This window comes from Molossus molossus, unplaced genomic scaffold (genome assembly GCF_014108415.1).
Source record: "Molossus molossus isolate mMolMol1 unplaced genomic scaffold, mMolMol1.p scaffold_m16_p_22, whole genome shotgun sequence".
In the NCBI taxonomy this organism is placed as follows: Eukaryota; Metazoa; Chordata; class Mammalia; order Chiroptera; family Molossidae; genus Molossus; species Molossus molossus.
In genome coordinates, this window is record NW_023425358.1 from 11,375,139 (window position 1) to 11,519,317 (window position 144,179).

General features: G+C 45.7%; 1 protein-coding gene across 3 annotated transcripts; it reads left to right on the forward strand.

Moving 5' to 3' along the window:
• Positions 1-1,779: 1,779 nt before the first annotated feature.
• On the forward strand, positions 1,780-67,534 carry ETS1 (ETS proto-oncogene 1, transcription factor). 3 transcript variants are annotated; one of them, XM_036276716.1, is made up of 8 exons: positions 1,780-2,160; positions 34,370-34,489; positions 36,037-36,237; positions 39,163-39,240; positions 40,246-40,494; positions 44,595-44,855; positions 63,002-63,120; positions 63,986-67,534. In XM_036276716.1, the coding sequence occupies exons 1-8, from the start codon at positions 2,079-2,081 to the stop codon at positions 64,199-64,201; spliced, it is 1,326 nt and encodes a 441-aa protein (XP_036132609.1). In that variant the 5' UTR covers positions 1,780-2,078; the 3' UTR covers positions 64,202-67,534. The 3 variants fall into 3 exon arrangements, with proteins under 3 accessions (XP_036132609.1, XP_036132611.1, XP_036132610.1); XM_036276717.1 differs by lacking the exon at positions 1,780-2,160 and adding an exon at positions 17,310-19,288; XM_036276718.1 differs by lacking the exon at positions 44,595-44,855 and having other exon boundaries at positions 1,826-2,160.
• The last annotated feature ends 76,645 nt before the right edge of the window (positions 67,535-144,179 follow it).

Below are 144,179 nucleotides of genomic sequence, written 5' to 3' on the forward strand. Positions count from 1 at the left end.
GTATTCACAGTGGGTAAGGCAAGACTGGCTGAAGATTCTTTTCTTCGAGGCTCGTCTGAAAGTGTGAATGTATAATTCATTCATCAGCTGTTTTCCCCAGCTTCTTCCAGGATCAGAAACGCCTGTTCTTATCCCCTGCAGGCCCCCATTGTTTTATCATACCTTTTGGAAACACAGCTGGATTACAACAATCCTTCAAAAATTAGGATTATTACATACAAATATTTTCCTCTGGTTACTGAAGGAGGGGCATGATTTGGAGTTTGAACCGGAAGTTCAAGATGTATTTTCTATCCCGAGTTCCTTCCCTCCCTTGCTCTGGGAAGCCTGCAAGTCAGAATGCTTCAGGGAGATTCACCTGGGATTAGGTGAAAGTAAGCAGGTGTGTTAAAATTTATCAGAGGCAGGGTTACAGTTACAGGCCAGTTGTGGGAGTTCAACATATGCTTAGAAATCAGAAAACAATATTCTTAAAAATAGCTTTCTCAGAGGTTGTTCAGAAAAAACTATATTTAATCTTTTAGTTACTCAAAGGTATACATATCTCCATGTCTGGTCCTAGCTATCTCTATATATGAGTAGATGGACGGACCTCTATAACTCCTGGTTGTTAATTAAGATCAACTCCGTTTAAGACAACCCATGTACCAGCGGCAAATCAGTAATCACCCAGGACCACGTTGTGGTGTCCCAAGTGTCTGCAGTTCCCAAATGGAACAGGGGCTGTGCAGTGTGGTTCTGTCACGGATGATGTACTCCAGAAATTCAAAACCACGGAGCCCCTGCGTCACTCTGTTGGTGGTGGTGGTAGTAGAGTAGGTTGTCAGTTTTGTCTAGTAGAGGAGAGTCTGAAAGGGACAAAACGTGGGCCAATGGTGACATAATTAAAGGAACAGAACACTCTTCCCCTTCCGTGCCAGGACTGCTCCCGGTTAAAGGGAAGCTTATGGAAGCCCAGGACTGATTCTAGTTTGGGGGCCCTGTTCTGGACTCTCCCAATAAAGAACACAGCAGAATGAGAACCTCTGTTTTGGGGTCTTCAGTAGGCTGCCTTGGGCTCGATGCTTATCAGGGCAGGTCTGTCTGTTCTTGATGGCTCTGCTGGGCTCTGAAAAACCGAAGGCTCTCCAGAAACAGTGCTGAGTCCTGACTCGCAGGAATACTGGTTGGAGTCCAGTATTCCCAAAGCCCGCCGAGGACCCTGGCTCGCGAGTCTCCTGCGCCTGCTCGCACGCACGCCCTTTATCCGCATGCCTCACGTCCTGTGTGTCAGTCTTTGTGAATGAATGATGTACACGCACTTCCAAAACTATGCTGCTACCGGGAGGGGGCCTGAGCGGGTGACCAAGCGCTCAAGAATGCGTGGAGAATCAGGGCGACTTTCCCGAAGTGGCCGGGGAGACTCTGCACGCAGCCGGCTCCCCGCGGCCCTGCGTGTCCGTGCCCCGGCCCCCAGCCCGCTGGAGGCGCACCCGCTGGGCGCCGACTCCTCCGCGGCCTGGCAGCAGGGCCCGGGGGTGGGGGCGCAGGCTGCCGGGAGCTCCGCCCACCTTCCTTTCGCTTTGGGCGGCCGCTAGCGATTGGCCGCGGGTCCGGGCCCAGCCGCCGGCCGCCCCGCCCCTGCCGCCCCGCCCGCGCTCCCCCCTGCGGAGGTCCTGGGGGTGGGGGGGCGCAGACCCAGCGCCCGGCTCCGCGCAGAGAGAAACGCCCTAAAGAGGAGGGAAGAGCGCGCGCGGGAGGGAGGGCCGGCGAGCCGCTCCTGGGATCGGGGACGAGCGGAGGCAGCCGGCGGCCGAGAGGAGGGAGCGGGCGCGGACGAGCAGGGAGCGGCGCGGCACTGGCGAGCCTGGGACCCTGAGCGCGCGACTTTCCCCGCAAAGTGCCAACTTCGCCGGAGACTGCCGGGCGCGCACCTTCTGGGCACGGGGGAAAGTCGGCGGGAATTTGAGGTTTTTAGGGAAGAACATCGGATTGCCCCCCCGTCCCCTTTCCCCTGTTACGAATCCCCATTAAAAAGAAAAACAACAAGAATAACAGCAAACTTGCTATCATCCTGTCGGCCCCCCACTCCTGGCACCATGAAGGCGGCCGTCGATCTCAAACCGACTCTCACCATCATCAAGACGGAAAAAGTCGATCTGGAGCTTTTCCCCTCCCCGGGTGAGTGGTGACTGCCGGGGCGCCCACCCCAGCTCTCGGCCAGGGTCTCCTCCGTTTCCCCTCCCTCGCAGTCTCCTTCCAGGCAGTGCGTTTGTGCCTGAGCGGGCGATGCTGGTGGCAGCTGGAGAGAGGCAGCGAAGAGGACTGTTGGTGGCCTGAGACCCTTGTTTGGGGGGTGGTCTTTATTTTCACAGCTGTGTTTTTGTGAGGAGTGGGAAAAAGCTTATAGAATGTCCAGCACGCCCATTCCCGCTTCTTTATTTTTCCAAATGAGCAAGGACCCTCTGGTTTTATTCCTTAACGTTTGGGGCATGGACAACGGCCACAGAGGACATCTTTCCCCTGACTCTGCATCTCCCAGGAATGGACCTGGATGGAGGGCATTGGGCAGTAAGAACGGAAAAGGTGTCTAACTGGCTGGCGCTCCAGGGCATTTTCAAATGTCTTGCCTTCCTGAGCTCCTCTGTCACATGTCGCTTTGCTTTTTAGCTGCTCTTTTCTGGATTGAGGACAAGGAGATGGGAGGAGAATTGAAATGATCATCTTAACTTCGGGAAACATGCTGATTCTTTTCATGCAGATTACTCACTTGATCCGTATTTCTAATCTGTCATAAATTCGCCCTCTGGTACTAAAGATGTATTGGAAGAGGGAAAACATCCCAACACCCAGTGTGACTGAGTCTTTGGTTAGTGGGTAGTGTTAGCCTCCTCTTTGATTTGAAGAATTTTAAGAAGAAAGGAATAGGAGAGAAATTTCATTTTGCCTTAGGCACAGTTTTTGGTGCTAAGCCGTTTAATGGAGTCTGACACTTCATTATTCCTGGAATAAATGCAGTTTAAGAAGAAAAGATGATTTAGGATAAGGAACTGCCCACTATCCTTTGAGATGAGTGATTTGGGAGGTAAAGTTATATTGAAAGAGAAAAGTTATATATAAGAGAAAAGGCGATGCTTTCTGGAAAATAATTAATGGCAATAATGCGTGACTGTGTATCAGCTTATCAATAAGTTAAGCTGCTGCTGCTCCCTGTGGCTTATACTTCATTACCTCTGCCATAATTAGCTGCTTATTTTAACGCTTTCCGAATCTTCTTAAACTTTCAACACAAGCCAAGCTTATGTTTTGTCACTTGGAGGTCCTTCAAAAATGTTAGTGAAGATATGGCATGTCCTCTCCTCTCAGACCCCCTAACTTTCAACCCCAGTATTGATCACTGGGGAGTGCATAAAGGAGGCTTAAGCTTGTTTGTCATCACAAGGCTAACCATGGATGTTGACACCAACTAGAACCATAGGCACACTTCAGGCCCCTAGAGCTATACTTCAAAAATGATGTCGCTATGACAGTTGTGTTTGGGGAGCCAGAATAAATTCTGTTAGTCACAACTGATTCAAATCATACATCCAAGACCTGAAAGGATAGTTCCCAGCAGAGATATAAACTCAAGCAATAGGTCTTTTCCTTCAGAATGGCTTGTTGATATGTGTGTCCACCGATTGGGTCATGTGGGAAATACCGTAATGTCAGTTCACACACCTACAATGAATCCCGTGTGCTGGGATGAAAGAGTCCCTGGAAACCTATGTTTTAGATAACAGTAAACAGCTGAAGCAGTTTGTAAGGTAATTCAGTGTTAATTTTTAAGTATATTATGCTGTTATTTTGGTTGTTGATAAAAATAAATTCCAGGTATATAATGTTCCTCAGTTTTTCCATCTGTAAAATGGGTAGAATAAGGCCTAATGCTACAGTCACAGACATTATAATAAGAGCCTTTCTTTTTATGCCTCTCTTTTTCAAAAGTTTACAAATCACTGATTAGGTTTTGTAAGCAGTCTTCAATACAATAAAATTTCAGTGGGTTTAAGGAATTGGGCATTCTTTTGCCATTCATTGTAAGGAAACTTGATTTCTAGCACTGTTTTGGGGAAAATAAAAGAAGGAACTTGAAAATACAGATATAGAATCTAATAACCAAGTTTTAGTTAATTTAATTCTGGATGTTTAGAAACGTTTGTGAACATTATTCCCCTGTCTTAGAGACGGAAGAGGGAAATAAAGACACACAGAAAGTAAGTCACTTACCTGAGAATATCTAGCGAGCCAGCAGCTGAAGTAAAATGAATCCCTGTTTCTAACTTCTTACATACTTAAAAATCTCTAAAATTTAACATTGAATTGCCGTATAAATTGCCTTGAGTAGTACTGCTAGTTACCTTTGAAATGCTCAGCAAAGAAACTTCAGTTGCGACTTCAACTTGCAGGTGCAAGGATGGAAAAACCATTGGTCAGGCTGCCTGCTTTTGTTGTGGGAGGAGAAGACACTGGCTAAGTGGGGATTTGCTTTGCCCATCAGACCATACAGGACATGCGTTTAAAGTTTAACTTCTCACAGTGTGGCTTTGTGTCCACAGCTGTGCCTTAAATATTTGTCAGAACGATTCTTTGGGTTGTTTAGTTTCTTATGTGTGGAGACAGCTAGTTTGGGATCTTATCTGGTTTAAATAATTAAACCAGGTCCCCCCCGCCCCGTCCCCCACTCCCATTATGTGAGAGCCAAAGACAGGCATTCGGGAGGCGGGGTGTAAAAACAGAAGTCCTGAATTATTTGCCTGTCTTTGTGAAGAGGACTTGATCAAGAACCTTTATTCTAGATCGAGACCTCACAGGATAGTTGACAGCTTTCAGCGCCAAATGAACATGGACGTACTTTGCAGTAACATTGGAATTGAGTTCTCCTTCTAAGTGGTCAGAGATACCATGTTGATTGCTGTGTGTGATCGCAGGATTCTCAGATCTTAAATGGACTAAAACAAACAAAGCTATTGAGTGTTGGTGGAGTTCCCTCCCGGTGTGGACCTTGCTGGGAAGGGGTGGAGGCCAAGTGCCAAAACAAATACATTCCCAAGCCGCTTCATTTTTTCTTTCCTTCCCACTCCACCTTCGTGGTGTGGTGAGTGGAATGCTCAGAGCAGAGCAGGAGTTCTAATTCTGGATGTGTGCTGTTTTACAAGAATTAAAATTTTGGGCCCCTTCCAACCCAGCAGAGGATGTCCATCCATTGGGGATCTGTCTCGCCCCTAGAGATAAGAAGAAGCATTGTCCCTCTCCCTGTCTCCTTCATCAGTCTTTTGGATCCTCCCCAGTGTGGACAAGAGAGGAGGGCAGAGCTGCCCAGACGCCCGAGGCTGCTTGTTCACCATGTTTCCAGACCCCCAGGGACCACACTCCATTAGTGACTAAAGAACCCAGCAGTTCAGAGCTGCAGCCCTGGACCCAACTTGACTGAGCTTGAATCCCAGCTCTGCCCCTTACTCGCTGCGTGACTTTGGACAAATTACTTACTCTCTCTGTACTCCAGCTCCTGCATTTACAAAATGAGTGTAATCATTGGTTGATATGAGAATTAAATCTATTAATGTGTGCAAAATCTTAAACCAGTACCTGACCCACACTACTTTCTATTTAACAGTTAACTAGGAAACAAATCAACAGAAAAATGACCCTGATCGGGGTAGAATTTTCAGGGGCCCTTGAAATGTTTAATAGAGGCTACCACTGTATTCAGCACCTCTTTACCTGTAAGAAGAGTTAAGTTTAAGAGAACGTTTTCACCTGCGTGGTGGAGACCTTATGCCGATGAAGCCCCATTCTGTGCTCCAGCGAGCAAACACTGAGCTGCGAAGGTTTCAGAGTGTCAGAGCTAAAGGCACAAGGGTCTGTTAGGGACTCTGGGTGACAGGCTTTGTCGGTGCAACCTCGGAGCGAAACAGCCACAAAAGAATAGAGGCCACGGGACCTTTGTGGGGTTGATGGAAAAGTAGAGTGTTTCAATTATGCAGTCTTGAGAAATGCATCATGTCCAGTTATTATAAAGTATCTCACATTTTATTTATTTATTTGGTTGGCAGAGCTCACATTCCTGGCATTTTTGGTTGGTTTGTATTGCTGTTTTTTTGTTTTTGGTCTGTGCAACTCTTTTTTCTTTCTTAAAGAGACCAGACCACCCTGTAGGAGATCACCTCCCTCTAGGAGACGAACCAGCCACGGTCAACCTCCCAGAGCCCAGCTTGCTCTGGGCTTCATCAGAATGTCTGTAAACTCAGAGCTGGTTAGTGCAGGTCAGGATTTTTTAAGAAAGTGAGGCCCTCCCGTTTCCAAGAGCCCAGGTAACTCTACAAAGGCTGCAGCAGCAGCACAATGAGACACCTCTCTGTTTTGCAGAAGGAACGACCCATGGCTGTGGTGGCATTTCACGAGTTTGCACCGAAGGTGGACCCTTGCATTCACCCATTATAAGGGTCTTCCTGAAACATGTATGGAGCCTGCATTGTGTACTTGGCACTTGAACATAAAATTGCTCGTTTACATTCCACACTAACTCTGGGGTCGGGGAGGTCTTATTTTATCTATTTTTCAGATGAGGAAAATGATATTCAGAGAGATGCATAATTTGCCCAAGGCCACACTGTTAGAAAATTACAAACTGACGAGCTGTTGCGGGCATTTTTATGCCTAAAATAAAAGCACCGTGTTATTCATAGAAACGCTGGAAATGAAAAGAGAAAGCAGTGCTGCTTGGTGCTTTGGGGGTGAAGGGGAACAGGGCTCCCAGCCACCCGGCACGACCCCTCTGAGCCTGGGGAAAGGGCTGTTGATAACCAGTCTCCAGACCTAGTTGTCAGGTGTGCCGCTTTAGGAAGATACTGGAAGGCTCCAGCAATGCTTGCCTCCAGTTACCAAGTAGATTACCAGGGTTCTTGCTTTTTCAGTATATTCACTCTCAGATGGGGCGGTGATTGTGTTCATTTCCAAGGTCACATCCTTCCCGGATCCTCCGGATTCTGCTTTGTACCTCTTTCATCACGGATATGCTCTGCATATCCAGAGGTACCTAGGTTTGCTGTCTACACAGCAAAACTTTTTTTTTTTTTTTTGCCTAAAATTTAGTGTTTAGAAGTCCGTTTCACAGGTCAGGGCTGTTTGTAGTCATTCTGGCACAAGAGGGAAGGTGAGCCCTCGCATTCTACCTGCAGATCTGCCCGCCCTTCACGGCCCATGGCTAAGAGGGAAGCAGACAGACACCTGGCTACTCGTCTGAGGGTAGGGTTTGGCTCCTCTAGCACTGTCTGATGGGGAGCATTCTCTCCAAATAATTAACATCCTCAGGCCCACACAGTCAGCACAGAGGAATCTGTGTTTTAACAACACAGTTGCCATGTTTTTATCTGGCTGCTCCAGAATGAAATGCTGGCCCCATCTTTCTGCTGAGACAGAATCTCTGATGGGATTTGTCTCTGTTCACAACACTCAGATTTCTTCTTTGCTTGTAGCTGTTAAGCTCTTTTTAATTCAGGGTTAAGAAGGCCAAGACAGTCCCCAAATCTATATCTTTGTTTGTCATGCGACTACACCACTTTTTGCTTTTGCTTTTTAAAAAATATTTTTTCTTTATTGATTTTACAGAGAGAGGAAGGGAGAGGAAAAGAGAGATAGAAACATCGATGAGAGAGAATTTCCAGTGGCCGCCTCCTACATGCCCCCCACTGGACTGGGATTGGACCCACAATTTAGGCAAGTGCCCTGACAGGGAATCGAACCAGCAACCTCTTGGTGCATGGGTCGACACTCAACCACTGAGACACACCGGCCTGGCCACTTTTTGCTTTTTTCAGCTGGGTGAAAGATACCTCTTTTCATCCTGTCATTAGATGTTCTTCAAATTGCATCAATGGGCTCTTCCTCCTTGGCTCCGTTTCTGAAGCCCTGTGTCTCTCTGTGTTACCTTTTAAATTTAATTGTGCAGTTTATAGCCCCGATGCAGACACAGGAAGAAATTGGCCTGTGTGTAGGTTGCAGGAGATCCCATTTCATTGGCAGGGAGCCATGCTTACAGATACACTCAAAATATTGCTTTTCAAGCCATAAATATTTATTGATTATTTGGCCAACTTCATTATATTTCTCAGGTGCTTTCCAGTTTCTGGGTCTTAGGTGCAAGCCTGCCGCGGGACCCTTGAAATGTGCCTTCTTACTGCCCTATCGACATTTTTCAGTTGTTTTTTTCCTGGAGCATTTTTCTTTCTCTGAAAAATTTTCAGCTATTGACCCAGATCATGCTTAAAGACGCAGAGGAGCCGTGGAAACTTTTAGGCTATTGGATTTCAGATCTTGATGGTGTATAGATTGGGAGATCATGTAATTCACTATCTAAACTGTGACACTTTGGAGAGTGTAATGGGTGCTGTTACTAATTACACCAGAACAATAGACATAAACTGGAACTCTCCAAGCAAACAAGGGTCAGCTACTTAAGACACTTCATTTGAATGATAATATTCTTTTAAATATCTACTCTTAGTTGCTAATCTTAGGGTTTAGACCATCTAAGGTAAACTGAGAGGACCAGATTAAGAGTTTGAAGTAATTCAACTGCAGTGTGGTTTTCCCCAACCATGGGTTATACTTTTAAATGTTTTTGATGCATAATATAATATTTCTCAGTGCCTGAGAAACGGCTAAAAATCAACCTCAAACAAGCTCACGTCAAACATCTGAAACCTCTTGGTATCTTTGGGTAGTGATGCTAAACTCTTAACTTTTGCTTTGCAAAGTTCTGCAGAGGAACTGTAAACTTTCGGGGGGGGGGGGGCGGGGGGCATAAAGAGAGAGAGGATGAACTTTTGAGTAGGGGGGAAATGTCATCATTACATAAGGGAGGACAATTAAAATTGTTGGTTTGTTTTCATGCTTATCCAGGATGAGAAGTTCTGTTGGGACAAATGGGGCAAAAAAGAAAAAGAAAGAAAGAAAGAAAGACTTTTTGTACCATTAAAGTGGGTAAAAGTAAAAAGTAAAAAGCAAGCCCTCAATTCTTGAGGAAGGGAGGAAGGGCATGTAGATTCAATCGCAACATCCCTCCTTTTGGCTAAAAAAAAAAAGAGAAAGAAAGAAGAATGATACCCGGAAAAGGAATCAGAAAGTATATACAAACTAATGCAACAACAAAAGAAATAATGAGACAAAGGAAGGAAAGAGTGTAAGTGATATTTCATAGACTTTTGGAAAAATCCTCATGTGGGCCAAGCATTGTTCTTGGGTAGGGTTTCTAGCCTCAGGTGGCCAGGTTGGCCATATTGGGTCTGTTGTCTGCACTCTGTGTAATCATTTCTGAGTACTTGTAACCCCCTACGGTGTGCAGCTGATCAGACAAAATAGTCCCTGCATTCCAGATGCTTCCATAGCTCAAATTGCAGGAGGACCCTTGTTTGAATTTATGAAGATCTGTGTGCTTCGGTGACGATGTGTATTTTCGGGGCCAGTTGGGCCCTTCCTTCTAACAGTTCTAGGCTAGAATTAGTTCATGGGTCAGCTCAGGAAGAACCAGGGTATTTCAGAAGCATTTGAAGGAGGCGTAAGAACAGGGATAGGGTTATTTTAGATGTAGAAAACAGCGTGGGAAGGTGTCGCAAGTTCGAGTGAGAGAAAGGCTTACATAAATATGGAGAAAAATGCCATGATTGTAGGAAGGGAGGAGAGAAGGAAGTGTGAGGCCAGGACCTATGAGAGAGCATTTGGGATCTCAGGATGCCTTTTGCCTTTGAAAGAAGAGAGATTTAAAGGACAGAGCAGAGTTACTGGAGAGGCTTATGAGAGAGGCGATTTCTTTTTTGGGGGGTGGAGGGTAGCATTAGTTTACCCACTACTCAAACTGTTGTTAAAACCTCTCTATCAGTTTATCAGACTAAGTGTTAAACCTTAGAGAGGATGACAGAGTCAATCAGGGACATATTTTCAAGGTACAAATGAATAATAAAGAATCTGGGTCAAGCCAGGGAATTCCTAAAGTGTAGATACATGGTTTTTGAAGTATTTAGGAACTCTCGCTCTCAAGTAATGAGATTTCTGTGCAATTAAGGGTTTCGTGCTAGGGTAATTCATTACTTATCATTGATGTTTAAAATCAGAGTGTGTTATTGAGTTTGATTTTAATATGCCCTTTAGGAAATGCATCAGGAGATATTCAATAGGAGAATTCCCATGCGATGACTTTTATACTTCTAGTATTTTTACATTTTCCCTTTCTATTTGATATTCTTTGCCTAAGATTTAAGTTAATTCTATACATTATGCATAGGTTGTCTTTTATCATTGAATAGCAATGAAATGCATGGAAGGTAATGAGAATTCATGAGTGGTAAGGGGAGATCTATTAGCATAATAGGAATAAATAATACCATGTACTACAGGATAAAGAGAAAGTCCACTCTGGGGGGCCCGTCACTGTCTGGAGGCCTTGATTCTGGCCCTGGCTTTGCAACTGTTTATCTCTATGACCTTGGATCTCATGTTCTTCATCAGTCAAAGAAATTAACTGAGAGGATGGCTTATAAGGTTGCTCTTCACACTGACATTTTGTGACTCTAACATTAAAAATAATGAAGTCTTCCAGAGAGCATAGACTGCCCTTCAAGTGGTAGGCAAAATGGCCTACTTGATCCCCCCAAATTCTGTTAATCCCCAAATTCTGTTAATTGTGTTTCAATCACTGGGAGAACTTGGAGTATACCTGTGAAGGTTACCTTCCCCGGAAAGACGTTGGAAATTATTACCAGCCTTGCTCACAGTTTCAGAAACCGGCACAGTGTCTCGGGCGACACTGGACCGGGAGTCAGACCTTCCTCTGGGTCTCCCTCCATGAAACAGCTTCCCTTTCCCATGAGCCTTTGCTACGGTTGCAGCGGAAAGCAACTCCAGTGCGGGCTGCGACGTGGAGGAAGGAGATGGAGGTTAGGGGTCCGGGAGGTGAGGCAGCCAGCCCAGCTGCATCCTCAGGGCTGAGCGTGTGGTCTGAGCAGTGTGCTTATTTTATCTCAGCTGCCCTTTCTCAGCGCACTGCTCTGTACATAAACAGTTCCCTCGTGCAGCGGGAGCGCTCTCTGCTGCAAGCCGCCTCCTGCCCCTTCCTGACACAGCCACCGCGTCCAGGCCCCCGCCTCCTGTTCGCACTGACCGAAGGGCCCAGCCTGCCTGTTTCTGGCTGCTCGCAGCATGGTGTCTGAGCAGGAGCAGGGACCCTGCAGCAGGCCCAGCTGAGTCTGGGCAGACAGGGTGCCCTCTGCCTTGGTTTCCCTAGCCATCGGTCCAGGAAGCTACAAGTGTGTGTTGGGGGTGGTAAGCGCTTCAAAGGCTGCTCCTGTGGCTGTGGGAAAATGTCATCGCTTGCACACATTTGTTAACGGAAATCCTTTTCTTGATGTTATTTCTACATTTTGAGAAAGGTCCATCACAGTTACTCTTTTCTTTCAGAAGCAGGGACCTACGATCAGCATGCCAAGTTTGGGGGAAAAACAAGAAAAACTACCCTTGATAACAGGGTAGAGTTTATCTACTGGCGCTGGTGTAGGGACGTCTATTATCTGCTCACCTTTCTCTTTTTGTTTTGGTCTGTTTCTTTTCTATTCGTTATTGGGTGCTATCTTATTCATGTGTCCATTTATTAATGTGCCGAGAGCCTTATTATTTTACCCTGATCCCTAATAGCTAAGTATTGTTCCCATTTCACAGATGAGGAGACTGAGAGGTTAAACAGCTTGGCCAAGGTCACACAGCTGGCGCGCGGAGCTGAGATTCAAGCCCTGTTGTAGCTGATGCAGAAGTTCCCTGCCGGCTGGCTCCAGAAGGCTCAGAAAGAATGTGTTTGGATGCGTGTTGGGTTTGGGCTAATACGAAGGTCCGTTGGTGCTGATTGTTTGCTAGATCATTTAATACTTGGCTATAATCTGGTAGCGTTTTCAGTTTGACACGTGACTGTGCCCCCTTCGAGCCTCAGGGTAATCCTTTGAGTTGTCCGCGGCTTACAGACCGGGAACTGCAGAGTAGTGGGCTTTTCTTTCCCGAGGTTACACGGTAAGTCTTTGAGCCAGGACCTGCAGCTGGATTTCTCTATGCCCCCTGGCATTTCCATTCAGCCAGCCACATTTTAAATATTCCTTTGCCTTGAGGAGTACATGGTGCATTTACTACTACTACTACTACTACTAAAAACATTAGCTTGAGACTGGGAATGCCAACAAGGCACCTTTTCTCTTTTGCTAGAGATAGATTCCCCCTCCTTATTTTCTCTGTACTCGGCTTCACACACGTTAATTGAGTGTTGAGTGGATTGCTCAGGTCACTGTGACAGGAGATCAGGAAACTTTGCAGAGTTCTCCATGCTGCCAAGGCTCTGGCCAGCCTTTAAGTAAGATGGCAAGTTAGTTCCTTCTCAAGAAGTGAAAAAAAAAAACCAACACATGGGTTATTTCACAGGCTACTAGACAGATATGCAATTTCCTGCTGGCATAGGTTGCCCTTGGACTTTGAGCAATGCATTTTTTTTTTAAAACTAAAGAGTTTTGAAAATTTCTGTCCCACCTCTGTTTTCTTATGTTGAAATGTATGGCGCATAGCTTTGATCTTCTATGCCTTAGTTTACTGTTGTTAGCCACCGAGGTCCACTTTCATGACAGGTAGGACCTTCAGGTAACTGGAGGGGCACTTCAGAAAAAAACAAAAACACCAGAAACTTTTGAATCTCATACTGCATGTTATGGGAAAGAATTGTGCCACAGAGCATATAAGAATTAATGATATCACTTGGAGGTGTGAGCCCCTCCCCCACCCCCGATCCCTGTCAGTTTCTGTTTGGACTTGGGACATTTGCCATGGCACCAGATACATACACAGAGTCTAGTGAAGTTATTATAGATGATCCCCTCAATACTACGCGCTGCTTCTTAGCAGTAAATTCAGTCTCCTCCCTCCTTGTTTTGTTCATTCTGGAAACCAGATCATCCCAAGGCCAGACCACTGGTTGTTACCTTGTGAAGGGTCCTGTTGCATGTTACTGTTTCCCTGGGAGTGGCGTAATTCTGAGTAGCCAGCAGTGCCCTTGGAGGCCGCAGGATGATTGGGGAAGAGGAGGTGAGGGTGGGAAGCCGCGGGAGGTACACCTGCTCGCAGCAAAAATGGAGACAGTCGTTTTAAGCTTGGCCTGTTTGAATCTGGGCACTAACTTTGATGCCAGGGAAATTCTGGTTTATAGAGCAAATCTTAGTGTGTCTCCTCAAACAGGTATTCAGGCCTCTGGCTCATGCTCCCACTTGCAAATAGCTTGAACATTTTCTGGGCTGACAATCGCCTATAGGTGTTCGTCCTTTGACCTTTGATTGCCTGAGTGAGAATCAGGATACCTGAGTCTGCTTTTGCTCTGAGCTGCCGGATTATAGCCACATCTCTGACTGATCTCTGTATTCTTCCCGGGAAAGGGCGCTCCTAGTGAGCGAGCTGCCTTTCGTCGGGAGAGAGGGGGAAATGAATGCGTTCACGCTTCGAAGGTGCTCAGGAGTCGCTGGTGATGCAGGAGTGTTATTGAATCACCCAGAGCTGTGATTCTGAATACACGCGGGCTCTCTAAGGGTGAGTCACGTGTGTGCGTGTACAGGAAATGCATCCTTGATTTCACATAAGATCAAGAGTTCAATCTCACACCTTTCTTGCCTCCTAATGGAAACCAAATGTTCTTCAAAACTGCTGGGTGTTTGTTTTTGGCCTCTGTGTATGTCTGTGTTCAGTTGGGAGGAGTGGGGGAAGTGGAACATATTTATAGAGCACCTACCATGTGCTGGGCACTTGGTCAGAACGTTACACAAACACTCCCATTCTTCAGACAACCTGTGAAGATAACAAATTGTGTCTCGAAAAGGCTCAGATAATTTCCCCAAGGTCAGAGGGCTTTGAAGTCACAAATTTGAACTTAGAGCTTTCTAATTACGACGTCCTACACACTTAGAATCTGTTTGGAGAGAAAATTTGCCAATATTCTCATCAGAGGCTTTGATTCTTGGAACATTCTTCTGTGTGGTGTGCTTTTTGGGCTACTCATGATATCAGGGTAAGGAAGACAACATTCAGGATGTCTATAAATGCTGACCATTGAGGTGTGTAATAGAGAGAAATAAAAAAAAACAAAAAAACAGTTCACATAATTTCTCCTTTGCAGTTTCAAATTCAAAATGGACAAATGAAAAGCAGCTAACTAAATCGACTAAATTTGTGTACAGATTTAGTGCTTTGGCCTCCATTTTCCAGATTGGGAAACTGAGGAATGGGGTAAGAGCTTTGCCTGTGCTGGAGGCTTCTCCAGGGAGGAGCTGTTTGGAGGCACAAGTCTAGGCCTTGAGGCTGCTTGATACAACAGGAATGTCTGTAGAAAAACAGACACACACGGAAGGGATCAGTAGCTACCTGGTGGACCTGGAGTTGACCTCTCGTTTGGTTGGAGATTAAAAAGTATGTATGTATGTATGTATATATGTATATATGTATGTATGTATGTATGAATGCGTGCATTATATATGTACTTATTTACTTCTGGACTTTTGTAGGCCTCTCTCAGAGGAGCGCCCTGGCTTTTCCATGCCCTAACCTATACTGTTCTGTATGGATGGGCTGATGGGAGAAATGTGAATTTCCAGGCTGGTTGCATTGTCTCCAAAGGGTGTTGGGTGCCAGCTGAACAAAACAGCGACGTCGCCTGTGAAATGTGCCCGGGCCCTGGCAACGTGTGCTCGATTCCCAGGGTCTGGCCAGCTGTGCTGCTCACAGGCACACTGCAGACAGCCAGGGAGGAGCAGAGACGAGTCCTGGCCCAGCTGCCTGGCTTTGCAAGAAGAGAATATTTTCAGTGTTTTTATGGGCAAACCAATTCCAGGGAATTACTATTTGAATTTCTGAAAGCTGGGGCAAGATACATACTAGGCTTCTATAGTACAAACCAGTCATGAGTCTATTTGCCAGTCTTCTCAAAATTCCTGTGCTAATGAGCCTAAATGCAATGCACCCTTTTAGTAATCGGGACTTGGTTCGCGTATTCATCTGATGCATTTGTTTGTGCCACAGGGTTCTTACCATAATCTTAAAATATAGACCAGAGGAGACCTCCAAGTTCAAGGGAAGGGCTGTACATCTGGGTTGCTCCATAGAAAGTAATCTTTGTCCCTGAATCACACCTCTCATTTGTTATTTTGGTCATAAGATGTCCCTCACTGCAGGTGCCCTGGTGTCCTGGACAAAGTAGGTCAGGAGGTGAGACTGCCGGGTTTGAATTCAGGATTTCTGCCTGCTGATTTGTCCTAGTGTGTAACTCCCCTAAGCCTGTCTTCTCTGATCCTTACAATGGAGGCAGTAAGAAAGGGCTTGCTGGGCTATGGTAAGGATGTGAGATAATTCCTGTAAAATACTTTTTCACTGCCGCAGGGGACGGTATTTTATCACTGTCTTGCGGGCACCGTATTTTGTACAAATGTTTATTGCTGACAGGGCTGTTATTACTTCAGTGGTTGTTAAAACTGTGGTTATTGTTAACCTGGTTACAGAAAATTTTCCACTTGACACCCCCATAACCAAGTGGGCCAGAGCAGGCCCTGTGGCCAGTGCAATAATTTCTTCCTCTCACGCACTCTTACCGAAGCTGGTTAGAGCCTGGGTCCCCTTCATGTGAACAAGGCCTTTTCCTGAATGGTCCTTCTCAGGGTACAGTCGCTGAACTGCTCTCCTCTTTGCCCTGGAACCCCCCCTTTTTTTTATTTTCTGGGAGTGACTTGGGCCTCTGAGGTTTAGGAGGAAGACTCGACTCCCTGTTGACACAGTGAGTCAGGAGTGGGACTTGTGTCCTCACTGCTGTCACTACACCAGCCAGGCCGCCTCCCGTGTCAACCTGCTGAGGGGCCAGGCCAGTGAATCCATTTGGCAACCTCCTGAAGACAATGAGCCTTGGGGCTGAAAAAGCCCCCTGTCTTTGCCTCTCTACCCCCCTGTCCCTTCTGTCCCCCAGCCAAGGCCTGTTAGATCTTCCCAGTTCTAACAGACATTTCCCGAAGTGCTTTGCGACCGTAGGAACCGGGCACCTCTGGAGAATGCCAGTTGCCGCTTGCGGTGGTTGATTTACAGCCAGAATCTGGCACCTAGAAAAGGGAGTCCTGTGTCTTTAAACAGCTGTGCGCCAATGTGTGTAAATGTGCTTGCTAATCCAGTGACTAATTCAGTATATTATAAAGCAGCAATGAGCTGGCTGCCAGGGCAGGGCTGTATCCCAACTGGAGTAGTGTAAGTAAGGCCCAGAGAAGTCGGTCCCGAATTCTGCCATACCGCCCGTCTCTGGAACGGCCTCGAAATTTCATCCGTGTGTTCCCCGAACCAGAGTCAGCACTTGCCTGCTCCTCCTGCCCCCTCTCTCCTGCTCTCTCCAGCCCTCCCTCCTCCGTTCCTTGGGTCAGTTTATTTCCTCATGGGAGGGTGGAGCCGAGCTCCATCTGAGTCAGGGCCAGGGAGCCAATCAGAACTGCTCTGGGGCATTCCAGGGGACAAAACTCATAACCCCTCTTGGAAAAGAATTTTCCAAAAGATCCCTCGGGTCACAGTGTGATGACTGCACCTTTCCCGGTTCGTGTCCAGCGAGCCTGGCCGAGTGTGTGTTTGCCAGGAGCCCTGTCCTACCTGCCCTTCCTTCATCTCCCCCCAGGGGTTGGAGCTGAATCTCCAGAAGGAGCCAGGTCTGAGGGAGATTCCTTTGCCCTGAAAGTCTTCAACATAGAAATATACAAACGCAGCATCACTGTACACAAGGGCTTGGGCAGCCTCTGCTGGGGACGCCTGTGGGGGTGGGGAGTTAGAGGTATCCCGCTAAGAGGTAGCCTGGAATCCGGGCCCACAGCCCCCATGTCCGTGGTCCCAGAAGTTGTAGACACCAGGAGTCTGCCCGGGGAAATGGACCGGCCTGGCTGCTGTCTCACAGGGCTTCCGTGTGGCGGCAGAGGTCCCCTCGCCCCCCGTCTTCCCTCGCCCGGGTTCGTCCACCTGTTACTAGAGTTCTCCTTGACACCTGGCCCCGCCTCTCCTCCGCCCTCTCCACTGAGGACACGAGCAGGCTTTCCTGCCCGCTTGGCTGTGGAGGCCAGCGCACCGCCCGGCTCCAGGCGAGAGCCCGGCTCCCACCAGCACAGTGCTCCCCGCGGGCCAGTGGGTGGCTCTCCTCCACCGGGAGGCAAGTCCAAGGGCAGGGTCCCTGTCAGCCAGGCACCCACGTACTCACATTGCCGGGCCCCTAGCATGGGGCTCACTGGCTGTTTTTGAAATGTATTTGTTTTTATTGCGAGGTAATTGCTCTAACACCAGTCACCATTTGAAAGTGTACAGTTGGGCGGTTTTCGGGACGTTCTCAGAGTTGTGCAGCCATCACCGGGACCTAATCCCAATACGTTTGCATCAATCACTCTCAGGAGAAACCCCATGCCCACCAGCAGTCAGCGGGTCATTCCGAGGGAAGGGATGCCGGTGGGTGAGGCTGTGGAGCAGGGCATGTGAGGAGGTGGACGCCTTCTGCCTGATGCCCCGAGCGCGTGCCTGGGGCACCTTTTCCATCCCCCTCCCTCCCCGTCCGCCCAGCTTGACTCTGGTGGCTCACTTGGTTAGGTGCCACCGTGCAGCGAGCGGGTGTCAGTCTGGGCAGAGATAATGAGTGCTTTCACCAGCTGTGTGCACGCTACTCAGTCTGGGCTCGGGGCTGTGGTGGCTGCAATTTCCTAATGGTTTCCTGACGAGGCCGACCCATTTATTAGGGCGGATGAGGGCAGTGCATCCCAGTCTCTGCCTTCCCACCTGACGCGGGCAGGCAGATGGAAAGTGGCTTCTGCTCCCTCCCCCTTTTGCACTGATTACTTTTGCTCTGCGCTCCACCCATTGGCCTGTCATGCCCACTGATCTGGACATTAGGCCTTTCTGGCGACTTGCCCGCTGCTTGCGTTGGCCACTGGGAGACGTGTATGATGCTGTCTGCTCCGGGCCAGCGTGGGTGAGGCTCGGGGCCACAGTGGGGCTGCGAGAATATCCAAAGCTAGGTGTGGGGACATTAGGACAAGCCCATTCTGAAAGGACAGAGGCTGAAAGAGAGCACAGCAGAGCATGTCTTTCCTCGAACTGTTAGCTCCCTGAGCTCCAAATGCATTTGCATTCGGACCTGGCGCTGCTTGCATTGCTTCAGGACATGGCCTTTCTGAGTTGCACCTATGACCTCATCACTTAGCTGTGTCGGGTTCAACATACAGGCCAGTGCCACTGAGTTTATGTTCCGTCTGGCTTTGGCGGGGTTGTTTCCCCTCAGCCCCACCGCTGTGTCCAGTACCCGACCTGCAGTGCAGGCAGGACTGGAATGGCAGTAGAGGACCTTCGAATGCCACAACGGTGGTCTGTTCTCGGTGCTTTTCAGACAGAGGTCCATAGATCACCGACACGGGCTGCTGCCTTCACTCTTTCTGGGTGGGTAGGAGAGCGCTCACATTTGAGAGCTGTCGTACGGAGTGGCGTTCTGCGATTGCAGGATGGCTGCTTCACCGTCGCCGGTATTCCCTGGGGTCTCCGCTCCACAGAAACCTCTCCAGTGGAGCCTGACCATTGTTGAAAACTGCTCACCTGGAGTGGAAACAGGTGGGGTCCTGGGGCTGGAAAGTCCTGCCGTGTTCGTTAGACCTTCGGATGGGTTCTGTGGTTCCTAGGAACTTGGGGCGGAGCCGTGTTTGTCCAGAGTGAAGGTGCAGAGACCGATAGCAGCGAAAATGTGAATAAGTAAACAGCAGCAGTGCAGAGGAAAGAAAAACACTGCACGGGGGCACGGCGTCTAGAACCAGAAACCACGTGACCTGGAGCTTTCTTGTCTCCACTGGTAAAAGAAAGGGTTTGCACGAGGTCATGTCTCAGTGCCTTCGTCCCGGGGGTCGTGTGGGGCCAGTGGCGGAGCTCGGCTCCCCTCCCTCTACAGGGACCTGCTCTTCATTCGTCTTCGTAGCCAGGGAGGAACACACACCTCCAAGGAGCTGTTAAGTTATATAGAAATGCTGTCAATTGCTCTTTGCTGCTTTGGCCCTGGGTAAAGACCGTGCATCCCACGGCCGTGGCGAGGGTGGCACGGAGGAGCAGAGACCGGGAAAAGCATGAGCACACACGTACAGTGCACGGGGTGAGAGTTACTTCTCAAGGCCGTAAAAGTGGTCAAAGCTGAAGAGAGAGAGGGACCAAAATTACAGATGAGGTAGGTCTGGACAGACTTGGGCGTAGCCACAGATGATGGGTTTAGAGGTGAACTTCCTGGTTTAGGGAGAATACCCATCATCCCTTTGCTGCCATCTCTCTGGGTCCTAGTACCTCCTTAGCAGCTCAGGAAACTTGAGCTGGGACTCTGAAGTTATTACCCAAATCCCTTAAAGCAACAGGATTTCTGACTCCTCATTACGGACATGGGTTTGGATTTATTGAAGGAGCGGGGCCCTGATTTCATGAGTTGTCGAGCATGCGGAGCCCGATACTGCGAGCTCCAGATGTTCCCTGTTAGGGAGTGCCATTGTTTCTGGTGCAGGGAGCTCGTGTGCAGGCGCGTTTGAAGCCTGCGATAGGAGCAGAGACGGGCTGACTCATGCACTTGCCAAACACTCTGGTGGGAAGTTTTGCGTCTTCTCTGATGTCAGCCTGGCTGCAGGGTGGCAGTGTGTGTCTCTGCCTCCCTTCTCCCTGCTCCTGCCATGTGGCTCCCACGTGGCTCTCTTGAATTACTGGGATGATTCAGCAGGGCCCTTGGAGAAGAAGGGAGTGTTTAGCCTGTTGGAAGCAGGAGGTGGGGGAAGTGGTTCTGGACCAGGTGAGGTGGCCCGTGCACCCACTTAAGATCTTCCTAGTTCGGTGTATTTTAGTAGTCGAGAAGGTTTGAGTCTCCACCACCTGCTCAGAAGGAGGCATATGAGTGTCTGCCGGTTGTGGCCTGGCCCATGTTATGTTATGCTGGCGATTCGGGTTTATGAGACCACCCGGCAGATGGTGGGCCCTAAACATGTGAGGCCCGCACTTGTGAAGTCAGTGAGCGGGGTGGGGAGGGAACACAGCAGGTTACTGTCCCCCACGCGCGGGCTGCACTGGCCCCAGCCGTGCTCAGCACACACGTGCTCCGTGCTTCAGCTTTCGCAGGATCAAACATCGTCGGCTTCCCTCGCGCTGTGCCGACTTTACCTGGGACCGTCTCAACGAAGCGGTCCTAAGCCATCCACGTGAAAAGGAAGAAAATGATCTCGTCTAGGTTGCCCCCGACCTACTTGGTGGGGGTTTTCCAGGGGCAGGAAGGGAAGCCGGTGCCAGGAACTTGCAGGCAGGAGTGGGAACTGAAGTGACTCTTCAGGGGACGTCAGTATTAGGCCCCGAACTTCTTGCCTTTGGGGGTTCCTGCTTTGCTCTTCAGGTGGTGTGGTTTACTGGGTCCAGGAGGGGCCATCTGAGTGCCGGTGGCCCGCTACTGCGGAGGGCTGTCGGTGGACTCACGAGGAAGGCATGCAGGCACGCAGGTGACTGCCCTCAGGCGCACGCCTGCCTGTCCCCAGCCTGCCACAGGCTGGTGTGGCCACCGCTGGCCCTCTTCTGTAAGCCTCTCGGAGGATAAAGAATTTAAGTAGCACAGTTGGGAGGGATTGAAACGGTCACTCCAAAGTTATGAAGGAACCGTCCGGAGGGGCCGGAATAAATGGAGGCAGAGATCTCCACTGTGACTTCAGCTCTCGGCCTCTTTCTGATGGCTCCAAGAAGCGAGGAGGAACTTTCCCATGGAAAAGCTCGTTTATAGTACCCTCAGCGTGTACTCGGCCGACCTGGGAGGACTTCAGGGGCCGTAGAGTTGGCCTCCTTCTGCCGGCTGGTCCCCCTGACAGCCCCGTCCTCCTTGACCTCTGCGGAGAAAGGTCTTGACTGCTTGGGGCTGGGCTGAGCAGTGGTCACAGCTCTGACCTACCGTCTTCTCGGCGGCTGTATTTTAGCAGTAGGCAGGCAAACAGCTTGGCTAAAGAGATCCTTTAGGCTAAGAAGAAACTATGTGAGCAAAAAAGGAGCCTATTCTGAAGCAGGCAGTATTCTTGGTGACCTCATCTTCCTCCCAGCCCCAGTCCAGTTGGAGCTGTGTGTCCAGGGCAGACTTCCAGTTCCTCCTGTCTGGGACCCACAGTGGCAGATATAAATAGACCACGACTTTGTCTGCGGCCATTGTTCTCTAAGTGCACATTGTTTCTGGAAGCAAAGGGCTGTAGCCTTTGAGTGTTAGGCTCTCCCCTCCCCCCCCATCTCTGTCTCTCTTTCTCTGTCTTTCTCTCACTGTGCAGAGGTCTGAATCCCAGGGCCACCCTTCTCCTCAGCCGCCTTGCACTTGTCTGGAGCTTAATGAGAAACCTGAGGGGAGAGCAGGTGCCACAATGGGTAGACCAGGTGGCTCCAGTGAAGCTTCTGCCCAGGTCTTTCCACGATGTAATTGTGGTTAAGATGAGGCTGTGTGGATGCAATGATAGTCAAGTCAGGCGGATTTGTAACTGGTCGAGCAGCTATGCCCAAAGGGTCTTGATTAATATTAGTGTCAGCACGATGCATGGTCCCCACTGGTAGGTGCAAGGCTCGGAGCTTGGTCACGGCCTCTTCCACATTTTTGCCAGGGGCTCACAGTAGAGTAGGATGCCGAAAGCTTCCTTAGCAAATTGCAGATGGCGCAAAGCTAATAGGATGAGGACAGATTCAGGATATAAAAAAGATCTCGACACGTGGAAACATGGATCAAAGCAAGGGGAGGTTTAATGGAGAGAAATGTGGGGCTCTGCCTGAGGTTAATACGATTCAGTCGCGGGTGCAGCCGTGGCGGTGTCAGTGCCCGTGGAGGGGCTGGAGTGCGCGTGCGGCTGTCGCGGTGGCTGTCAGCAGGCTGGGTGTTTGTCTGCAGCAGCAGCCTTGCCGGAGCAGGATGGCTGTCCCCGCGTTCCCATTCCGCTCCTGGGGGTGTGGTGTTCACCTGGGAGTGCTCGACAGGCTCATTTTAGGAACACGGGTTTGTAGGAGTGCCCCCGGGCGGGGGGATGGCCGAACGCATGCCCTTGTGAAGGAACCGAGGACGGTTAAAACCTGGACAGAAGCGACGATAGAGGGATGAGTGGAGAAGCTGGAAAGCTGGTCGTCGAGGAAAGATCCAAGTTCTACCGTGTGGTTTCACAACCAGTAGAACTCGGGCCAATGGATGGATCTCCTAAGAAGGCGGATTTTAACTCAGTGTGTGTCATCATTTAAAAATAATTATTGCAGTCCACAAGTGAAATTCAGTGGCGCAGAGAGTAGGCAGCCACTGCATGCATTAGTGCGAGGAGTTGCATGGAAGGACCTCTGCAGGCCTTTCCCGGAAGGGCGGCTCTGATCGCCCTTGCTCCTAGGTAGGTCGTCCTTTGTCCATCGGGAAAGGCCGGGTGGCTTCCGTCTGAAGAGTGTGTTGCTTCGGCGGCTGTGGCTGGCATGTCGAGGTCGGTCGCTGTGCTGGGAAAATGGACTTCTATATGCTTATCTGTCATTGTGGTTTCCCTGGGTCGACACAGACCATGGCCCTGTGCGAATGTGAATACGCTTTGCCTTCTCTGCTGAGATTTATTTATTAAAGGAAAAGCACATCTGCATAAAAAAGCCTTAGAACACAGGAAGAATGTCCACTTTGTTTTTCTTGCTGTCGCACCGAGACGTGGGTCTCGGCTTCCTCCGAGGGGCGTCTGAAGCCGCCTTTCATCTCCAGCAAGGCTTTTTCCCATTGGAAAAAATCGTCCTTTTTTGGTTTAAAAAATGTATTTATGTAATGTATAAATAAATAAGAAAGTCGAGAGAGAATTTCCCTTCAAAATTTATGGAAAAACGCTGCTTTCTGGACACCGGTAATTGGGAGTAGGCTGCTGGCTCTTCCCAGCCCCGTCTGTCCCTTTATTCTGGTTTGAGATTTTCCAGTGTTCACTTCCTCTGCGATTTCCTCTCGTTCCCACTGTTTCCTGCGTTGCTCTCCTTCCTTGTCCTGTGCTCACCACCAGCTCGTCCACCTTTTCTGCGGGCTCCGCCTGCCCCAGGACCCTGTGCTCTCGCCCACGTCCTCCTTGCTCCCGGCCCCAGGCCTCCAGCGCTCCCTGCACAGCCCTCAGCGACCGGAGCGGCCCTGGAAGAGGCCTGTCTCTGTGTTTGTTTCCTGCGTGGGAGGGAGAGGCAGGCCTTGAGAAAACAGTTCAAAAGTGCAGAAAAACGCTACCTCTTCCAGCCTAAATAAACGGGCTCCACTCCATTTGTTTGCCCAGCTTTTCCCTTTGCCCATGGAGAAAACCCCTCACCCTCCACCTTGCCCAGCCTAGCCCGCCCGGTGACCCTCAGGGGCCCCCTTCGTGCCTGTCCCGGCCCCAGACCAAGTGCCCAGTGGGCCCCGGCTCAGCGGAGCTGGGACCCCGAGCGGTGGAGTCCTCAGCTCGGATGCTGCTGCTGCTATTAGCAGAGACTCCCGGGCTTGAGGTGCTTCCCTTCTCCAGAAAGATCCTTCTCTGTAATGAAAACGATGGAGAAAATGACAGGTATGGGCAGGAAACACCTGGTTTCATGGTCTGAGCATCTGGGTTGCTCATCGTGGTTAAATCTCCGAAGTAACCGGTGAGCCCTAATGTCCTCCCCTCTGTGATGGAGAGAGGACTCAAAACCTGGTTGTTTTCAGGATCATATTAGAATATGGGAGGAAAATCTTTTCTAAAATATAAAATTCTATTCAGACAGCAGTACTGAAAATTACGGTCGGAAATGCAGTGACATGAAAGTAAGTTTGGTTAATGCAATAGCCCGCCTCTTGTAGCATCTGGAGAGGGAGCCTGTCGTGTAAACCGGTGGTGGTGGGAGCCAGGGACGGCTACATGAAGGATGGCAGCTGTTTCCCGTGGCCGCCCGAGTGGGTGATCCTGAAAGCCTTTGACCCAGTCGCGAGTGTGTAGTTGAAGGCGGGGCAGGAGCGTGGCCTGCCTCAGAGGTGGAGGATCTGGGAAGAACCAACTGGATGCACGGTGGCTCTCTGCCAGACCCGGGTGGGAAGGGCCCAGTTCACGCTTTCCTCCTGAGGAAGGCAGGCTGTGGCCCTGTGTTTTCATCTGCTCTGGGAGACTCCCGACCTGGAGCAGCCCTGGCGTGGCGGGCGACACCTGCAGTCATCTCTGCAGCGGTGCTTTGAAACATGGGAAGCGCTTTGTAAAATGTCTTTGAAGGGTCATTTCAGAACTTTGCATTCGTCTTCAAAGTGCTCTGCGGAGGTGGGCTTTGCATGCAGGAGTCCTGATCTCAGTAGTTAAAACATTCTTTTCAATTGTGAGCGATCATTCATTTAAGGGCACCGAAATGATTGGGGTAAATGCAGCTTGCGTTGTGGCAGATTCCAGGCATAGAGAAAAAAGTCTTGAGCATAAAATTACGGTTTTGTTTTGTGTCATATTGACTCTAAAGTGGCACTCTTAGTAAGTTTTCAAACCAAAGCCATCGTAGGTCCAATGGATTCTGTAGCCGTGAGGTGTGTTCATGGCAGAGCACATATTTTAGTTGACTGTTGCTACAAAACAAGATTTACCCTTTAGCAGATTCGAGGATGCAGATTAGGTAAAAGAGTTAGTTTGTTCTGTTAAAACGAACACCCAGAGTCAGGGGATGTCAATTTCCACTTATGTCTCAGCATCTGACCTTTGCGTTTTTAATTTTTTTTTCATTTTGTCAGTGGTTTAGTTGCACCTGGGTACATTGGCAGGTTCCTTTCTCTTGCTCTCTCTAAGCTTTGTGAAGGAAAAGTATTTATTAAGAAACTCTTCATGTTTCAGAAGATACTTCTCAGTTCAGTTTACAGTCACCAACAATTTATTGCGCACCTACTGTGTATTAGGCTTTGGCATTTTCACACCTATTAACTTAATTCTCACTGCAAGGCAGGGAGAGAGTCCTAGAGGACAAAGTGCTCCATCCTGCCGCTCGGAGGCCTGTCTCCTGCACCTTCCCTGGCTGGAGAGAGCACACAGCGAGGAGCCCTTCGAGCGGGGCACATTCATTCAGATATTTCCGCTTTCAGGCCATTTGCCCGATGTTGAGGGTGGGAGGTTTCAACTGTTCTAAGGAAAGAACAAGCAAGTGTAGCTGCAGGGCCCAGGGGGCAGTTCTGCTTTCTGGCTCAGATCCTGGAACGGAAGAGCCTCTCTGGGTTTCCCTGAACACCTGGAATTGATTTGGGCTTTGCTCTGACTTTGAAACATTTGCTGAGGTGGAGGATGGTGAAGGGGGTAGGAAAGAAATAAATCCAGTGATTAAAAATAGCTTTTGCATGTCAGGTGCCTGAACGAATTTGGGAACATGCCTGCAATCCCTTTTGTCTGGCAGGTCTGAACTCCGGCGCTGCCGAATTACAACCGCTTTCATTTGTTTTTCCTGCTCCCCTACCATGTAATGGTCAAGGGCTCATTGGAGCCATGTGTGAGCCTGGTGAGTCACCAGATCCTCAGGCCTTCAGTGGGAATAATGTGTTAAAACTCCTTTTGGGGGCTGGGGCAGGGGGTGGATGAAGGGAAGAAGGGAGAGGACTGAAGTCACTTCCCACAGATGTTGAGTGTGCTCAGCCCCTCTGCAGGCTTCCTTCCCGGGCCTGGCCGGAGGGCCCGAGGCCCGCTTCCCGGGCAGCTAGCAGCTCTGCCTCCCAGAGGACCATCTCTTTTGTCCTGGGGCAGCCTCCCTCTGAGAAGAGGCATCTGTCTCTGAGTTGGCACGTTGTACCCAAGCAGCCTGCATTCCCCAGTGACAGTGTGCGCTGGTAACAGGACCGAGACGGTGCGATTGGAGACCGGCGCGCATTTTTGGTCAGTCAGGTCACTGGAGGGTGAATTGGGGATTTTCTGTGCAGCTTCTTTCTCCCTTCTTTGGTGTCGTTTCCTATTGGCTGGTGACTTCGAGGGGGCTGGGTATTAAGATAAGGGCAGAAGCCCAGTTGCTGTCTCCCTAACTGATAGGAGCCTGTTTGGGGGCTCATGGTGTCCCGTTATTTGGGGCAATGATGGAGTGTTTGGTTGGCCCATTGGGGGCTCTGAGCCATTTCTTGCTTTGTTCTCGCTGGAGCCAAGAGTCCTGCTTGCCCCTCATTGCTCTGTCACATCATTAAGTTTATGAAAACAGAGCTGAGGGGCTGAGGGACACTGCCTTCCCTCCTCTGCCTTGACCTCAGCCAGAAGCGTTTGGGTCAGGCTGGTCCCCCAGCTGGAAGTCCTGCCTGCCAAGCGTGCAGGGCCTAGCACAGGATTTGGAATCGGGAATATCAGAGAGAGAGAGAGGACCCTTCCACAGGTCCCCTCATTCCGGTTCCAGCCCACCCTCCCACAAGTGACAGGGTTAGAGAGACCGCTGTTGAGATTCCCTCTCACATTCTCCTGCGAGTCGTGTTCCCACTGGGTCAGTCTGCTTAGGGATCGGTACCAGCTGTCCAGGGCACTCAGCGCTGGGGTCAGTGACCAGTCACTGGCCACAGTCCTTTTTGTTTCTGCTGGTCCGAAGGAGTAAAGGCACCCTCTGTCCTGCACTGGGACTTGTTCTGGGTAGCTTGGCAGCCACCCTTTGGGTACCTGCCAGAGCCCCAACCTTTTTTGCACACTCCTGGTTACAGTTGTAGGTTCCCGAAGTCAGTGAGGAAGAAGGACCCCTGCCGTCTTCTGCTGGTAGGACGTGGGTGTCCGAGGGACCAGCCTAGCCATCCTGACTTGAAATCAGCTCTGTGTGATCCAGCTTTGCCCCTTTCCAGATCATGATAGTGTTGATTTAAAAGACGTTCTCTGCGTGGAAGTAGGGTACAGACTGACAATCCTCAGAAGAGGAGGTGCGGTGGGGAGAGCTAAATCATAGAACTTACATGCATGTACGTATAACCAAAGGACATGGACAACAAAGCTGGGGACAGGGCGGGGAGGGATGGGAAGGAGGGTGGCAGTGGGGGATAAAGGACAAACATCTGTAACAAAAATAAATTTATTAATTAAAAAAAGAGAAACAACAACAACAAAAGGAAGTTCTCTGGCTCCCGTGGGCCAGCCGGTGACATGGAGAGCTAGGGTTAAGCACGGTGGAACAGAATCTGAAGCCTTGTTTTCTTTTTGCCATGAGTTTCTCTGTCTCTTGTAAGTTTTCCTATGATGATCCTTCTTTATCTCAAAGCTAGCCCCACGACAGTAAAATATTTGTGGGTGAAATGACATGATGTCTGGGATTAGCTTTACAGTTCTTCACTGTGTGGAGAAGAGATGAACAAAAAACCGGTAGTTAATCAGTTTCGAATAGAGAGTCATTGCATTATTCTCTCTGCTTTGGTATATGTTTGAAAATGGCCATAATGAAAAATTTTTAATTCGATGGGCGATACAGACACTGCCTTGTTGACAGACCTCTTTCTGCATTAAGTGATTTGACCTGTGTGATTACCTTAGTGGCAAAACTGAGATAAGAACCATGGCTTTGGACCAACAAACCAAGTCAAGCCCAGTGCATGGCCCACGAGGTCCTTTTTCCTTGTCTTCAGAACCCTACCTCTCCCCTTGCGACATGAACAAGAAGGTTTCGTCTTGGTTTTCTTTCTCTTTGAGAAACTGATTCACCTGATAGTATGCGCGTACTCACCATCAGGGTGACGTGTCGGGGTGGACACAGCCAGGGGAGGACGCCGGGTTGGTATTATTTCACCTGTCACTTTGGAAGGAAGGAAGGAAGTACACTATCCTTAGTCCCAGGAAAGGAAAAGATTATTATAGTCTATTCTGCATAGTTTTTTTTTTTTATTTGAACCCTCCTGAGGATATTTTTCTATTGATTTTCATATAGAGCGGGAGGGAGGGAGAGAGAGAGAGAAACGTTGATGTGAGAGAGACACATTGATTGGTTGCCTCCTGCACAACCCTTACCAGGGCCAGGGATGGAAATGCAACCACCACCCAGGCACGTGCCCCTGACCGGAATCGATCCTGGGACTCTGGTCTGCAGGCCGACGCTCTAACCGCTGACTCAGACTGTCCAGGGCTTCTGCATGGCTTTTAATTATGTCCTTATGGGACTAGCCATGTGAAATTCTGGATTTCTTCGATCCAGGAGTGGTTTTAAGTTTTGAAATATTTTCTCAAATGTCTTTAAGTTCCATTTTTTTTTCTCTCTCAGCTCTACACATTTTAGTTTGTTTGGGTCTCTGATCAGTTCCTGTTTGCAGCAGGGCAGAGTAGAACGACCTTGGATTTCGGAGTTGAGAGATCGGGTCCCAGCCCCGGCTGGGCCCTCCCAGCCCTGTGATGAAGCCAAGCTCTTGATCTCTTGGAGCCTCGGTTCCCTCCTCTGTGAAACGGGGATCTTGTAATAAAACCTTCCCGAAGTTTCACGTTGTGAGGGTGTCGTGGCCTCGTGTGTGGGAAAGGTTTGGCAGACGTAAAGCCGTTCCCAGGTGGAAGGCACAGTATTTATTCTTGGTGTCTCTTTCGTGTTGCATTGATGGGACAATGGCCACCACACATGGCTAGTTTCATCATGGTAATCTGCGAGGTGTGGCTGGCCCAGGGGCTGCATGAGGTTGAATCCCTCAGTGCCTTGTCCTGGGGTCCCAGGTGCTCCCGTCCATTCTGTCACTTGTTCCAGAGAGAGGAGGACTGTCTCAGGTCAGTAAGGCCACACGTCTTTGTTTTGTTTTGTTTTTCATCTTCACCCAAGGACATTTTTCCATTTTTTGTTCCGATAGAGTGGGAGGGAGAGAGAGAGAGAGAAACATCGACGTGAGAGACACACCGAGTGGCTGCCACCCACACAACCCAACCAGGGCCAGGGACAAACTGCAACCGAGGAACGTGCCCTTAGCGGGAACCGAACCCGGGTCTCCCTGGACCGCAGGCCGACGCTCTAATCGCTGAGCCAAATTGGCCAGGGCAGGCCACGCGTCTTCAGCCCCTCCCAGAGCAAACCCCACTGCCGGCCTAGGCTCTGTGGACCACTGCTGATGGGTGAGCCCTTGTTTCAGGAAGGCGCACGAAATGTCCCTGACAGTGTTTGGGAACGTTGAACAGCCCTCAGCTTTGAGTTGCATAGAAGCGAATTGGAACCCTTGTTCTACATTTGACTTAAAACATCCACCGGGTGTATAGCTTTTGTTCAGGGTCAGGCCACAGTGAAAAATAAGCAGATGTTTCCCTGCATTCAAAATGCCACCGGCTCATTATACGCCCACTGATTCAAGGAAAGCTACCTGCTTGTTTCCGCCTCGACACTGCAGCCTTGCTGGCGGGGGGTAGGGCGTCATTTACTCACTGGCTTCGGCACAGCTCCTCTCAGAAACTTGGGGTGATTCTTGTGAATATCAACTCAGATGTAGGGTCCTGAGGAATATAAGTCCGAGAGAAATCTAATATACTTGTAACATCTTCTGGCCCCAGTTTCTAGGACACTGTGTTGTTGAGAGTCTCCACCGTGTTGATGTGATTTATCTCCGGGTCAGGTTTTCAGCGTTTGGAGACAGATGTGTCATTTGAACTTAAGATATTGCAATTACAATGATGAACACATAGGCGGTTTTAGTACTTTCCCTTAAAATACAATTAGTCCATTTCTGTGGAGGCATTGATTGAGTTCTAGATGCTGTTCTTAAAATTAGAAATATTTAGTGCAGTGAGTTCACTTCTGTTGACCAGTGTAACTAATTGAACCACCACAGTCCTAAAGCCGCAACATAGAGGGACATTTTGCATTCAGATTTTACATTCTAAGAGGTCCGTATTTATACAAATATCCACTTTTTTTTTAATGCTTTTTAAAAAAATTATCATTATTATTGGTATGTGCCCCTAGCGGGAACCAAACTCGGGACTCTCTGGTCTGCAGGCCGATGCTCCAACCGCTGAGCCAAACCGGCCAGGGCCAGATATCCGCTTTTGAATGTGATTATTCATCAGCATTTATTTTTTGTTTTGTTTTGTTTTTAATCCTCACCCGAGGATATTTTTCCATTTTTTGTACAGATAGAGTGGGAGGGAGAGAGAGGAAGTGAGAGAGAGAGAGAAACATCGACGTGAAGGGACACATCGAGTGGCTGCCACCCGCACGACCAACCAGGGCCGGGGACAAACTGCAACCGAAGTACATGCCCTTAGCGGGAACCGAACCCGGGTCTCTCCGGACCGCAGGCCGACGCTCTAACCGCTGAGCCAAACTGGCCAGGGCTCATCAGCATTTAAATGCAGTGCCACTGCTACTGAAAAAGACAATCACTTAGAGGGTATATTTGATTTTTTTTTTTTAAACCAAAATCCCACACTTTAGAATAATGGTGGCTAGAGCCCTGACTTCGCTGCCTGCATCCTTTGGGCCCTAGGCCCATGATACGCCTTCTCCTGAGCGCGTGTCCAAATGTAGGTGTCCCAGGTGTGCAGGGCGAGCTTCCACCAGCAGGACTGTGAGCACGTGTTCAAGAGATGCAGCGCGTGGAGCCCTCTGCCAGGGGCAGAGCCAGGGGCACTGTGCAGCTGCCAGCGTGTGGACCAGACTTTGAGGACGGGCATGGAGGTGGGCAGGCAACAGTACTTCCAGCTGCTTCCCGTGGAGAGGACAACTGGGCCTGGGAAGACCAGCTCCCTGGCCGGAAGCAGGAACCTTTGTGCAGAGCTGTCAGCCCAGTGGCCCTGCCCAGACCCACGGCCGGAGTATGTGCAGTCACAGGAAGGGACTCAGGACACCTCTTTCTCAGGCGTTCTGCCCTCGCCCTTGGCCTTCCCGTCACCCTGCCTCAGACTGCCCGAGCTGTCCCGTGTTGGAGATGCCTGGGGCCTTCAGCTCCGCTTCCAGCAGACCACTGCTTGTCCATTGGCCTGGCCTGTATTTTCCACATGTGATGTCCTGGCCAATTTCCGCCATCAGCAAAGTCCTTTTCATCGCGTCATAAATCTCATGGAGGGAACAAACGCACACAGCGAAACCCACACCGTTTAAGTTCAGGGATTTGTGTTGGATGGGAGTGAAGGGAAGGAAAGTTGATTCAAATACAGAAAACACTGAGTTCACTAGGCATTTGCTGATTGACCTGTGTGTTTTGCCCCGTGCCAGGAGCCAGGGAGACTGCCGTTGTCCCTCTTTCAGACGCCATACTCTCGTGTCACACAGTCTCCTTTTCTAAAGCCACCCTGACTTCCCCTCGAAGGGGAGACATTTCTGGACCTGCCATTAGCCGTTCTTGGGCGTGTGGAGTGGGGACGAAGGGGGAGCACTGATGTCTTTCTTAGTGACTCATTTGATGATTACACCATTGTTTGAAGGGCTGGACGTTACATAATCAACACTTCACCACCCTCCCCCCCAATCTGGGATTTTCCATCATTTTGTCAACCTTCCTGGAGGCATGTTGATTTTTCCACTAGATTTTTTGGGCATGTCCCAGGGCAACGCAAACTGTCCCCGCCCTAGAACCTCAGATCGCGGCTTGCTGGCGGCTGGGGAGCAGCTGCGTGAAGCCTCCGGTCCCCCCAGGGCCGATGCTGGGCTCCGAGCGCTTCCTGACAGCACCCAGGCGACCGCTGCCTTCTCGCTCCCGTGTCGCTCCCTTCGCTTCGACGTCCAGCGTAGTATATTGGCTCCTGTTTCTCAGAGGTCACCCATTTGTCATCTCTCCCCTCGTGTTTCCATTTCGTTCTGCCAGTGACACATTGCGTATGTCCGTGGGGTTTTGACCAGCCAGGTGCAGAGATGGCTAGTTGAGGAGCTTCTGCTGTAGCCGTGCCTGGCACCCAGCCCTTTGGTCTCCAGCTTCGTCCGGTGCACAGAAGATCCCGGCCGAGGGAGGGCTGCAGGAATCACTGCGGGGAATGTGCCACTGCCTGGAGGTCACAGCATGGCCAGGGGGGATGCTTATGTCATGTTTGCTTATTAACTTTTTGTGGGAAATTGTGCCCGAGGTGAATTCAGAGGATTTTAAACTGGAGTCACATTTATGCATTCTTGTTGTTTAAACAGTTTTTTTTTTTTATTGATTTTTAAAGAGAGAGGAAGGGAAAGGGAGAGAGATACAGAAACATTGATAAGAGAGAACATCGATTGGCTGTCTCCTGCATGCCCCCCATTAGGGATCGGGCCCACAACCTGGGCATGTGTCCTGACCGGTAATCGAACCAGCAATCTCTTGGTGCATGGGTCGATGCTCAGCCACTGAGCCACACCGGCAGGGCCATCTTAATCATTTTTGAGTGTGCAATTACGTGGAATGTTGTATACCCATCACCACCACCCCTCTCAAGAGCTCCTTTTATCCTGCAAAACTGAAACTCTGTCCGCATCAAACGACATGTCTTCCTTCCTCCAGGCCCTGCCAACCACCAGTCTACTTTCTAGTCTTACTGCTTCACATAATTTATCTTTCTGTGACTAGCTTATTTCACTTAACATAACGTGAAGGTTCATCCATGTTGTGTATGTCAGAATTTCCTTCCTTTTTAAGGAAGGAAATAATACTGCATTGCATGAATAATATTGTATTGTGTGCATATACTACATTTGCTTATCTATTTTCCTGCTGATGAACAAACACTTGGGTTGTCTCCACATTTTCTATATTGTGAATAATGCTGTAGTGAACATAAGTGTACAAATATCCTGTTGAGACCCTGCTTTTAACTCTTTTGGATATATAGAAATCTCAAACTCAACAGCACCACCACCAACAAAAAAACCCTCAAACAACTCTTTTTAAAATGAGCAAAATGCTTGAATAGACATTTCTCCCAAAGAAGATGCAAAAATGGCCAGTAAGCACATGGAATAATGCTCAATATCTTCCTTCAGTCTTCATGGAAATCGATAATCAAACTACAGTGTGATATCACTTCATATTCATTAGGATGGCTACAGTCCACATCTCCCCCGAACCCCCTCACAAAAACAACAACCCAGAAAGTAACACGTGTTTGCAAGATTGTGCACTGTTGGTGGGAAATTGAAAGCATGTAGCCACTCTGAGGAAAACAAGTATGGCAGTTCCTTGAATAATTAAAAATAGAATTACCCTAAGGTACTCTTCTTAATGTAGCCATGCCATTCCTCTGTGTAAAAGTCTCAATGACTTTGTATCCTACTGAGGATAAAATGAGAAAGTCCTGAATACACTCCTTTGTTTACTTTTAAACATCATCTCAAGCAACTGGCTTCCTATCACTCCTGCTGTAGCTCCAGATCTTATTGATACTAAAATAGGCCAACTTTCTCTCCTCCTCCATCATGACCTTCATTTATGCTATTCCCTTTATCTAGGGTCATGATCATCTAACTTTAGTGGTCATGAGGATCCACCTGGATTCTGTGTCAAAAAACACAGATTTCTCTGGGCTCCACCCCCAAGAGGTTCTGATTTAGGAGGTCTGGACAGTGACTGAGAATTGGCATTTCTAACAATTTCCAGGTGATGCTGATACAGCTGGTCTGGGGACCACCACGTTGAGAACCAATGGTCTCGAGTATTTTGCTTTCTTAAACTCCTATGTGTCCTTTAGATCTCAAGTCAAATGTCTCTCTTCTCCTAAGGGTGACCTTCTCTGATTCCTCCAGACCAACAAGAATTCCTGTTATGTGTTAACATTTTATCTTCCACTTCTCCCCTGAAGCTGTTATTAATGTCTTGAACATTTAATTGTGTAAATAGTTTTTTAATGACTGTGCCTCCTGCCAGAATCTGATATCCAGCTCCATGAGGATGGGGATCATTTCTGTCTGTTTATTGCTGTCTCTCGAATTCCTTGCACATAGCAAGTGCTAAATAATTATTTGTTGAGTGGATGAATATTGTTATTTCCTTTTTACAGGTAACTGGAAGTATGTAATAACATTAATACTCTCAGTGAATTATGAAGGATAAGTAGGGACTATGGGGGAATTTGTGGAGCTGTACGGAAAGAATGAACATTCGTTGTCAGTCAGGGGTGTAGGGCATTCTGGACAAGAGTCAGTCTTTTCTTTTTTTTTAAGGGGCCTAGCACACTGTGGGAAGCCCCCTGCCAATTTTACCTGCCCTTATGAGGATATTAGTACAGTTATTTTTCAGCTTGCCTTCTTCAGACCATTCTTGCCCTATTATATTTTATGAGTGGCTAATTGCCTATTTAGTTTTTTTAAATTGAGATGTCATTGACATATAACATTATATTAATCTTAGTTGTATAAAATAATGATGTAACATCTGTATATATTGCAGAATGCTCCATCACTTATTCGGGTTTTATTATTCGTATGATGTTTTTTCTTACAGATATGGAATGTGCAGATGTCCCACTATTAACTCCAAGCAGCAAAGAAATGATGTCTCAGGCACTGAAAGCCACTTTCAGTGGCTTCTCGAAAGAACAGCAAAGACTGGGAATTCCAAAAGGTATGTTTTGTCCTTGGGACAGAGAGGTTAGGAGCCGACTCTTAGGTGAGGTTAGTTTTCTCAGCTGCAGTAGACATTACTGCTGACCACAGTCCAGTCGGCAGCTACCCGTCTTTGCGGATTTTATGCGAACAGTCGTAGACACGTGCTAATACTTCTCCATCTCCCAGGTCCGTCACTGCCACCTTGGTCTTAGGGCACTGTTCCCAAATTTGCACATTAAATGCAGCATCTTCAAAAAATTCCCCAGCTCAGGCCATGTCCCAGACCAATGAACTCACAGTGGCTGGTAACATAGTAGTATCCTTGAAGCTCCTCAAGTGATTCCAAACGACAGACAATTTGGAAAAAAACATGGTTTTAGAGTCGTTCTGGGCTGCCATTGGATGAACTCAGTGAGCTCCGCTTCTTGGAATTTACTGGTTGTCTTTTCTTTTACACGGGCTGTGGGGAAATGTGTTTATTCTTGGGTGTTCTCATCTGAAAGGGTTTATTCAGGAATGCAAGGGGACTGGAGTTGTCAGAAAGGAGAAATGACTGCAGAACACTTAAGCCTTCACCAGGCAACATTTCCTGAATAGCTGTGAGCAGAAAGAACACTGTGCTATTGAGGAAGGGCGGTGCTGTGTTGAGAGTGGTCATGAGAGGCTCCCACTGTCAGAACCAAGCCTTAGGCAGAGCCTGTGGATGCATCCGTGCACCTTTCCCCACGTGCGTGACTCAAATCCACCGCGTGCCTCTGCCGACAGCAATGCCCAGCATCCTTTTCGGATCACGAGGCAGGATAAAGTGAACCCTGACCAACCCCCCATAAAGTCACCTGCTCACTTGAAAGGGGGTAACCTGGTGAGCAGGTGTGAGGTGGGCCACCTGCCTGAGCTGTTTACGTGCCGTGGCTGGTGTGGCCACCTGAGAGCTTGGGCCACGCCTGACGATGGTCTGTTCTGTGGTGCTAGTCGGCGCCAGGCCTGTGCGGGCGACATACTCTGCAGGGCCTCATGCAAGGCAGCCACCTAATAATGTTATCATACTGTTGTCATTACTAAGTACCATTCGAATGACTTACTAATTGCTGTGATTATTACCAACCACAATTAGCTAAGATAAAAATAAAGATGAAGAATAACAGTGTTAAGTACACTGTAGGAGTGCAGGGCAGGGGGAGGGGAGTGTCATCTCCGGAACACACTGCACTGGGTCATTCTCGCTTTAACAAACAACTTCAGTCATTTGTTCCTCGTTCCGGGCTTTACAAAAAAAAGTCTGATGGAAATAAGGCAACGAGACGGGCCAATCTGGGAAAATGGTCTGGCTGGAGAGTAGAAAATGCTCGTGTGATGCTTTTTGGCTGACGATAGTAATGTGGCTGGTAGGTAGAGAAGGTGGGATGCCGGACGTGGTGGGGAGGACGGAGCCCCATGCACCTGCGGGCTGGTGCTCCCCAGTTCTCTGAATCCGAGAACATCCTCAGCTCAGAGTCCTCTCCAAGGCTTGGGTTCAAATTCAGAGCCTGACTTGCTGGATCTTCATTTGATCTCTTCCCTCAGACCCCCGGCAGTGGACAGAGACCCATGTTCGGGACTGGGTAATGTGGGCTGTGAATGAGTTCAGCCTGAAGGGTGTGGACTTCCAGAAGTTCTGTATGAATGGAGCAGCTCTCTGTGCCCTGGGGAAAGACTGCTTTCTCGAGCTGGCCCCAGACTTCGTTGGGGACATCTTGTGGGAACATCTTGAGATCCTGCAGAAAGGTAAATGTGTGTGGATGGAGCGCGGGGTGGGGTAGCTGCGAGCGTAGGTAGGCGAATAAATGGGCCCGATGGGGGGCCCTCGATGCCATCATCTGTGGGTGTCCCGTCACAGCCGATGTGGTCTAAGGAGACATGCCAGGTCAGGTGCTCAACACATGTTAGTTTCTTTTCTTCTATGCCTGGGAGGTTCCGATTTTAATCTTCAGCAAGATCGTACTCCCGACGCTGCTTGGCATGCGAAATTGTGATCCCAGCCCTTAGCTCAGATTCATGACTGTTTCACCAGCAGTTGCCCACACCCAGCTCCAAGGCTTTTTCCTAGTGATCTTAGCGCACATGCCCTTTGTCCACGGCAGCATGCTTCCCGGCCCTGCCCGCGGGCAGCCGAGTTCTCAGTGCTGGTTCGTAAGACAGGCTGCTCGGCCCACTAGCCGGGTTGGAATTGCAGTAGCGTGGTGTACCTTGTCATCTGGAGCAGAAACCGGGGTCATGTCAGGACACGGTGTTGCAACCTTGTAATGACATGGCCTCCCCTGCTAGTCTCTTCCAACCTTTTTGGACCAAGTGACTCATGAACCACAGTCCTGGCTGAGTATAGGAACAGCAGCAGGCGGCAAACTTGGGTGTTTTTGCGCTTATTTTTCTGAATTTCTTCCTAAAATAAATTGCAGTTACCAGCAGTCAGCAGTGCCCTCCAGCTGACTGTAAGGCTAGAAGCCCGTTGCCCTCTCTGACCCAGGCCCACCCTCTCCCTGTGGTCACCGCTCCAGCCCTTGGCGCAGACCCCGGGGCCAGGGAGCAACACTCGGGATTAGCACTTTTCCTCCATATAATACCTTCCTTTGTCTAAGGATCTTTTCCACTCTGCCGTGCTCAGGAGGGACCCAAATTAGACTCCCCTGGGCACAGAAGTGTTATCTTTTTTCCTTCGCTTCAGCTTCTTCTGAAAAATAAATAAACAGACACAGGCAAGAATAGGTGACCGTGGCTGCGGTTGCCCTGGCGAGGGCTGGGTGGCCTTCCCCGCAGCACCGGCCCGGCCCGTGGCGCTGTGGACACCCCCTCGTACGCGCTGATGGGAGCGGCCTGTTTATGGAGGGAAAGATACTCAGGCTCATGAGAGTCCCATGTGACCGCTGGCTTATCCTCAGGACAGTGAATGCTACCGGACCGCGTAACCCCCGTATCTTTTGCTAATCACCCCGTTTTCCTCCATGTAAGCACCATGGAACGGCCAGGTGCCCTGGAGTGTGCTCTGCCTCTGATCATCATTGTCATTAATACCTATATAGCATCTCCTGGTTTCCCGTGTTTTCAAATCCATTTCCTCTTTGGATTTTCACCACAGCCCTGAGCGATGGAAGGGCATGTTCCTTTCCTTCTGTAAGGGGAGGACCGTTAGGTGGTTTTCTCATCACTCACTTTCTTAAACCTATGTCTTTTCAATTTAGTTTCCTTCTCTGTGTTCTTGGTATAATAACATGGGCTCAAGAGAGGTTTGCTACCTTCTGGCAGAAGGGTAACTTAAAGGAATTTAGTAGCATTAGGAAATAATTGAGTCCGATTTTTTTGTTTTTGTTTTTGTTTTTTGCATTTATCTTCAGATAGAGCGGGAGGGAGAGAGGGAGGAAGAGAGAGAGAGAAACATCGATGTGACAGAGACACATCGACTGGCTGCCACCCACACGACCCCAACCAGGGCCGGGGACCAACTGCAACTGAGGTACGTGCCCTTAGCAGGAACCGAACCCAGGCCTCTCTGGTCCGCGGGCCGATGCTTTAACTGCTGAGCCAAACCAGCCAGGGCTAATTGAGTCCATTTGAGAGCCAGGTCGCACCCTCCAACCCTTTTTCTGTCTAGAGAGGCAGTAAGAATCGTCCGTCTTGAGATCCTTGAAGAGCTGAGCGAGATATTTGTAGTGAAGCTACCCCTTTGGTTCTGGGATTCAGCTAAAGCGACTCAGCCCAGAAAAAGAACATAGCTGTTTGGGGTGGGGTGGAAGGCCAAAGGTACAGGGGGTGTTTCAATCTGATAAGCTGCTAAGGCAGAGTTTAATCATTTTATCTCAACTGGGAACTGTTTTTCTGTGCAGGCATAAACTTGTTTTCCCAGCAGCATCTGCTCCCAGCAAGCAGATACCTGAGGAAAGTCCAACCCAGCACTGTCTGTGTCTGACCGGACAGTGAGAAAGAACCAGACTCCGCCACACAGTGGTCAGAGGCCAGGGGGTTGAGTCAGGGTAGCGGGAGGATCTGTGAGCTCGCCCTGGTCAGCAGAGAGCCTCTCTGTGCACCCCCACCTGCATTCCCTTCTCATTCCTGGGGAACTTGGCCCCTGGGCAGCACTTTGGTCAGGTTGCTTTCCTGTCTTTGCAGGCACCCTGTCATATGTCACCAGACAGTTACCTTGCTGGTGTCCTGCTGGGCCTGCACTTGCAATCTGAGGCAGTGGAAAAACCACATAACAAAAAGCAGACATCTGTTAGAAGACACGGACGCCATAAAATCTACCTGCTTAAAGATTTTCGTCCATTTCTGAAAAGTTGTAGAGCTGGTCAGTTTGAGCATGGAGGACTGATTTGGGTACCTGCCCACGCTGCCCTCTAGCTTTGATGCCAATGCGGTCCACGCACGCACGCACGCACGCATCAGAGTGAGGGCGGAATGCCTCCCCAGCCCAGAGAGATTACTCACTGGTGCTCTTTCCAAGACAATTAAATCCCACTTTGCTGCTACTGAAATAGTAAACTTAGCCATACGTTTGTGATCTCATTTCTAGACAAAGCCCCAGGCAGGGTGGACTCAGTTAAAGAACAGGCAGGTTTCTTAGAAGAGGGGCTGAGCTCATTGTGGTCCGTGCCCCCAAGACCCTTTCAGGCCAAGGATCTGACCTCTCTGCTTCGTTCCCTATCCCGTGTGTTACAGAGGATGTGAAACCGTACCAAGTTAATGGAGTCAACCCCACTTATCCTGAATCCCGTTATACCTCGGATTACTTCATTAGTAAGTTCACCTTCCACTGTCCTTCCCTCCCCTGCTCATTACAGTGAGAACTCAGGAAAGGAACCCTGTCCCAGCTGAGCTCCAGCTCCTTCGTGGTAATTCTCTGGTAAACAAGATTTTCTTAAATGTAGACTGTTGGTTATTTATTTCATTTTCCCCACAAAGCACAGGGCGTCAGCCCACGTACATGTTTCACTGACCTGCAGACTGCTCGCCGTGGTCTCTTTCTGATGCCACCAGGGCTGCAGCGCGATTCCTCCGGGAGCCTGTGCTCTGCGGGGCCGTCGGAGGTTTGGGCCAGGGGTTTGGTCATGGCCCTTGCTCTCTGCCTTTTCCGGTGGACACGACAGCCTTTCTCAGGGGTGTGCCATGTGCCATGCCGCTTCAGGTTTTGTCACAGGAAACAAAACCTGTTCCTTCCAGCATTGAGCAGAGTTCACATAGGGACCGTCTTACCTGACGGTGTTGCTTCCAAAGGGATTTAAGCAGCTTTGTTTTTGTTTTATTTCTCACTTTAAGATTTTTATTCTAAGAACAACAGTGATTTTTTTTTTTTCTTTGGTACGTGCCCCTAGCGGGAACCGAACCCGGATCTCTGGTCCACAGGCCGATGCTCCAACCGCTGAGCCAAACCGGCCAGGGCAGAACAACCGTGATTTCAACTACTATGTAGTAAGAGCTTGTGTGCCAGAAATGTTGGTAGGCATTTTGCATATATGCTCTCATTTGATTGTTATCACAACGCTGCGAGGAAGACTGCAGTCATCCCCATGTTAGAGATGAGGCAATTAAGTCAGAGAAGGGAGGTGTCCTGCCAAGCGCCATAGCAATTACGAAGTGGAACAAGGTTAAACAGCCAGGCCCTTCTCACTGAAAGTGTGTTTCTTTTGCCCTCTAAGGTAGTCAGCTCGTTTCACCTTGTGGGGCTGGTGTAAGTGGTGAAGATCTGCTTGTTTTAGGTACAAGTGTCTCCCCACTTTAACATCACACGCTGTCTGTTTCCAGGCTATGGCATCGAGCATGCTCAGTGTGTTCCTCCTTCGGAGTTCTCAGAGCCTAGCTTCATCACAGAGTCCTACCAGACGCTGCATCCCATCAGCTCCGAGGAGCTCCTCTCCCTCAAGTATGAGAACGACTACCCCTCGGTCATTCTCCGGGACCCTCTGCCGACAGACACCTTGCAGACTGACTACTTTGCCATCAAACAGGAAGTCGTAACACCAGACAACATGTGCATGGGGAGGACCAGTCGTGGTAGGTCAGATTTCTTCTCCAGAAGCTCTTGGTTTCCAAGAAATACCTAACTCTGTGAGTTTTTCAGGTCTCCTGTGTCCCCCTCACTACGGGCCCTGGGTGTTCCTTTCCATCTTAGACTGTCTAGATACTAAGAATTTCCCATCAAGTCCATCAGGATGACAGAGACTCTGGGTTCACGGTGGAATTGAAATCTGGCAGGATGACCAATCAAATTTTGTGTTTGGATGAAACATTTTACCAAGTAATAACTCTAGCTGAATGTGGTTGTTCATTAAGTTATACTTTATTATTTTTTGGAGTGGATTTTGCTAAAGGAGGACACAATCGAATAAAAGTGGTTCAGGTGAGCCTCCTGGCAAGCCCTTAGTTTGACATTGCCCCGATGTTCCCCAGAGCATTCTGGGTCAGAGTACAGAACCTGTCTGGGTACGGCCGCGGCCTGCCTGGCCTCTCCGGCCCTCGGAGACTTCTTTGGTTTGGGAAGATACAAGATGGTTAACCAATAGTTTATTTGGAACCGGTCATCAGCAGTGTGGTGAAAGTGTGTATTTAGCTGGAGGACCGAGAAAAGGGGTGGCCAGAGGCTTCTAAAAGAAGGTACTCTTGTTGACATGACTATTATGACATGAACAAAATATTCACTGACAGTGAAGTAAATGTTTCAGAATAGAGCCGGTTGACTTTATAAAGCAACAGAAGTGAAACACACTCAGTTGGTAAGATCAGGACATAAACACCCAGCGAGGCAGCCCGCCTAGTAACGCGTGCAGATAGTCTTGTTTCCAAGACAAGTGCAGTCCATCCCGAGGAGGGAAGAACTAGCTGATTTCTAAAATGTCGAAAAGGATGGCTGTTCCGATAGATAAATGGGAAAGCACCAAAACAGGAAGAGGAGCAGCAGAAAGCCCATGCGAGGGCTCAGGGGGCTTTGTTCGCAGAAGGCAGGCGCGGCGGGCCTCCTAGGCACTTCTGCTCAGCGATCGCCCTGTAACTCCGAGGCACTGGGAGCGGGGAGAAAGGCATCGTTACTTTGAAGAATCACCCGTCCGCATCATGGGCCGTATAACAGTGTCAGGTTTACACTTCCTCCCAGCAGCCTCAGGACAACCAGCCGGCCCTGCACAGGGAAAGTCCCCAGCAAAATCAGAACCTGTAATCTTTCTGCTTCTGGCCCCAGGCTGTTTGTGTTTCAGCCTGAGGCGATGGGTGGGATCAGTTTGCCTTCCCCTTTCTGCCTCTTTATTTTTGGATGCGTGTCTATTTAAATACATACACAAATGTGCATGAGTATCTTTTCCTTCAGGCAGGTTCAGAGCATTAGAACAGCTTTCTTTCTTGTGGGGCTTCTGTACCTCTATGGGATGAGGCTGAGCTGTGGGTTTGGGGCTCAGCCATGTCGTAACTTCGGGTAGAGCTGCTGTCACATGTTTTCAAATTGCATCTGGCTTTGCATTTGTGTAATTGTCCCTGCTTCTCCTTCTCTTGGTTCTTGGTTTCTGTCCCCACCACTCCTCCAACCCCAAAGTAATAACTGTGGAGCAGATAGTGACCCGTGCAAAGGGACGTGAGGTATTTCTCTCTGGCCTCGTTCTCCTACCCTCACAACAAGCTGCAGACCACACAGACTGGAGGGGCAGACTGTCCTGCTCACAACTGCTCTTCTGCATGTTAGCGGCGCTGCACACAGGACATAGTTCAGGGCTGATCGAATCTGACATGGTGTGTGATTGGTCTAGACTGGAAGCATTACTGTTAGCTGATTGTTACTAATAAAACAGTATTCATATGCAGTACTGCATTGCAGCATACAAAGTGCTCCTCTGTCCCACCTACTTAGACTCAGAAATGCCATTATGCTAGTCTGTTCAGGGCGTTGCTGGGGCTACCCCATCTGCTGTTTTGAGGGCTCTGAGGTCTGCTGGGTAGAGTCAGATAGCTTTGGAAGGGCCTTGCTGAGACATTTCTCAGAAAAGTCAGCCAATGGACGTCTTCGACGACACGTGCTTCCCTGCATGAGCACAGTAGCACGGCCGGGTGTCTGAGGTAGTTGGATTCAACCCATTTTTGGAGAAAATGCCTGTAAACAAAGGTTCCTAGCTCCCGGATGGTGCAATAGAGCTCAAATGAAAGCAGCTATAAACTGCAGCTGGCAACAGAGTTGCATTTGCTCGTGTTTGGAGGCTGCCAGAGCGTGATGATGTCCAGGTCAGTGTCCTTGCTCATCGGGACTCCTTGGAAGTGCAGCTGTCTGCTTGTGGGAATTCAGGTCTCCGGGCCCCCAAGAAAAACGGCTGATCGAGATAGGATCACCCCAGAGAGACTTATGTACAAATACATCCTAAATACCGGTGACTCGGCCAGGTGTTCTTTTTGAAAATATAGATTCTCTTTCTTAGGCTTTTGGTGTGTTTGTCTCACAGAGACATTGAATGGACATTAAGATGAATAGCTTTTTATGAGATGCCATAAAATGTCCTGTTCTGTTAAAAAGAAGGTATTGCATTCTGGTTGTGGACTGTTTTCTGGAGTCTTTTAATGTGGCAGTTCCTTCATTTGTAAAGAATTGCGGATGTGACAGTGGACTGGGTAGGCAGGGCAGATACCTCCATGAAACTCTTCAATATGACTTCTGGACATTATACTTCTTTGAATTGATGATTGGAGGAAGGACCAGGAAGAAGCAAATCAATAACTATATTTCTGTTATAAGCAGTATTGGAGGGGATCAGAGGTTTGGGAAATCTACGATAGTAGATTATATAAAATTACATATTTAATCGATTACCTTTATTCTGGGATAAAAAAATCTTTCCAAATTAAACATTTGAATTTCATTCTTTTAACCAATCTCCACTATCAAGGAATGGGAGACTACACCCAAAACACACTCGTATCGGGTTGTATTGGCCAACCTTATTCTGGAATTTAAACGTGATAGTATATCAGCCATCCCTGAACCACTGAGATTAGACTTATAGGTATTTCTACATGCAGATTTGTCACATACTCTGCCTCGTGACTTGTGCTGAGCTGAGGTGGCCAGTTAGTCACCCAGGCTTGAATTTAGGTTGCCTGAAAAGTATCGGAAAGTAGAACTTAGAAAATATTCCTGTGAGCCTTTCCAAGCTCTTAGATGCATTTTCCTCCAAATTTTTGTTTGTTAGCCTCCCCTTTTAATGGCATTTTTGCCAATGGAAATTTCTCTTGGAGTGATTATGCAACGATAGCAGCTGTTTACAACCTGGTTTGGGAAATTAATGAACTTGCGTGATCTTGTGGTCAGATAAGAATGCCTTAAGCAACTCATGGGGGGGGGGGGGGTGTTTCTGACACTGCTGTGGACCTTAATAACTCTTTCATCAACTCCATTGTTTTTTATTGCCCACACTTCCCCAATGAAGTATAAATTTCAAGTCCAAAATTGTCCTTGGGAGAGAATAAACAGTATGGATTTCTGTTTAGCAGAGTGATTGTGTGTGTGTGTGTGTGTGTGTGTTTTAATCTCCTGGAAAAGGCATCTCATTACTTCTTTCTCTGCTTGAAAAGACAAGACACAGAGGCAGTACATGTATTTCATTTTAAAATAGTATTTGGAAAAAAATGCCAAAAAAATAATACTTCACTTCCAAGGTCAAGGAAGGTCAATCTGCTCTTAGTCTAATGGAATTTTTTTCTTATGACCAAAATATTTTGCCAAATTGGGCCTTTTGAAATTATCTCAATTTCAAAAGGGTTAGGGAATTGAGCCACACTGCTCTGATCTCTTCATTTATCCATTCAATCGAATACATGTGTGATTCTCAGCTTTTAGATTTCTGGCTCTAGGGTTCTTGAGGTCCCTTTGACAGGCAGGAGCAGCCCTTGGCTCTGAATCTCTGTCCTGGGAGCTGGGGAAGAAGAGTCCACCGCACGGTGGCTCTCACATTGTGGCCCCCCTCCCCCAGAGCAAACCCAAGCTCCCGTTCCCACCGGCTCTCCCTTCTTCCATGCCTCCTGCAGGTCTGATGAGCAACCGGTCTCACTCAGAGGGTTTTTACAGTTGTCTTTTCCCAATCCCTCCTCCCCTGCCCTCTTCCTACCTCCTCCTTCACCTCCAGGTAAACTCGGGGGCCAGGACTCTTTTGAGAGCATAGAGAGCTACGATAGTTGTGACCGCCTCACCCAGTCCTGGAGCAGCCAGTCATCTTTCAACAGCCTGCAGCGCGTCCCCTCCTATGACAGCTTCGACTCCGAGGACTATCCCGCCGCCCTGCCCAACCACAATCCCAAGGGCACCTTCAAGGACTATGTGCGTGACCGTGCTGACCTCAACAAGGACAAGCCTGTCATTCCTGCTGCTGCCCTGGCTGGCTACACAGGTAGGCGCTCGCCCCTACCTCTGGCCCCAGCGTGTGTGCTGGGGCGGCCCGTGGAGGCCTGTGCGCAGACTCCCCAGCACTGCCTCCGTCGTCTCCTTCTTGCGGGGAGTGGGGAGAAGGCTCTAGGAGGTCTGGCCAGTCTCTCAGGCCGCTCTGTTTATGAATAGCCATTGATTGTTGCAAGCCAACAGTATCCTCTGCCCCAAGGGATCACTTCCAAGAGTGGTAGGAAAAACTTATATTTTGGGCCTTTTCCCATATCTGGGGGAAGGGAACTATTTTAATTTGGCATTTCTGGAAACTGCCTAGTGGCTGAGCATCAAGGGACTTTCTCCAGCCTGCTCTTAGGAGGCCTTTCTAAACACAGAACCAGCAAAAGCGTCTCTTGAAGACATCACTGGACGGCCTGAACCCTGGACTCCGCTGTGGTGGGGTGTTCTTGAGGCGGGCTGTTCAAGTGGGAAGCGTGTCCTTAGTCACCCTAAGTTCGGGCACATCCTGGCCTATCCAGGAGACCTCTTTCCCCACGTAGCCGGATTATTGATTCCCTTCCAGGAGTGACAGCCACGGCAGAGGTGAATGGACAAAGGCTATAGAGAAAGAAAGATGTATGCTCAGGGCGTGGCTTTGACTGAGGAGCGGGTCTCGGGAGCGGACAGTGCGTTGTCCCGCAGCTCACCTGCTGCCTAACCCTGGACACGTTCCAAGGGCGTCTCGAGAACTAGCCAAGGAGCCCTGTGATGTTAAGGGTCAGATCCTCTCTGTGAGACTGTAGTGTTTTCTAAAAATTAGAGGGCAGCATAGTTTAGTGGGTCACTCATGTTTGGTCCAGGCCTCGATGCTTGTAATGTACTCCACCCTGGACAGGTTGCCCCGTGGGGGACCCGTTGTGTGGATGAAGATCAGTGAAATCTGTGTTTCTGTGGAGGTGTCTGCCTGCTCTGGAGAGTATCAGTGAAGTCTCAGTTTTTCCTCAACCAGCTGACATTTGAGAACAACTCACATGCTTAGAAAAATCTCTCCTTCATCCAAGATCAGAAGTGTGCCTACTGGTGCCCTTCGGAGCATGCGCAGGTGCTCAGGAGTTATGGCTGTGTTTTGAGGTAGTGACAAGGTCTCTGTATGGAGTCATAGGCCAGAAAGGAACTTAGAGGTCCCCTACCCTGTTCGTTCTACACTATTCCCCATGGTCTTTGCTTGAAGGTCACTAGTGTGTGGGAACTTACTTTTTTTTAAAAAAAAAAATTTATCTTTATTGTAGAAAGTATTACAGATGTTTTTCCTCCATTGACACCTTCACCACACTGTTGTCTGTGTCCATTGCTTGTGCATCTATGCATATAAGTTTCTTGGTTTCTCTCTCCCCCCCTTCCCCCCCCCTTCCCTCTGAGCTTTGTCTGTCTGTTTCCTACTTCCATGTCTCTGGATCTATCTGGGGGAACTTACTACTTTTCCATCTCTAGAGAGAAGACTATTAGAAAGTTTGCCCAGTTCTGTTAATGACATCTGGAATGAGGAAGAGCAAATTAAGTCTCTTTCAAGATGTACACAGTTCTGGCTTCTGTAGTGATGAGTATCCTTGTAGGTAATTTAAGAAGGACACCCCAGTTGGATACCGTGGTGGAGGGAGAGTGCTGCTTAATTAGGAAGAGAAAGGAAAGGCTGAGGTGGCTGGAAGGTGACAGGGGCTCTGGAGGTGGCAGGCATCTCCGTCTGAGATGCTCTGTGCTTGGGGTGCAGGGAGACATCGCCCAGGCACAAAGGCCAAGTCTTCTACAGCTTGCACCCTAACTTCCAGTACCATCTCCCCAACTCAGTTTTTCCTTGTTGAAGGCGTGTCTTTGCTCTCTGTGGTGTAATTACCACTCTAACCACCATCCACTCCTCAGCCATGGTTCTCTTGCCATGATGATTTTCATCATCCTCTCTTCTACATATGCGATTCCATAACCTTTATAGTCAGGGCAGTTCTGTGGACAGTAAGATTAAATGAACTGACTCTAAGGCCTAACGTTTGGGTTATGGCCAACGAAAGCCTTGTGATTTAGATCAACCTTCTAGGAGTGAGATTCTGGTAAGGAAGGGTTCAGGGAGACACTGCAGAAGGTCTGGATGTTTCCAGAAATGGTAAAAGCCTGATTTCCACCTCAAATGGAAACGTCTCTGAAAGGATTGCATGTATTAGTTACTAGATTTTCTACATGGGGGAAGCCTGCAGAGCCAATGGCCCGCAAGAGGGACGTAAAAGGTTTTGTCTGAGATGGTTTTAGTACCTTGACGGGAATTAGCTGAGAGTTGGGAGGTCTTTCCAAGTGTTCCGGGTTTCAAGAGAGAAGGAAAGAGATGAATTAGAGACTCTAAGGACTAGGAACCAGTGTGAAGTACAAACTGGGGACACGAGCAATCAAGATAGGCAAAAAGCTACGCGTACGGTTCTCTGGCCGTCCAAACTGGAGGATGAACAGCTACAAGTATCAAAGTTCCTTTAGCACAAATAGAAACATGTCCTGTAAGTCTGAGTTATGTTTGATCCTTTATTTTGATATACTGTTGTTAAGAGCTACCCCTTCCTTTCCTGTCCTATCCCTCCCTCCCTCCTTCCTCCCTCCTTCCTCCCTCCCTCCTTCCTTCCTTTCCTCCTTCCTCCCTCCCTCCCTCCCTCCCTCCCTCCCTTCCTTCCCTCCTTCCTTCCTTCCTTCCTTTCCTCCTTCCCTCCCTCCCTCCCTCCCTCCCTTCCTTCCTTTCCTCCCTCCCTCCCTCCCTCCTCCTCCCTCCCTCCCTCTCTCCTTCCTCCCTCCCTCCCTCCCTCCCTCCCTCCTCCCTCCCTCCCTCCCTCCCTCCCTCCCTTCCTTCCTTTCCTCCCTCCCTCCCTCCCTCCCTCCTCCCTCCCTCTCTCCTCCTCCTCCCTCCTCCCTCCCTCCCCTCCCTCCTTCCTTCCTCCTCCTTCCCTCCCTCCCTCCCTCCTCCCTCCCTCCTTCCCTCCTCCCTCCCTCCCTCCCTCCCTCCCTCCCTTCCTTCCCTTTTCCTTCCTCCCTCCCTCCCTTCCTTCCTTCTCCCCACCTCCCATTCTCTCTTTCTCTGTTTTAAAATAAGACATTTAGTAAGAAGAACAGACGAGGGGGTGACTATTAATTACAGGTCTCAAAGACTAAAGTAAAAAAAAAATTTTAATGCTTTTTATTTTTTTTAACCTTCCATAGTTTCTTCTTTAAAATTGTAGGTTTAACTTTTCATACCATCTCAAATGCTGGTGAGAACAATAGCCCTGAAAACAGAAGTCCTAGGTGTTCCCTCCCAGCTCTAACACACTGTGTGATTTTAGGCAAATTTACCTTGTACCCGTTTCTACTTTTAGCGAAGTAGAAGTGCTCATCCTTGTCTTGGTAGATCTGTGAAAATATAATTGAACCAAATCAATGAATTAAACAAATAAGTGCTAGACATTGGGCAAGACATAGGGGAGGTGCGGGGGGAGGGGGGGAGCTCAATTGTAACAAATCAATTATTTCAGCAAATGTTTCCAAGCACATGTTGAGTGCAGATAAGTGCTTGAAGCTTTTGAGGGTTCACTATCTTGTCAGATTCAATATAGTATAATTGTCTTTAGACTAGAATTGGATTTTCTTATTGCTGTGGTTTGAATGAAGGTCAGGATTTGTTAGGCATATGGGGAGTGGGGGAGCCCCTGTTTAGATGAGTTTTTTTCTTCTGCTCAGTGCCTGGTGTACGCTTCTTGCTTACACTGCGAACTGATTGTGGGTGGTTCTTTGCTTTTGCACCCTGACTGTGGCCCCTCCACATTTCAGGTACACTGGGGCATTGGGGAAGGGCGGGGCATACCAGTTCAGCCCCCAACACTGCCCAAAGAGCAGACGGGACTGGGACACAGATGGGTCTCACTCTCTGCAGACATGTTAAGGGATGAGCTGAAGTTTGAAAAAGTACTTTGGAAGGTGGAAATCAGTGTATACGTTTTGGCAAAACCTTTCAACGCTTGTAAAAGTCACACCTATTTTTTATCTCAAGTTCTGCCTTCCGTGTTTGTTTTTTCCCTTCAAAGCCGGTTGTCCAGAGTGTGTGGCCACACAGTGGGAACACGTGTGCCCTGTGTGACTGTCGTATGGCCTGGATCGCGGCTGCGTGCACGGATTCTCTGAGCTGGGAACAGAGTCATTCCGTTTTCTTGCGGTCACACCAGGAGCCTAGGTCTTCATCCATATCTCCTTCAAAGAAATGCATTTTATTTCTTCATAGATGTCTTAGTTACTGCACTATAAGTGTGGGAATCAGTTAGAAACTGAATTTTCACATTTTCTTGCACAGTTACATTCTTCCTCCAAAGATAAGAAAATTGCATCAACCTTCACTGGGCTCCCATGGCAACTTGTTAAATTAGGTCAAGATGTGGGGGCAGATAACATGGCTTGAAAGCCTGCCTGTTAGCTGAGTTAAGAATACATCAAATGCAATGCTGGCTTCCGCCAAAATGTACCTTCTTACCTTACTGTGAACTGCTTATGGTTATCAAACTGATACAATCAGAAAGCTCCATTTTCTCTTGTTCGGTGATACATTACGAACCTCATCTAATTAAGAAAACAATCTGAGACAAGCCACCCAATGGTTTTTACGTGTTTGATAGACCTAAGCAAAATCTTTCTAGATCCTTGAAAAACACAGGCACCTCTGATTCTGTTTCAGGTTCAGCAGCTATAGAATCACACACTGGATTATCAAAGAGTATTGTCTCTGTCCCCCCAGCCCCATTTTATAGATGATGAAACCGAGGCATAAAAAACGCCTTTCAAGGTCACCTAATTGCAACTTCCACAGCAGGTAGCTCTGAATCAAATCTTAGGTGCTGAATGTCTCACCTGCATATGCATTTTTTCTCCATATTAAGGAATGAAAATACTCATAGGTTATCATCTCAGTCACCTCTTCAGAGCAGATTGGAGGCCTTGTCTCCCACTGGTCACTAATTAGCGCTGTACGTGTGTGAGTTAACAGTGGAGGAGGGGGCAGGGCTAGTCTTTGGCTTTAGTCCAGAGTTATCGGACTGGAAATCACCTTTATCCAGCTTCATTCCAGATCGCCAGACATTGCCACAGATAAGGTATTCATTCCTGTCCCTTCTGGGGTTGTCATTGAGCTGACCTGGTGGGAACGCGCTTGTCAATATCTAGGGGTAGCCCCGCCCTTTGAGTTGCAATTGTGGATGAAGTGGTTGGGGTCTCCTTTTCGTCCTGGGGCCAGAAGCAAGCTAGGCCTGAAGCCATTCGGGAACTGTGACTTAACTGTGTTTCACAGGGCCGTGAGGTTTGTGACTAGATAGTCCCACAGATTCCCGAAGACCAAACTGGGGGCTCACTGGGATTCAACTTCCAAATATTTTGGCATGAGACAGAAAAACAGGTACCAGTCTTATAGAAAAGAAGCCCCAAACATTCCCCGATAGGCCCTCTCCATTTGCTCCTGGCCTGAAAGAAATCTTGCTGTTTTGTAGATGGCCCTGGAGCCGGCCTACAGCCACACAGTGAGAAAGTCCCTACAAGCCCACAGTTGAGTTTTAGGGGTCAGTAACCCAAAGCTACTGCTTAAGCACGTTCCGAAAATAAACAACTTGACTACAAAAGGAAGTGCTTCAAAGCCCTTCAATCCAGAATAAAACCTACGATTTGGCAGCATTACCTGAAATCACAGTTTTCTGATCTGATTGCAAAATGACTCTGTGTCCTCCGGCACAAATGACGCCTGGACCGTTGGGCAGGAGACTAAGGTGTTGATAAGGAAGGGGAGAGGGGTCACCAAAGAAAACCGGTGCAGTTAGTGCAGATGACTGAACACATTCTACCTCGAGTCAGCACTGTGATTAGGAACAGCGTAGAGCTCTTAAATTTGGGGGTGTATTCCCCGAGCCAAAGTGGAATACAGTCTCTCTGGATAAATGCTGTTGGTATAAGACAGTGTGAATTGACTACAGTTGAGAAGCACCAACTTGGTGACGTGGGAGTGGAACTCTGATGCCCATTTTGTGTAGCATCCGCCTGTTACGGGGCCCGGGGCTTGCAAGAAGCCACCGCCGTCTCAGTCGAGGGCATCCCTGGGCAGCATCCGAGTGGACGGAGGAAGCAAGCTCAGAAATGAGATCGGCAGCAACAGAGAGTGTCTTCCCCTTCCTGGCTCCTGGGCCCCTGTCCTTAGCAGATTGCACGGAGCCAGACGGACCCCCTCCGCCCAGGTGGAGCTGGAGGGGGTCTGATCCTCTGTGCTGTGTTTGATGGGAGGTCCTCAGGTGGGGTGCGCAGTGGATGTGGGGGTCTCCCTGGAGTAATGGGTCCCCATGCTGCTCACTAGTGGGGTTGGTGGGAAAACGCTCCGGAGCACAGGGAGGGAAAGTCCCGGGCGATGTGAACTGGATGGGAGAAGGAGCCCGTTCTGTTACCTGCAGAGCTGTTCCGTGGCTTCTGCCTCCTGGTTCACTGCCACAGTTTCTCTTAACTGTCTGTCCCCTGTGGAAGAGGACCACGTGGTGGAAGGATTTGGCCTCGCTATTGACTTTTTTTCTCCTAAATGTCTTTTAAAACTGTGGGAAGTGGAGGTTCCCTGTTTCCCTCTGCTGGCTCAAGTGCCCCTGCCTGGATTCGGCTACAGCGACACCTTCCAAGCTGTGTCTGGGCAGAAGGGGCCCACGTAGCCTTCGCAAAACAGATCTCAAGCCCTGGTGTGACTGACAACCGGAGGCTGAGCGGGAGCCTGGACGTCGGGGCAGCTGCCCGCCTCACCAGTTGACCCGTCTTTTCTGAATACAGCCCCCTGCCGCCAGTTCTAGGGGGACCTCCAAGGCTCACCTTTGTGTGGCCACTGCTCCTTTAACACAGTCTAACTCCCAGTGATAACGGGGTGGTGGCTGTTTGGAATTCCGCTCTGTCTCCAGGGTGAAGCTCCACCTTTTGTCTTTGGAGTGAAATGTTTCCACTGAGCACGAGGCAGTCGGGCTGCTGCCGAGGTGCCACTGACGAAGGCTCTGCCAGACGTCCCACATGTCCCTGCTTCTGCCCCAGGCCCCTCCCCCTCTTCCCTGGATGGCCTTCACCACTCGGGGGTGAGCCCCGGTTCCTCAGTACAGACTTGCTTCAAGACAAGCTCTGCCCCTCCCTGCTCTCCATAACGCGACTGTCGCGTGACGCCCGCAGGTGGGATGCTTGGCCTTCCTGTTCAAGTGCAGGTCAGCACGAGAGGGCGGCCACCCCCTGCTCTTCAACCACGGCTGTGTTTCAGGGGCTGGATCATGCGGGGCTTTTAAGAGCATGGACTCGAGAGCCATGTCCTGGCTTTGTCACTGACCAGCTGTGTGATTTTGGACAAGCTGGCATCTCTGTGCCTCAGTTTCCTTATTTGCATAATGGTGATAATAATGGTTCCTATCTCATAGGATTGTGGAGAGAATGAAATGAGTGAGGGGATGGAAAGCACCCACAAATAGTGCTAGTACATAGGACGTATTCTCTGGGTGCTAGTTGTTACCACTGTTTCATATTGTTCTCCAACTTGTTTGTCTTTCCAGTATCAGACATTCCTTGAGGTCAGGGGACAATAAATTTCGCTTCTAGAATTCCGGCAGTTGCTGGCGCTGTCTTGGGGCACAGCAGAGATGATATGTGATGTCAGATTAGTTCACTGCAACTGTTCCGCTGACTCCCGGGTGACAAACTCCCGCTGTGCTGGACTCGTTCATGTCCACTCTTTTTTCTTCTCACCAGTTACCAGGAGCCTCATGAGAAAGGTTCTGTCATTCTCACTGTACAAATGAGGGGATTGAAATTTCCCGGGGGAAAGAGGTCTAGCCCAGAGTCACACAGCCAACTGCAAAGACAATGCCTTTCAAAGTTTTTCACAGTGACAATGAGCAGGAAAGCATCCGCTGTTAGCAGTGTATTTGTTTGGGTCTGATGTGCAGACATGATTAGGCTTGTGATAAAAATGGAGAGAGGCCTTGGCTGGTTTGGCTCAGCCATTAGAGCGTCGACCTGAGGACCAAAGAGTTGTGGGTTCGATTCCTGGTCAAGGGCATATATCTGGGCTTCGAGTTTGATCCCCAGCCCCAGTCGGGGTCATGTGGGAGGCAACCAATCGATGTGCTTCTCTCATATTGATGTTTCTATCTCTCTCTCTCTCCCTCCCTCCCACTCTATCTAAAAATTACCAATGGAAAATATTCTTGGGTGAGGATTTAAAAAAAAATTGGAAAGAACAAGGGCAGAGGAGCCTTCGGACCATGCTCAGGTGTGTTACCTGTGGAGGGAGCGAGGGAAGGAAGGAGACTGGGATGGGACGAGCCTCCAGCTGCAGCTCAATTCCCGGGAAGGTTTGGCTGGGCCGACGGGGCATCCTCTGGTCAGCGCTGTGCAGTGGAGGAACTCCATGGCTCAGGAAGGCTCCCAGGCCTCCACCGTGCTCGGCCCCTGGCTGGAGCAGACCCTAGGAAGCTTGGCCTTGGTGGAGATAGTCAGTTAGGCTCCCTGCAGCAAGAGACCTGAGCAGCACGTTGTCATGGCTGCCATAGGTCGTGTGAACCCACATCACACCTGACGACCAAATGCAGGTTGTCGAACAGGTCAGCACAGCTTCTCTGTGTGGCTAGTTGTACAGCAGGGTTCAAGACCAAGGGCAGTCCCAGGCGTCCTGGTGGCCCGAGAGAGAACAGCATATCACTGACAATGACTAGCCCCCTGGATTGTCTCATGTGTGACTCACCTCTCCCTGAGAGAGAACGAGAGCGAAAGTTCTAAGGTGAGTGAATGTGAAAGTTTAAACTCCGAAACGAGGACGGGATGGACTTGGCTGGAAAGGTGCGCACAGGGCGCGGCTCTGTGGAGGAGGCGTGTGACCTTCAGAGCTGAGATGGGCACAGTTTCTGGTGAAGGTGTCACAGGGCCAGGTTCTCGGTCCTGTCTTCTTTAAAGGTGTTGGGTAGGACATTTTCAGCTCCTCACATTAAGGTGGCACCAAAAAGATGTTTCTTCTGCTACCTCCATGCTCTTATAATTATTCATATTCTCTCTTTTTTTTTTTTTCTTTATCCTCACTCGAGGACATTTTCCCATTTTTTGTTCAGATAGAGCGGGAGGGAGAGAGAGGAAGAGAGAGAGAGAGAAACATCGATGTGAAGGGACACATCGAGTGGCTGCCACCCGCACGACCAACCAGGGCCGGGGACAAACTGCAACCGAGGTACGTGCCCTTAGCGGGAACTGAACCCGGGTCTCTCCGGACCGCAGGCCGACACTCTAACCGCTGAGCCAAACCGGCCAGGGCTATTCATATTCTCTTTTGTTATTTAACCCCATCTGGCTACAATGCCTGACACTTGAGGGGTGTTCAGAAATTATTTGCTGGGTAAATGCTTTAAAATTTAGGCCCTCGTTCACCTCCCCAAGAGTCGTAAGGTGCTCAACCAGTCATTTCTCTCACCCTTGAGGCGCAGGGAACACTTGGCCCTCAGATAAAATGAATCCCAGGCACTGCACTGAGCATCTCCCGAGAAAGGTCGCTGGCTCGCAAGCCCTGTTTTCTAGTCCTAGGCAGTGAACACATCTTTCTTCCTGGTACCTAGCTACTCAGCAAGACGTGTTCTTCGGATGTTTACATTGGTTAGAAAAAGCATTTCCTGCCCTGGCCAGTTTGGCTCAGCGGTTAGAGTGTCGGCCTGCGGTCCGGAGAGACCCGGGTTCGGTTCCCGCTAAGGGCATGTACTCCGGTTGCAGTTTGTCCCCGGCCTTGGTTGGTCGTGCGGGTGGCAGCCACTCGATGTGTCCCTTCACGTCGATGTTTCTCTCTCTCTCTCCTTCCTCTCTCTCCCTCCCACTCTATCTGTACAAAAAATGAAAAAATATCCTCGGGTGAGGATTAAAAAAAAAAAAGAAAAAGCATTTCCTTGGTGTCTAATAAAATTCTCACTCTGTACCCTCAAATCCAAACCTAACCCATTTCTGGTGCCTTCTTAAAAGAGTCAGTCACCTAGAAGACGTCGGGAGGAAAAAGCTCTAGGGAAACCCACTTCCTGACTTGGGCTTGTCTGGCTCACTGTCCAGTCTGTGTCTGAGGGCTGGGTGAACATGGGTAGACAGAGTTCTTGCGTCTCGGGGAAAGAGGCAGGTGCATTTGAATATAGGCTGCCCCTTTAAGAGAGAAACAGTCTCCCTTCTTCTGCGTCCACCCCCACACACGTGTACTTGAACACATGCAGGTGTGAGGAGCAAAAACAAGGGTCTTTTCTCCGCACGCTGAAGTGTGTAACTGTCACATTCTCAGGCCCCAGGCAGACTCCTAGTGAGCCTCGCTCACATCTGTCCCAGGTGGGGCACCCGGCCAGCCCGTGGCCAACCCACTGGGCTTGCCACCCGGCCCGTCGCGGACGGAGACGGCTAGACAGATCTCCTGCCTCACCTTCAGTTAATGCTGATGGGGCCTCCCTCTGGGCCCAAGCACCAGCCTTTGTGAGGAAGGCTGTCGGACTCTAAGTCAGGCCTCTGTGATAATTAGGTACAGCATGCTTGGCAAGGAGCAGAGATGATTAGGGAAAAAAAAAAAAAAAGCACATTGGAGAAAAGAGGATCTAAGTCTGTCTGTGGCCAAGATTTCCCCAAACCATAAATGTCTGTGGTACTTTCACTTGCAAAGCAGCGTACATCTGCCCTGGGCCTGCCTACTTCGAGTGAGCGGGACTTCACCACGAGCCCTGGCTGCGCTACCTCGCCTGGCGCTCCCAGCACAGCACTGAGGCACCTCACATTTGTACCCTGTAGTCGGTTTTCCGTTTGTTTGTTGTTGTTTTGTTTGCCTTCGACTTTCTCCTTTTTCAAATCTGCCATATGAAAGGGCAATTTAATTCTTGGGTGAATACTTGGATTTTATCTTGTGCTTTTGCTATTTTCTTTTTAATTCCGTCTTTTTAAAAACATCTTTTCTTGAAAAGTCTGCTTTTGAAAATATAGTTTCTATTGTTTCATTCTTCTCTTAAATTTCATTTGTTGTATTTTACATTGTTCCCAACTGTTCTGCCCTGTGGTGATATATAAATATATTTCCCCTCATGATTGAGACTTAATTTATACCTCTATAAAGTAGGAAGGGACAGGGATTACTGTTACAGGCTAGGAATGGGGAACTTAAGACCAGAGAGGTTAAATAAGTTGTCTAAGATCGCACAGTGAATCAGGGAGACATTCGGATCAAAGCCTTGGATCTTGAGCTCCCATTTGGGGCGTTCCCATAGGCATGTAAATACGCTAATTTTATAGGATACCTTCTGCTGTCATCTCTCAGCCCTCCACTGCCTGACATGCTTTATCGTATTTGTTTTGTTTAATGCTTTCTGCTGTCTTCTATTCTCACATATCGGCAACATAGACCTGACATCGAAGGATGGTTTTAATTGTTTGTAGAACTGTTTTCTAACTTGTTTCCATTGCTCGATGCTCATTAGAACATCTTTATGTTCACGTGTTTTCCAAGTACCTGTTAGAATAGTTATTTTGTGTGGTCCTGAGTTGAATTGTCAGAACTTATATCCCCAATTGCTGCCCTTGCGTTACTAGCCATCGATAAAGGAACAGAGGCGGAGAACATGTTGACTTTATAGTGAGTTGGTAAACCAAGGCCTGTTGGCTCCTTACAGAATGTACTGTACGTGGGTACGTTGGAGATGGATGGGATTGGGTCAGGGTGAGGGCGAAGGAAGCGCATGACCCCGAGAAATAGGAAAAGGCACCTCTAGGCACAAAGCCAAGCCAAAATATCAAGCAGCCCCACCACCCCTTTTCTTTAAAACCTCTTCCCCATACTTCGATTGCCAGACACTCCAGCCGTGATCGCTTGGATTTTGTCATTTTCGGGCAGATTTGTGCAGCTTCAGGTTGAGTTCGGTCCACAGGGCAAGAAACTGCCAGGACGTTTTCTCTTTAATCTGTCATTGAACTTCAGTGAACTGAAAAATTGATTGTGGAATTTTGTATGTGAATGATCATTTAGAGGGGAGTTCCAGAAAGGGGGTGATGCTTAGACTCGGGGTCACGCACCCCCCCCTCGGAGTGCTGAGTGGGGAGCTCCTACAGCAGGATGAGAGGAAGACAGACTGTGAACACATGGGTGGGTCATTTCTGGATTCGAGTGTTCCGTTTCCGCCGTCATCGTTTGGCTGTGGGTAGACACCTGGTGGAAGGGAGGGGCCAGTCAGGCGCGTTCTTCTGTTTCAGGAGCACCTGGCAGATGTGTGCTCTTAGGACAGAGTCAGCCCTGTTGCAAGGGTGACCAACCATGACAAGTTTCATAGGTTAAAATAAATGTGGTGCCCTGCCCACACTGAGGTGTTTGATTTGACTTTTAGAGTCAAGAGAAAGAGATTAGCTTCTCAAAGTAGTCAATTAATCCCCAAAGGGCAAGAGGTGTGGTAGTTTTTAGTTTGGGGGAACATGTTGATGAATCATAGCCTGGAGTCACCCCAGCTGTTTGATCCCAAATATAGTTTAAGAGAAAGAAGCAGTTTGAGTAGCTTTTAGAATCCTTACACCTTTCTTCAGAGGAGGATGGTTGTAGCATATAATTCACTAAAGGTTGATTCAGCCCCTGTCAGAGATCAGATACCGTACCTGGCACTGCGAATGTGGGACCGTTGAGATCGTGGGATCCGTGGGATCTAGTCCATGCTCACAGGGAGCTGATCAGTGAAGTCATCCAACAACAAATAGCTTTTTTTTTTTTATCCTCACCCGAGGACATTTTTGCATTTATCTTCAGATAGAGTGGGAGGGAGAGAGAGAGAGAGAGAGAGAGAAACACCGATGAGAGAGAGACACATTGACTCGTTGCTACCCACACGCCCCCAACCAGGGCGGGGGACAGACCGCAACTGAGGTACATGCCCTTAGCGGGAACTGAACCTGGGACTCTCTGGTCTGCGGGCTGATGCTCCAATCGCTGAGCCAAGCCGGCCAGGGCACGGATAGCTTTTGGATGGTTGGCACCGATCTAGGCTTTGGGTTTCAACAGTGAAAGAGCACAGCCCCTGCCTTGGGGTGTATGTCCCAGGAATGAGGGATGGGCTAGAGCAAGCCTTCAGGTTGGTCCTACAAGCAAACCGCAGTGGGAGGCAGCCAGAGTGAGCTCTGAGCTCCCCTCCATCTGTGTGGAAGTCAGCTCCCCTCCGTGCCCTTCACACCGGCGCACAGGTGACAGATGAGAACTTGCAGTTTTGAAAAGGAAAAACTGCAGCCCCACCCTGAGTTCACCAACAGGGAGCTGTGAGTTCGTGGGCGCGGCAGGCAACCTCCAGGCCTAGAAAACGAGAGGAAGGTACTGACAGATTACCAAGTGGAAAGGATCATTGTCAGGAGCATCTCACCCCAATTTTTTTCTAGCCCATTGCTGTATATTTATTTAAATTGCTCACTTCTTAGACTCAGAGTAAGGAAGCAAAAAGCAGGGGATTTTAATTTTTTTTTTTAGTCCTCACCCGAGGATATTCTTCCATTTATCTTCAGATAGAGTAGGAGGGAGGGAGGGAGAGAGGGAGAGAGAGAGAGACAGAGAGAGAGAGACAGAGAGAGAGAAACATCTATGTGAGAGAGACACATCGATCAGTTGCCTCCTGCACAACCCTGACCAGGGCCAGGGACTGAACCCCATCCAAGGTACGTGCCCTTGACTGGAGTCAAACCTGAGACCCTTCGGTCCAACGGCCGATCCTCTAACCACTGAGCCAAACTGGCCAGGGCTAAAAAAGCAGAGGGTTTTAATAACCAACCCTTATCGAGGTGGATTGGCAAGTCTTCCAGTTAACTGACAAGGAAAAGGGACTTAAAAAACAACCAAAATGGGTGCTGGCTGGTTTGGCTCAGTGGTTAGAGCATTGGCCCGTGGACCAATGAGTTGTGGGTTTGATTCTACCCAAAGGCATGTACCTCGGTTGCAGTTGACTCCCGGCCCTGGCTGGGTTGTGCAGGGGGCAACCAGTCGATGTGTCCCTCTCACATCTCTCTCTCTCTCTCTCTCTCTCTGTGTGTGTGTCTGTCTCCTCCCTCCCTCACACGCTATCTGAAGAGAAATAGAAAAATATCCTCTGGTGAGGATTAATAAAAAACAACAACCAAAATGAGTAGGAATTTACCTGAAGTTTTGCCTTAAAAGAGAGAGAGAGAGAGATTGTAGTCTGGGGTTTGAAGCGCCCCGAGGGTCCCCTCTGGAGGGAAGCGTGCTCATGGGATTGTCTCCACTGGCCGAATGCCTCCAGCTCCCACCTGACATTTCGTCTGCCGAGTTGTATCGAGTTCTTCAGTGTTACACTGAGGCTGTTCCCCGGGCCCAGAAGCGGAGAGAACAGAGCAGTCCGAGGACACCCCGCTGCAGCCAGGGAGGGAGGTGGAGGGCGGGCGGGCTGCAGGGGTGGTGGTGCCCTCCCCCGCCTCTGGAGGAAACTGCCTTCTAACAGGGACCCCTCTGTTGTTGTGGTTCAGAGCTTCCACTTGAGGAGCATAGTCTCCCAGTGATGCCACCGGATTCCTGATGTGTGACACCCAGGCCGCCTGCTGAAGGCCGCCGTTGACTGCCGGGGCGCAGACAGGGGTCCATTGTGAGTCACTTTTAGTATGTGAGCTCCCCCTTCCCATGACTGGCACTATTCTTAGCACCATTCTCTGCTCCCTGGGCCAGAGGTCACTGGGACCACTGTCTGGTTGGGTGGGTGGACGGGCTGGGCCTGGGCGTCAGAGGAGGTGCAGGAAGAATGGAGGGAGAGGCTCTACAATTTTAGGGTATGTTGGAGAAGGGCAAGGCACGGAGCCCTTCGGCCCCGGGGACGTACACGGAGCAGTGCAGAGGCTCCTGTGGGGGAGCCTGGCACTAGGAGAGCCAGCCTCACCCGGCGCTTTCCCGGGTCCGGGCCTAAGGAGTCCCCACGGACCTAGCCTGGCGTGTTGCTGGCGAGTCGACGTGGTCCGCGTGCGTTCCAAGCCCCGAGCTGCCCCCAAGCTGTGGGCTTCCGCGTGGCCCTGAATCATCCTCGCGGACCCGAAGTGAGGGTGACGCACCATGGAAACGGGCCTCTGTGTCACCCTGTCCAGCCAAGGAACAAGCCCACCCTGGGGCCACCTTCTTTCTGGGAGGGGATTCCACGTGCGCCCCGTTTCTGTGACTCCACACACCCACAGGGCGGTCTGGGAGTGTCTGCACAGGTGCCCGATTCCTGTCACTTGGTACCCGTGGGCTTTCTGAAGGGTAACAGTGCCTGGCAGAAGAGCCAGGCCGAGAGCCCGGGTGCCACTCAGCTCTGGGGGGCTCCCCTGCATTTTCAAGACCTGGGGGAAGGAGACAGCCGGGAGCACGGCTTCGACCTTGCCACCAAGAGGCTGCGTGCCGAGCTCCTCCCCTCCAGGCCCTGCGCTTTCCTTAGGCATCTGCTTCTCCTCTTCTCCTCCCTTCCCTTTGGTGTGGACAGAGGAAGAGGTAGAGAGCACTGCTGTCCAGGACCTGGGCTCCCAGGGCCCGGACGTCACAGTTTGGTGTCCCTCATGAGCAAAGGTGCACTCGCAATGAGAAAAAACCCTGCAGACAGGCCTCACCCTGCCCCGGAGCCTGTCCGGACAGCAGGGCTCAAACATGCAGTGCAGGCTGGAGCAGGGCGGAGGAAGCCCGTTGAGTCAGACATTAAATTCAAGGCATGGCATAGGCAGGAAGACCAGCGACAGTCCCCCTGCCTGAGATCCTTCCTCTGGGAGCTGGCCCTGAGCCAGGGACTCACGCCCAGTCTCAGGTGGCATGCATGCCCCTGGGCGGGCAGGCGATTAGATGTCAGTCTCCAGCCTGGTCTTGTCTGGGGGCCATGTGGGAGCTGAAGAATTTGGAGGTCAGACTGCGTGGGTTCCATCACAGCCACTCACTTCTGATGTGAATGGCTTCAGCCAAAGCCAGGGGACACTCCATGCTGTGACGTGGGAGGGACAGCGTGTGGACAGTCGCAGTGACCCACGGCGTTAGTGCCCGGTGCACAGTAGCTGTGCACCGAGTCCTGGCCCTTGAGAGCATTTCCCTCTGCCAGGGGTCTAAAGCCGCTCCTCTCTGTCTTATGTCTTCGGTCTGGGGACCTGACTCAGAAGCGGACGGCAGACTCCAGGGCTCATTGGCATCATTTTGAGGTAGTTGATTTTTCTCTGGATGTCTCTCCTCAGGGGTCCTGTTGGGCGTATTGTCATTTGGCACTTCATCAGCAAACCTATGATGTCACAAGGGGATTTGCAGCTGCTATTTTTTTTTTGCCACCGGAATTTCCATAGCATTTCTTAATAGAGATTTGACTTCTTGCGCCGTCTGCCCATTGGGTGGCTTTTCCATGGATTCCTCAGATAATGTCACACTTAGCCCCGTGAGCCCAAGCAGGGAGTTGTAGCTGGTGACTTTAACTCAACTTGCAGGAAACCCACCACTGCGTCTGAGTGGAACACCCGGTGGTTTTTCAGCCAGAGGTGGAAACCGAGGGTAAGGCTCAGGCAGTCTAGCACCAAAGGGCTGTTTTTTCTAATGTTAATTTGTTCGGTAGGCATTTGCTGAATCATTTCATTCCAGGCTATTTCTTGCGAGGTGGTTTGAAAGAGCTCAAGGTGCGCTTCTAGAAGGCTGAGGTGGTGCTATGTCATTTTCCGCTTTTGGCTCGGTGTGCAGCGGAGGGCTGGGGCGGCCACCAGCGAGCAGCTCCTGGAGTGTCCTTGCCGCCAGTCACTGCTTCCTCGTAGGGGTCAGTCCAGGTGGCCCTGGGCTGGGGTCTGAAGGCCTGGACACTACGCTCGGCAGCACCATTTTCTGACTGCTTGGAGCAAAGTCACATGACATTCCTGAGCTCTTTTCCGCGCGGATGGATGGAGGCAGCGAGGCCCTGCGCCCCGGGTACGGAGAGTGTGGTACCTGCGCCTTGCAGAAGTGTAAGGTAGTAGAGTCACCCTGACAGGTCACGAAGGATGCTTCATCTGTGGATGGACAGGGAACCACCTAAAGCTTGTTCCTTATTGACTCCCCGTTTACTGTGGATCAGACACGTGAAATTCAGGTTAAGGGTTAGAACTCAAAAAGGCAACTTTTTCTGTCCGAGTTAGCGCATCTCAGCTCCCCTCCTCTGCACGGACTGGGTGTTTCCTGGTCCCGCTCTGTGCCGCTGGCACGGTGAGGACATGTCCCAGGCGGCATGCACTGCCGAGCCAGTTCATTGTCTCTATGGGTGCACTCACAAGTCAGACAGGAATCATTGCATTTTTGGGTAGAAAGTTATCCTGAAAGGAAATCCATGTCGCAGGAATCTCTTAGCATAAGATAAGTCGACTATCAGAATAGGTCAGGCCTTCCAGAACTAAGATTTCAGCAGTGTTGGGGGCTAAGACAAGAGCGTGTGTGTGTGTGTGTGTGTGTGTAAGTGAGTAAGTGTGTAAATTACAATATACTGATATCCTGAACCCAGGAAGAAATTAAGATAGCTGTCACTTGACCTCTGAGGACTTCCTGGGTAGCAAGTTAATTGCTCATGGAGTGATGATTCTTTCCTCTTTCTGTTTGGGTGCTTGCTTGCAAGTGACCTGGGAGGACGGGATGGTGGTGGAGAGGAATATTATGACCCAACTCATTCCCTGTTACATAAGCCTGGGATAGTGACCTTCTCACCTCGACACCAGGGGCCAGGGCTCCCCATGCAGAGGAGTGCTTATGAGGTTTGGCTTCTGCTTAAACAGGCAACAACACTCCTTAGTTAATACCTTTATTACTTCTTGAGGCGAAATGACTTTGTTTTTAAAGGCACAAAAGACTATGCTGCCTTCGAATATCTCAGAGGACAGAGTCAGTATTTTCTTTCTCGAGTTTGCTTAGCAATAAAAATGGACTGACCCTTAAGCCGTTCAAAATAAGGCAGTTGATATATTGTCCTAAGTGCTTTTCTGTGGGTAGGAACTTCACCTTGTCAGTCTGTCTGAGCTGCAGCACGTCCTCCAACATGTGTGCTCTGTGCTCTCCCTTTCCTCCCGGCGAACTGGGGAGCAGGGAGAGGGGGCTGTGTCCTGGGATTAGCGGCTAAGCATCTGGTGTAATGATTCAATGCCTTGTGTTTCCAGGCAGTGGACCGATCCAGCTGTGGCAGTTTCTTCTGGAATTACTCACTGATAAGTCCTGTCAGTCTTTTATCAGCTGGACAGGAGATGGCTGGGAATTCAAGCTCTCTGACCCAGATGAGGTAAGAAGGGAGTGACCCGAGAGAACTCTGGGAAGGGGTTGTGTGAGTCTGATGACATTTTCTAGGATTCAGATCCCGGCTCTGCCACCGGCTGCTCGTGTGACCTCGAGCAAGTTCCATAGCCTCTCTGAGCCTGCGTTTCATTATTGGGAGATGGAGACAGTGTCCACGTTGCACATTGGTTTTCTAGGATCACCTGATAGGATGCAGGTAGATGCCGGGCACGTAGTAGTCCTTCGTGAACGTGAGCTGCCGGCTCTTACGTGAGCACTCGTCCTGGCTGCGTGTTTCTGTGAGTCTCAGAGGGATCAGGCAGTTCAAGAGGCCTTGGAAGATTGGTGCAATGTGTTCCTTAATTCATTCGTTGATCCAACAAATGCTGATGGAGCGGTCGCTGGCTGCCAAGTCCAGTTCTGAGGCTAAAACAAGAAAGAGCCAACGTCTCTGTTGTGGCAGACTCGGGAGGAATTGTGCCCCAGAAACGATGCTTCCCGCTGACTGCAGCGTGGCGCTCCTGACCCCCCACACGAGATCTCCTGTGTCCAAAGCACGGACATTCTCTGGATGATACAGGGAGAGAAGGGAGTCTACACCATTGCTTTCCTTTCTTACTTTCACTCCCTTATGTAGAAGTTCAAGGTCACTATGTTTCCATCAACTTAGAATCAACTTTACTGCCATCCTTGCCTAACCCTTGACAACTGAAATTCACAAGAGATGGGTCAGAAAAATATCTTCCACGTACATGAAGAGTCCCTGATTTCCCTGAATGTCGTGGGTCATCATGCATGGGTACAGTCATGTAAACATAGATATTTAGATTATTTTCTAGATTTTTACCCCTCTTCCTCCTCATTAATTTCAGGTGGCTAGGAGATGGGGGAAAAGGAAAAACAAGCCCAAGATGAATTATGAGAAGCTGAGCCGTGGCCTACGCTACTATTATGACAAGAACATCATCCACAAGACAGCGGGGAAACGCTACGTGTACCGCTTTGTGTGTGACCTGCAGAGCCTTCTGGGGTACACGCCCGAGGAACTCCACGCCATGCTGGACGTCAAGCCCGACGCCGATGAGTGACGGACACCAAAGGGGCAGGGAAACTGCTGAGACATTTCAAAGGACCGCATCAGTTGGACTCTTACTTTTTAATTGTTATTCCATTTTTAATTTTCCAGAACTCGTTTTTTACATTCAGGGGTGGGAGCTAAGTGAGTTGCAGCTGTAATCAATTGTGCGTGGTTGGAAAAGAAGAGCCAGGACTGGTGGGGTGGGTGGGGCAAGAAATTCTTGAGCAAATTTTCAGGAGAGAGAGAAAGGTCTTAGAAGCTTGAAGAATCTGGCTGGAGGGAGGACAAGACTAACATGTCTAATCCTTTTTAAAAATCATCCGTGGAGAAAAAAATGGGTCTCAAGTGGTGGACTTACTAGCAAAAGAATTGGAGGAATCGGGCATCGTGAGACCGATGAAAGGCAATTAGTTTGCTTCTGGTTTTAGGTCTGGGAGGGCAAAAAGTGGGGTGGGGTAGGACATTTTGTTTGGGGGGTGCACAAAACCCAAGGACTATTTACCTTTTACTCTACTTTTAAAACAGAGATGGACTTCAGTGGGAAGGGGTCAAACTGTTTTTGTGTTAAAATTTATTTTATTGAATTTTGTGCCAGTATTTTTTTTTCTTTCTTAAGAATCGTCTTAAGCTCTAAGATGGTCTCAGTATTGCAGTATCATGCGAGTTTGTTTTTATTTGCTAGCTGAGGATTGTCACAATGAAAGAAAACTGTTTATATAGACCCCACTGGAAACGCAAAGTGCTGTCACTGAGATCGGGGACCCCAAATTCATGTGGCTTTATATACGAAGGACAAAAAGATGCTGATTTGGGTACAAGAGAACTGTGCGTGTGAATTTCATCTATCATGTAAAAACATCACCACCACGCCCCTCTGCCTATTTGTCCTTATGGATTCTTGGGGTTTAGACTTAACATGGAGCTAAGAAGCATTAAGTCTTGAATGTATTTTGCAGCCCTGGTTTGGGACCACAGTAAATGTTGGAGCACTGTCGAAGTCGTGGAAAGGAGATCAAAGGAGGGAGGTTGACTTGGTTCTTCTGTACCTGTAACCTATGACTTGGAATAAAAGCTGTGTGCATGGGCATTACCCTCTCAGGTCTTAAGAAGTAAGTCCTGAGTGCATGTCATTCCAAACTAACACTCTCCACTTTCTCTGTATGTCTCATTGTCTCAGTCCATACCTCTTGCTTCCCCCCACTCTGCTGTTCAGCACAGAGACCTGTACAGCTTTCTGCCTGGGGCGACAGCAGACATGACGTTAGTTGAAGAGTGTCTGATAAAGCCATTTAGACGCACTGGGTTTTGGAGCGATGGACATTACGGGAGCGTGTAAGACGCGGCTTGGCTGTCTTTGGGAGGAGATGTGCAAGGCTTTCCTTCGAAGAGCTTGAGCCGTTGAGTGGGACGTCAGGTGAGACCGTGTGTGCAGAGTGAACAGCGCAGCTGCTCTTCAGGTCTTGCACTTGGACCTTTATTGTGCACAGGGTGAGTGAAGACTAATAATTGCAGAAGGGAGGAATGATTCGAAGGCAGAGGAGACAAGAAGAGCTTGAATGAAGATAGGAAGGTGGTCCATGAGAGCTGACTATATTTTTAGTTCCCCCTTTATTTAACTACAAACTTAATCAATGGAGGCAGTTGTGAAGGGTAATCTGAAAGTGGGGTTTTGGGGTGGGGGACCAACATCTAACTAGTGATGACAAATTCCTAATTCAATCAGAATCCCCTCATCCTTCCCCCACTACATAGGTGCCCCCTTAACCGGACGAGGACAGCGGAGGGCTGTACAGACTGCGGAGAGAGAGGAGAGGTGTCTAAGGTGGACTTCTCAGGGCTGGCCTCTCTTGGGCTCTAGCTGAGAAACGAAGGTCTAAGAACAACCTTCTAGCATGTCTTCAAGCAAGTGGATTGCTTACTCCCAGGTCCTCTTGCAGACCCTGATTGTCAGGAACTTAGCTCTGTGGTTCACACCTTTCCTCATACTGACAGATCAGTGTCTCCTTGGAAAGCAAAGGCAGAACGAGCCCAGCTGCGTAGCTTGATCTTCTTCCAAATGCAGGTGCCTTAATGAAGCTCTCGAAATAGTTTAGGAGCTGCTCAGGGAGTGTTAGGCGGAACTGGTGGACTACATTGTTTTTTCTTAGATTATGTGATCTTTGTTTGGCACTGGCAAAGGTGTGTGTGTGTGTGTGCGTGCGTGCGTGCGTGTGTGCATGCGTGTGTGTGTGTGTGTGTGTGTGCATGGGTGTTTGCATTCGTGCAACACTGCAGCTGGGATAATACCTGGGTTTTCTAGGTACGTCTTTCCATGTTTCAGTAACGGGTGATGGTAGAACCAAGGCCGGCCTCAGTCATGGCTTGCTGTTTGCAACCAGGCATAAAAATCCCTTTCTCAACTCATCAGCCTTTCCTATTACATTGATGCCCACGGCTCCCCTGTGTGAGTGTCTAATTCCTGCCGTCCTTCCGTAGCAGCTAAGAGATAAGGAAGTGCCTCCTCATTGCTCTTCAGCCCGCTCGCGCGCTAAGATGCCTTTCCCTCTAGGTCCACCGTTTTCAGTATTTATAGGTAGTTTATTAGTTAAGACAGCTTTGTTGATCTGGCCAGATGCTTTTTCTCCTTCTGTCCGAAGGCCAGAGACCATCCCAGGAAGAGTGGTGGGTGGTTTATACACTGGAAATGCAGCAGAATTGTTGCATTTATGCTTTTTAAAAACACACGTTAGCTTCAGAGGAAGGATGGGCAGATCTGGTTTAGCTGGGGGAACCCTTGTTTCCCTGGAGATGCCTTAACCCAGGTCAGTTCCAGCTGGAGGGTTCAGAGCCACGTTTGTTCCCTTCTCCCTTCGGGGGCTGGGGGACGTCCCTGCGTGGAGCACTGGTTTGGGGGCGATGGGGATTGGAGGTATTCCAAGATCAGATGTGCTTTTCCTCACTTTGGAGATGAACTCTCTGGGTTGTAGAGCATTAACCTGCCTTATCTTCATGGTGACAATGACACTCTCTCTCTTCTAATCATGCTGTGCATGTAGCTTTTTCTGTTGGGGTCTATATAAATGTGTTAGCTCTTCTCTACATTCCAAAGAACTTTCAAGGAACCACAAGTATATGTATACATATACATATATAAAATATATATATTAAAATGAAATTATCTCTATCAGGAATACTGCCTCAGTTATGGAACTTTTTTTAAGAATACTTTTTTTTTTTTTAAGCTGAGAAATATAGGGGTAAAAAGATGTTATATTGTGTTTGACTATTTTCCAACTTGTATTTTCATATAATTTATATTTTTTAAAAAGCTGAAAATTTAAAAGCAAGATGAAAAAAAAAAAAAGGAAAAGCAGGTGCTTTTTAAAAATCAGAACTGAGGTAGCTTAGAGATGTAGCGATGTGTCTATGTGTTGTTTTTTTTTTAAATGCAAAAAATTTCTTATGGGGGAGTTTTTGTTTGTGTATTTTAGTAGCTGATGCTGGCACATCATTTTGCTGGAGAGTTTTTTATATACTGTAGCCTGATTTCATATTGTATTTTAAACTGTGTGAGATTAAAAACAAAGAAATTCATTTATAACAACGTCGGGTTGGCTCGATTCTTTCCTGTCTGGTTCCCGTGCGAAAGCGGGGACAAAGGAACCAGCCGAGGAGACAAGCTCAGGGGTGTCTCCGTCTTGCTGCTCTCGCGGGCTCGGGGCCCTTTCAGATAAAGATTTCCCGATAAAGTGAGAGCTGCCATAGGAATATAGGGAAGGATGCACTCCTATTCCCATTACCGAATTCATGGTGCCATCCTTTGTGAGCTGTCCCTGGCCTCATCACACCTCATTTTCTTCGTGTCGGAAAGACTGACAGCAAGGTGAAGACAATTTTTAATGACTCAGCAGATACACATCTGATTTCAACTAGGTCAAGTTCCTGATACCGACACAGGAAGTGGAACCTCTTTCCTGATGCTCCGGATAGGAACAGTACTCTTGTTTCTTCTTCTGATACCAATGTTCTCTAGGCCAATTTGGACCCATCACCTCCGTCTCCTTGACCCCAATTCTTTTTTGGGGACTGGAAATGAAGAATGATAGTGTTTGTCAGAAGCCCTAGCAACCATGTCATAAATACAATCATCTTTGTAAGAGCTTTGGGGAGGGATGCTTAGGAACCCATCCTGCATGGTGCTTTTCTCTCACTGTTGAAACCGTAGAAGGTGGATGTTTTTCATTAACACCAACATTTGCAACACGAATCCCAACTCACAGCTGGAAAGAGAATTTTTGCTGAATTGTTCACAAAGAGAGCTCTGTTTTTGGAAACTCTGTTTCTTCGGGCCTGGAGCTTGAGGTTTGCCGAGTGCAGGTTAGGCACCAACTGTGTGGTCCGGTGGTCGGGCAGCCCAGCTGGCCACGAGGAGGGCTCTGGGTCTGCATCCCAGTCAGGCCGCCACCACGCACTTGGAGACTTGGGGAAGATGGCTTGAGGTCCTTTTAATTTTTAGTCTTCAGCTGCAAACCTGGGCAAAGTCACAGCTCCCGAGCCAGCCTGAGGCCACATCCGAGCTTTTCTGCCCCTACATAAACAGTACAGAAAATAGGTTTCTGCCTCAGTCAAGGATTTGGACAGAGCGCTTTCCTTCACTGCCAACTTGCTGTTATACCCCAAAGTATCTGCTTTAATGCTGACCAGGTTAAAAGTTACAAGACATGCTTGAATGAAATCAGCTTAGAACTCTTGTTTCTCGAACTGGGATTTAGCTGGAGAACTCTCAGACAACTGGGCTGGAGATCTCTCTCTCTCTCTCTCTCCTTCTCTCTTTTAATCCTCACTTGAGGATAAGTTTATTGATTTTTATAGAGAGAGGGGGAGGGGGCAGAGAGAAACATTGATGTGGGAGATCAGTTGCCTCCCGTACACTCCCGAACGGGATCAAACCCACAACCTAGGTATGTGCCCTGATGGGGAATCAAACCTGCAACTTCCTGTGTATGGGACGATGCTCCAGCGAACGGAGCATCCCGGCCAGGGCTGTGGTCTCCTTCAAGGATGCTGCTGAGACCACCACATTGAAGTGGCAGCAATAGCAACAGTGGCAGCTGCGGGGGAGACAGTATCCCCTAAAACAACTGCAAGATTTTTGGGAAATGGGGTAGAGTTAGGATAGAAGAAGATGGGAAAGAGGAGTTGTTGAAAAGAAGCTGGAGGTCAAAAATCTATAGATTTTGCAGGCTATCAGCAGGTTGTAGAATCCAGTAATTGCCCATGCTCTTCCGGCTTGCTCCTGTGTTGGCTTTGGCGAAGCTGTAGCACTACCACACACACAGGTACATACACACACACACACACACACACGCGCGAACACACGTACATGCACGCACACGCATGCACACATATACAAATGTACACACACATACACAATTGAACAACAGGGCTTTCCTCTATAATGAAGTGTAACTAGTTTAACTAAAAAAGTGGATTGTGATTCTTGCTTTGGATAACATGAGGCAGATGAGAGGTTGCATACTGGCTGACTGTGGGCTGATTCTCCGCCATCAAGATGTTTGGTGTGGCCTTCCAGGGTTGGGACTCACCTATGCAGCTCAAGGGAGCAGTGTACCACAGCAGGGTCCTGGCTGGGTGGTCTTTGATCCTGGCATTCCTTTCTAGCAAACATCCGTGGACACTGCGCGGAGGCTGCCCCCTCGAGATGAACTTGAACCTCCTAGTATGTCTCTGGTAGGTCAGCCCCACACATTCACATTCCCGCCTATAGATTTTGAGTCCGTGACCCCTGTGAAGCTCTCCCTCCACATCCCACGTTTACTTGGCATGAAGCTCATCTTATTCTAGAACCTACAGTGGAAGAGAACAGGGGGGTCATCCGGCTCATCAGGACCCTCTGGCCTTGAAGCTCTGTTCTTTCCATAGACCACACCTGCTGCCACCCGGGAACTCTAAAGGGTGATGCTGGCCAAGGGCTCACCCTCCACGGGAGCCACCGCCCTGGCTAATAGGAGGTGCTCTTCACACACCAAATGTAGGACGAGGCAGTGTTCTTGTAAGAAAGCGTTTCCACTTCCACAGCCCTGACCGGCCTCTGCTCTTCCCACTGCTCGCTCTGGGAGGCGGCTAGTGGTTCAGCCGCACAAAGGCCTTTCTCCAGCTCCGATGCAGGGACACTTGACCCCCTGGGTAGCTGGTGTGGGGACCTGGCCGGGCCCTTTCATGGGTATGTTGGCTCGCATGCTGCTGCTTGTTCACTGTCTTTGGGATCGCTCCATGCTATCACAGCCGTCACCTAAGAACAATAAAGAACAGAAACACATTTTCCTGGGACCTCCTGCAATGAGGCAGAGATTTAAGGAGTCTGATAAAAGCAGGTGTTGATCAACTAACTGGTGTAACGTTTAAAAGGCCTGAAGTTGAGGGGAGAAAAACAGACCCCAGTTAGGGAAGTTAGGTGGTTCTGGCCATTTCCCGTCCAACCCAGTGTCCCGGGACCTTTCCCTTTTTCCATTTTCCTGGAAAATATTTCTATCCTGGGAAAGCCAGGTTCATCCGATTGCCTGGTGTGTCTGTGTGCTGACGCCCCGAGTAAGGGCGGTGATGGGCATCTTTCCACAGCAGCAGCAGGGGACCAACAATGACCAGGTCTCAGGACCTGCCACGCGACCTCCAAAGCCCTTTCGAGTTGCAGTCTTGTCTCTAATCTCTCTTCTCTGCCTTTTAGACTCTAGCGCTCCTCGGCCACAGCATCTTCAGAGCTCTGGTGTCACGTCAGTGCTGGGACCCCATGTGACGCCACATGGAGGAGCAAGGTTTTCAGCAGCCACTTGGGAGAGTTCCTGAAGGTCAAGAGCTAGTCACTGCCCATCCCACACTGTCAGCCTGAGCTACTGGGGGGCAGCAGCAGGCTATTTTTAACCTTTCTATAGGCAAATCCTGAAATTTCAGCTATGCCTCTTCTTTGTTAATATTTTCTCTTTATTGATTTTAGAAAGAGAGGAAGGCAGAGAGAGAGAAACATCAATGAGAGAGAACATCGATTGGCCGCCTCCTACATCCCCCCCCCCCCCCCCCGGGGATCGGGCTCATAGCCGGGGCATGTGCCTGGACTGAGAATCGAACCTGCAACCTCTTAGTGCATAGGTTGACGCTCAACCACTGAGCCACATCACATGGGCTGGGCTCAGTTGTGCCTCTTATGCTCCTTCAAGGACCATCCCCCAGATGTACTTGGACCTAGTAAACGACTTAAAATGGTGGCAACAGTCTTCAGAAGGCTGGAAAATTGATGATCAGTATTGGATTGAATTGCTTTTGTGAGTCTATAATGCTCTAACGTTTAGAAGGAGAGATAGACTGAGAACCTCAAAAAGGCTTTGGGGATTCTGAAGTGTTCACACAAACCTGCTGTTGCTCTTCCGGATCTTAAGGGAAGGCAAGTTCAAAACCCTAAGACTTCTCTCTGCTAATCGATTTCTCAGGCATACTAATATTTTCCCATTGGTTCTGGTTTCCATGAGAGTAAGTGAAGTTCATGTACCTTTAACCTGGGATATTTATGCATATTAGGAGAAAGGTAAGAGAGGTTGGGGAGACAATGACCAGCGTTTGGAGGATAATGGATATGTTGTTCAGGTAACTTTTCTCCATGGTCAAGTTTTCATGCTGATATCACAGAGTGTGCACTTGAACCCAAGGGAATTTAAAGTATTTTCTTCACTGGCTGACCTTAGACCACTAGGGTGAGAAGTGCAGCTATTAGGGTGCAGGTAGAGGTGCATTAACTCTGGACTCGGTCTTCTCGTTTAGGAGTGGGTAGGAGTGTAGGTGGGCAACCTACTTGATTGTGAGGCATACTAGCCGCTCTGTTGACCTATGTGTGAAGCCTCCTTGAAATCCCGGAACACAGACCTGACCACAGATTCCAAACAGCCTTCTCTGCAACCACAACTAACTGATAACTGAAGCCCAGCTAGCAAAGACTGGATGAAAACGAGGTGACCACACATCCTGGTGTACGTGGGACAGTCCCAGTTTCTACTCATTGTCCTGGAATAATTATTCATAGCAGTTCCTTCTAATTCCATGAGATGGTCCTTAGAAAACCCATGAATGGTCAGAAGATGATGAATGGAGGAGCAAACCCCAGAATTCCATATTGTACATTTCAGAGTCAAGGGGACCTTAAAGATGATCTAGCCCAACGTCTTCAATTAGGTGTGCATGAACTTGAGGTTCGGAGAGGCCAGAGAACTTGCCCCAAGTTTCCTCATTTGTGGCAGAACTGGTATTAGAATGTGAAACTGACTCTCCCTACGTCCTCCCAGCCCCATCCCTCCTCCTCTACCATATGGAATCTCATCCAATTTCTAGGTAACTCCTTCTGGTTGAAAGTTGATCCTAGTTGATTCGGAATTGATTGTGACAATTCCATGAGTTCCGAGGGATTCTAACAATCCGCTAAATGCTGATGTTCAGGTTGGGAATCAGGAAAGGTAGACTCCAGGGTGGTGGGAGGTCTCACAGTCAAACATGGAAAATACTGGGTCTCTGAGATCACAGTTCATGAAACTATAGGGTGTCATAGCTGGAGGGTACTCTCCAAGGTTACATGACCATTTGTTCAGGTAACAAACATCCATTGAATATCTGCTATGTGGTTGGCATTGGGCTCAGCATAAGGGAAACTGTAAGAGAAGAGATGAACACAACTTTCCCCTTTACTCTGCTTATAATAAATTAAGGGTTGTAGACAAGTAAAGGAAGGATTCCTATCTAGGGTCATAACTATGCTTTGACGTCTAGGAGGAACATCTAACATGGAGAAATGTATATCCTAAAAGTGAGTAACTTCTAGGTAGGTGGAGAGGGAAAGTGCTCTAGGTCAAGGCCTACAGGTAGGAACGTTTATGGGCTGACAGAGAAGCTTGGCGTGGTTTGTGGACGTAGAGCAGAGGCTGCAGGTGGGAGTGGAGATGGGTGAGGAGGGGACAATAGAGAGGAGATGATTCGGGGCCTTGTGGGTGGAGACAAGGCCATGTGAGGAGTAAGGTGGTGCCCTGCGCTTCCTGCCGCAGGTTAAGTCATGTGCTCTGACATCATTCTGGCTGCAGAGGAACCGATCTGGGGATAAGGAGGGAAGCAGGAAGACCAGTTGGAGATTATTTCATTGGTTGAGAAGAGAAGCCTTTGGGAGAATCAGCAGTGAGCAGATCAGAAGGGTGTTTAAGAGATGGCGTCACCAGGATGGGGTGAATGGTTAGTGGGTAGGTGGTAGGACCTGGACTTTGGGTGGTATGCAAAGATGACTATGACAGTTCTTGTCTGTAGACACCATATCACCAGAGTATGGATTTTTAGATCTGGAAAGACCTTCAAGTCTACCCTTTCATTGCAGAAATAAAGAGTTCAGGTGATTTGTCTGAAATCACATGGCAAGAAATAGTCCCTTTCTTCCCTTCGTCCCTCCCTCCTTCCCTCTCTCCCTCTTCCCCTCCTTTTTTTTTACTTCCTACCCTTCCTTCCTCTGGGGACAAGAGCCATTGAGCTTACAAATGGATGTGACAGGCCTCCCTGCATGACTCAGCCAGGTTGTCTCTTCTCATTAGGGTGCTAATCTCTCCCCGAGCCCTGGGCACCTGCCTCCACCTCAGGCCGTAACTGGAAGAGAAAGAGAAGGTGCTCACTTCTCAGCTCCAGCTGCCTGCTTTTCAGCCTCCCTAGGAGTTGCCTGAACCCCATTTGCTGAGTGATCTCTGAGCGTTATGCCAGAACCCTCTTTGGGGTGTAGGAAAGAAACAGCAGGTGACAGACATGTTGTCATGTTTTCCGTTTCCAACTGGGCATTGCATGCCATCTCTGTATCTCGGTTTCGCATTCCTTTTCCAAGACTGACAGCATCCTGATTTTTTTTTTTTAATTTATTTTTTATTCTTTCTATTATTCTAGTCCTTGGTCGTTCTTCCTCTCTCTTTCTCACCATCCCTTTTATTCTCCCTGTAAGTTCCCTCTTTGTTTCTCATATTTTATATTCCTGGAGAGGAATAAAAACATTTTAGGGTATGACCTCTGACGTTAAACTGCATAATTTTACATCCCGGCCCTGCCACTTTGAGCTGTGTGACCTTGGGCAAGATATGTAACCTCTCTGTGCCTCAGTTTCTTAGTCCATGAAACAGGGATAATAGGACTAACCTCACAGGCTGGAGATGGTGCTTGACGGTAATGTGCTGTGAGCAGGAACTCTTAGTAAATCTGAAATGACAGCTCAAGAGAGTCTTTCTCTCCCTTCTTTGTGAACCAGCCCCCCACTGCGCCCCACCTTCCCCACCATCCGCTCCTTCGGACAAGGAAAAGACTTCAGCATTCAGGGTGAGGACTCTGGAGGCCTTGTCTGCAGAGACAGGAGTGTCTGTTTCCCGCCCTCCAGGCCCTGGGACAGGGCTCTGGGTGCCAAGGCCTCCCCGCCTGCTGTTGCAGCTGCTGGCGGGCAAAGCCCTGGCCCGGAGCACTGACCGGCCAAAGCTGTTCCGCCAGCTGGAGGACTCAGCATTTTCCACGATTCCTTGCTCTGTTTGTTTTCCTCTTTGGGCTCCCCGCGCTGAGTGGGGACTTCTGAATGACGTCCAACAGCAACGTTGGGCTGCCCGGAGCCCTCGCCCACTGCCGAGCCCCAGCCCTGCTCTCCGGGCTCCTGTTGGCAGGCAGAGGGCAGCGGGCCAGGCTGCTGGGCGCTGCTCCCACACAAAGTGCCATTGTATGGAGCGGTCTCCGGGAGACAAATGGAAGCCGTTTCAAAATCAACGGCAAGTTATTTTTATCCATGGACGGGCTGAAATGCCTTTATTTTCCATCTTGGAAAACAAACCTTAAGGGATTCTTGTGCTGCGGAGTGTGTTTTCATTTACTCTGGTGTTCAAGCACCGAGGAGCGAGGCTTCTGACAGACCTGGACTCCAGGACCGATCCGGATACCGACGCGTCGCGGCCCGCGTGCGCCACCTCCAGGATGGGGTCTGCGGGGAGACCAGGACCTACTGCTGCGTGGCCTGCAAGCCCTCCGGCTTCTCTCCCGCATGTCCTCTGAGAGCCGCGTCGGAGTTCCAGGCCCGGCGCCTTCTGTTCCCCATCCCCGACCTCGCCGTTCTTCCCTGGCGCGTCTCATCCAAACCCTGGGCCTTCTGTACCCTGTACCGGGGCGAGTCCAAACCAGGACTACCGGGCGGGGTCTCCTGGGGAAAGGGCACACTCTAGGGACTGCAGCAGTAAGACATGAATATGGGAGGAAACCATTAGAACTTCTATTCATATATATTTTTTTTTTGTCTAAACATAGGGAATACATTTTCATTTACTGATAATGAATATACATATTGACCCTGGAGCCCTCCATTTGCACATATTCAAAGCACTATATCGGAAAGCTGGAATTACGCAATGTCAGAGGGTGTCTCCACTGGCGTTCTGTTTCTCTTTGGGCATATTATGGTGTTTTGTATTTTTAATTTTTAAATCCTCCAAGGATATTTTTCCATTGATCTAGAGTAGGGGGAGGGGGAAGAGAGGAGCGGGGGGTGGGGGGAGAGAGAGAGACAAACATCTATTGATTGCCTTCCACACGACCCTGACCAGGGTGGAGGTCCTAACCCCAACTAGGTAGTGCCCTTGACTGGAATTGAACCCATGACTCTCTGGTCTGAAGGCCAGCGCTCTAACCCCTGAGCCAAACCGGCCAGGGCCATATTATGGTGATTTACCGTTTACATATACACCATGAGTATACTTACAAACCACATTATCTAATGTTAACCAAATAGCCCTCATAAAATGAACAAGTGACTTGAAATATTTTCTGCAACGCAACTAGATCATAGACAGCAGGAATAATTCAGGCACACGAAGACCAGCAGTAAACTCCCAGAGTCTTCTACTCCTGGAACAAATCATTTGTCCTGGGGTATTATATTATCAATCAATACTAATAGCTATTAGTATATTATGCATCTAATTTACAAACGAATATGCATATATTGGAGGTGGTGCTTAAAGACATTTACTGATAGATGTGTAGAATCAGAAAAAAATTGAGATAAGTGCTCTAAAGGGACATTTGCTGTGAGCCAGTGAGGGTTCTGCTTTGTGTGGAGAAATTTCAACATTTGAAATCGGTTACAATCAGAGTTTAAATTTTGACTATTCCACTTAGTAAACTAAGTGGTTTTGGCAATACATGTACTTTCTCTTGAGTTTTAGTTTCCACAAAATTATAATGATGACCGTCACCTCGCAGGTCTATTTTGAAGATCATGTTAAGTGCACAGAACAGAACTTAGCATGTGGTAGTTGCTCTACATGCTTTGCCTTTTACATTCTCACCTCACTCTTGCTGTGAAACTTGGGGAGATGAGGTTTAAGATGAAGCCTAGTCTCTATGACATGCTACTACTGATCCTCAGAGAGCATTCCCTCGTGGCTAAGAAGGTGAGTCTGTGTTTTTCATCACAGCCCCGATTGGCTGTTCTTGGCTCTAAGAGGAGAGAAGGTTTGAGACTATGTGTGTTTAAGAACCACTCTGGGTGGGCCTTCCTGGTGGCTTCCTAACAAGTACGCGATGAATGGTTTTGTGTTGGTGTCAGTCCAGTTCCCAGCCGACCATTTCTATATCAGAGGGTATAACACCATCGTGCCACAATTGGCAGTCACAAGCCCCCCAGGATGCAGCCCAGCCAGAGGTCTCAGAAGTGAGTGAGCCATGGAAACTAGGACGCACCTTTGAGCCTGGGGCCTGGGCTTTGGCAAAGGATTTGGCACAACTCCACTGTGTTATAACAGAGGCAGTGTGTGTGTGTGTGTGTGTGTGGGGGGGGGGGGATCAGTTGTCCTGGTTCCTCTCCCCAGCTCCCATTTCCAACACAGGACTATTAGATGAAGGATGATGAAGCCACTCAAGTTTGAGAGCCAGACTCTTCCTCTCTACCAGCTCTCATCTATATCTGTTGATCGAACTAGCATTTACATTATGTCATAAAGTCTGTGGCTAACTTTGAGAGAACATCAACCAGCACACAGGGCAGCTCTTCACTCATCAGAGCCCCTCCCCCATTCCAAAAAGAGCTTCGGGCACAGTCAGTCCCAGATCCCCAACACCCTTGTAAATGAGCTTGGGGGAATTTTGGGGAGTCAGAGATTCCATTTCAAGCTTTAAGAAAATGATTAATGAATGTTTCATTCACAATTCTAAGCTGGGAGAGGCAAGAGAAAGCAAATGAGGTTTTAAAGCCCAGAATTCAAAGTATGTTGCAGATGTTAAGAGATTCACTTCACAAACAGCCGCCCACAATAGGTCGAGTGAGTTGGTGTGACCTGGACACAGTTGACAACGAAACTGCTCTGGCCCACCGCTCTCTGCGTGACCTCATTGGTGTGCTCTCCCACAGTCCATTCCAGACAGGTGACCAACCTGTGAGTCAGGCTTGCCTGGGCTGGAGGCAGCTGATACAGAGAACACACCCATTACTGTAACCTGACAGCCTTGACCACTGGCCTCTGAGGGATGACTCCACCTGGGGACAAAGCAGCCTTTGTCTCTATGGGCTGCCCACAGGTTGAAAGGATGGGACACATTCCCTCCCTGTCCCACCAGCTGCCAGGTAGGGTCCTAGATCTCTTGGATGTTCTCTGAGCCACCCACTTGTCTTCTTGTCTCAGGTCAGACTTCCTTGAGTTTCAGATAAACTATAGTTGATTCATGACTCTGCCTTCACGAATAATTCACTTTGCCTGCTTAAGAGTCAATTCCCAGAGTCCATTGTTACAATTTCTAAGCCTGCAGATAGTGATATATTTCTGGGACTTTTCCATCTTGCCAAGCATTCTTTACTCTCTGAATTTAAAGAGTCCATCTTGCCTGGATGGTGTGGCTCAGTGGTTGAGCATTGACCCATGCACCAAGGTTGCTGGTTTGATTCCTGGTCAAGGCACATGCCAAGGTTGTGGGCCGAACCCCCAGTGGGGGGGCATGCAAGAGGCAGCCAATGGATGTTCTCTCTTATCGATGTTTCTCTCTCTCTCTCTTCCTCTCCCTTCCTCTCTCTCTAAAAAAGAAAGAAAGAAAGAAAGAAAGAAAGAAAGAAAGAAAGAAAGAAAGAGAATCTCAGGGGCTTAATTTTTTTTTTTTGTAGAATCAAAACATGAACTTGAGAAGCAGGAAGACCTAATATCAAGTTGAAGGATCTTAGACACATAACAACTTGTCTGAACCATCATTTCCTTTTTTACAAATAGGATAATACACACTTCATGGAATTGTTACATTGGTCAAATGGAATAATGTTATAAAGTGCCTTTGAAAAGACCGTAGATATAGCAAATGCCCAATAAACATTCGTTTTCTTTCCTTCATCTATTTTATAAAACAGAATTTCCCCAAAATATTTTCATTTAAAAAATATTAGTTTTATGTATTTCAAAAAAAGGTTGTTTATTTATTTAAAATGTAAATAACATAGAAAAATATTCAGAAGATAATTTAAAAAATCACCTTATATTTTTCACTATTGAAATTTTGGTATAAATTTATCCAGAATATATTCTGGATAAATTTATGCTATCTGGATACTGCATATGCTTTTTTATTGAGATAAAATTTACAGCAGTGATATTCATAAGACTTAATTGTTCAATATGATAAATAAATCTGTATAAGCAACACTCCAGAAAGTTCCAATATCCATCCCCCTACAGTCCATCATTATTCTGATTTCTATTCTAGTAGGTTATTTTTGCCAGTTCTTGTAGTTTATAATTCATGGTGCTTTGGGTAGAGGACAAAAAAAGCTTTGCATCCATCAGGGAACCAAATTAGCCCTAGACTGAATGCTGTTCCACTCCTGCCTAACAAAGATTAAAAGCAAGACTCAAAGGGTCAAACTATTTCCAAGTAACTGAGCTCCAAGAATATTTTTAGGAATACAAAAATATCCAGCAAATTCACAGTGTCTAGTTTCCAATAAAAAATTATCGGGCATGCAAAGAAACAGAAAAATATGACCCATAGTAAGAAAAAAAAAATCAGTTAGTTGGAAATTTCCCAGAAATCATACAGATAATGGGACTAGTGTACACGAATATTAAAAAAGAGTAACAACTTCATATGTTCAGATAACCATAGGAAAGACTGAACTTGCTAACTAGAGATATGGAGTATATTTAAAAAAAAAGATCCAAGTCAAACTTCTAGAGATGAAAATGATAATGTATGACATGAAAAGTACACTGCATAAGATCGATGGCAGATTTAACACTTCAGAAGAAAAAATGAGTAAACTTGATATAACAAGCACATAGAAAAGAAAGATGGACAAGGAGCATAATGTCAATAAGTTGTGGGACAATTATAAGTGCCTGAGTAAACATGTATCTGGAGTCCCCAAAGAGGCAAGAAGGGTGATATAAAATTTTTCTGAAGAATTATTAATGGTTGAAATTGTTCCAAATTTGATTAAAATTATAGACTTACAGACCCACGATGTAGAAGCCCAACAAACCCCATGCACATGAAACTTGAAAAAAAATTACACCAAAGCACTCATAATCAAATTGTTTAAAACTAGTGATAAAGAAGAAATCTTAAAACTAGAAGAGAAAGACACATTATATACAGAGGACAAAAAGTAAAAATAACAGCAGATTTCTCATCAAAAACAATTCAAGCAAGAAAACAGTATACAAAGTCTTTAAAGTACAGAAAGGAAAACAACCAGTCAACCTAGAATTCTATACTTCGTGAAAATATCTTTCATAAACAAAGGCAAGATAAAGACTTTTTCAGATATAAAATATTGAAAGAATTTATCACCAGCAGAACTGCACTATAAGAAATCATAATGTCTTCAAAGTTATTCTAAGAATAAGATTGTAATATGGGTGGTGATGGATGTCAACTAAACTGATTGTGGTGATCATTTTGCAATATCAAAAATAAAAGAAAATAATATAAAAAGCATTTAAAAATGTATCATAAAGGATATCCTTCAGTCAGATGGAAAATACTACCAGATGGAAATATGGGTGTACACAATAGAATTGAAAGTCTTGGAAGTGGTAGTTATGTGAGAAAAATATAAACCATGTTTTTTATTATTTAAATATCTTTGAAAGAACATCGAATGTTGAGAGTAAACATAAGAGCACTGTAATGTAGGGTTTATTACATAGATAGAAACATATATAATAACTGTAGTACAAAGTTCAGGAGACAGGGAATCAAAACTATTGTTGGAATCAAATCTATTATTTAATTTATGAAAAATGGTATAATATCACTTGAAAGCTGACTGTGACACGCTGAAAACATATTTTATGAACCCAAAATTAACCATTAAAATAATACGATAAAAGAGATACAACAGAGTGGTAAAAAAAATAAGCAGTTCATTCAAAAGAGAGCATAAAGAGAGGAGAAAGGGAACAAAAACTTATGAAATGGAAAAAAACAGCCAGCTGGTAAATTTAAAACCAACTATATACATATTCATATTAAACAGAAATAGTTTAAACATCCCCAACTAAAAGCCAGCGGTTGTTAGAGTTATAAAAAGAAAGAACCAACTATCTGTTACCCACTACAAATATAAAGATACAAATGGGTTAAATTTAAAGGTGAAATATAATATACAATGCTAATACTTATCATAATAACACCAGAGTGGCTATATTAATATCAAAAAAAGTAGACTTTATTTATTTATTTTCTTTTTTAAATTTATTTTAACTCATCTTTATTGTTGAATGTATTACAGATGTCCCCCCCTATTTTTCCTCATTGACCACCTCCTCTCCAATCCACCCCACTCCTGCCTCCCCCATACTATTGTCAGTGTCCATTGGTTATGCATATATGCATAGAAGTTCTTCCGTTTATCCCATCCCACCCTCCCTCCCCTTTTCCCTTCAAAGTTCATCAGTTTAACGACCACTTTGTACTTCTTAATTCCTTCATATTTTTCATCTATTCCCCCAGCCTTCTCCCATCTGGTGAGCAACAAAAAGTTCTCTGTATCTAAGAGTGTGTTTCCGTTCTGCTTGCTCATTTTGTTTGTAGATTCAACTGTTGATAGATATGTATTCATTGCCATTTTATTGTTCATATTTTTTCTTATTCTCCTTCAAGAAGACCCTGTAACATTCCATATAATGCTGGTTTGGTGGTGATGAACTCCTTTAGCTTTTTCTTTGGGAAACTCTTGATCTGTCCATTGATTCTAAATGACAGCTTTGCAAAATAGAGTAATCTTGGTTGTAGGTCGTCACTTTTCATTACCTTGAATATCTCTTGCCACTCTTTTCTGGCCTGCAAAGTTTCTTTTGAGAAATCAGCTGACAGTCTTATGGGAGCTCCTTTGTAGGTAACAAACTGCTTTTCTCTGGCTGCTTTTAAGATTCTCTCTTTGTATTTAACCTTTGGCATTTTGATGATAATGTGTTTTGATGTGGACCTCTCTGGGTTCAACTTGTTTGGGACTCTCTGTGCTTCCTGGACTCGTATGTCTGTTTCCTTCACCAAGTTAGGGAAGTTTTCTGTCATTATTTCAAATAGGTTTTCAATTTCTTGTTCTCTCTCTTCTCCTTCTGGTACCCCTATGATGTGAGTGTTGGCATGCTTGAAGTTGTCCCAGAAGCTTCTTACACAATCCTAATTTTTTTGTATTCTTTTTTTCTTTTTGGTGTTCAGATTGGGTGCCTTTTGCTTCCTTATATTTCAAATCAATGATTTCCTTCTTGGCTTTACCTACTCTACTATTGATTCCCTGTAAATTATTCTTTATTTCAGTTAGTACATCCTTCATTTATGACTGGTCTTTTGTATGTTGTTGATGGTTTTACTAAGTTCCTTGGAGGTCTCCTTAAGTTCATTGAAGGTCTCAGTAAGTTCCTTGAATGTCTCACCAAGTTCCTTGAGCAACTTTATAACCAGTGTTTTGAACTCTGCATCTGATTGATCGCTTATCTCCATTTTGTTTAATTCTTTTCCTGGAGTTTTGTTCTTTTCTTTTATTTGGGACATGTTTCTTTGTCTCTTCATTTTGGCTGCTTCCCCGTGATTGTTTCTATGTATTAAGTAGAGTTGCTATGTCTTCTAGGCTCTGTAATGTGGCCTATTTTTGTAGTTGTCCTGTAAGATCCAGTGGCATAGCCTTCCTGGTCACCCCAGCTGGGCTCTTGCGGTGCACCCCATGTGAACTGTGCATCCTTCTGTTGTAATTGTGTCTTGGTTACTGTTGGCATGTCAATGGGAGGGATTTACTCAGGCTGATCAGTTTTAAGGACTGGCTGTGCCTACTGACCACTGGCATCTGACTACCTTGGAGGATCAGCTGTGTAGGGACCCGCCGCACTGGAGCAAGACTTACTTCATCAGGGCTGTGGTACCTATGAGTCTGCTCATTGAGTGTGTCACTTTTGGAGGTGGTTGGGGTGGTGTTTTAATGTGATCTCAGCTGTCCACTGGGTATGCTGGCTCTGGGGCAAGGTCAGCCACTGCCTGTGTTCAGTCCGGGGCCACTGGGCATAAGCTACAAAGTGATCTGAAGATGTCTGCTTCTTATGCTGGGCTTGGAGGTGCCCAGGAAAAGCCAAGTTGTGAACCAGGGCTGGCTGCTTCCAGTGCCAGATCGGGGCCACTTAACGAGAGGTATGGGGTTTGCTGAGACCAGATGCTACTTGTATGGGAGATTTTAGGAAACTCTGAAGCAGGATTCAAGACAGGCCATTCCTATGGTAAAGCCTTTGGGAACAGCTTGGGTGGGCCCGAAAGTTGGGTGGGGCAGGGCCTCAGTGAATCACCAGGTTTGGGCAAACAATGTGATCCAGGTTGCTGGAGTCCCAGAAATGGTGGCTTCTGCTGGCCTGTGGGGGAAGGGCTCACCTAGGGAACATCAGCTTCTGCCAGTATGTCTGTCCAAGAGAAAGCTGCCTCTCCAGCCCTTGTCCAGAGGCCAAATAGCTCAGTTTTTCCCTGTATGTCTCTGGCGTCCGTCAAGCTGCCTCCCCTCTGAGCTTAGAGGGAGGAAGTCCAAGTATGTCCATGCATGGGCCCTTTAAGAGGATCTGCTTGGGGCTCTAGTAGCCACAGCCTCCCTTAGCCTCAATTCCCGCTGGTTTTACAGCCAGAAGTTATGGGGACCTCTCCTGGCACTGGAACCCTGAGTTGGGTGCCTGGTATGGGACAGGGACCCCTCACTTTTCAAGGAGGACCTTCCCAGCTGAGGTGTCCCTCCTGATTTTTATCCACCACATGTAGTGTGGGACCAGCCCATCCGCCTCCGCCCCTCCTACCAGTCTTGGTGTGGCTGCTCCTTTGATTTAAGAGTTGTAGGACTTTCATTCAGCTCAGCGTCAAGCGATTATGAATGATGGTTGTGTTTTAGTTTAGTTGTAATTTTGATGTGGTTCTGGGAGGAGGCGATACCACATTTACCTATGCTGCCATCTTGACCGAAAGTCAGAAATAGTAGATTTTAGAACAAAGAGTATTATCTGGGATAAAGAGGTCATTTACTAATGATAAACTGGTCAGTTCACCACGATGACAAAACAATCGTAAATGTTTACACAGCTAATAACTGAGCTCCACCATACATGAGACAAAAACCAGTGAACTGAAGTGAAAAACAAATGAATCCACAATTATAGTCAAAGATTTCAACAACTGATAGAGAGAAGCCTAGGGAGTTCTGGTCAAGATGATGGAATAGCTCCCGGCCACGCACCAAGAGGTCGCCAGTTCGATTCCCGATCAGGGCACACGTCCAGGATGTGGGCCTGATCCCCAGTGAGGGGCGTGCCAGAGGTGGCCAATGATGTTCTCTCATCAATGTTTCTATCTCTCTCTCCCTCTCCCTTCCTCTCTCTCTAAAATCAATAAAGAAAAAAAAAATTTCAGAAGGAAAAAAAAGATAATCAAGTAGATAGCCACATTTAAATTATGAGTAAACTATAGAACAACTACCCTCAAGAACCACCTGAAGACTAACTGAGCAGAAGTCTTATAGCTAACGATATACAGAAAGCCACGTTGAGACTGCAGGGACTGTGGCTGAGTGAGACAGAGGGCTTCTAGAATCCCAGGTCTTTCTCTGAAAGGGTCCATGCATAGATTTACTCACTGAAGGACTCACTTGCTCTGGGCTCCAGCCCTGGGGTAGCAGCTTGAAAAAGTGCCAGGTCCATATGGGAAGTAACCCATTGTCTGGCTTCAGGGCGAGGGCAGGAGGGCAGCTCTCTCTCAGACAGAAGTGCTGGCTGAAGCCATTGCTCCTTTGCTGAGCCCTCCCCGCATCTGGCCTGTGGGTGCAGAGTGGCTCCAAGTTTAAGTCTCCATCAAACTAGTTGATACCAGTCTTGCCCCACCATGGTGATTCCCTGAGACCTCTCCGCACCCAATCTTTGGGTCCACCTAAGCTGCTTCCAGTGGCTTTTCTATACAAAAGGCCAGTCTGGGCTCAAGCTGTGGACTTTCCTAAAATCTTTCAGTGGTTCACAAGCCCCAGCCAAGCAGCATCCGGCCTTGACATGCCTTTGCTAAGCAGCCCCAAGCCCAGTACTAGTGGAAGCTGACTTCAGTTCACAGCTTAGTTTCTCCCAAGTGACTCTAAGCCCAGCACGAGTGGCAAACATTTGCAGACCACTTTGTAGCTTATACCAGGTGACTCTGGGCCAGGCACAGGCAATAGCTGAACTTGGCCTCCACCAGAACCCCAACCAAAGGGCCCCAGAACCAATACACTTGGTGGCCAGCTTCAGATCACATCAGAGCACCACCTAATTAGTGCCACAAATGACACACCCAAAGGTGGACTAGGCAGGCACCAGAGACCTGCTAAAGCAAGTTCTACTCCATGGGTCAGCCCCTGCATAACAGCTCCCCTGCTGTAGTCACAGACATTTCTCATAGCCAATCAGCCTGAAGGTCTATCCCTCCCATCACTGTACCAACAGCAATCAAAGCTCAAGGACAACAAAAGGGCACATACAACCCACACAAAAGACACACCAGGAGTACCAGGCCCAGGTGACCAGGGAGACTGTACCACTGGGCTCCACAGGACACTTACTACATAAGGCCACTCTACCAAGACCAGGAGACATAGCAGCTCTACCTAATATATAGAAATAAACACAGGAGGCAGCCAAATGAGGACACAAAGAAACATGTCCCAAATGAAACTCCAGAAAAGGAACTAAACAAAATGAAGACAAGCAACTGACCAGATGCAGAGTTCAAAAACACTGGTTATAAGGATGCTCACTGAACTTGGGGAAGAGTAGATGAACTCAGTGAGAACTTTAACAAAGAAATAGGAGACATAAAAATGGAGATATAAAACATTAAAAAAGAAAGAAACAGAAATAAAGAATAAAATAACTAAATAAAGAACACATTAGAGGGACTCAATAGTAGATTAGATAAAGCAGACAGTTGAATCAGTGGTTTTGAAGACAACACCTAATCAGAACAGCAAAAAAACAACAACAAAATAAGGAAATAAAGATAGTTTAAGCGACCCCTGGGACAACATCAAGCATACCAATGTCTTTATCAAAAAAGTACCACAAGTAGAAGAGAGAGAGAGTAAGGAATTGAAAGCCTATTTGAAGAAATAATGATGAAAAACTTCCTTAACTCAATGCAGGAAACAGACATGCAAGTCCAGGAAACACAGAGAGTACCAAACAAGATGAGCCCAAAGAAGCCCATACTGAGGCACATTATAATTAAAATGCCAAAGCTTACAGACAAAGAGAAAATCTTAAAAGCAGCAAGAGAAAAGCAGCTACCTACCTACAGAGCAGCTCCCATAAAACTGTCAGCTTATTTCTCCACAGAAATTTGCAGACCAGAAGGGATTGGCATGAAATATACAAAGTGATGAAAACCAACCAAGATTACTTTACCCAGCAAGGCTATCATTTAGAATGGAAAGAGATGTAGAGGGCTTCCCAGAGAAGAAAAAGCTAAAGGAATTCATCACCACCAAAGCAGTGTTTCAAGCAATGTTAAAGGAACTTCTTTAAGAAAATAAAGAAGAAAAATTATGAATAATAAAATGGCAATAACTACATACCTATCAATAATTACCTTAAAGGTAATTGTATTGAAGGCTCCAATCAAAAGACACAGGGTTGCTGAATGGATAAGAAAACAAGACCCATGCATATGTCGCTTAATAGGGACGCACTTCAGATTTTTAAAAAGAGAGAGAGAAAAATACATACACACTGAAAGTAAAGAGAGAGAAAATATATTTCATGAAAATGGGGAAAAAAAAATGGGTAGCATTACTTATGTCAGACAAGATAGACTTTAAAACAAAGGTTATAGCAAGAGATAAAGAAAAACCCAGCAATTCTACGTTCGCGTATTTATCTGAAGAAACACAAATTTAAAGCACATATGCATTTCTGTATTAATTATAGCATTATTTACAATAGCCAGGATATAAAATCAAGTGTCCATCAATAGACAAATGAATCAAGAAGATATGTATTTATCCCATATATAGAATAGAACATTAATCATCCATAAAATGTGAAATCTTGCCATTTACAACAACATGAATGGACCTAGAAGATATGCTGAGTGAAATAAGTCAGACCGAAAAAAGACAAATACCATATAATTTCACTTATATGTGGAATCTAACAACAGCAACAACAAAACAAAACAAACCCCCAAACAAACAAAACAGAAATTCATAGATACGGAGACTAACAAACTCATAGATACAGAGACTATTTTGATGGTTGCCAGATGGGAGAGGGGTTGAGAAGATGAGTGAAAAGGGGGAAGAGATTAATATGCAGAAATTAACAGTTATAATAACAGTCACAGGTATGCAAAGTACAGCATAGGGGCTATAGTCAATAATATTGTGATAACTATGCCTGGTGTCAGATGGGTGGGTACTAGACATCAAGGGGATCACTTTGTAAATTATATAAATACCTAATCAGTATGTTGCACACCTGAAACTAATATAATGATACATTAACTGTAATTTAAAGATACAATTTATTAAAAATTAAATATAGACAGAGAGCAAATGTCGGGAAGATTGGAACAGCACTGTTAATCAAATGGACTCCGTTGATAGTTGTAGAGCACTGTACCCAAGAACAGCAAAACTAATAAATGTAAAAGGAGTCAAGTCATTAAAAATCTATTCTATAACCACATGGAATTAAATTAGAAATTAATATCAGAAAGATTACTAGAAAACCCCTAAGTAGTACCGAACTAATGTACATAATTCATGGATCATAGAAAAAATCAGAAGAAATTACAAAGTATTTTGAATTGAATAAAAACATAATCCTAAAAATTGTAAATTCAAATTGTACTTAAGTGGGACATTTATAGAACAAAAGTCCCTATACTAAAAAAGAACAAAGTCCTCAAATCAATAAACTTGGCTTCCACTTGAAACCTAAATAAAGTGAAAGACACAAAAAGATCAGAGTCAAAATTAATGAGCACAAAAGCAATAGAGAAAAATCAATAAAATCGAGACATGGTTCTTTGAGAATATCATTAAAATCGGTCATCTCCTAGCTAGACTGGTCAGGAGAAAAAGAAAACATAAATTACTAATATCAGGAAATGACAGAAGTCATCCCTCTAGCTGGTTACAATAAATAAGGGATACAATAGTACATATTGAATGATTCCATCTATATAAAATTGTAGAAGAGAGCAAATTAATCATTACAGGACAGTGAAGATCAGTAGTTGCTGGGGATCAAGAGGGAGGAGGGAGTGGATTACAAATGGGCACAACAAACTTTTGGAGTTGATTAAATATTTATTTTGATTGTGGTGATGGTCTCACTAGGGTATACATTTTTTGAAGCAGATCAAATTGTGCACTTTACACATGTATAGTTTAGTGTATTTTAATTATAAAGTTTCTCTTTTTTAATATATATATTTTTATTGCTGACAATATTACAGATTGCTACAACCCCCTTTACCCCTCTCCACCTGGCCCCTGGCCCACCAAGGCCTTCACCACACTATTGTCTGTGTTCATGGGCTATGCATCTATGTATATAAGTTCTTTGGTTAATATCTTCTTCTCCCCTACCAAGTTTCTTTTTAATGTTATCATGGCTGAATAGCTCAATTGGTTGATGTCCAGTGTCAATGAGGCCAAGACAATGAGCCTGAGTCATTCATAGGCTAGTTAGCTTCTTTATTCTCAGTAGCAACAAAATGCACCTCCATTTCCCCTACATTTTAAGGTCATTGTACTAGAGTGTGAATGGATTAAAGAAATCCACCACCACAGAAGGAAAAAAATAATTTCTCCAGGTAAATTGTTTATAGGCAATGGATCTTAGCAGACTCTTGGTTTATAACAGAGAGCACTGTATTTTCTTTTCCTAAAAATGGTTTCTAACTAATCCCAGTTAATTCTGAATTTAATATTATCCCCAATACTAAAAACCTGTTAATTGGCACAAGATGACTACAGATCTAAATTATTATCCTTTTAGTAAGTAAACTTATAGCCTGGCCAGTGTGGCTCAGTGGTTGAGCATCGACCCATGCATGCACCAAGAGGTTGCTGGTTCAATTCCTGGTCAGGGCACATGGCCAGGTTGTGGGCTGGATCCCCAATAAGGAGCATGCAGGAGGCGGCCAATTGATGTTCTCTCTCATGGATGTTTCTATCTCTCTCTCCCCCTCTCTTCCTCTCTCTCTAAAATCAATAAATAAAATAACAATAAGTGAACTTATACATATTCTCACGTCATTTCTTTGCATCTAAATATCTGTTCTTCCTTTTCTTTCTTTTTAATAAAATTTAAATAGCTACACCGAGGCATAATCGACTTCAAATCAATTATAAAGTTAAAATGAACCATTTTATAGAGTTTGACACTGTACACCGTGAAAACATCAACTGCTGAAGCTCAAGAATATATCCGTTACTCCAAAGTCTGCTCAAACCCTGAGTCATGCTTTTCTCCCACACATCGTCCAACACCATTTCCTGTTCTCAGGTGACTGTTGATCTGTTTTCTGTCACTGTAGATTACTTTGCATTTTCTAGAATTTTGTGTAAGTGGAATGATGTACTGTGTATTTTATTTTAACCTGGCTTCTTTCCCTCAGCATAATAATTTTGAGATTTGCTCACGTTGTTGTGTTTATCAACAGTTTGTTTCTTTTTATTGCTTAGAAGTATTTTATTGTATAGAAAAACCACAGTTTGCTTATCCAGTCATTTGTTGATGTATGTTTGGGTTGCTTACACGTTTTAGCAATCACAAATAAAGCTAAACAATAGAATATCCATGTAAAAGTATTTATATGGACACATGTTTTTATTTCTTTGAGTAAATACCTAGGGGTGGAATGGCTAGGCAATATGGTAGATATATGTTTAACTTTTTGTTTTAAATCAATTTTTTTTTCTAAATAGAGACCTTAGTGTTTTAAAGCGCTTTTAGGTTTAGAAGAAAATTGAGAAGGTACATGATTTCCCATATAGCTCTGCCTCCACACATGCGTACCCTCCCCCCCATCCACATCTCTCACCAGCAAATCACGTTGCTTTTTGCTTGTTTGTTTTTAGCAAGGGCGAACCTACATTGACATATCCTAATCACCCAAGGTCCAAGGTTTATTTTAGGGTTTACTCTTGGTGTTGTACATTTTATGGATTTGAAAAACATGTAATGACACATATTCTTCATTAGAATACCATAGAGTATTTACACTGCCCTAAAATCCCTGTTCGTCTATCTCCATCCCTAACCCCTGACAAGCACTGATTTTTTTTCGTTTTCCTAGTTTTGTCATTTCTAGAATGTCATATAGTTGGAATCATATAGTATGTCACTTTATCAGATCAACTTCTTTCACTTAGTAATACATATTTAAGGTTCTTCTGTGCCTTTTCATGGCTAGATAGTTCATTTTTTTCTGGCACTGAATGATATTTCATTGTCTGGAGGTACCAGTTCATTTATCTGTTCATCTACTGAGGGACATCTTGGGTGCTTCCAGGTTTTGGCAACTATAAATAAAATTGCTATAAACATCTGTGCAGGTTTTTGTGTGAACCTGTTTTCAACTCCTTTGGATAAACATCAAGGAGGATGATTAATGGGTTGCATGGTGAGGGTATGTTTAGTTTTAGAAGAAACTGCCAAACTGTCTTCCAACATGGCTGTATCATTTTTTATTTTCCCCAGCAGTGAATGAGAGTCCCTTTGTGCCACATGGTCATCAGCATTTGATGTCAGTATTATGGATTTTGGCAATTCTGTACTGGTATATCATTGTTTTAATTTGCATTTGATTCAAATTTGAACTTAATTTGCATTTGATAGCAAATGATGGGGAGCATCTTCCATATACTTATTTGCTATCTGTATATCTTTCTTGGTGAGGTGTCTGTTTAGGTCTTCGGCACATTTTTAAATCAGTTGGTTTTGTTATTGTTGCATTTTAAGGGTCCTTTGTATATTTTGGATAACAGTTCTTTATCAAATATGTCTTTTGCAAGTATTTTCTTCTAGTTCATAGCTTGTCTTTTCATTCTCTTGACATTGTCTATTGCAGAGCAGAATATTTTTTTCTTCATTTAAAAATACTTTAAAATATTGAGGTATAATTGGAACATAATTTTAATTTCAATCATACCTCATATTTAATTATAATGAAGTCCAGTTTACCAACTATTTTCCTTGGATAATGTCTTTGGTATTATATCTCAAAAGCTATCACCATACCCAAGATCATCTAGGTTTTCTCCTGTATTATCTTCTAGGAGTTTTATAGTGTTGGGTTTTACATTTAGGTCTATGATGCATTTTTAGTTAACTTTTGTGAAGAGTATAATATCTGTGTCTAGATTTATCTTTTTGCATGTAGATGTCCAGCAACATTTATTGAAGGGACGATCTTTGCTCTGTTGCATTGCCTTTGTTTCTTGTCAAAAATTAGTCGACTATATTCATGGGGATCTATTTTTGGGCTTTTTAGTCTGTTCCATTGATCTTATTGTTCATTCTGTTGCCCATGTCATGCTCTTTTGATTATTATAGCTTTATTAGGAAGTCTTAAAGTCACGTAGCATCAGTCTTCCAACTTTGCTCTTTTTCTTCAATATTGTGTTGAAAATGATTTTTTTTTGCCTTTAAATTAACTTTTTTATTTTAGAATAGATTTAAGTTTACAGAAAAGTTACAAAGATAGTACAGAGAGAACCCTAGACTCAATTTCTTCATTATTAACATCTTAATTAGTATGGTACACTTTTCACAATCAATGAATCACTATCAATATATTATTAACAGAAATCTATATTTTACTCAGATTTTTAAAATAGTTTTTACCTAATGTCTGTTCAAGGATCCTATCCTGGTTATCTTGTTACATGTCTGTCTTCTTAGCTCCCCTTTGGATGTGATTTTTGAGGCTTGCCCTGTTTTTGGTGATCTTTACTGTTTTGAAGAGTATCGATTAGATATTTTGTAGAATGTTCTTCAACGGAGATTTGTCTGATATTTTTATTGTAATTAAATTGGGTTTGTATTTTGTGGTGGTATATTTACTTTTCAAAATACTTCTGTAGCATTTTTCATAGTAATTATACCATATTAACTTCTTACCAGCAATGTTTGGGGATTGTGTTTGCTCCTCATCCTTGTTAATACTTGATATGGTCAGACATTTTACATTTGGATGTTCAAATGGGCGTGATGAGATAGTGTAGTTTTAAGTTACTTTTCCTAATAATGAATAGGTTCAACATTTCTTCATATGTTGATGGGAAATTCATATACCTTCTGTTCAAATCTTTTTCCATTGCATTGTCTTTTTATCTCTTATTAAGCTGTAAGAGTCCTTGATATGTTTTGGATACAAGTTTTTAAATTTATTTTTGTTAAATATAATGGCTCTGAATATTTTCTCACAGCCTGTGACTTACCTTTTCATTTCTTAATAGTATTTTTTGAAGAGCATATTTTTTTTTGAAGCTTGACTTTATTTATTTTTTATTAATTTATTTTTGTTACAGATGTTTCTTCTTTTTCCCCCCAAGACCCCCTCCTCCCCATTCCACCCCCAACTCCCTAGCATTGTTGTCTATGTCCATTAGTTATGCATACATGCATGTAAGTTTTTTGGTTCATCTCATCCATCCCCCCTGCTCCCCTACTCTATGGTTCAGACAGGTTTGTCAGTCTGAACCATAGTCCTTTCTATGTATTTCAGTCTATTTCCTTCATCAGCCCACCTTGTTCATTATATTCCACAAATAAGTGAGATCATGTGGTATTTGTCTTTCTCTGACTAGCTTATTTAACTTAGCATAATACTCTCGAGGTTCCTCCATGTTGTCTCAAAGGATAAGAGATCTTTCTTTCTTACCACTGCATAGTATTCCATTGCATATATGTACCACAGCTTTCTTATCCACTCATCTATTGGTGGAACTTGGGCTGTTTCCAGATCTTAGCGATTGTAAAAAGTGCTGCTATGAGCATAGGGGTATATATATTCTTTCTGATTGGTGTTTCAGGCTTCTTAGGATATATTCCTAGAAGTGGGATCACTGGGTCAAATGGCAATTCAAATTTTAATTTTTTGAGAAAACACCATTGTGTTTTCCATAGTGGCTGCACCAGTCTGCATTCTACCAGCAGTGTGCTAGAGTCCCCTTTTCTCCATACCCTTGCCAGCACTTGTTGTTTGATGATTTGTTGATGGCAGCCATTCTGGCAATGATACCTCATTGTTGTTTTAATTTGCATCTCTCTGATGATTAGTGACATTGAGCATTTCTTCATATGACTCTTTGCCATTTGTATGTCCTGTTTGAAGAGGTATCTATTTAGGTCCTCTGCCCATTTTTTAATTGAATTCTTTGTCTTCCTTTTGTTGAGTTGTATGAGCACTCTATATATTTTGGAAATTAACCCCTTATCTGATGCATCATTGGCAATTATGCTCTCCCACACAGTGGGTTTCCTTTCCATTTTGATGATTGTTTCTTTTATTGTGCAGAAGCTTTTTATTTTGATGTAGTCCCATGTGTTCATTTTTTCCTTTGTTTCTCTTGCCTTAGGTGATGTATCAGAGAAAATTCTGCTATGTATGATGTCTGAAATTTTGTTGCCTACATTTTCTTCTAGTATTTTTATGGTTTCATGAGTCACATTTAAGTCTTTTATCTATTTTGAGTTTATTCTTGTGTATGGTGTAAGTTGATGGTCTAATTTCATTTTTTGTGCATGTAGCTGTCCAATTTTCCCAACACCATTTATTAAAGAGGCTGTCTTTATTGTATGCTCTTGATACCTTTGTCAAATATTGATTGAGCATAATGTCTTGGGTCAATTTCCGGGTTCTCTGTTTTCTTCCATTGATCTATATGTCTGTTCATATGCCAGTATCAGGCTGTTTTGATTACAGTGGCTTTGTAGTATAACCTGATATCTGGTATTGTGATCCGGCCTACTTTGTTCTTTTTTTTTTTTTCAATTTTGCTGTGGCTATTCAGGGTCTTTTTTTGGTTCCATATGAACTTTTGAAGAATTTGTTCTGGTTATGAGAAATATGTCATTGGTATTTTGATGGGGATTGCAATAAATCTATAGATTGCTTTGGGTAGTATGGACATTTTAATGATATTAATTCTTCTAATCCATGAACAAGGTATGTGCTTCCATTTTTTTATATCTTCCTCTATTTCTTTTTTCAATGTCCTGTAGTTTTCTGCAAATAGATCCTTTACTTCTTTGGTTAAGTTTACTTCTAGGTATCTTAATTATTTTCCTGCGATGGTAAATGGGATTATTTTTTTAGTTTCTCTTTCTGTGAGTTCATCATTGGTGTATAAGAATGCTATCAATTTCTAGATGTTAAATTTGTATTCTGCTACTTTGCCAAATTCATTTATTAAGTCTAGTAAATTTTTGATGGAGTCTTTAGGGTTTTCCATGTATAATATTATGTCATCTGTGAATAATGACAGTTTCACTTCCTCCAATTTGGATCCCTTTTATTTTTTCTTCCTGTCTGATTGCTGTGGCTAAAAATTCCAGTACTATGTTAAATAAGAATGGCAAAAGTGGGCATCCTTGTCTTGTTTCTGTTTTTAAGGGAAATGCTTTTAATTTTTGTCCATTGAGTGTGATGTTGGCTGTAGGTCTTTCATATATGGCCTTTATTATGTCGAGATATGATTTCTCTATTCTCAAATTGCTGAGTGTTTTTATCAGAAATGGGTGCTGGATTTTGTTGAATGCTTTTTTAAAGCATCTATTGATATGATCATATGGTTTTTATCTTTCATTTTGTTTATGTGGTGCATCACATTTATTGATTTGCAAATATTGTACCAGCCTTGCATCTCTGGGAATCCCACTTGGTCATGGTGAATAATTTTTATGATGTATTGCTGGATTCAATTTGCTAGTATTTTATTCAGGATTTTGGCATCTATGTTCATCAGGAATACTGGCTTGTAGTTTTCTTTCTTTGTAGTGTTTTTTTCTGGTTTTGGAATTAGAATTATGATGGCCTCATCAAACAACTTTCGAAATCTTCCTTCTTCTTGAATTTTTAGGAATAGTATGAGGAGAATGGGTGTTAGTTCTTCTTTGAATGTTCGGTAAAACTCCCCTGTGAAGCCATCCAGGCCTGGGCTTTTGTTTGGTGGGAGAGTCTTAATTACATCTTCAATTTCCTTTGTCCTTATTGGTCTGTTCAAATTTTCTATCTCTTCCCAGTTCAGTTTTGGGAGACTATGTGTTTCTAGAAATTTGTCCATTTCACTTAGATTGTCCAATTTATTGTTGTATAGCTGTTCATAGTATTTGTTAATGATTCTTTGTATTCCTGTGGTGTCAGTTATTACTTCTCCTCTTTCATTTCTGATTTTGTTTATTCTCTCTCTTTGTTTCTTGGTGAGTCTAGCTAAGGGTCCATCAATCTTGTTTATCTTTTCAAAAAACCAGCTCTTTGTTTCATTGATCCTTTGGATTGTTTTTTTGGTCTCTATGTCATTTATTTCTGCTCTGACTTTTACTCTTTCCTTCCTTCTACTTGTTCTGGGTTTTCTTTTTGTTTGCGTTCTAGTTCTTTAAGTTGTGAGGTTAGATAGTCAAATAAAAAATTTTCTTGTGTCTTGAGGTGGGCCTGTAGTGATATGAACTTCCCTCTCAGAACTGCTTTTGCTGCATCCCATAGATTTTGTGTTGTTGTGTGTTCATTTTCATTGGTTTCCAGGAAGTTTTAAATTTCTTCCTTGATCTCCTCGGTAACCCATTCATTGTTTAATAACATGCTATTTAGCCTCCATGTGTTCAAATGTCTTTGCATATTTTTTGTTGCAATTTATTTCTAGTTTAATGTCATTGTGATCTGAGAAGATGCTGGATACAATTTCAATCTTCTTAAACTTGCAGAGATTTAGTTTGTGTCCTATCATGTGGTCTATCTTTGAGAATGTCCCATGTGCACTTGAAAAGAATGTGAATTCTGTCGTTTTGGGGTAGATATCTATTAAATTCACTTGACCTAGTACTTTATTTAGAGTCTCTGTATCCTTGCTAATTTTTTTGTCTAGAGGATCTATCCAGTGGTGTCAACGGGGTGTTGACGTCCCCTGCTATGATTGTATAGCTGTCAATTTCTCCTTTGAAGTCCTCCAGAAGATTTTTAATATTCAATATTATGTAGTGGCCTTCTTTGTCTCTAGTTATGGTCTTCATTTTGAGATCTAATTTATCAGATATGAGTATTGCTACCCCAGCTTTTTTTGCTTTCCGTTTGCTTGGAAAATTTTTTCCATCCCTTCACTTTCAACCTATGTGAGTCTTTTGTTGTGAGGTGGGTCTCTTGTAAACAACATACAGATGAGTCATGCTTTCTTATCCAATCAGCTACTCTGTGTCTTTTTATTGGAGCATTCAGTCCATTGATATTTAAGGTGATTATTGATATGTACTTATTTATTGCCATTTTTGATTAGTTTGGTTATATTTTTTTTCCTATTTCTTCTACTAATTACAGCAGTCCTTTTAACATCTCTTGTAGTGCTGGTTTGGTGCTAATGTATTCCCTTAGCCTTTTTTTTTTTTTTTTTTTTGGTCTGGGAAGCTCTTTATTTGAACTTCTATTTTGATAGACAGCCTTGCTCGGTAGTGTAGTCTTGGATTCAGATCCTTGTTTTTCATGACCTTGATTTCTTCATGCCATTCCCTTCTGGCCTGTAGTGTTTCTTGTGAGAAGTCAGCTGAGAGCCTTATGGGGTTTCCTTTGTAGGTAACCTGTTGCTTATCTCTTGTTGCCTTTAGGATTCTTTGTCTTTAATTTTTGGCATTTTAATTCCTATGTGTCTTGGTGTGGGCCTGTTTGAGTTCTTCTTACTTGGGGCTCTGTGTGCTTTTTGAACTTGAATGCCTTCTTCCTTCACCAAATTAGGAAAGTTTTCTGCCACTATTTCTTTGAATATATTCTCTAACCCTTACTCATTTTTTTTCTTCTTTGGGGACTCCTATGATGCAAATATTATTATGTTTCCAGTTGTCTCACAGTTCTCTTAAGCGGGCTTCCTGTTTTTTAATTATTTTTTTCCTTTTGGTTTTCTGATTGGTTGATTTTTTTTACCCTGTCTTCTAATTCACTGATCTGCTCCTCAGCGTCCTCTACTCTGCTCTTTAGACCTTCCAAAGTGTTCTTTATTTCTGATATGTCACTCTTGATCTCTTCTTTGTGGTTTTTAATTTCCAAGTGGTTTATTTTCCACATCTCTATGTCCTTACTCATGCTGTTGAGCTTTCTCAAATCATGGCTCTGAATTCTAACTCTGTTAACTTGCCTAACTGCTCCACATTGATATCGTCTTTGGTGGAGGTCTCTTGTTCTTTTATTTGGGTTTTGTTTCTGTGGTTCACCATTTTGGCTATCACAGTGAGCTTTGGATCCTGCCAAGCTTTCCTTGTGAGTATTGGTGTTCTGCTGTTTGTGGCTTCCTCTCCTGGGTTTAGGTGAGCGAGGGAGGTCCCATGTTAAACACCACTGTCAAGTCCTACTTTCCTGGTTAGAGTTGCTAGCCCAGCAATAGTACTGATATCCTCTAGCTTTTTGCCTGGAGGCTAGCAGTCCAGGTTACTTGAAGAGTTTTGGGTTGTCAGTTGATTGAAAAACTCCCTCAGGTGCACAGCACAAGGGGATTTCCTGAGGGTGGGGCAGATGCTGGTTGTTAGTAAGCCTCAATTTGCATTTCAATGGCCCACAGGGTGGGGTTGGATCTCCGAGAGAGGGGCTGCTGCCTCTTCCCAGAGCCCTGGGAAGGAGCAAGATGGCCACCATCCTGCACAGCTGCAACTCAGCAAAAGCTCTGAGCGCCCTCCAAATCCCGAGTGTCCCCACACAGTTCCAGTCCAGTCTGCCCTCCCTCTGCCAGAGCCCAAGATGAGTGGCTGTGGCTGTTTCAGCCTCTGTCCCGGCTGCGCTGTGGGGCCGCCTGGGAGTGTAACCCGAGGGCTCTGCTCCCAGCTAAGGCCGCTGCCGAGCTGCCGACTGTGGGCTCCCAGCCCCCGTCTCGTGCCTTCACAATCCTACCAGGATTGAGTCAGTGTCCCTGGTTATATGGTCCATGCAAGCTGCTTTTCTGTTGCTTTTTCCCATCAATTTGTCTGTGTTTTAGTTGTAATTCCAGTTTGGTTCTGGGAGACGGTTTGTGCAGCTTCCGTTCCCTCCACCGCCATTTTGGAATCTCACTTTTCCATTCTTAAACGGGCAAGACGCAAGGCTGACTGATCTCCTCTACCATGCTTCTTTGGGAGATTCACAGTGAAGTTGTGCAGGACTTCTCTCATGTTTCCTTGGAGTGTGCCAAAAAGTGCACCACTACCATCTATTACAATGCAGCCAAATTTGCTATCATCTGAAAGTAGTGCTGTAAGAGCCTCTGTATGGAATTTGTTGTCACACAAATACAATGAGGTATCGATTGGTTTGAAAGGTTCAAAGTCAATGTTAACTTCCTTTTCCTTTCCTTCTTCTGTTACAATTGTACCACAGTAAACAACCAGGCCATTTGGAGGTACTTTATTATAAAGTGTGAGTCTTTGTTGTACAGATGTAATGGCTCCCAGGACTGAAAGGCAATTTACTTGTGACTTAATGTTAGACGCAGTCCCAAACTCATCTGCTAACATTTTTGCCACATATGAAATCTGGTCTTTGGGAGGAATGATCTATGATATGCTTGTGCCGTTGCTGCGGGCCGCCTCCAAGCTCTTAATCAGCTTCTTGATCTTCCAGATCTCCACATTCCTGTCCGCAGCACTGAGGTCGTCTGCCATCTTCTTGCCTCCTCCTCCCTAAGGGCCCAGTCCTGGGCATCAGCGGCTGGTCCTCCCCGGCAGAAACTCTGCAGTGGCAGCTCTCCATTTATTGTTTAATAACATGCTATTTAGCCTCCATGTTTTCAAATGTCTTTGCATGTTCTAGTTGCAATTGATTACTAGTTTCATGCCATTGTGATCTGAGAAGATGCTTGATATGATTACAATCTTATTGAACTTGCAAAAACTTAGTTTGTTTTCTAACATGCGGTCTATCTTTGAGAATGTCCCATGTGCTCTTGAGAAGAATGTGAATTCTGCAGTTTTGGGGTGTAATTCTCTGTAGATATCTATTAAATCCATTTGATCTAGTGCATCATTTAGAGTCTCTGTTTCCTTGTTAATTATTTTGTCTAGAGGATCTATCCAGTCATGTCAGCAGGGTGTTGAAGTCTCCTGCTATGATTGTATTGCTGTTGATTTCTCCTTTGAAGTCCTTCAGAAAATTTTTCATATATTTTGGTGCTCTTATATGGGTTTCATATATGTTTACCAAGGTTATATCTTCCTGTTGGATAGATTCTTTCAATATTATGTGGTGGCATTCTTTGTCTCTAATTATGGCCTTCATTTTGAAATCCAATTTATCAGATATGAATATTGCTACCCCAGCTTTTTCTCCCTTTCCATTTGCTTCGAAGATTTTTTTCTATCCCTTCACTTTCAACCTATGTGAATCTTTTGTTGTGAGGTGGGTCTCTTGTAAACAACATATATGTGAGTCATGCTTTCTTATCCAATCAGCTACTCTGTGTCTTTTTATCGGAGCGTTCAGTCCATTGATATTTAAGGTGATTATTGATATGTACTTATTTATTGCCATTTTTGTTTAGTGTGGTTCTATTTTTCTTCCTATTTCTTCCACTAATTACAGTAGTACTTTTAATGTTTCTTGCAGTGCTGGTTTAGTGCTAATATATTCCCTTAGCCTTTTTTTTTTTTTTTTTTTTTTGGTCTGGGGAGCTCTTTATTTGACCTTCTATTTTGAGTAGTCTTGGATTCAGATCCTTGTTTTTCATCACCTTGATTACTTCATGCCATTACCTTCTGGCCTATAGTGTTTCTGTTGAGAAGTCATCTGATAGCCTAATGGGGTTCCTTTGTAGGTAACCTGTTGCTTATCTCTTGCTGGCTTTAGGACTCTTTCTTTGTCTTTAATTTTTGGCATTTTAATTATTATGTGTCTTGGTGTGGGCCTGTTTGGGTTCTTCTTACTTGGGGCTCTCTGTGCTTCTTGAACTTGAATGCCTTCTTCCTTCACCAAATTAGGAAAGTTTTTTGTCACTATTTCTTCAAATATAATCTCTAACCTTGCTCATTTTTTTCTTCAGGGACTCCTATGATGGGGATGTTATTACGTTTCTAGTTGTCCCACAGTTCTCTTAAGCTGTCTTTCTGTTTTTTAATTAATTTATTTTTTTTGGTTTTCTGATTAGTTGATTTCTTCTACCCTGTCTTCTAATTCACTGATCTGGTCCTCAGCTTCTTCTACTCTGCTGGTTAGTCCTTCCAATGTGTTCTTTGTTTCTGCTTTGTTATTCTTCATTTCCACTTGGTTCTTTACTCATGGTGTTAATGTCCTTACTCATGCTGTTGAACTTCCTCAAGATCATCGCTCTGAACTCTACCTCTGATAATTTGCTTAACTACATTTCATTTATCTCATCTTAGGTAGAGTTCTCTTGTTTTTTTCATTTGGGATTTGTTTCTTTGTTTTGCCATTTTGGCTATCTCAGGGGTTTTGGAGCCTGCTGAATTTTCCCTGTGGGTTTTGGTGTTCTACTGTGTGTGGCTTTCTCTACTGGGTTTGGATGAGCATGGGAGGGCCCACATTAAACACCACTGTCAAGTCTTACTTTCCTGGGTAAATTTGCAAGCCCAGGAAAGGTTCAGTTATCCTCTAGCTTTTTGTCTGGAGGCTATTAGTCTTAGTTACTTGAGGAGCCTTGGGTTGTAGCCCTCATCTGAATAAAAAAACTCCCTCAGGTGTTCAGCATAAGAGGATTTCCAGAGGGTGGGGCAGATGCTGGTTGTTAATAAGCTTCAATTTGCATTCCTCTGGCTCAGCTGGGTGAGGTTAAATCTCTGAGGAACCAGCTGTTGCTTCCCCTCAGAGCTTCAGGAAGTGGCTCCCTGAGCAAGATGGTCACCTCTTGTGTGGTTGTGACTCAACAAAAACTCTGAGCTCCCTTCAAATCCGACCAGTCCCCACACAGTTACAATCCAGTCCATCCTTTCTCTTGGAGCCTAAGGTGAGTGGCTGTAGCTAATTTAGTTCTCTGTCCCAACCCTCTGCACTGTGGAGCCGACTTGGAATTTTAACCCCCTGGGAGCTGTTTACAGCTCAAACTGCTGCTGTCCATGGGCTCCCAGCCCCCCTCTTGCACCTCTGCAGAACTACCAGGCTCGGTTTTTCTGTCCCTGGTTATGTGGGTACTCTCTAGCTGGTTTTCTGTTGCTTTTTCCTGATGATTTGTCTTTATTTTAGTTGTAATTCCAATTTGGACCTGGGAGATGGTTTCTGTAGCTTCCATTCACTCTGCCGCCATTTTGTAATTCTTGGTTTTAATTTTGATTTCTTTATTCGTTCATGCTATAGATGGTTATTGAGGTATTACTATGTGCCAGGCACTGTGTTTGTACTTTGTCTGCATTTATTTAAGTTCTCCGGGGCCTGTGCTGTGTGTTGTCTGGAGAACAGAGGCCTTGCAGAGGCCTTGGCCCCCTCTGGTAAATATTTCTTTTTTGTTAGCTTTACATGTCATGAACAAAAGCACTAGCTGCTAACCCTTTATGTAGGTTTTCCTATCTCGTGGTTGCTGTCAAGATCAACAGTTAGGAAGGGATACCTGTTAAGTGCCTTACCTGTCTTATATTTCCATTCATTAGCCTATTTTTCTTATATAATGTTAATTTGATAAACATCTTTGAAATTTTTGGCCATAAAACTTAGACAGCTCTTGTTTCTTCATCTGTGAAAATCAAAATAATAGCAGTTAGTATTTTTTTTTTTGAGAACTCCTGCTATATGCAACTCAATATGCTAAATATTTTTACATGCTTATCTGAAAATAAGAGTACCCAACTTCTAGGGTGGCTATGAAGATTAAAATAGTTGTTAAATATAAAGTACAAAATCCAACTCCTGGTACAAATAAAAGCATTAGGTATGTATTTAAGTATTAATTAATAACATTAATCTACTAATACTACTATGTTTTATTTTACCAAAGTGACATTGATAGTTGTTGGAATTGTGAATCATTTTACCACAATTACATGCAAGGCTGTGATATTTACCTTGATGCATGTCTGGCAACTATTTCCTAAGGCAGAACTCCCCAAAGTGGAATTACTGCTTTTTTTTTTTTTTTTTTTTTTTTTTTTAAGGTATAATTGACATACAAAATTATATTAGTTTCAGGTGTACAACATGATGATTCTATATTTGTATATATTATGAAATAATCACCACAATAAGTCTGGTTAACATCCATCACCATACAATGAAATTACTGTTGAGACTCATTTAGTTGCAAGTAATAGGAGACATCTTGAGCTCTCCCAGGGAAAATATATATTTTATGGGTTTTGGAGTAAGTGATGGGCCTCTGTGACTGCCAGGAAAGCAGCTGGAACTGTGAAGGTTCCAGGTCAGGGACTGAAAAATCATCAGGACTTCCTCTCCATCTCTTTTTTCTCCTTGCTACACTCCTGCAACATTCTTCCTCCTGTCCTCAGGCAAGCTTCACTGTTCGTCTTGATCCTTATGATGCAAACAAGGCCTTGTGAGAGCTCCAGAGCTTAGGTGGCATGGGTCCAGCCGTACAGCCAGAAACTAAATCTCTCCTCTCTTTCACAATTTAAAAAACCCAAGGAAAGGACTCTGATTAGTCCAGCATGAGTCAAATGCTTCACCTTGACCATGTGGCTATGGGAGAGACACCTTCTTGCAGGGAGCGTCTCTTGTGGGTAAGGCAGACAGTGTTCAGAGAGAGGTGCCTGGGAAGGCAACTCAACTGTTCCATTCTACTAGGTCAACGTTTATGCATGTAACAGTTTTAATGTGTATTACCAGGTTTTCTTCCAAAATGGTCTGCATTTCCACAAATGGGGTATATGAGCAATTGTTTCTAAATCAAAATAACAACTATTTAGTCTGTTCCATTATATCCAAGTCTTTCAAACATAATATTCAATTCATATAATTAAAATATTGAATAGAGATAATCTAATGTTAGGTCTTTTTCCTAAAGTCGAACATCTCTCCTATATCTATAACTCATTCCTATACTCCTTTACAAGAATCTCCTTTTTCTAGGTGTCCCTGGTTCTCAGTGGCCTCAAAGGATCTAGGCTTAGCACTCAGGGATTTCACTCTTTCAGGGAGCTTACCAACTCTCAGAACTTCATTCAGCATATCCAAAATCTGTATCTCCTTCCTTTACTGATCTTCTACTCTGTTATTAGTACGATAATTTTTATATTTATGTCCAGAAATTGAGGTATCAACCTAGACTACTCCTTTCCCCTCCTTTGTTATATTCACTATCTTACCAAGTTTGTTGGTTATAGATGTAGGCATCTTTCTTTCCTATCTGCTCACCATCAACCTCTGTTATTCAGTCCACATTGAAGGCGAAGAATGGTAGACCCTTAGCTCCCAAGGTTAGATTTTACAATTTAGGTCACAAACAAGGGTGGGCTAACTCCTTCAGCCCAGATCTCAAATGTTCTTCATGAGTCAAGCTCCTATTTCTGGACCGCTTAGGTATAGCTAGAGATCAGAATCACACAGAAGAAATACAAATGGTTATCAAGCTTTATGGGTAGGGTGTGTTGTTCCCAGAAAACAGGGACTGGGAGGAAAATTATGTTGGTGACCACTACATGAGTCATTGAAATATCATGCAAAGAGGCTCAAGTGTTAGCTGAAGTCAGAATTTGGGACATATTCTACACATTGTTGATAAATTGTAGGTTCAAATGTAGATTTCCCGAGTAAATAAAACTTTATTTTATGCTGGAAATGGTCATATAATTATTTCATTAAAAATTCTGAAAATCAAAATAAAGGCAACATCATCCCATACTCTTGGCTTTCGTTTAAATAGAAAAATCATACCACTGCAACAGGCAGCCTTCCCAGACTCTCCTGTTTTATCATTCAGATGTGCAATATGTGACCCCCCTGCCGCCAAGGTTTGTGGCCTCCCGCTCACTGTTCTGCACGCTGCTGGAGTGACATCAGCACTCTGGGTTTTCCCAGATGTGAGCTGGAGGCTCTCAGTACGCTCAGTACAAGTTGTTTTTGGATTTGGAAGAATAAGCAGACAGATCTAGAAGAGGCCTCCTGGTTGCTTCACATACTGTTCCTACTGCACTAATGGTCAAAATTAAACTCAAAGGAAAAAAAGTTAAACTCTTCTGGCTGTTAGAGTTTAGGTATTCCTACGAAGTGGTTCAGGGTGAAGAAGTACAGTAAACCCTTCCTACCTCATGACCCACACTTGATGTCGCATTCACACAGGATTTTTTTTTTTTTTTCCTTCCAGGACTTGCTCCACAATTGCATGCCTCTGGGATCACCCAGTTGCTGTTGCCCTTGGCTTTTCTGTGTAGTAAGAGCCTACTCATTTGCTGAGGTCCAGCCCAAATATTTCCTCTTTAATGAAGTCTTCGGCCCAATTTTTTCTTCTCTTCCACTTCTGCTGATAAAGCTGGTTCTTATTCAGTGAACCTGTTATATTTTGGCTCTTGACTCAACAACATTTAACAAACATGTTGAACATCTACTCTGTGCCATGTATAAGTATTTGACTTGTACTTATTTAGGATGAAAGTATGGGATGAAAGCTATGTGTCTTGCCTACAAATATCTTTAAATCTCATGGAGAAACATAAAATAAAAATGTCATACAACATGTTTAAGAGTTATACTGTGTATGTGTGTGTAGAGGAAGAGATAGGCAATTTTCTTCTCTACTCCTGGTGTTCCCTTTAATGTGGAAAGAGCTCCACTAATGTAACACTTCTGTCTTTGCTCCTGACTTGCTCCACTCCGAGGAGTGATATATTTGATTGGTGAGTTTTGAAAGAAGAAATTAGTCCGGCTTATAAATGACTCATAATATTTTCTGTTAGACTCTGCTGTAAATCTTATACTTGTAGGCCCTCCAATAGAGAAGTCTGACATGGTCCATCTGAGTCTGTGTGTTGGATGATAAGTTAGCCAAATTCTGGGCGCCATTATTAGGAAGCTCCTTTGTTCAGTTGCCCGAAGGTGTCAGTTTCTCCCTATTATGTCAGCTGTATCAGTAATAAGGGTAATGTTTTGGTATCCTGTTCCACCTGTATGTTTTTGCTGTTGTTATTGTTTATTTCAGAGCCCAGGTAGAAAAAAGTGGTACTATGTTCTTACCCCACAAACCCTCCCTATGACCATGTAGATAGGCGCAGGCTGCCTGAGACTTTAATAAGTGGGACCCAGAGAAGTTTTCACAGAGGAGGTGATGCATCAACTCTTTAACACAGTAGTAGCAATGTGCTGGGTGGACAGGACAAACTTTCTAAAATGAAGGGCAACATGTACACAGAAAGAGCACAGTTATTTCATGGAAGATTGTCACCTGGGTTGAAGGGCTGAAGGTGTCAAGAGATGTGACTGGAATAGGTTAAGAAGTAGGTCACAAAGGGCTCTTTGCTGTTATTTATTATCTGTCAAGTTAGTTATTTTTCTAAAGCCATTGGGGGAATCTTAAAAAATTTTGGGTTGAGGAATGCTCTGAGCAATTTGGGTTCCAACTATAGGATTCCAACAGCAGTAAGCAACATAACAGTCTGAGGAACAGAGTAGACCCAGAGACGTGGAAGTAGGGGACAGACTGACAACCCTCAGAAGAGGAGGAGTGTGAGGGAGAGAAGAGATAAACCACAGAACTTATATGCATGTATGCATAACCGATGAACATGGACAACAAAGTTGGGGACAGGTGGAGAGGGATGGGGAAGAGGGTGTCAATGGGGAAAAAAGGAGAAACATCTGTAACAAAAATAAATTAAAAACAAAAGAAATAGATGTGGTAATTAAAATTGTATGGCATCGGCATTAAGACAGGCAACACAGACCAATGGAACAGAGCAGAGAGTCCAGAAATAAAGCCATGCACATACAGTCAGCGGATCTTCCACGCGGGCGTTGAGATTCTGCCATCGGAAAAGGGTAGTCTCTTTAACCGGTGGTGCTGGGAAAACTACATATCCACATGCAGAAGAATGAAATCGCACCCGTCTTACACCGTGCACAGACATAAACCCGAAATGGATTGAAGATTTAAAAGTAAGACCTAAAATTGTAAAACTCCCAGAAGAACACACAGGAGAGAGTGTCATGACACTGATCTTAGTAATGAGTTCATGGACACGACACTGAAGACACAGGCAACAAAAACAAAAGTAGACAAAGTGGGGTTGCATCGAACTGGAAAGCTTTTGCATTGAGGAGGGAACTCAACAGAGTGAAAAGACAACACACACAATGAGAGAAAACACTTGACAACCATGTAACTTATGAGAGGCCAATTTCAAAAATATATAAAGAGCTCCTACAACTCGATAGTAAAGAACGCAAAAACATGTAACACTGGGTAAAAGACTCAAATAGACATTTCTCCAGGGAGGACATACAAATGACCGACAGTTCTGGGAAATAGTGTGCAAAATCATGAATCATCAGGCAAATGGAAACTAAAGCCACAATAAGATATCACCTCACACCTGTTAGGATTGCTACTATGAAAACAAAACAAAACAGAACAAAACAAAAGATAACAAGTGTTGGTAAAGCTGTGGGGAAATTAGATCCCTTGTACACTATTATTGGGAATGTGTAATGGTGCAACCACTATGGAAAACAGCATAGAGTTTCCTCAGAAATTTAAAAATAGAACTACAATATGATCCAGCAGTTTACCTCCTAGGTATTTATCCAAAAGAATTAAAATCAGGATCTCAAAGACATATCTGCACTCCCATGTTCATTATAGCATTATTCACAATAGCCAAGATAAAAAAACAATCAGAATTCCCATCGACAGACAAATAGATAAAGAAAAGATTGTATGTATGTGCAATGGAATATTACTCAGTATCAGGAAAAAACATCCTACCATTTGGGACAACATGGATGGATCTGGAAGACACACCAAGTGGAATAAGTCAGTCACAGGACGACACATACTGCAATATTCTATTTACATGAGGAAATGCAAAGAGTCAAACTTAAAGAAGCCAAAAATAAAAGGGTGGCTGCTAAGGGACGAGGAGGGGGAATGGAAAGTTATTACTGAGTGAGCGTAAAGTTGCACGATGTAAATAAATTCTAGATTTGCTGTACAACATAGACTCTATAGTTAATAATATGGTGTTATGCACTAAAATGTTTGCGAAGAAGAAGGTGTTCTGTTAAGCATTCTTATTATAGAAAAAAAAAGAATAAGAAAGCAGACACAAAGAAACGTTCGGAGGTGATCAATATATTTATTACATTTATTATGGTGATGATGTCATGGGTATATGCATATGTTCAGACTCATTAAAAATTGTGTACACTAAATGTGTAGGTTTTTTGGTATGTTGATCATACCTCAATAAAACTGTAAAAAAAAAAAAAGAAAGAAACTTACCTGGTGGAGGTGAGCTGTTTGGAGTATGGAGACTGGTTTTTGCACTAGCCCACGTGACAAGTTGATGATACCCCTGGGTAAACAACGACAACAGGGAAGAAGCAAAGGAAAGGAGTTCAGTAGATGATAATAACAAGGTTGACTCTGTAGGATATAGTGATGACATGTTAGAGATAAGGGGGTGGAAGTGTGTATGCTGCCTCCGACATTTCAGGTTTGAGCATCTGACCAATGCCTCTATCTTACCACCTAAAACATGGCATTATCATAATTCACTGATAATTCAACCATACTAGTTTGTGACCTCCTGAAAAAGAGGGACTATGCCTTTTATTTCATTTCAGTATTCGGAGGGTCTTGCACCCTGCCTGATATACAGCAGACACAAAGCACTTCTTCAATTTTCCATTACATAAAACATAAGTGCTTACTACGTGCCAGGCCTTACTCTAAATGCCTTACAAATACTTCACTTACTCCTTATAATAATCCTTATGGAATAAGTACTGTTAGCTCCACTTTATGAATTAGGAAACTGAGGCATAGGGAGACTCATTAATGTGTCTCATGTGATAAGTTGCTGTTGTGGGTTTTAAGCTCGGGCTGTCTGGCTTCAGGGGTGTTGCTCTTAACCGTGTGTCATGCAAGATAAGTAGCGTAGGACTCTTGAAACCTGCTAAGTGAATTCCACCAAAGTGACTTCTACCCACCTTCAACTGCACAGCATCTTCGACACTCAGCTAAGTGTCACTGACATTCCAGCGCTCACCTGAGCCCCAAGGTAGGATTCAGAGCCTCTCCTGTATGCTTCCCCGGTGTCTGGTGCCAACCTCTGTCCTAAGACAGACACTACCCTTGGAAAGGCCGATTTATTTCTCTGTCTCCCTCACTAGCGTGTGAGCTTCAAATGGCAAAGGGTTACATCGAATACATATCTGTGGTAAGAGCACCTGACATGCATTTCTTTAGGCTAAAATAAAAAAGAAATGACCCAACAAGGTAGATGTCCGTGTGGCAGGCTGCCCGGATGGACCTGGAGAGATGGATAGGAGTTGGTGGGGGAAGGGGCGCGGTAGGGGTGGGGTGGGGTGGGGTTTGAAAGGCAGGTAGAGCAAGGGTCTGATCTCAGGGACTAAGCCCGTCTAATCTCATGAAGAGAGGGGGTCGAGTTGGAGAATTCCCCACCGGAGAAGGCTCCAAACATCTGTTTCTCATCTTCCTATCCGTTTATGATTTTCCCTCTTCCTCCCTCTGACTCTTGGGGTTGGCTGCCGCTGGAAAGCCCATGTGGAAGCAGAGTTCTCGGTGAATCATCGAGGAGGCTACAGGGCTTTTGGGCTCATTTTTCACTGGGAAGCGCCAAATCCGGAGAGGCTGGTGAGGGCTGGTGAAGAAGGCCTGGCGGGGGGTACCTGTGGGTAATGTTTCTCCTCTGTACAAGTTGGGGGTGGTGAGGGTTTGGCTTGTGCGCATGTGTGGGTCTGAGCGATGGTCAGACCCTTCGCTGCAGCTCTCCGTAGGGGTCAGAGGGTCAATGCCTGTTGGTGGCTGAGCCTTGATGGTCCTGCCTGCACTCGCCTGCCCCTCCCAAGCAGAACAAGGGTGTCCCGCCACGACAAAGTCTCTGCAGAGGCCAGGCCTGTGTTGAGGCTCCTGCTGTGCTCTTGCTGCCCACAGACTTCACAGGAAAGTGACCAGGGGCAGGGAGAGCATGTCCAGAAGACTTAAGGGAGCAGCCAGAGGAGCGAGCGAGGCAATTAAATAACAGAAAGTGTTGTCTTTGCAATCCCTGTTCAGGCTGGTGGTGAAACGTATACTGAAACTAGTACTAAGCACTAAGTGTTGCCTTTATGCTGCTTTCTACTTAATCAGGTTATTTCACATTGACATTTGGTGAGAGCCAGGTTAGGGCACAAGGCTCCATGGCTAAGGAAATGACAGGGGCACTTGTAGGACCATCCCATTGCAGTCTGAGCCTCTAATAGACACTGACACTTTGTGCAAACCCTCGAGCTGTCAGCTCTTTGTTCCATCACCCATGAAAATCCAAGCGATGCTGTATTAGGAACAAGTAGACTTTTCTTTGAGATTCTGAAGGGATGGCGTTAATGATAATTTATTATGATCTCCACCATTTTTCGGGGGGAAGGGTTTCACTGGAACTCGAAGCATTGGCGGTTCTTTCTGAAGAACTTGGAATGATCTAGAATGGGACTTTGTGGTCCAGTGCTTGGTTTTGGGTATTATCTGTGGTTTCCTCCACTTCTCGGCCCATCAAAGGCCTGCCTTGACGTAGGACTGATTCTCAGTCTAGGGTTCTTTCCGTGAATGACCTGGCCCACTTTAACCAGCTGAATTTGAGACGAATGTAGTATAAAAAAGGATTTCTGTACCACATCCAAGTGGGAGGAAAGGCCTGGGAAATGTCATTTCCAGAAAACGTTGATGGTTTATGAGAACAACAGATGAGATTATCTGAAACCGAGACCATTTCAGACAACCTAGGACTAAAGGTTCCCATCGCACAAATGCCTTTCCAATGTATTTTTTAGGGTTCCAAGGACTAACTTCCTGCTTTCCACATCATTTGCTATAGACGTCCATTTAACCCTGAGAATACATTTTTTCCATGCTTCCCTCGTGAGGGAGAGCTAATAGTCTGATGGAATTTATACTACAAAGTAAATGACTAATATCAGGGCCCGAGGGCAATGGGGAGAGGGTTTGGGTGTCCGCACAGAACTGAACTGATACTTCCCCCGCCCCCTGACAGAGATGTAGAGTACGTTAGGGAGACCTTGATTCTATTTATAGGAGCACCTGTGAATCTCCTCCCAGCTTTGTTTGGCTACAGCTCTGCTGCTGGGACAATTCACCATACCTGAACCAAGTTCCAACTTTTCTTAGAATGAGTCCTCTCCCAGACACCCCACAGGGCTAATAAATTAAACAATTTGGATGAACTCGACTACGAGTTTGGCAGAACCGCACAGGCATGTTTGAATTCAGTAGTGTACACAGCCTAGACTGAAGAGTAATAGTAACAACAGCAACAGCATCTAATTCTTGTTGAGTCCTTGCTGTGTACCAGGCATTGTGCCAATCATTCTGCATAAATAACATTACGTAATGGTCACAACAATGCTAGGAGGAAAGTACTCTTACCCCCTCCCCCATTTTGCAGATGAGAAAACTGGCCTGGGGAGAGAGGCTAAACAACCTGTCCAAACATAGTGCATGGCTGAGCTTACTTTTACCCGGGCTGCTTGACTGCAGAGTCTATACTCACCCCAGTTGGGTTTACTGCTTCTCTGGAAACTGAGAACTCTGAGATGTAAGTCAGCATTCAACTCAGGACCTCCTGAGAGTGTCACTGAACACACCCTTGCTCCCCTAACTAGTAAACACACTGCCATTTGGAGTACAGAGGGCGCGTCTCCGGGCCTAGATGCTTAGTGTCTTTCTTCTTCCATTTTCCTGGTCGTAGCTAGCCCTGGTACTAGTGATCCCTTTTCAGTGGCTGGATGAAGTTTGTTCTTGTTACCTACTGCAAATGTGTAAAGGTGTATTAGTATTACTGAAAATGTCAGGATGCAACTTTCCTTGTGCAAATCCAAAGGAAAAGGAAGGAGGACAGGGGATGCTCTCTCTCGAAATTTCCTCTCCCTTTTTTATGTGATGGAAAGAACGGGAAGGCTGAGCATGACAGAAAATGGTCATCAGTGTCCTCAGGTCTGGGCCAACCAGGGAGAATGTCCTAGGAGCAACCAGATCAGCCAGAGGGAACTGGATCCTTCCACAACACCCTAAGGCCCAGCAGGGCACCTCACAGTTGGCCATCCCTGTGCAAGGACCTGCCTTTGTGCTTATAATTTTGACTATTCTCTTAAATTTTTTTTTATTTACTGATGAAAGAGAGAGAAAAACATTGATTTTTGTTGTTCCCCATATTTATGGATTCATTCATTGATTCCCACTGTGCTCTGACCAGGGATCAAACCGAAACCTTCCTTGACGTATTGGGATGACTCTAACCATCTGAGCTACCCAGCCAGGCCTTATTTTTACTGTTCTTGTGAACAAATCTCATGCTTTCGAGAAGGGAATGCCCCCTCCCTCCAGTCTTCACCCAGGCTGTAGTCCCAGGGCCTCCTCTCTTCCTTCGGCCCTAATGCTCCACACTTGGGTGGGGAAGCCCCTGTTGATATTGAAGAAAAGAAGAAAGAGTGGGTGACCTTTAAGCAAACTCTGCGTCATCAGGGCCTCCGAGCCAGCAGCCGGCTCTCTCAGGCATGTGATCTTCATGTCTTTTCACTGCTTACCGATGAGAGCCAGGGGAAGGCAGGCTTGGTGGCTGGGAGGAAGCCGCTGGGGTGGAACGAGCTGCCTTAGGTAATGAGCGCTGGAAGGTGGTCAACCAGGACGACACCAGCCAGAAAGGACCCTTCTCAGGGCAGGGAACCTGAGCTCTGAAGGGGGCCAAGGGTGTGCCACCACTGCCTGCCAGGGCCCTGGAAGCCCGACCTCGCCGCACTCACCATGGCCTCCATGGTTCATGCCTACCATGAACAGGGCAGGCAACATTTTCTCCTGGTTTGAGATATATTATCGGAAGTCTGATCATATAGGTGATTGAAAAAGCTTGAATTGGAGCTTGAAGCCCTGATTTGGAGTCTGGTAAGTTTTTAAGTTTCCTCAAGGCCTGTCTATAAGCAAAAGCAATGCCGGTTCCCTTGTAGGCCAGCTTCGGACTCAAGTGGGTTCTGAAGGTCAAAACGGGCCATAAATCTGTACACACTGTTCCCAGGCGCAAGGTGACCGTTATTTCTACCCAAACAAAGTAGTATGCTATTAGTGCACTACTAATATACTGCCAGTAGTATATTATGTTCATTATGTTATCAGTTAATAATAGAAGAGGTTTATATATATATTTGTTAATTCTTACCCAAGGATTTTTTCCATTTATTTTAGAGAGAGTGGGGGAGAGGAGAAAGAGAGAAACATTGATGTGAGAGAGATACATCAACTTGTTGGCTTCCACATGCACCCCTACCGTGGCCAGGGATCGAACCTGCAACCCAGGTATGTGCCCTTGACTGGGAATTGAACCCATGACCGTTTGGTCTATGGGCCAATGCTCTAACCACGGAGCCAAATTGTCCAGGGCAAGCTGATATATATATATATATATATATATATATATATATATATATATATATTATATATTATATATATACACACACACAAAATTATATATATACACACACACATATATATACATATATATAAATATACATACACACACACACGTGTGTGTATATATATATTTAATCCTTACCTAGAATATTTTTCCATTGATTTTCAGATAGAGTGTGAGGGAGAGAAGGAGAGAGAGGGAGGGAGAGAGAAACATCAATGTGAGAGACACTTCGATTGGTTGCTTCCTGCACAACCCCAACCAGAGCCGAGGACTAAACTGCAACCGAGGTTCATGCCCTTGACCGGAATTGGACCCGAGACTCTTTGGTTTGCAGGCCAACGCTCTAACTGCTGAGCCCAACTGGCCAGGGCACTGTTAATATTTTTTACAGATACTGCATTCAATATTTTTATTTAGTTTAATAAAACAAATATTTATGTAGCGGCTCTTGTGTGCCAGGCGCTGTTCTGGGAACTGGCGATACAGCCGAGAACAAGACCCTTGCTCTCCGGGCTTCCTTTCTCCCGGGGAGACAGCCCACAAACAGCTACGTGGAGGACACGAAGCCGATCTCAGCCACTATGGACACCAGGAGGTCAGAAATTCAGCAAATGACATGGAGAGTTGGTGTAGACAGCTTCCTTCTGAAGAGGCGATTTCTGTGCTGAGGCAGGGAGGTGTGACAAGAAGCCACCAGTGTGAGGGGAGGTGATGTTCCTGGTGGAGACAACTGCAAGAGTGAAGCCAACTTAAGGAGCAGACAGGGGGCTGGCGGTTGGAGCACACCCATGCGTGGGATTGGGCACAGGGTGAGCTTTGTGGGGCTGCCAGTGGTGTGGCCTTTGGTCCATGGTAAGCATCTCATTCCTATGGGAAGCATTAGGAAGGTTTCGAAAGGGAAGCAGCGCTGCCCAATTCATATTTTAACAAGAGCTTTGACTGCTGGTGGGTAAGAATTAGAACGAGAGCCCTGGCCGGTTTGGCTCAGCGTTTAGAGAGTCGGCCCGCAGACCAGAGTCTGGAGTTTGATTCCGGTCAAAGGCAGGTACCTCAGTCTCAGTTTGGTCCCCGGCCCTGGTTGGGGTCGTGCAGGAGGCAACCAGTAAATGTTTCTCTCACATCAATGTCTCTCTCTCTTCTCTCCCTCCTTCCCACTCTATCTGAAGATAAATGGAAGAATATCCTCTGGTGAGGATTAAAAAAACAAGAATTAGAATGAGAAAGAATGAAAATCAGGAGAGACTTTAGGAAGGAACTACCTACAGTATCACACTGATTATCCACCTGATATAGCAACTGGATGAGGGATGAGAGGTCATTATCTTAACCCGGAAGCAGACCCTGTGGCTGGTGGGCCTGGAGCGGGACCTGGAGGAGGCGCTCTGAGCCCGGACCTGCGCTCACACCGAGTCTCCCATCAAAGCCTTTGCTGCTCCCCGTGGCCAACCAGTGGCTGGGGGAGCCGGGTGAGGAGCCGAGAGGAGTCCGGTTTGGGCGGGGTCGGGTGGGTGGTGGGAGAGGCCAGGCAGCTGTTATTTGTATCACAATCTGGGGCCGGCCCCTTCTCCACCCTCCCGTGGGTTTTCCCGGCTCAGGCCCAGGGCCTCCGTTCCCACCACGTGGTGTACCAGCAGCTCTGTTTGTGTTGGTACCCGGAGCACTCCGGAGGCCTGTGGTCACAGGATGGCTCCCCTCCACGTTCTGCCGCAGGTCAGGAGCCCTGGGGTGAAAATCGGTCGGCTCTGTTTTGTCCTCACAGCTGCCTCCATGGTAACAGCATGTGATATCACTGGGAAAATGATTTGTAGGACTCCCGAGCTGGAAGGAGGGTAAAGGGCTGTAGAGAGCAGAGCGGGAGATGGAGAGGGCCGCTTCATTCTGGTGCTCGAAGGTGTCATACCCCCAGGTCCCTTTCTGTGGCCCTTGTCATGTCACATCTTCGTTTAGGCTCAGAGAATCCAGATGTTCTTCGAATAGCTCATGCAGATTGGCCCTGTCATAAACTTCTCTTCACTTTTCAGCCAATCTGGCAAATATTTGCAATAACCTCATTCTGCGAGTCCCAGGAAACCTGACTAGAGGGGTTAATGAGAACCAACCCTCCCCTGATAGCATCCCTGCCCCCTGGGGCTACCCTGAGCCAGGCCATGCCTAGGTCAGCAGGACTTCCTGTGCACAGGACCTCCTAAGACATCCCAGCAGTCTTTTCTTAGAAACAGGAAATTGTCTTCAGCCAAGTGCAAATGAACTGAAGCACCCAGAAACCTGAGGACTACTCCAAACTCTCAGACAGGGAGGGCTGGACTTCTGGCAGGGTCTCCCCGACTCACTGACTCATGAACGAGATTGAGCTCAGCTGTGGCCTCGGCCATTTTTTATGGCACTCAGACCGTTATGTAAATGCTAGTAATAAATTCATTGAAATCCTTTCAGCAAAACCCTTTTCCACCCTGAAAATATCCACATATGTGAGTCAAGACAATATTGCTTCTTTGTTAATTTTCAGAATGTCATAACCTTTTCACTGAACAGACACTAATTACTAACGTGATTGGAAAGATTACTGACATGCTTCCCGGGCTGTTATTTGAATAGAGGAGAATGAAATAAAAGAAAGATTGTGATTCTTTTTAAATATAGCACTGTGCAAAGGTTCATACATGCTGTGTCTTGCAAGTCTGTAAACTTTCTTTTCAAGCGATAAATAAATATTTCTATGCTCCTTAAGGATTGGCAGCATAATCTGTAAGTGACATCCCTAGCTTACTGCTTGAAATTTGGCAGCTCCTCAATAAATAGTTATTGACTAGGTGAGTGAATAAATGAATGAGTACATCAGTGAAATTAGCTCTTGATTCATCGAGGTCATACTAAGCCAGCATCGGAGCGGGGAGTATCCGTTGTCAGAGGCTCGGTGGAGGACGAAGGGAAAGGGCACGTGTTGGTGTGGGGTGAAGAACTTTCTCCTGGGGGGTGGCAGTGGGAGGTTAGGGGAAGAACCTTAGAACGAAAACCAGAAAAGCAAGTGTTAAACCCTGACGCTGTAACTGGGTAGCAATGTGACCTCAGACCAATTGTTCATGTTTTCTGAGCCTCAATTTCTCCATCTCTAAAACGATACTTTTAATACCTACCAATAGTATCATAATAACCTTGGGATTAAATGAGGCAAGGATGGGAGAGGGCTTCCCAGGGTTCCCAGCCCAGAGTGGGCCTCCGCACACCTGAGGAGCGGGCAGTCCGGCCACCTTGGGTCTGTGACTCCATGTCGTCTTCTTTTTTTTTTTTTTCCTATCCTCACCCGAGGACATTTTTTTGTTATTTTGTTCAGATAGAGAGGGAGAGAGAGGGAGAGAGAGAAACATCGACGTGAAAGAGACACATCAAGTGGTTGCCACCTGCACGACCCAACCAGGGCTGGGAACAAACTGCAACTGAGGTACGTGCCCTTAGCAGGAACCGAACCCGGGTCTCTCTGGACCGCAGGCCGACACTCTAACCGCTGAGCCAAACCGGCCAGGGCGATGTCTTCTAAATGGACTGTGCAATTAATTTCCCCATCGGTGGAGCTCACCATATACTTTCACAATGAACCAGTGTCCCCTCTCCCCTGAGAGTTCTTTCCTCTGGGCCACAGTGGAAAGCCCCCTGCCCCGGGCTGCTGCTTCTCTCGGGCGGGGCACCGGGCCGCCGCGCCTTCCCTCTGTGGTCACTGGGATGGTCAGCGCCCCTGTCTGAGTGAGCGGTGGGGTGTCAACCTCTGATGGGATTTGTGTGTGCTCTTACTTACAGTTGGCTGGGGACCAGCCTTAGTGATTCTGCTGGGCCCACCTTCCTTCGAGCAAGGACCCCTGCCGAGAGGAGAGAGCGCCCACCCCCCGCCTGCCCTCTCGGCCTCTCTGCCACCCTACACACCGCCGCCTCAGTGACAGCCCCTGTGGAGGCAGCGTCCTCCCCCTCCACGGCACTCGGGCTTTCCGATGAGCCTGCCAGCGAGGGAGTGGTTTCTGTGGTATGGTCCCCACAGCTCATTTTCCATTAGGGTCACCAGGCAACCACCAGAAAGCGACAACTCCTGACGCAAGTGCGCCTTTGCCCAGCGACAAGCTTGGTATCCCGTTACTAAGCCTGGGCTGGCTCCCGGGCTGGGTGTGCCAGAGGCTCGCCGTGTGCCAGGGTGGACTGCAGGCCCGAGGCTGTGCTCTCAGCCGTGGCTGTGTGTGTGTGTGGGGGGCAGGTGCTGAAGTAGGGGGCTGGGAGTCAGGTAAGGGCAGCAAGGTCCAAGAGCAGACAGTGATCCCCAGCGAAGCATTCTCCTTTGTCCCGTCCCGACTGGAGCATTTTTAAAATGGGGTGTCACCCAGAACATGAACTGCGGTGCTACTTAAACATGATACTAACATCTCATTTTCACATGATGATTTCTATTGTCCAAAGCAGATCTATTTCCACTGTCACTATTTATCCTCCATCTATCTGTTCGAGGCTAACTATGGTCTTATCTCTATTTTACAGAAGGGGTCTGAGGCTCAGAGGGAACTCACTAGCCCAGGGTCATGTCAGTGAGCAGTTGATGGACTAAGACCAGCCTCTGGACTTCATCCTATAACCAGCTGAGGCTTCATCTAACTCTCTTTCCCGAGGACTCTGCTCTGCCTTGAAATACTAGTTAAATAATCCAGTTATTTACTTGCTTATTCATTAATAAGTACCTATGGAGTACCTACTATGTGCTACAGTGCAACCCCCTCACATGTTGAAAGGAGATAGACACATAAGTATGCATGAAAGTTCAGGTGGAGACAAGAACTGGGGAAAGGTTGAGCAAAGTTGGGGGCTAGGGGGAGCCCGTGTGTGGGTGTGTGGGAGACCGAGGACAACCTTCCAGCAAGTTGACATTTAATCAGAGCCTGTCCGGAGTGCAGGAGTGGCCCTCGTGCGTGATGGCTCTTGGACATGTCGGGATTAGGACCTGTCCCTGGCTCTCGAGGGTAGGTAGGATTACCCCGCTGACAGATGAAACACCCCAGACAGCAGCTTGCCCACGTTCTGCAGTTACAGCTGGGGAAAGACGGTGCAGACCAAGGTCTGTCTTCAAAGCTCTGAGCGTAACCACCATCAGCTTCAGAACGGGCATCTAGATTACCAGGTGGGGAGGCATTTGGGGCGGGGTCCCCTCTGCTCATGGTCCTCAGGAACATTCAGTGCCGGCCAATTGACCATAGAGGCTATTTCAAAAAGGTGCATGCTGACATAGTAAAGACAGTGGCCTGTTTTTATTATTTGACTTCCTTTTTATTTCCTGTTTATATTTCATATCAGGCAAAGGACCAGAGCCCAGAGATATGGTCAACATCAAGTGTGTTGTAACTAGAGAGACTGATAACAACATTTTTTTTAAATGTCAGGCACTATGGTAAGTTTTTTTTTTTTTTTATCCTCACCCGAGGATATTTTTCCATTTTGTTCAGATAGAGTGGGAGGGAGAGAGAGAGAAAGAGAGAAACATCGACGCGAAAGAGACACATCGAGTGGTTGCCACCTGCACGACCCAACCAGGGCCGGGGACAAACTGCAATTGAGGTACGTGCCCTTAGCGGGAACCGAACCCGGGTCTCTCTGGACCGCAGGCCGATGCTCTAACTGCTGAGCCAAACTGGCCAGGGCTATGTTAAGTATTTTGTTTTTAATTAATTTATTTATTTTTGTTACAGATGTTTCTCCTTTTCCCCCCACTGATCCCCCCTCCCTCCCCGCCCTGTCCCCAGCTTTGTTGTCCATGTCCATTGTTCATGAACACATGCATAAAAGTTTTGTGGTTTCTCTCTTCCCCACCACCCCCTCTTCTGGGGATTGTCAGTCTGTACCCCACTTTCACATCTCTGGGACTACCCCATTACTCAGACTCTTATGTTCATTATATTCCACAAATAAATGAGATCATATGATACTTGTCTTTCTCTGTTTGGCTTGTTTCACTTAGGATAATACTTTCCAGGTCCCTCCATGTTGTCTCAAAGGATAAGAGATCTTTGTTTCTTACAGCTGCATAGTACTCCATTGTGTGTATGTACCACTGCTATTTTATCCATTCGTCCACTGATGGACATTTGGGCTGTTTCCAGATCTTAGCTATTGTAAATAGTGCTGCTACAAATATGGGGTACATATATTCTTTCTGATGGGTGTTTCAGGCTTCTTAGTGTATATTCCTAGAAGTGGGATCACTGGGTCAAATGGAAGTTCAATTTTTAATTTTTTGAAGTTAACACCATATTGTTTTCCATAGTGGCTGCACCAGGCTGCATTCCCACCAGCATGTACTAGAGTCCCCTTTTCTCCACACCCTCACCAACACTTGTTGTTTGATGATTTGTTAATGGCGGCCATTCTGACAGGTGTGAGGTGATACTTCATTGTTATTTTAATTTGCATCTCTGATGATTAGTGATGTTGAGCATTTCTTCATATGTCTCTTAGCCATTTGTATGTCCTGTTTGGAGAGGTGTCTATTTAGTTCCTCTGCCCATTTTTTAATTGGGTTCTTTGTCTTCCTTTTGTTGAGTTGTATGAGCACTCTATATATATTGGAAATTAACCCCTTATCTGATGTATCATTGGCAATTATGCTCTCCCATATAGTGGGGTAGCCTTTCCATTTTGATGATTGTATCCTTTGCTTAAGTATTTTAATACGTGTAGTAACTAATTTAATTTTCACAAAATCCTATGATCTATGATACAGATATTACTTTTATCTTTGTTTTACAGATGAGGAGCTTGAGTTGAGAATCCAGCGAAAGTTACAGTATTAAGTGTGTGTCTTAGATTCAGATCACTTCTTGCACCGTAAACTGAGCTCGTGAGCCCTGAGGGGTGGGCAAGGGAAATCTCAGGGGCACGAGCGGATGGAGAGGCACAGGGAAAGGCAGGGGAGGCTGTGGGTCCGCTCTGTTAGGATCGCGTGTTCACGGAATACATTGAAGTGGAGGTACCTTGGGATTGGTACTAAGTAAAAACTTTTTGTCTCCAGAATTGCACTCTGGAATTATGACAAGTAACTAATTAGTTCACTAAGAACACGGGGAAACCCCCGACATACTTACCATTTGCTTTTTAAATGTCCACTTTTTTCAATTATTAAAATATAAGCTTATTGGCAAAAAGTGAGAACCTGCAGCAAAGGGTGAAGACAATGAAACCGTCTCTATTCTGATCTCTCTGAGCCGCCACCATTACCATTGTGAAATCTTTCGTGTTCTGACTTCTTTCCAGGCCTCCCTAAAATACGGCATTTAGTCACAATGGTTTTTTTACATGTAATGATGCAAGATCACCTCTTCCTTGTGACTTGCGCCCGACTCCAGTCCCCAGCTGCACGCACACAGAAACAGCTCTGGCTCGGGCTCCAGTGCCCTCCTTCCCGGTGCTCATCTCCTTGGAGTTGCACAGGAGTTTGTGACGCCAGGTCTCGACTGGGCCCTGCGTCTCCGGAAGGATTTTAGCTGACCTTGAGCTCTGGCGCAGCCAAAGGGCGGCCGCCTCTGCTACTGAGCTATACGTTTCCCCTGACAGGAGCTCCTCTCGGTCCTCCTTAGACAGCAAACACTTGTGAGCAGACAGCAAGATTCACGGCTGTCTGGCTTCTCCCATCCTCCCCCAGATGAGTCAAAGCCAGATGACAGAGCATTAGACAGATCCTAGGAGGAGCAGCCCGAGGACCAACAGCAGGCCAAGCAGAAATGAGCACTATCTGGTCCCAGCTCAGGCTCTGGCTTAATTACAACCACATGAGCAAAGTCAAGGCTACAGAGCATAGTTGTGATTTGACTAGGGTTTCCTTTGGGAGACAAATGGGGATCAGCTGTTCCTGCATGAGACAATGTACTGTTGCAGACAGCATCCTTTTAACAGTAACAGTAGCTAACTTTCATTGAGTGCCTATCATTTGCCTGGAGGTGTTCAATGCTGCCTGGGGATTACCTCATCAGATCTCACAACACACTGCAAAGGTAAGAAATTATTTCTGTCCTCAGTATGAAAATGAAGACGCTGAGGCCCAAAGAGGGCAGGTAAGGTGCCTAAGGGCACCCAGCTAGAATGTGGAACAGTGGTGATTGGAAACAATGCAGTTTTACTGTCCATCCTAAACCTCTCACTTGAGGTTTAATTTCATTCATTCACTCGTTAATTTATTTATTCTCCCAGTAAGCATCCTAATTCAAGCTACTGTCGTCTCACCTGGACGACAGCTAAAATAACTTCCTAAGACTCATCTCTCTCTAATATAGAGTTTCAACCTGGGAGGCACGTTAGTATCACCTGGGAAATTTTACTACTACAGGTGCCTAGTCTTGTTAGCAGAGAAATGCATGGGTGGGCTTTCTCTGTTGCTGGCGGGAATGGGGTCCTTTCTACATCTTGAAAAAAAATTTTCTGAGACTTGCATGGGAGGATGCGTAATTTTTATTGGTGTGGAATTATATCCCTTGATTTCTAAAGTCACATTTCCCTGAATTCAGTCCTGAAAGAGGTGTGGCTGGGGATTTGGCGGAGCTAGAAGCAAAGCCAGTGTCCAAAGTTTCTCTTCCATGATGGAACTGGGTCCGGTGTAGCATCAGATTAATTGCAGTCCATTAGTCCATTGTGTGTGGGGCCCCCATGGCCATGAGCCACGTGGGCAAATGCAGGAGTGTGAGAGTCCCACAAGCCAGGAGTGTGAACCAAGAAGAGAGGGAACTCCTTAGGAGCTTAAGTATGCCAAATCTTTCCACACTTGTAGTGGCCATGCCTACTCTGGCCAATGACCTGCTCCCAGGTGCGACCCACAGGTAAGTACCTTCCCTATGTCACCCAGACTTTACTGTGCATATGTCTAACTGCAGCTTTCTGGCAAATATGCACAAGTGGCGTGTCTTTGCTCCTTTCCTGGGTTATTTACAATGGTATCAGCCTCAGAGACACCAATTTAACTTGTGGACATGTGGCCCAGGTGGACAAGATACCTACACCCACGTCTATGAATACATCTATGTGTCTGTGTCTGTACCAACATGCATTTACATACACATACATATATATGTATCGATTCTGATCACGTCCCTCTCCTGTGTAAAACATTTTCCTGGAGAAAGGCCCAAATTCTCAACGTGGCTACACTTCACAGCTCCGCGACACCCAGCCCCTCCCTCCCTGCGTCCGTTCGCACAGCCCACCCTCTCCCTCGCCCTGTCCGCACCGCCCTTGGCGACCAGACTGCTCCGAAGGACTGACGCAGCTTGCCAAACTTCCAAACCAGATAAAATGCAGCCTCCCCTTGATTTACATAGGACTTCCATTTATAGACAACTTAAACTGAACAAAACCATGTTTCAAAACTGTACAAAATTCGGTCTTAGGTGTTTAGATGTAAATGAAGTATTAGGCTCAGATAATCATGACTAGGTGTTCACCCACATGAATGTCTGGAGGGACATTTGAAAACCATGTAGAATGTGGGGTAAGTCTGGCTACGCAGCAGGGACTGTTGTATACATGGAGGATATCCAACCTCCTTGGCCCCCACCCACTGAATGGCAGTAACTTTCCCTTCCAGTGTCTAAGGGTCTTGTACCAGCATGTAACCACATCTGCATTTAACTACCAATGTAAGAAGAGTGCTTTGGCTAATTAATATTGACGTCTTATGGAGCAGTGTGAATTGAAAGAACTTACCCTATTCATCCAAGTAACACAGTCGAATTACTTGGGTATTATTGCAAAAGATGACTCCTCAGATTTTCTTGAAGGAGAAAGAATGAATCTGGAACCGACTGACACACCTGAGAGGGGAGGTGTGCTGGGGGATGGGACGAGATTAACCAAAGAACTTATATGCATATATGCGTAGTCCATGGACACAGACAGTAGTGAAGGCCTGGGGTGGGGCAGGGGTTGGGTGAGGGGGGCAAAGAGGGAGGGAATGGCGGGCATCTGAAATACTACTGTCTACAATTATAAAAAAGAATAAATCTAAATGCTACTCCAATTCTATCTCTGGAAGCAAATAACCTTAATATCTGAGCCATTCATGAGAAGGATGTAGTCAGGAAGCACAGCAAACCCGCCTTTCCATGGGACTAGGAACAACCCAGCTAGCGACTTTGTTCATGCCTGGCCGGTGTGGCTGGTTGAGTGTCGGCCCATGCACCAAGAGGTCACTGGTTCGATTCCTGGTCAGGGCACATGCCCAGGATGTGGGCCCAACCCCCAGTGAGGAGCATGCAGGAGGCGGCCAATCGTTGTTCTCTCTCATTAATGTTTCTCTCTCTCTCTCTCTCTCTCTCTCTCTCTCTCTCCCTTTCACTCTCTTTATAAGCAATAAAGAAAAATAATTAAAAAACAAAACTCTGTTTATGATTCTGGGTCAAAACACATGATATTTCCTGGAGACTTGTAGTGAGTAGAGCAGGTCCTCATTCATTTTCACTGATGGGAGTAGTATGGATTAGTGAAGGAACCACGTTGTAAATTTGTAAGCATTTAACAAATCATTTTAAATGGAATATAATCAATGAGCAAACATTCGAGCACCTATATTAGGTGAAATTACTGTGCTAGTTGCTTTGAGGATAAAAAGAATTCTACTAAATACTTTTGCGACCCACTGGGTCAAACCAGGCCTATTGCCTGTTTTTGTAAAGATTTTATTGGACCACGCTCGTGTTCATTCATTTGCATATAACCTAAGGCTGCATTGGTATTTATATATGCTCATCACTATAGTATTTATTTAGATTTATTCATCAGAATAGAGTAGTTGCAACAGAGATGATATGGCTGCAAAGCCGTAAACTGTGTGATTTCTGACTAGACATTTGAATCAGACACCACTTATACATGTTCATGTTTAGTTTGCAAAAGTATAGTTTGCTAAACTGAAAGTTTAAGGGAGACTATGAAGGAAAAAGAAAAGTCTTCCTCATTATTTTCATCAGAATATTGAAGATTAAGAGATACATTGCCCGTGAAATAAATAAGTATAACTAAATACCCCTCTATTCATTCTGTCCATGAAACACATTCTTGTGCTGCTGGATTTGGATCTCGCAGTCTGCATTTTTAATCTGCATTTGAACTAAAGATCCCTGGAAATCCCTCCTCAGTCTCGTGGTACCATCGCACATTGTCTGCCTTAAGCTCTGGGGCGCGTACTTAGGATTTTCTCCTCCTTGAAATATCAGTAGTTCAAAGCACTTGGTGGAGTTCCTGCAGGAGCATCTGAAATGGTCCTTTGCTGACCACAAAGAAGTACATGTGATGGAAGTAGGGCACAGACTGACATCCCTCAGAAGAGGGGGTGGGGGGGGTAGCAAGAGATAAACCACAGAATTTATACGCATGTAGCATAACCAATAGACATGGACAACAAAGCCGGGGACGGGGCGGGGGTGGGGTGGGGAGGGGTGCGCCAATGGGGTAAAAAAGGAGAAAGATCTGTAACAAAAAATAAATAAAAAAATTTAAAAAAAGAAGTGCATGTGAACCTTCAAGCAAGCATCAGAGGAAAGCAGGACATATCCGTGGACAAAACTGAATCAATCATGGCTTGTGCTGTTAACTTCACACGTTCATCAGCAATATCCCAACGGAGGAGCCCAAAATTCTCTAGTGGGGACAATACATAGCTGTTTCCTAAAGGCTTGACCAATGTTTCTCCTGAGGGTAAGAACATTTTACAGACAGTGAAGGCACAAATAAATCTCCAGGTACTTTCAATTCATAAAATGTGTAATCTCTGAAACATTTATATTATGACATTTTGCCTACATAAAATTATGCTTTGATTTAACACCTCTTCCGCTCTGAACATATGAGCTCATTAGTATTTGTCTTTATATAAGATGAAAGAACAAATCTTTGTGATTGGTGCTTTTTGGAAAAGGGGTCACTGAACATTTTGAACAGGAGAATAAAATCCCCCAGATAGTCTTGTGTATAAAAAAAAAAATTGTACCTTTTAAAAATTTTGGGATATGATGCTAGGAAAAGAAATTCAAAAGAGTTCTCAAAGTAGACTTGGTGGTTGGTTAGGATAGAATCATGGGTGCCTGAGAAAAAATAGTGCAATGGTAAATATTATGTGTCCACTTGGCTGGGCCAAGGTGCCTAGATAATTGGTCAAACAGTATTCTGCATGTTTCTGTGACAGTGTTTTTGGATGAGGTTCACATTTAAATTGATGGACTTGAGTGAAGCACATTTCTCTCCATAATGTGGGCGGGCTGTGTCCAATCAGTTGAAGGTTTAAACAAAACCAAAGGCTGACCTCTGAGGGGCAAGAGGGACTTCTGCCCGCAGATGGCCTTTGCACTTGACATGCAAGCATCAGCTCCTCCCTGGGTCTCCGGCCTGCGGGCCCCTCCCACGCTTTGTTGAGCAAAGCACGTTCTATCACTAAGCAAACACAGTTGGTCTCTCCTGCCACATCTCTGCTAACATAGTATGAAGCATCCATATTAACTATAACTTGTGACTAATAACTAAATCCTACTTTTATCAGAAAAAAATGCGAGGTAGGTAATTGATAACCAAACTGTCCACTTGCAAGCATTTCAGCAGGTGTGCGAGGGTATGATACACACGATACAATATCTGTAGCCACATACTTCTATGGCATAGCTTTCTACAGTGGCAAAAATGAGTAAAGTCATTAACGTGACCCAAAGGTATAGTCATAGTCACTCCATAACATATAAAACTAAGAAGCAAAAGAATATAGATTAGGATATGTATTCAGATCAATGCTTCAGTATCCCATCTTATTTAGAAATCATCCAGATGTATAAAGATTGCCCATTAATTAATGTTGTATCAGTCCTAGCTGTAACTAAAAAATTTGGAAGTGATGGTTAAGCTGAAACATTACAGACCATGGTAAAACTTTGTGAAAATTATTTTTTAACTTTGCTGAGGACATAGTGTTACAATGTTCACAATCATAGTGATTATGTAGAAGCACGATTATTAATTTGATCTGTAGGCCAATGTAAGACATTTAGGACATTCAGAATAACTAGTCTCTTCATGAGAAAACAGCTCAAATCTAATAAAAATAAAATATATGCTTATTATAAGTAACACTAATAAAATTAGGCAACAGCCATATTTTCAAACAAAATGACCAAACTGATATTGATTTACCTTAATTACATAAATGTGGACTTTTACAAGAAAATACTTCTGTGATGGCAGTTTCTACTAAAAAGACTTTTTATTCCCTTAAAATGATATCTCAAGTATAAGATGTTCAGTTTATTTTCTAGGAAAACATTCTGAGTTCTGGGAAAATACTAGATTTGTGTAAGCACTTATTATTCTCTCTAAACTAAATAAAATGTAACTCTTTTCATTTAAAATACTTTATGATCTAATTTTATAGTAAACTCCAGAGGTAGAAAAATATTTCGCATTCACACACTGAGAGGTGAAGTTTTTCCTCACTTACAGATACACGGAGAAACCCTGGCTCCAATTTTACAACTTCAGCTACGGATCGAAATAAACACAAAAACTCACCAGATTAGATCTCAAAGATTCATTCTCCTTCTCAGAGGGCATATAATGTGCATCTGAACTCATCAATAGACAGAAAGACAAACAAACATTAATTAACCAGAGTCTCCGCAATTTCTCACCTTAGAATAGATCCCCATCGCCCAGTGGTCACTTAATGAAACTCGATTTCCAATCATTGCTGCCATCTATGAGGAATACTCACGAGCTACGCTGAAATCAGATCCAGAGCCAACTCAGCTAAGTATTATATATATATAATATATATATATACACATACAGACTTTATTATTATTATTTTTTTTAGAGAGAGAAGAAGGGAGAAAGAGGAAGGGAGAGAGAGAGATGGAAACAAGGATGTGAGAGAGAAACATCGACCAGCTGCCTCCTGCACGCCCCCTACTGGGGATCCAGCTCACAACCCAGGCATGGGTCCTGACTGGACATCGAACCAGGACCTCGCAGTCCATGGGACGACACTCAATCCATTGAGCCACACCAGCCGGACTAGATAACACAGTTTAATTGGCTCTGTGGGCATCTCAGTGGGACCTCCAGAACGGCTGAAGAATAATCTCCAAAAGTTAAAATCATGACTGTGATTCAAATATAGAAGGACTGCTTTTCCAACGTGATTCATAATTATTCATTACTGAGGGAACAAGTAAGACGGGAAAGCTGGCTCCCCGGGGACACGTTTGAGGAACTGGGTGTTTGATAAGCATTAAACAATAAAAAGGGAATGTTGGAATAAAATTCCTAGGGTAGACACAAATGGATCCATGTCCTACAGGGCAATAAAAGTGTAGCCTTTGGGGTTAGCTTCTTTATCAGACGGAAATATCCTAGTTCACCTTGAACTTTAAAATCTCTGAGCTCTGATCAACTTGCAATAGAAGAGTCCAACATGAACAAATTTTCCAAACAAATTAAAAAATCATTGGGCAGGCCAATTAAACAATGCTTTCGTATGCTGTTGGAAGAAAATCCCACCCTCCGTTTTGACTTGTTTTTTGTAGGTTTTGGACAAATCTTCTTAATATTTCACTGCCCCCTGTTTTGTTTATATGACTCCACATGTTGTGATATTTCAGCTCCTCTTGAATTCCTGATCTAGCTTGATTCCTGGAGAACAGGCATTTTAGACATAGGTATTTAAATTTCTCTTCTAGCCTTCAGAATTACAATCATTTCATTGTTTGTTTTTCCTCCCTCTATATTATCCCAAGATAATGGTATAGTCTTTTGTTGTTGTTTAAATGTTTTTATTGATGTTTTTGCAAAGAGAAGGGAGAGAGAGATAGAAACATCGATGTGAGAGAGATACATGGATCGTCTGTGTCCTGCACGCCCCCTACTGGGGACTGAGCCCACCACCCAGGCATGTGCCCTGACCAGGAATCGAACCAGGACCTCTTAGTCCCTGGGACTATGCTCAATCCACTGAGCCACACCAGCTGGGCATGGTCTAGTCTTCTACTAGAGCAATCTACTCTTCTTCTCTGGTACAAACTGTGACTCGGGTTCCTTCTTAACTTATGCAATTGACTGAATTTTGCTATTTATTCCGGGAGGATTCTTGAACCCTGTGGATAAGCTACATAAATTTAAACGTATTCCTTCCACATTTCCGTCTTCCCAATAACATAAAAGGCAAACATATCATGGATAGTTGACCTAGAACTGGTTTAAACATTGAAAGCTATCAGCTCCCATCATAATGCTCTACGCCACAAAGGGAGATTAGCTTCGTCTGCAGTTTAAAGCCTAGGCCTACGTTCTGCACCGAGGTGCAGCTGTAGCAACCCACACTGTTCTGCCGCGTTCCTCCCTCTGAACTTCCCCCTCCCCCACATGCCCGAAGGGGTGCATTAGCAAGCCCCTTTCCTTTGATCAAATCATTACCAGAATCAGCACAGCTTACACATGTTTACTAAGCCCCCCATTTGTTCGGCATTTTGCGAAGGTCCGTGGGTGTTAAGCAAAGCTACTCACCTGCGCACAAAACTGCCATAAACTACAGTCACTCACAAAGGTCAAAATCCCATATGGTTCCCTTCTAAAGCCTCAGGCCTACATCTGCCTTCACAAGCTGCACTAGTTAAAAGCCAGCAACTATAAAAACCAGCCCTGGCATAAGGTCAAAACCCCACACTACCCGGCCACGGTTGCTGAAATCTATGGCCTTAATGCCTGTCATCAAGGCCCCTTCGGGAGCCTTAATCTACAGGTGATTGTTTACAAATTCCCTTCCTTTTTAATTTTTTAAAAAAAAATTTCTGAAGGGTTCCAACCCAATTAACTGGCTGCGGGGTTCATAGGGAACGTAAATAGCATCCCATTTTTTGTCTTGCCCCAGTTTGGATCCTGAGAGATGGCTTATGGAGCCGACAGTCTGAAGGTCAGCATATCGTCTTTATTACCCATAAAGCGGCTGAGGAATACGGCTCAGCGGTGCAGGTCCTTTGGGCTGGCTAGAGAGGCTCCGCACTGCAGAACGCTCCCTCCTCCCGCCCTCAACAGAAGGCAGAGCTCCTGGAAGTCCCACGGTGGCAGAGAGAGAGGAGAGGCCTGCCCAGGGCAGAGCTCAGGTGTACATCGATAAGTTGCTCTTCTGGGAGCAAAGGGGTGTCCTCTAATCGACGTCTTTCCGTAACAGAACGTGAAGTCCAACATTAGGCACAGAAAATTAGATTCATTTTTAAGATCAGGGTCTGAACAAACAGCCCGACAAGTCTTAGGATGTCAGAATCTCTCATTCATTCGTTCGTTCATTCAAAATATTGCTATTTTACTATTTGCTCCACTTGTACTAGAAACTTGTAAAAAAAAAAAAACCAAACAAAACTATAAATAAGATCCATATGGTTCCTCATAAAATCTCGTGTGAAAACCTGAAATTGAACAAATGTTTACCCACATCATGACTGCCAAAATGCAAGAAGTCACAGGGCTCGCGGGGACTTTTTCTCTTGAACATGAGAGAAAATCCAAATTGAATCGACTTGAGCAAAAACATTTTTTATTTGCTCACATAATTCAAAAGATGAAGTCTTTAGGCACACGCGGACACGGGCTCCAAAGCCACGCGGGGTGGTTTCTCTTTCTCCATTTTACGGCTCTGCTTCTGCTGTGCAGACACTGTTTGCAGAAGGCTCTTGTCGATGCGGTAGCTCCAGATCTCCCCCCCCCCCGCCCCGACTCGAAGCCCAGTGGGAGAGAGTGGGAACCTTTATTCTAGCATTCACCGAAAATAGTCCTTTTGAATAATAAACGCATGTGCATACGAATCACCTTGAGGTGGGTCTGTACCCAGAAGACATGCGGTCTGTGAGTGAGGGGAGCAGTTTCCCAGATAGGATGGGATAGGCTGATTATCAGGAAGCTGAACGGACACAGGGCAGGCACAAAGCCACAGGTGTTCCCCAAGAGTGAATTACTCTGGGGACAACAGAGAAGGCTTCTCTTTGGATGACATGGTATGTCAGTGATCTGCAGGATGTCTTGAAGTTGGTGACCTTATAGAGAAGGTGAAGAGCATTCCAGGTCTAGGGGACAGGTGGTCAGGGAGCGGGGCAGGAAACCACACTGTACGTTTCAGGCCAGCATGATAGAAAAATGATCAAAAGGCAGTGGGACAGGAGAAAAGTTTGAAGATGTAATAAGTATCCGGTTATACCACGTCTTGTAGATCATGGTAGAGACTTTTTTGTTTATTTTAATTCGGCCATGTGGATCAATGAATGGTAGTCAAGGGACCAAATAAAAATTTAAGGAAATTTACGTGGGTGACTATAACATTCCATGGATAACATTCCCATACATTCTCAAGCGCCTGCCTATTTTTAAAAATGCCCTTGAATGTATATATCTAATATTTCTAAGCTAAGAGGCCCCTTAGCTGGGCATTAGAAATCAGCTGTGCTTGCCAGACATAACGGTACCTAGTGAGAAGGGCTATGACAGTCTACTGATAAACAATATTGTCATCATTTTTTCTTGATTTAGACTCACATATCTTTCAAGAAATTAAAAAAAAAATTTCAATGGTTGAAGAAAAGAATGAGTTTGCAATGCCTCAGGAAAGCCATAATTTCACCAAACATGATGTGTCAGGGATGAACCATAGGGTTAGTGATTGGCTCCATTCTCCTTGAAGATCAAGATACCTTCGAAGTCAGAAGACTCTTGGAGAACAGAAGGCAACAGAAACATCAGCCAGAGAATTCTCTTCAAATTGCTGCCAAACCTTTCACCTTACCAATCTCTGGATTATTAGGAGATCAAAAGCTACTGTGGAGATAGGGGAGGGGCCAAGAAGTTCTGCAGACACTGTACCAGAAAGCTAGTAACTGAAACAGCTGTATCCCAACAAAACCGAGGTGGAGTACTTGCCTCCGTCCTCAGGGAAATGGAAGAATCAGAAAAAAGTGTTGCAGAGACAGCCTGAGAGGAGGTTAAATCATGGAGAGAATCCTCTTGCTAAAGAAGGATCAGCAACAGTGATTTGACAATATTTTTTAGCTTTTCTTTCCTGGAGCAATGGCAGCAAAAATTAGGGGTGATGCTAAAATCGGCAGAATCTGCCATCCCTCAACGACAAAAAAGGATTGCAGCCCTGTGCTGTGATGCATGGTAACCAAACTTACTGTGGTGATTCTTTTGCGATATATACGCATAACTGATCATTATGTTGTACATCTTAAACTAATACCACGTTATATGTCAATTGTATCTCGATAAAACTGGGGAGGGGGGAACAAAGTAGAAAGTGACAGATAAGACAGTCTTGTTTCTGCCATAAGTGCCCGGCCACTGGTTCAGAACTATAGGAAGTCTTGGACTAGGAAGAAAGGGGAATGTAAAATCAATGGATATAGAAAGTCTCTGGTAGGAGTAGGAAGTTGTTGAATGGAGTTCCAACTTCCTGAGGATCAAAAGTATCAAAAATAGCCTGGCCAGTGTGGCTCAGTGGATTGAGCGTTGTCCCATGGACTGATGTCTCAGTTCAATTCCCGGTCATGACACATGCCCAAGTTTCGCAGGAGGCAGCCGATCAATGTTTCTCTCTCACATCGATGTTTCTCTCTTCCTTCCCCTCTCTCTAAAAAATCAATAAAAACATATTGAAAAAAAAAGTATCAAAACTCCGAATGGAGATCTCAGAGACAGAAATGCAACCAGACATATTGGAGAGCTATCCTAGTACCAATGCACCCAGAGAAAAGGGACAGATAAACCTTACTCCTAAGCTTACGTCTGCCGAGGACTGCAGTTCAGAATGTTTCTGAGAGTTTTGTACAGGCGTGCCTTGGTTTGGGGACAGGCGCACCTAAGTGTACACAGTGAGTCTCTGCCTCTTGTGGTACGTCTCCCTCCTCCAACTTGTGAACTAAATAAAGGCACTCTTCCACCAGCCGGCTAGTTATTTCAAAGTTGGTTAGAAGAAGAGATAGAAACAAACATTAGTTTGGACTGAAAGGAAATCAGGCTGCGATGTTTCTGAATTTGGGTCAAATTCCAGAGCTTTAATACTAAACTACTTTGGGCAATTTCTATCCCGTCTATCATGTCTGGCCAGTGTCGAGTGTCAGAAGAGATTTGTAACATTCTGTGGGCTAATAGCATTGAAAAATTGCTATGAGGTTATTTCAGCCACTCTTTCAGGGATGAGTACTTCTTTTCATATTTCTTTTTGAGATCCAAAATGCTACGCAAATGACCGATGCTGGTCCCTTAATTGTTTGGGGTCAGATAAAATCTAACAGAGCAGCAATGGGCTTCGGTTTTGTAAACTGATGATTGCACAACCTGAGGAATGGATACTAGTTCCCTCTTTTTTTTTTTTTAAGTTTTTTCTTGACTGATTTTAAAAAGAGAGGAAGGGAGAGGGAAAGACAGAAACATCGATGAGCGAGAACATTGATTGGCTGCCTCCTGCACGCCCCCCACTGGGGATTGGGTCCCCAACCTGGGCATGTGCCCTGACCAGGAATCAAATCAGTGACCTCTTGGTGCATAGTCGATGCTCAACCACTGAGCCACACGGGCTAATAGTTCCCTCTTAAAGAAAGGCTTTCTCAGCATATGGGAACCACACGAATTAAGACGGTCATGAAGCAAACTGGCTAGCATGAGTCAAAGTCCTAGGAATAAGACAGGGACTCTCTGGGGACTCTCCTTACCACAAGCAGGGGTGTGCATGCCACAGCTCGTATACGCTGACTTACAGGGTTGCTAATCTTCCTTCTACCTTTTCTCAGTCTTGCTCCAAATCGGAAGAGTTGGTCTTTGGTTGCTGGGTCCCTGGAAAAAATAGTTTCCCACCATTCTTTTTGTCTTTATCTTTAGAAGAGATTGAAGGAGGCAGACAGAATGAGGTCTGTCTGCAGTCAGCGTGGCAGGCAGAACTGTTTACATCTGTGTAAGTATATGGGAAGCCACTCTTCACTTACCAGGATGGTTGCTCAGAAACAGAAGGCGATGTGGGTAAGAGGTTATGGGACAGCCATGGGGGCGGGGAGGCAGAGCAGGGGCTGGACTACCTCTGTCCCGTCCACGTGCAGGAATCTCTCTCTCTCTCCACGTCTTATTTAGCTAGTCAGACACTCACGTGAGCCTTCTCTATGATTTTTCCTTTCTCCCTTCCTTTTCCCACCACTGCCCAAGGCAAAGACAGTCTTGTTTAGAGGCCACCGAATGGGCAAGACCATCAGGATCGGGCTCTGGGGAGGATAGGACAGTCAGTGATGAAATGGGGACCACTCGGGACTTGGTGCTGGGAGGTCAGCATTGACTTCCCATTTCTTTCCTTTTGCTCTGCACCCATAACCTTGCCATTATGCTCCTAAATTCGAGTGATTATTTATTAGATAAATATAGTAGCCATTTTTATCCTTTGGGGATACTTTTCTTTTATTTTTCTTTTTTTTTTAATTTTTATTTTTTATGAATTTTTATTTATTTTTTTGTTACAGACATTTTACCTTTTTACCCCATTGGCACCCCCCACCCCACCCCCCCTCCACCCTGTCCCCGGCTTAGTTGTCCATGTCCATTGGTCATGCATACATGCATATAAGTTCTGTGGTTTATCTCTTCCCACCCCCCCACCCCCCATCCCCTCTTCTGAGGGATGTCAGTCTGTGCCCTACTTCCATGTGTCTGGGTCTACTGTATTCCTCAGACTGTTATGTTCATTATATTCCATATATAAGTGAGATCATGTGGTATTTGTCTTTTTCTGCTTGGCTTCTTTCACTTAGGATAATACTTTCCAGGTCCCTCCATGTCGTCTCAAAGGACAAGAGATCTTTCTTTCTTACCGCTGCATAGTACTCCATTGTGTATATGTACCACAGCTTTTTTATCCATTCGTCTACTGGTGGACACTTGGGCTGTTTCCAGATCTTAGCTATTGTAAATAGTGCTGCTATGAACATGGGGGTACATATATTCTTCCTGATTGGTGTTTCAGGCTTCTTAGGGTATATTCCCAGCAGTGGGATCACTGGGTCAAATGGAAGTTCAATTTTTAATTTTTTGAGGTAGCACCATATTGTTTTCCATAGCGGCTGCACCAGTCTGCATTCCCACCAGCAGTGTATTAGAGTCTTTGGGGATACTTTCCAAGATTCCCGTTGGATTCCTGAAACCACACATAGTACCAAACACTGTATAGACTATATATTTTCCTATACGTCCGCACCTTTGATAAAGTTTATAAATTGGGCACAGTAAGAAATTAACAACAGCAATAATAAAATAGAATAATTATAACAATATAGTGTAAGAAAAGTTATGTGAATGTGGTCTCTCTCTCCCCTGTAGTTTTTATAATTTTTGGTCCAAACCTGTTCCGAATCTGTGTAAGCATCCCTTACTTGCAGTAAATGGCTTGGTGTCACTCATTTTGGGAGGGACCCCCTGCTGAAGTCTTCACAGAGGCTCAGTGTTTTCTGTGCAACACGTTGACATAAATAGGAACCCATTTTCTGTTCATGTCTTGCACCCACAAATTTAATGCCTTTTCCTTTTACACTTACACGCTGTGGTCATACCTTTTGCAGTCTGAGGCACAACAACAGAATTAACACGAATTTTTTTCTTCTTCTTCACAGTTTCCTGGCTAGGTTTGTTCTTACAGTAGATCTTAGTAAACTGAGCATACAATATTCTTTTGTTCCTTATTAAGTTCATAACTTCCACTCTTTCACTGACAGAAGGCATCCCTGCTTTTGTGTTCTGGGGCCATTATTAAGTAGAATCAGGTAAGCGCAGTGATACCGTGACAGTCAATCTGATAACTGAGGTGGTTACTATTGCCTGTGACTAGATCCTCCAGACAAAGGAATGATTCACATCTGGACGGAACAGAGCAGGACAGCACGAAATTTCATCACGTGACTCAGAATGGTGCACAATTTAAAGAGGATGAATTGTTTATTTCTGGAATTTTCCATTTAATAATTTTGTACCATAGTTGACTACAACTGAAACCACGGCAAATAATGGGAGACTAATGTATGTTTTTTTTAATTTTCTTACTTTCGGAGGTACACAAACTTCTCCCTGCAGAGGAATAAAAAATTCTTCATGTCCACCAACCTGGCTAAGGCATACCAGGTGTGCATACTCAGGGCACATGCTTCTACAGGCTACTATATATATATGTGAAGCAGCCTTATATGTTAATGTATCTGTTACTATGGCTCTATATCGTGGGATCACGTGGAGTCGGGCAGGTTTGAGCAGCAGCAATTGTTTTCTCGTAGGTACCTTCCTGTTCAGAGGTGGGTACCATTTCATAGGCTGCTGAGCAAAGGCATGCTGGGAAATCCAATGCCTTGGCCAAGGATGCTTTGAAAAAATAGTGAGTGAGGCAGCTCTTACCTCTTTTTGAAAATCTCCCTGATTCATAAAATGTGAGCATAAACATCCTACAGACTGCTCTGGTCGTGTAGCTCAGCTGGTTAGAGTGTTGTCCCGATAGCCAAGGTTGTGGGGTTGAACCCCGATCAGGGCACATACAAGAGTTGAACAGTGAATGCATAAGTAAGTGAAACAACGTATTGATGTTTCTCTCCATCCATCTCTCTCCTTTCCTCTCTCTCTCAAACAAACAAACAAACAAACAAACAAACAAACAAACAAACACACCACTCCTGGAGACCACTACTTCCCATCCTCTTTGTTATACATTACGAGAAACCGAGGACAGGAGAAGAAAGCTGATTTGCCCAGCACCCCAATTTATGGTAGAATTGGGACCAGCTTTTAGATCCTATTCCTCGTCTGGTGCTTTTTTTAGTCAAAAGCAAAGCACTTTGGGGCTCTTTTTCCCACTCTCCAAACCCTGGTGCCGTGGGGGGCGGATATGGTGACTTTGCTCCGAGTTCTTTGGTTCTCACACTCATCAGCTTCTTCATGGGAGACTTATTTGCAGTTCTTCTCCCTGTCTCCTGAGATTCCTGGTTCACAGTCCAACTTAGCACCAGAGAATTCCTTCCCAGGGGCATCCGGGGTATGTCAGCAGTTTTCATCTCGTCTGGGACAGAGTGGCAGGACCTCGGGACTCTTGCTTCTTAGGACTCAGCTCAATCTCTGCCTGACTCAGCAGAGGTTTCTGGACTCTCCTCTCCTGGGCTGACCACCTCTCAGATGCGCAGTGACCAGAAGCGGTAGGTCGCCGCTCTCTTTCTGTAATGAGGAGACCAAAAAAGCTGACGGTGACCACCGAGAAAGAAAACGCACTACACATAAACACAGCATTCCCTGCTCTATAAATAACCCTAATTAAAATGAAACCCCCGCACAGCCTCATCTTGTTTTCTTTTTTCTGCTGGACACCATGGGAGGTCCTCACAGCAGAACCTCTGGGGCTTGCCAACAATAACCAGGCGCTGAGAAAGAGAAACTTCTATGCTGCTTCAACTTTTCTTGCTTACTGGAATCTGACTCTTTCCCGAGGCTTAATGCTGGTCCCTGTCTCTTCCCTCTCTTGCTTTTTAAGGTGACTTTTAGAGCCCTATCTTGGACTATGTTCCCCTCCCAAAGTTTCAAGCATTAGCCAGTTGATTTATGAAAGCAGTTCAACTGGGCTGAATTCATCACACAACTCAAATCGGGCCAGGAGGGTTTCCCTTGGAGGGAGGAGTGTGGCTATTCTGGTCCCATTTTTAAAAGGGACCAGATAACCTTAGACATAGCTCAGAAATCTCTTTCTCTTAGAAGCCAGGGGGAGCAGGAGAAGTGGCTCAGCTGTCTGAGGGGCTGAGAAGAGTCCTGGGGCTCAACGGAAGGGAGGAGACTGGGGTGACCTTCCTTCTACACGAAGGGTTTGGAGATGTTTCTGCAACCGAGCAGCCTGAGAGTAAGCTGACTGCATGCACAGAGCCTGCGAAATCCCTGCCCTGGCCCTGCCCCCATCTCCTGCGAGAAGGGCTGAGGGTTGGCCATCCTGCCCTGCAGATGGAGGGATAGAAGAGGGCCCATTACATAGCTCTCGGGTTCAGGGAAGGGGTCTGGGACCAGAGAAATCATGAAATCACCCAATGTAAAACTAGAGTTTATGCAAACCGAAACTTAGAAATCATTGTCATTTAATTCCTCATTGTGTAAACGAAAGATAGGGTTTGAGAAGGTTGACTTGCTCAAGTTTGTGTAGATCATCAGAGGCAGAGCCAGGGCTGCTCAGAGATGAACCGATTCTCGGTGGTCTCTTTAAGATCACAGTCTGCGTTTGTGCATCTCATGCCAACCTTAGATCTCCAAACACTCCCACACTGTTAGGCCACACTATTTATTGAGTATAAATATTTAGTGCCCCTCTGTGCTTCCAAGCATTCTGTGAATGACTCTAACATTTTTCTGATGACATTGACCTCATCTCTTTCTTTCTGTCTTTTTTTTTTTTGGTACATGCCCCTAGTGGGAACCGAACCCGGGACTGTCTGGTCCATAGGCCAACGATCCAACCGCTGAGCCAAACTGGCCAGGGCGAACTTCATCTGTTTCTAACGCTGCCTCTTTTGCTAGTTGTAAAGATTGTTATAGTCATCATACTGCTGGCACCTCTGTTTACTGCAGTTGAGTGATTTTTTTTTAGGCCAAGCTCTGTGCTAGATGCCTAAGAAGATACAAAAGATGTGAAGTACATGCCCTTTATTCTAGCAGCTTGCAGACTGACGGGCAGTGTGAGAAGTCTGTCTGAGCCTCATGTCCTCAACAGGAACATCTTCACAAATGACACTTACTGAATAACATTCCAAAACCTTAACCTGATGTTCAAAGGGACCCTTTTCTTGGTCCCGTTATCTTCTTTCTTCCCCTACGTGCATTTCAACAGCTTCAGGTGTCCCGAAAAGTCCCCACATCCCCCAGCTTTAGTCACTTTCTGTAGGGAGTGACCTCCTTTCTCACACACTAAGTTGAAATCCAACCTCTTCTTTAGACAAGATCCATGGCAAATGCGACTTCTTCCTGATAACTGTCATCCAGGAGTGCCTTTGAAAGTCCTTCAGCAGCCCTGGCTGGTTTGGCTCAGCGGTTAGAGCATCGGCCTGTGGACCAGAGAGACCCGGGTTCGGTTCCCGCTAAGGGCACGTACTTCGGTTGTAGTTTGTCCCCGGCCCTGGTTGGTTGTGCGGGTGGCAGCCACTCGATGTGTCCCTTTCACATAGATGTTTCTCTCTCTTCCTCCGACTCTACCTGAACAAATAATGGAAAAATGTCCTCAGATGAGGATAAAAAAAAGGAAAGTCCTTCAGTGTATTCATCTTCCCCTTTCTCGTGACTCTTATTACAGGGCCTCTCGGATCATGACAACTGACTGTGTGGGGTGAGCTCCCCATCCGGCTCCTTCCTCGGCCTGCATGTTCCTCCTGTCTCCCTAGTTCCGAGGTCAGTAACCGTCAGTGCCCAGCATGAAACAGTGTAGACACCACGCTCAGCTCGCGTTTGGGGATGGATCCATGCCTGCCTTAGTAGACTGGCATTACTGCGGATGGGGGATCGTGTCTTGCCCTTGATCCCCACCACATCTAGGTCTTTCTTCCAACAGCATTGGCTTAATCCATGATGGCTGATGAGAAGAATAACTAGTACTGAGAGAGCAGCACGTCAAAGTGTGGAAGAAGAAAGTGTTTCTTGAAGGCACCTGCTTTGGAAGCAGAGTGAAGCAGAGGATCGCTGAGCTCCCTGGAGAAGGGAAGAGGGCAAGGATGGAAAACTCCGAGAGTGACCAAGACGGAATATTCGAAACCAGGGGTTCGGGAAAATCAATACCGTTGTGCCTTACCCATATGCCAGTTCTTTGGAGGGTGGGAAAGTGAGTGGAGGGATGTTGGTTTGGGGTCAGAAGACCTTTGGCAAGTTGTTTATTTTCTTCCAGCTTCCATTTTGTCCTCTAGAGAAAGATAATTTGTGTCAGGCCCACAGGGTGAATCAAATGAGAGAATGTACAATACAAACGTGAGCTGTCACCCCTGTGACAGCTGATGCGGTTTCCGGCATTTCTCTCCGGTGACTTCTCCAGTGGCTTTATTTCTCTGGTTTGTCCCTGCTCCCTGGGCGCGGGATTTTCTTTATCAGCGAGAGAATCCTACAGATCAATGAGCTAAGTGTGGTGGTCCTTCTAGAAATTCTTAAGTAAATAATCATCGATTTAGTTATAAAATTGTTCCGGACAACATTGTTTATAATAACTGAGCACCAGATTCAATCTAAATATCTAGCTGTAGAGGACTAAATAAAATATAAGATACCCATTTAACAAAACATCATTTAATATAAATTTCAGTCAATCTGTGAGGTACACTTTTTTTTTTTTATCCTCACCAGAGGACATTTTTCCATTTTTTGTTCAGGTAGAGTGGGAGGGAGAGAGAGGAACAGAGAGAGAGAGAGAGAAACATCGATGCGAAAGGAACACATCGAGTGGCTGCCACCCGCACAACCGACCAGGGCCGGGGACAAACTGCAACCGAGGTACACGCCCTTAGCGGGAACCGAACCCGGGTCTCTCAGGACCGCAGGCCGACGCTCTAACCACTGAGCCAAACCGGCCAGGGCTGTGAGGTACATTTTTGGTACCCACTTGCATTTATGTAATTGCTTGAAGAATCGTGGAGCATTTTTGTTTGTTTGTTTATTGGCTCCATGGTGGTTTGTGTGAGAATTATATATATATATATATTATATACATACATACATTATATATATATTATATATATTATACATATATATTTATAAAAATATTTTATTTGATTGTTTGTTTTTAGTGTGAAAATATCTTCTAAGGCATGGAAGTCAAGTAAAGGTGGCCATAGATTTTTATCACTGAACCAAGACACTCTAGAGAGTGAAGTTGGTGCTGTTAATAATATAACCAGCAAACAAGCACACACTCTGATTGCCAGGCAAACATTAGGGACATGTGGTTATTCTCACCCACTAAGACTTCCAGCTTTCTTGTTCTCTGTTCTTTATTCTTATCAAAGTTTCCCTTAACAAAATACACTTTTCATTTTGTAATGACTTTAGAATTACAGGAAGGTTGCAAAGATAAGAGTGAGTTCCCATACACCCCTCATCCAGTTCCCTAATGCTCACCATCTTACACTGTGATCATGGTACATTTGTCAAAACTGAGAAACCAACCTTGGTATATTACTACTGTCCAAGCGCCCAAGCTGGCCAGTTTTTACAGTAGGGGGTACATGTTATCAAATGTGTCTTATCACCAGTGATGTTAACCTAGACCAGGTGGTGTTTGCCTGTTTTGTTTTTTTTTTTCCCATTGTAAATGATCTTACTTTTTAAAATTTCAACCTCAGTGATAAAAAACAAATCAGTATTGTTTGGGCTGATGTTTCTCACAGATATTCTTTGATTTGCAAAATGTCAGGTCTCTAGCCCCAGAGTGAAGACTGAGGTTAAATATTACCAAAATCCTTCCCTGCCAATCACAACCCGGGGCTCCTTCAGGCTGCTCTGTTCTCCAAGAGGTGGCTCCATCAGTGTTGTTGAAGGAACAGGTCCCACGTAGTAGCTGGACCTGGGAACATGGGCAGGTTCAGGCCGAGTGTTCCGTGATGGCACAACCCGAATATAACCCTTAATTTTCTTTAAAACAACAACAAAAACCTCTCATAAGGCGCAGAGTCACTCCAGGGTAGAGGTTAGGGGAGAATGAGAATATCTGCCCTGGGTGCAGCCAATCAAATGATGCATTTTCTATAAAGAATTTAAAATAAAAATGAAACTCACTATAAGTCAATCTTCCTCTCTATTATTATCAGGCACTGGCATTTCTGAATAATATGTGGTCAAATATTCTTCCTCACCAGGTAAGCATCGCCCGCCACCCTCTTCTTGGGCACGTCGCTGACCATTCTTGGTTAGGATGCTGCATAGAGTGCTTAGCCATCATCGATGTCCTGCAGGCTGTGTGGACATAGTGTGTGCTTGCCTCAGCGGTAGTCTAGCCTCTGTCATTTCCCAGTTTTGTGATTTTAACTTATCCTAAATATGTTTCCTCATCCATGAAGTGAAACTAATTTAATATAATTGTTGGAAACAAGACATGACTTAGTGAATCTAAAGAGTTTAATGCATATGGTAGAATTCAATGTTCAGAGAAATAGTCCTACTTCAACCACGTACTCCTGGCAATTATACTAGAATAAGTCACCTTTGCGAATAGAAAATTTTTGTCAATCTACTTTCTGGCCATCAAAATGCCTTTGCCTTTCAAAAGTGCACACCATGCTCTGGGAAGTAACTGAATTCCGAGTGGAATTGGACAGGAAGTTTGTTTCCCTGGGTCTTCTGGTCCAGTTCCAATATGTTTGTCTTCCTAACAAGATTAAATTCACTGAAGATCTTTAAAAAAGACGAAGAAGATATATGAAAATTAACAGCACAAGGAGCCCTTGGAGTCATAGGTTAGGAGATAACCATCTAAGAAAGAACCCTGCTTAAGGTACATGGTGAAGACAAGCCTGAGGTTAGGGAGATCTTTATGTGGGCTTGGGGGGAGAATAGGGCATATATTCAAGCCACACTTCATTTATTTTATTTTCATCATCATTATATTTGTGATTCTGCACACATTCCATGGACTGAGACACCCAAATCTTGGAGATCATAAATCCACCTTTAAAATGGACCAAAGGATCTATATATAAGGTTGACAGTAAACAGTGTTTCTAAGGCTAACCAAGTTCAGAAGCTAATAGTGCACACACTGAAAACAGTCGACCAAAATTGTCTTGTGGAACAAATGGCACAAATGCCTATATCTTGCCATCCTCATCCTACAGTGAGCTGAGTCCCATGAATCCAGGGTCAAATGTCATACAGGTTCAGACCAAAAAGTCTCCTGTGGACCACTAGTCTTTCCACTCCTCACTGCTGTTACCATGGACCATATCTCCATGAAGCATCTTGCACTATGATGGAGCGGTCAAAACTATCAGCCTGACTCCCTTAAGGTTGGAAAACTCTTAGGTCATCTGTAATACCCTTGGGGCAAACTAGTCCTTCCGGGAACTAGCAGACTTTGGAGTCTGCAAATGAGTTTCCTGTGGCCTTCTCCTCCCCATGTGAGGATGTCTTCTTCACAGCAACATACTAATCTGGAGTTAATCCTCCAAAACATGACTTGGACACTTGTCACGCTAGATATCCACAGAATTTTTACCACATAAATTGTGGAGGAATTTTTGAGTAAAAAGATATGTTGGTTTTCTCCAGTAAATTTTTGGGTCAGTGATTATAGGTCTCCGTAGAGATTGTACTTAACCCATTATATTTTTTTCTGACTTTGATTATGCCACATTAAATTTCTAGGATTAGGACACTTTATCTAGTACCTTCCATAAAGATGAAAAAATTGTTGAAAGAATAGGTTGGGCCTGGCCAGTGTGGCTCACTTGTTGAGCGTCAACAGGTGCACCCAAAGGTCACCGGTTCATTTCTCCGTCAGGGCACATGCCCAGGTGTGGGCCTGATCCCCAGTGGGGGGCATGCAGGAGGTGGCCAATCAATGTTCTCTCTCATCGATGTTTCTATCTCTCTCTCTAAAAATCAATGAAGAAAAAATATGAAAAAAAGAATAAGTTGGTATAAGAGCTATCACCTGAATTCACAGGCATATGCTCTTTGATGGCCTAGCTTTGTGACTTTAGCAAATTCAGCAGGCACACTGAACAGAAAGGTCTTCCAATCCCAGTTAAATTGGATAAAAAGAAGGAAAGGCAGTAAAAAATTACATTTACACTCTCTCTGTAAATGATTAAGAAATGTCCTGTTGTTGATCTACTTTTACTACAACATAGATTGCTACCCTATTATTTTGGCCATCAGGCATCTCAGTAAACCAAATGGAAAAGTTCCAGCAAACTAATAATTCCAGTATTATTGTTACATGGTCTGTACCCCCCCCCCCCCCCAGTGGAGGTACATAGTGAATATAGGAACAGAGGATAGGGAGAGAAACACCACAGAAAAAATAATAAGAAAAAAGTGATTTCCCATAGATAGGTGAAGAGATAAAGAAACGAATTCCCCTACATAAGCAGAGAGGAGAGCCCGAGAGGAATTCAATTGATTTTAGATTTTAGAGAGAGAGAGGGAGAGAGAGAGAAACATCAATGAGAGAGAACATCTACTGGCCACCTCCTGCATGCCCCCTACTGGGGATCTGGCCCACAACCTGGGCCTGTGTCCTGACCGGGAATCGAACCAGCAACCTCTTGGTGCGTGGGTTGATGCTCAAACACTGAGCCACACTGGCCGGACCCAGGAAGAATTCTGTACATGACTGAACTGTGTACCCACTGCACTGGAGTCTGAAGCTCCCCTTGTCACCACTGATTAATGGAGTGTCCTCTCCAGTCTGGGACAGGTCCCCAATGCCTGGTTACCTGGAGTTGGTGAAAGAGGAGAGCGTTGCTATTTCCTAGGCAGGACAGAGTTGTGGGGTTTAGTATTGAGCAGACTGAGACCCAACACTTCTCTGTTAGCTCACCCTCTGGGTGTGCGCATCTTCACTTGGAGACCAGTCCACCGTGTCCCATCACTAGGTGAAATGCACTGAACCCCTGTTGAAAATACTGGGAAAGGAGCAGAAGCAAGGAAAGTGCCATTTGTCGTCCCGCTCAGTTTCTCATTGGTCTTCTGAAGCCAAGGTGGTCATAACCGACCAGGTCAGGGTCAGAAGGATTTTTCATGTACGGATCCCAGATAATGTGGCAACTCGTCAGACCCCATGGGAAAGACCACCAGGCTTCTACCGCACTAATAGATCTGCTAGGCTTTTTTTTTTTTTTTCTATGATGAACTTATCCAAGGAAATTTAAGAAGAAGAATGTACTTGGACAGGTGTGTCTCCTTTTCTCTCAAGAAACGTTCTTGGGCAGCTAACACTAGAGGCGAGAAGAAGGCAGGTGATTGTAGTGGTCGGATGGTTTGGCTTTGGAGTTCAACAATCTGTGTTCAAGTCCTATTTCACCTTTAAATATGTCTGATCTCGGACAAACGATTAATTTCAATGTCTTGTTTTTCTCATCCATAAATCAGGTGTGTAAAATTAGCACCCACATCAAAGGGTTGTTGTACAGATTAAATGAAATAATGTATGCAGTGCTCACAATGTATTAGCTTTGATTATTATAATTACTATGCCAGGTTAGGGCTATTCTTGTACTCAAATGCTTTATCTGAGGTCTACATTTGGCGTTCATAGCTAGGATCTGCAACTTCTCCCTCAGTGGAGAATTCTGGCGTTAGGGACATGTGTGGTCCTCAGGCTAGGTAAAAAAAAAAAAAAAAAAAAAAAAAAAATCAGTGTAGACCTCTTTGAGGGACCTCACACCTGTTTTTTACGCACATACCATTCTGTGGTTTGGTTGCTGCTGGTTAGTGATGAAAACAGGACCTATTTCCAATTTAGGTAAGTAATTTAGCGTAATAATAGGGTTTCCAAAATGAGCTGAGAGTTTCATGAGTCAGCAGTGAGAGGTGATATCCAAAATGGCAAGGTAAACTCAGATTGTAACAATGGGCATCTGAGAAGCTGAACAAGAGAAGATGCCCCTGCTATCTTCT

Bases quoted from the DNA above. Each gene is read 5' to 3' on its own strand.
- ETS1 (XM_036276716.1), top strand. From the start codon at position 2,079: ATGAAGGCGGCCGTCGATCTCAAACCGACTCTCACCATCATCAAGACG. The intron at 36,238-39,162 runs GTAAATGTGTGT...CGTGTGTTACAG, and splicing joins TCTTGAGATCCTGCAGAAAG to AGGATGTGAAACCGTACCAA. The intron at 39,241-40,245 runs GTAAGTTCACCT...GTCTGTTTCCAG, and splicing joins TACCTCGGATTACTTCATTA to GCTATGGCATCGAGCATGCT.